This window comes from Etheostoma spectabile, unplaced genomic scaffold (assembly GCF_008692095.1).
Source record: "Etheostoma spectabile isolate EspeVRDwgs_2016 unplaced genomic scaffold, UIUC_Espe_1.0 scaffold00006574, whole genome shotgun sequence".
NCBI classification, from domain to species: Eukaryota; Metazoa; Chordata; class Actinopteri; order Perciformes; family Percidae; genus Etheostoma; species Etheostoma spectabile.
The window spans coordinates 1-132446 of NW_022603400.1; the positions used below are offsets into that span (position 1 = coordinate 1).

At 40.9% G+C, this 132446-nt stretch overlaps 1 protein-coding gene, 23 non-coding genes and 1 pseudogene across 24 annotated transcripts; 13 read left to right on the plus strand and 12 right to left on the minus strand.

The window, feature by feature from the left end:
- Positions 1 to 8321: 8321 nt before the first annotated feature.
- Positions 8322 to 8393, minus strand: trnae-cuc (transfer RNA glutamic acid (anticodon CUC)). The gene has a single exon. It is a non-coding gene; the product is annotated as a tRNA-Glu (tRNA).
- A 13483-nt stretch (positions 8394 to 21876) lies between these two features.
- Positions 21877 to 31126, minus strand: LOC116678169 (zinc finger protein 239-like). The gene is made up of 3 exons (XM_032508229.1): positions 31115 to 31126; positions 30922 to 30963; positions 21877 to 23117 (listed from the first exon to the last, which is right to left on the minus strand). Exons 1-3 carry the CDS (start codon positions 31124 to 31126, stop codon positions 22335 to 22337), a joined length of 837 nt encoding a protein of 278 aa, XP_032364120.1. The 3' UTR covers positions 21877 to 22334.
- Positions 31127 to 47137: 16011 nt separating this feature from the next.
- On the plus strand, positions 47138 to 69298 carry LOC116678170 (zinc finger protein 98-like; annotated as a pseudogene).
- Positions 52214 to 52287, minus strand: trnav-uac (transfer RNA valine (anticodon UAC)). Its single transcript has one exon. It is a non-coding gene; the product is annotated as a tRNA-Val (tRNA).
- Positions 52469 to 52541, minus strand: trnav-uac (transfer RNA valine (anticodon UAC)). Its single transcript has one exon. It is a non-coding gene; the product is annotated as a tRNA-Val (tRNA).
- Positions 52781 to 52852, minus strand: trnav-uac (transfer RNA valine (anticodon UAC)). Its single transcript has one exon. It is a non-coding gene; the product is annotated as a tRNA-Val (tRNA).
- Positions 54046 to 54117, plus strand: trnac-gca (transfer RNA cysteine (anticodon GCA)). The gene has a single exon. It is a non-coding gene; the product is annotated as a tRNA-Cys (tRNA).
- trnay-gua (transfer RNA tyrosine (anticodon GUA)) lies at positions 56814 to 56901 on the plus strand. Its single transcript is given in 2 exon segments — positions 56814 to 56850; positions 56866 to 56901. It is a non-coding gene; the product is annotated as a tRNA-Tyr (tRNA).
- trnal-uag (transfer RNA leucine (anticodon UAG)) lies at positions 58054 to 58135 on the plus strand. Its single transcript has one exon. It is a non-coding gene; the product is annotated as a tRNA-Leu (tRNA).
- On the plus strand, positions 58657 to 58728 carry trnae-cuc (transfer RNA glutamic acid (anticodon CUC)). The gene has a single exon. It is a non-coding gene; the product is annotated as a tRNA-Glu (tRNA).
- Positions 69299 to 72066: 2768 nt separating the features above from the next.
- On the plus strand, positions 72067 to 72138 carry trnaa-ugc (transfer RNA alanine (anticodon UGC)). Its single transcript has one exon. It is a non-coding gene; the product is annotated as a tRNA-Ala (tRNA).
- Positions 72139 to 74385: 2247 nt separating this feature from the next.
- On the plus strand, positions 74386 to 74459 carry trnat-agu (transfer RNA threonine (anticodon AGU)). The gene has a single exon. It is a non-coding gene; the product is annotated as a tRNA-Thr (tRNA).
- A 738-nt stretch (positions 74460 to 75197) lies between these two features.
- trnat-ugu (transfer RNA threonine (anticodon UGU)) lies at positions 75198 to 75270 on the plus strand. Its single transcript has one exon. It is a non-coding gene; the product is annotated as a tRNA-Thr (tRNA).
- A 2001-nt stretch (positions 75271 to 77271) lies between these two features.
- Positions 77272 to 77353, minus strand: trnas-aga (transfer RNA serine (anticodon AGA)). The gene has a single exon. It is a non-coding gene; the product is annotated as a tRNA-Ser (tRNA).
- Positions 77354 to 81274: 3921 nt separating this feature from the next.
- Positions 81275 to 81356, minus strand: trnas-cga (transfer RNA serine (anticodon CGA)). Its single transcript has one exon. It is a non-coding gene; the product is annotated as a tRNA-Ser (tRNA).
- A 1341-nt stretch (positions 81357 to 82697) lies between these two features.
- Positions 82698 to 82770, minus strand: trnat-ugu (transfer RNA threonine (anticodon UGU)). The gene has a single exon. It is a non-coding gene; the product is annotated as a tRNA-Thr (tRNA).
- Positions 82771 to 85447: 2677 nt separating this feature from the next.
- Positions 85448 to 85519, minus strand: trnaq-uug (transfer RNA glutamine (anticodon UUG)). Its single transcript has one exon. It is a non-coding gene; the product is annotated as a tRNA-Gln (tRNA).
- Positions 85520 to 92155: 6636 nt separating this feature from the next.
- Positions 92156 to 92227, minus strand: trnae-cuc (transfer RNA glutamic acid (anticodon CUC)). The gene has a single exon. It is a non-coding gene; the product is annotated as a tRNA-Glu (tRNA).
- A 515-nt stretch (positions 92228 to 92742) lies between these two features.
- trnal-uag (transfer RNA leucine (anticodon UAG)) lies at positions 92743 to 92824 on the minus strand. The gene has a single exon. It is a non-coding gene; the product is annotated as a tRNA-Leu (tRNA).
- Positions 92825 to 93978: 1154 nt separating this feature from the next.
- On the minus strand, positions 93979 to 94066 carry trnay-gua (transfer RNA tyrosine (anticodon GUA)). Its single transcript is given in 2 exon segments — positions 93979 to 94014; positions 94030 to 94066. It is a non-coding gene; the product is annotated as a tRNA-Tyr (tRNA).
- Positions 94067 to 97582: 3516 nt separating this feature from the next.
- Positions 97583 to 97664, plus strand: trnal-uag (transfer RNA leucine (anticodon UAG)). Its single transcript has one exon. It is a non-coding gene; the product is annotated as a tRNA-Leu (tRNA).
- A 9022-nt stretch (positions 97665 to 106686) lies between these two features.
- On the plus strand, positions 106687 to 106758 carry trnae-uuc (transfer RNA glutamic acid (anticodon UUC)). Its single transcript has one exon. It is a non-coding gene; the product is annotated as a tRNA-Glu (tRNA).
- Positions 106759 to 107339: 581 nt separating this feature from the next.
- trnal-aag (transfer RNA leucine (anticodon AAG)) lies at positions 107340 to 107421 on the plus strand. The gene has a single exon. It is a non-coding gene; the product is annotated as a tRNA-Leu (tRNA).
- Positions 107422 to 113334: 5913 nt separating this feature from the next.
- trnak-cuu (transfer RNA lysine (anticodon CUU)) lies at positions 113335 to 113407 on the plus strand. The gene has a single exon. It is a non-coding gene; the product is annotated as a tRNA-Lys (tRNA).
- Positions 113408 to 124288: 10881 nt separating this feature from the next.
- LOC116678171 (small nucleolar RNA U3) lies at positions 124289 to 124504 on the plus strand. Its single transcript, XR_004329186.1, has one exon. It is a non-coding gene; the product is annotated as a small nucleolar RNA U3 (small nucleolar RNA).
- Positions 124505 to 132446: the final 7942 nt, after the last annotated feature.

Consider the following 132446-nt stretch of genomic DNA (forward strand, 5'->3'; position numbering starts at 1 on the left):
AAAAAGGCAAATCCACTCCGTTGTCAGGGAAAAGTTAACGTTAGCTAACTCTGCGGTCCCTCCGCTTTGAGCCACACAACAACGTGTGTAGAGCCCAGGAGCCCTGGCTCTTATCTAACATGTGTCTGTCTAATACTATTTAAAAAAAGACAAAAATGGTTTGACTAAAACTCGGCTAACATACCCAAGTTCTTTTGACTAAAACGATAAATGGACTGTTCTCTATAGCACTTTTCTAGTGTCAAGACTACTCAAAGTTCTTCTACATAATACAAAACCATTCACCATTCAACACACTGGGGGCGATGGTGCTGTACAAGTACACCCGTACTCAGTGTTCAGTGTTTTTGACTTTGACATAGGACTGCAGGGATTGAACCACCATCCTTCCAATTGGCAGGCGACCGCTCGCTATACCACTGATCCACAGCCGCCGTCTTTTAGTGTTGATATGTTGATGGCGGCCGCCACGGTGATAGGGCAGACGCACAACAGGTTTCTGCTATGTACACCGCCGCTCCTTCAGCTCTGTTCATGAAAATTCATGAGTCGTAATTACGCGACCTGCAGAGCCCGTGCTCTACTGGACTCAAGCCAACTGTCATCCGCTCTCTTTCGCCGAAGCAACTGGAATTGCCTAGCCTTCCTATTTTGCATGTAGTATGTATGTATGTAGTATGTATGTAATATGCACGTGCATATTGTAATGACGAGAGTCATTTATATATAAATCTTAAAGACATTTGTGAACCCTCTGTGTGCATTCATTAATATTGAGATTAGATTTTTGGGACTCTTCAGTCTGGAGTACCCTCTTTTCTTCACTCACCTCCTCCTCCCTGACACCTGTCCTCTTGCCCTCCTTCTTCTTCTCCTCCGTCTCCTTGTGTCTGCAGGTACTCGGTGATAAGGTCCAGGCAGGTTGTCTTGTGGCTCCCATGTGTTATCCTCCCTGGAAAGGTGAATGCAGACAGAAGAACATCTCCTCACACTTTGTTTTCAGACAATCCATTCTCACTCTAATTGTCATTCCTATATTCTTTTTTTCTATTGCCATCTTGTAAGGTTATTTGTGGATCTGCACTTATGTCAACTTTGAGGCATGATACAATGCTGCAATCTATGCCGTAGATTATTTTCATACACACACATATACAGTACAGGCCAAACGTTTGAACAAACGTTCTCATTCAATGCGTTTCCTTTTTTCATGACTATTTACATTGTAGATTATCACTGAAGGCCTCACAACTATGAATGAAACATGTGGCATTATGTACTTAACAAAAAACTGTGAAATAACTGAAAACATGTCTTATATCTAGTTCTTCAAAGTAGCCCCCCTTTGCTTTTTGATAGTGCTGCAAACCCTTGGTGTTCTCTCAATAAACTTCATGAGTAGTCACCTGAAATGGTTTCCACTTCACAGGTGGGCATTTTCAGAGTTAATTAGTGGACGTTCTTGCCTTATTAATGAAGTTGGGACCATCAGTTGTGTTGTGCAGAAGTCAGTTGATACACAGCCGACAGCCCTATTGGACAACTGTTACAATTCATATTATGGCATGAACCAATCAGCTAAGGAAGAGAAACGGGGGCCATCACTGCTTTAAGAAATGAAGGTCAGTCGATCCGGAAAATTTGAATGTGTCCCCAAGTGCAGCCGCTAAAACCATCAAGCGCTACAACGAAACTGGCACACATGAGGACCGCCCCAGGAAAGGAAGACCAAGAGTCACCTTTGCTGCTGAGGATAATTTCATCTGAGTCACCAGCCTCAGAAATCACAAGTTAACAGCAGCTCAGATTAGAGACCAGATGAATACCACACAGAGCAGCAGGCATATCTCTAGAACAACTGTTAAGAGGAGACTGAATCAGGCCTTCAAGGTTGAATTGTAGCTAGAGAAACCACTGCTAAGGAGACACAACAAGCAAGCAGAAGAGATTTGTTTGGGCCAAGAAACACAAGGAATGGACTTAGACAGTGGAAATCTGGGCTTGGTCTGATGAGTCCAAGTTTGAGATCTTTGGTTCCACCGCTGTGTCTTGTGCGACGGAGAAAAGGTGACCGATGGGTTTCGGGTGTGATGGTGTGAGGGGCTTTGCTGGTGACACTGTTGGGGATTTATTCAAAATTTAAGGCATACTGAACCAGCATGGCTACCCAGCATCCTGCAGCAACATTCCATCCCATCCGGTTTGCGTTTAGTTGGACCATCATTTATTTTCAACAGGACAATGACTCCAAACACACCTCCAGGCTGTGTAAGGGCTATTTGACCAAGAAGGAGAGTGATGGAGTGCTGCGCCTCCACAGTCACCGGACCTGAACCCAATCCAGATTGTTTGGGGAGAGCTGGACCGCAGAGTGAAGGGAAAAGGGCCAACAAGTGCTGAGCATTCTGGGAACTCCTTCAAGACTGTTGGGAAACCATTTCAGGTGACTACCATTCAAGAGAATGCCAAGAGTGTGCAAAGCAGTAATCACAGTAAAGGAGGGGTACTTTGAGGAAACTAGAATATAAGACATGTTTTCAGTTATTTCACACTTTTCATAATTCCACATGTGTTCATTCATAGTTTTGATGCCTTCAGTGATAATCTACAATGTAAATAGTCATGAAAATAAAGGAAATGCATTGAGTTATATGATAATGATATATATATACACACAGTGTATCAGGACCAAGAACACCAAGTATTAATATTATAGACTCATACTTACTCTGAGAACCCCTTCCATTTCAGCAGAAACTCTACTCTTCCCTCCACCACTCTGCGCTCCAAAACCTCCTCCACCACATACTCCTCTTCCTCCTCCTTCTTGCATTCCTTTCCTGCTTTGGTCGCCAGCTTGCCGTCTTCTGAAAGTGCTTCTGGTAGACCCAAGGAGGGGGGGGGGGACATGCAGAGATAATATTACAAGGGTAAGAAGAACTAATGGGAGGTGTGAGTGAATTCTAGTGTTTTACTAGATTAAATAAAAATATTCTGGAGAAAATGCAAGGGCTGATGAGGGGACCAATCCATAGGACTCCAGAGGTTCAAGTATCTCCTGCATTCAGACTGGAAGAACTACTAAAATGTAAGGCCCAAAAGTCATTAACTGGAGCTACAAGCTACATGCACAGTAGCCTGGACCAACCACACTTCATTTAGCAGAACATCTCCAGATGTTCCTGTGTGAAAATGGAAAGTTCAGAAAGACATTTTGATGGGGCAACAAGGCAGGCCTGGTCGCTTCTTTAAGGGAATCACTGTAAAGATTCCCAAAGGATATATTAACGTTAGCCATCTTATATCTAAATGCAGCACATTGAAATAGTGTGTGTGTGTGTGTGTGTGTGTGTGTGTGTGTGTGTGTGTGTGTGTGTGTGTCTGCTCTCTGTCAACATGCACATGTGTTTCTTCTATCAGGGTGAACAGTTCCTTCCTGAGACTATGTAGCAGAGCCAAAGTCGTTGCATCCAGAGCTCAGCCCCGCCCACGACTATTCTGATTGGTTTAAAGAAAACAAACAAGCCAGAGCGTTTCTTCTACAGTAAAAGAACAAAAAAAAAAAATCCCAGTTAAAGCTGTTTTTAACTTTAATAAATGAAAACATCTTTCTAAGAGACAACAAGGAATCCTGTTAATAATCCTGATTTCAATAGAAACCAAAGTAATTGGGATTCATATCTCTTTCCCTAACGTACGACACGGAAAGCTTCAAATGATCACATTTCATAACATAAAAATCAGCAATTGTTTGTTGTTTGAAGATATATTTCAGGTAACGCATTAAAGCTTGGTCTATTTGCTGATTGTTCCAAGGTAACTGTCGGTAGCTAACGTTAGCAGATAAGCCCGTTGACAGTGTTGAGATATGAAAAGTTAAAACAATGTTTTTATGCTAAAGTATGCTGCAGTCGGGTTGAGAAGATTTGATTTAATTCAGTGGTGAATGCTCCATATCAAGCAGTTTAATTATCATCTGTTGTCTCAGTGAAGAGTAGATCAGGACGGCCCTATTGTCAGCCCCCCCCCTCTAAAGAAATGATTAGGTCAAGTCTGGCATCTCACATATAGAAAGAAACCTTTTGCTTCATACCAGGAAGTAACCTTCTGCCCCCCCCCCCCCCCCCCCCGCTGTCTTAGACTATAAGACGATACAATGTTGATTAACTGTATTTTTGTGTCTCTTTTATGTTAATGTTAACTAGCATGCTTGTTAGCAGTAATTAGCCTGTGCCTATGTTAATGTTAACTAGCATGTTAATTAGCAGTAATTAGCCTGTGTCTATGTTAATTTTAACTAGCATGTTAGTTAGCAGTAATTAGCCGGTGTCTGTTAATTTTAACTAGCATGTTAGTTAGCAGTAATTAGCCTGTGCCTATTTTAATGTTAACTAACATGTTAGTTAGCATTAATCAGCCGGTGTCAGTTAATTTTAACTAGCATGTTAGTTAGCAGTAATTAGCCTGTGTCTATGTTAATTTTAACTAGCATGTTAGTTAGCAGTAATTAGCCTGTGCCTATTTTAATGTTAACTGACATGTTAGTTAGCAGTAATTAGCCTGTGTCTGTTAATTTTAACTAGCATGTTAGTTAGCAGTAATTAGCCTGTGCCTATGTTAATGTTAACTAGCATGTTAGTTAGCAGTAATTCAGACAGGTTGCTCACGTCACATTTACGTCGTCAAGCTCAGTTGGAGACTGCGCAGTAACGCTCAGCATCACCGGGAAAGAGCTTCTAATAGACTTCACTGGTCTCCGTCCAGAGCAACGGGACCTGTTGGTCCACTTCTTTAACTGTCTATGGTTTCACTCACTCACTTAAAACAACTACTAACTGGCTCTATTAGCCTACAAGCTAGTGCTAGCTTGTAGGCTAATAGAGCCAGTTAGGTCAGTTGGGTCAGTGTTTTCTTTCTTTCATTCCAATTTTAGGTCTGTCAGTCACAGTGAACACCGGGGACATTTCCGGGGACAGGTCACCAAAACCGGGGACTGTTTCCGGAAACCGGGGACATCTGGTCACCCTCCACAAGGACTTTAGCTTGCGCTACACTAACTGCTAACGATGCTAACGATGCTAGCGGGCTAACGATGCTAACAGCCGTTGGTATCATAACTTTTACAAACTGTATGGATGTAAAACGATTTTAACACACACACACACACACACACACACACACACACACACACACACACACACACACACACACACACACGTGTATGTTTTCCATATGTTTACATATGTGGATGTTTACCTTCTGTCTGAGTCAGCGTCTGGTAGAGATAACTGATTCTCTTCATCATCACGGATAACGGTCGTTCTCCTCGTCACCGCCGAAGGCCCGCCCCTCTGCCCTCACATCGACAGCTGATTGAACGGGAAGTTAACAGCAACCAATAGAATTAAAGTAGGTCAACAGTTTAAAAAAAAAACACCTGTATTTTACTGTAACACTGAACACATTCAAAATAAATTATTTAACGGTTACAAAAAATAATAACGGAAAAACTACAAAATAAAATGTAATATAGAGTATACATAATTAAATCAACCTGACATGTGTGTAGTAATAACAATAACCTAATTTTTCTTTCTTAAATATTATTTAAATATTTAAAATCCTGAAAATGTAGAAAGTAAGTGTGTGTGTGTGTGTGTGTGTGTGTGTGTGTGTGTGTTAATATCGTGAGTACATTTCTTGAGTTATGATTGTATGAAATTATGGTTTAAGTAATGATAAATGTATATATTAACTCAGTGTTCACATCACTCCAGTTCGGAGGTCTTTACTCTGTTTTCCTGCCCCTCAAAGATTGTATTTCAAAATGCTACTGCATACACAGAACCACGGGGGGGAGAGTCCAGGTTGAAATATACACAAGTTATCCTTTAAATATCAACATATTATTAAAATGAAAAATGGGCGTGTACAAGGAGGGATAAGAGGCTGATTCACATATGCACACTTGTAGGTAATATGTGATTTATAAACGGAATATTACATACAGATGTGCATGCGCACGGTTTTATAAATCTGATTTATTTTTTCTTCGTGGCTAACTGCTAGCTCCTCTATTAGTTTCGTGGCTAACTGCTAGCGTTAAAGTCTCAGCTCTCTTCTAGTGTGTGTAATTTTCCGTGGTTTTAGTCCATTTGAGAGGAGTTTTATATGCTAGCAGCCTCGGGCAGGAGCTAACAGGCTGATTAGCAGTCCATGGTGCTTGTTTCTTAAAGCATTAATTCTTTTACTGCAAAATTCACTTCACAGTACTTCAATTTTTCATAAAGAAAATCCTGAAATAGTCTAAATTTTACAAGAAACTGGAATAAAGTACAGTAAGAAGTGTTAATATTTCAAGAAAGTGCATATGTGTATATGTGTGAATATGTGTTCATGTTATGTTGTCTTGCCACTAAATTTTTCCTTCGGGATGAATAAAGTATCTATCTATCTATCTATCTATAGTATCTATCTATCGTAACCACTATCTATCTATAGTATATATCTATCTATCTATAGTATCTATTTATCTATCTAAAAGTACATTCAACCAATACTACGTTTCCTCCAGTCCATTATGAATGCAGAACTCTGAGTTAGTGCTGCACAATTATGGCCAAAATGATAATCATCACGTACATCACGTACACTTATGAGCACCCTATGTTTGAACATGGTGTTTGTTAAGGACAATCCATGACTAACACAGAAGTCCAACAACAGACAACCACTCTGGTTCAGATCCGGCTGGCCGTTCCTCCCAATCACGCCTCTCCAAGGATCTCCACCATTGTCCACGTGTGCGTTGAAGTCCCCCAGCAGAACTATGGAGTTCCCTACTGGAGCCCCATACAGGACTCTCTTCAAGGTCTCCAAGAAGGCAGAATATTCCAAAATCTTGTTTTGGTGCATATGCACAAACAACAGTCAGAGTTTTCCAGTCCAATAATGTGGAAAAAATAATGTTCCTTAATAAAAATTGATGAGTGGTCCCTGTCCCACATACCCCCCCGGCCATAGTTAAACAAGCACATCCTCTGTTTCCCCAAGCACTCTTTACCTAATACGCAATAAAACAATACACAAATCCATCAAGCTTTATTTTAAAAAGAATGCTATCCCATTGATATCACACATGAGTGTCACTAGTCTAAAGCCTCCTGTCCACTATCTTGTCTGGATCATTTGGATGCAGCCTTGGCCCTTCACCAGGCGAGGTCCCTGTTACTGAAGCTTCTAGTAATGAACCTGTTTTCAAACCAATTCCTCTAAGTGGTTCAGTGCTTCACCAAAGCTTCATTTGCCCTTCACTATCAGCACCTAGTTTCTAGACTTTTTAATGCCTTATGTCTACTGTAAAAACGTAACTTGAGTTAAGCCATAATTCATTTTTATTTATACCTTTGCTTTTCCCACTGTGACATGTCAAAATGTCAAAAGGTGCATTGTTTGAAAGCCCATCTCTACACATCCATGTTCCACTCCCAAAGGTGGTTTTACACGTGCTAGTTGTCCCTTAAATTCACAGTTTATTTTTGTAATGTATTGGTGTTTTTCTGTATTTAAAAAAATAGAAATAATCTGTAAAGTTAACAGGAAAATGTATGTAAAATCACAGTTTTTTTGTACAGTGTGTCAAGTCTTGACTATTCCCTGACCGGGAATTGAACCCGGGCCACGGCATTGAGAGCGCCGAATCCTAGTCACTAGACCATCAGGGAATCACGTTTATTAAATTTATCTTTGTATATGTGAGTTTCCTTTCTCTTACTGGAATGACTCATATTCTTTTGGCGAGGAATGGCGCCTGGCTAGAGCTTCAGAAGGCAGGACATGACAGATTACACATCTGTCACATAGTCAGTTTGTATTCTTAAATACCAAGTCTCTTGCTGTTCCTTGACTAGTTGGCCCCCCCTGCTTTGCATCGCTCCAGGTAAGCAGAAAGCAATCTGTTATGCACCTTTGCATTGCACTAAAATGTCAAAATTTGGACGTGAATCCAACAACAACATTATTTGACACTCAAGTACATTGTTTTTCAGTTAAAAATGTTGGTTAGGGGTTTAGTTACTGCTTGAAAAAATGAAAATAATTGTCATTGAGATGGAGGCAGATGAAGTGTTTATGACCCATCAATGATGACAAAAGGATACATCTGCTGTCGGGGGTCTGATTTAAAGGAAATGGTACTCTTTAAAAGTGTTGGGGTTAGCTTTAAACTAATGAGGAAGAATTTGACAAATCTAAATCAACCAAAACTAGTCCAGGAACTTTCTCTTTTAAATGTAACACCTGTATCTGTTAAGTCCTGACCATTCCCTGACCGGGAATTGAACCCGGGCCGCGGCGGTGAGAGCGCCGAATCCTAGCCACTAGACCATCAGGGAGTCCGACTGTCAGATTTATTTTTGTAGATGTGAGTTTCCTTTGTGTGTAATTTAGCATCTTTCTCATCTTTTCTCTCATTTCCTCTTTTTTTCCTCCTTTTTCCTCTTCCTTTTCTTCTTTTTCCTTCATCCCTCTCTCTTCCCCTTTTTCCTCTTCTTCCCCCCCCCCCTATGAGACTGTTGATCCCCAGCTTTGGCGCAATGGATAAAGAGTCTGACTTTGGACTCTAGGTTTGACTCCTGGCTAGCTCGTACTGTCTTTAGCGACTAAATCCCTTGTTCGTCATTTCCAACTTTACCCCCCAGTACAAAGAAAATGTATATCTATAAAGAGCCAAATGATGAGTAATTAAAGTAATCTAAGCCTCTTGGTGTCAGTCAACTACAGCAATAATCAAGCTTTTGTTGTTGTTTTTCTATTTTGGCTTGCTAATCATCTTTCCTTGAAAAAGAAAAATGTGTCCCTGAAGGACAGAATCAGCATGCTGGATAAACCATTCATAAAATTTTCATTTATTAGTCAACAATCTGTGAAAGTATTTCACTAAAACTATTACAGAATAACTAAGAGAGACAGGGTAAAGAGAGGAGCCTGGTCGGGCTAGAACTCTCCCCAACCGGATCGGGCTGTATGCCAAGTCTCCCTTTAGTTTTATAATATTCTTGATTATATGATAGATAAATCTGACAACTATGACGAGAAGCAGTCTCCTGCTGCAACTCCTCACTCCCTAACAATATTCAATTCTATGCCCTAACTATAAGCTGTATGATTCAACAAGGTGCGGAAAGCATTCTTTAGAAATGTTGGCCCATATGGATAGGATAGCATCTTGCAGTTAATGGAGATTTTTGGGATGCAAATCCAGGGCACGAATCTCCCGTTCCCCCACATCCCAAAGATGCTCTATTGGGCTGAGATCTGGTGACTGTGGGGGCCATTTTAGTACAGTTAAGTCAGGGGTTGGCAACCTGCGGTTCCGGAGCCGCATGCGGCTCTTTGATCCCTCTGATGCTGCTCAGCTTTTAAAAAATAATGAATGAATATTTAATTAAATTATTTATTTTAGTTCGTACAGCAAATTAAAGACATCATTTCAACTGTGGCCTCCTCCATTGCCTGTGATGAATCTAAAGACTAAGGTGATATTGAACAAATTGCACTGTTCTGCTAGTATGTAAACTCAACTGGAAGAAATGATCCAGTTGATACCACTAAAAGGCCAAACACGGGGGGGACGTCTGTGAGGCTGTCTGTAATTGTTTAAGAGCAAGAAGAATAACCCCCCCAGGTGTTAGTGGTACAGACGGAGCACCGAGTATGACAGACGCGCACCATGGCTTTGTGGCTGTACTGCAGAAGTCGCTGGACAGTAAGTTTTCCCTGCATCCTGCACCAAAAAGCACTGTGTGCTCAAACATTTCCTCCGGAATGCACAGAAGTCATGAATGTTGTCATTCAGGTTCTGAGCAAATTAATGGCAAAAGGTTTAAATCCCCGTCAGTTCCGTTCGTTATTGGACGAGCTGGGAACAGCCGGAGTGGCTGGGAAAGCTCCACGTCTCGTAGACATAACAGCGCACCTGAACACCTGAACACAGCTCTTCAGGGTAAAGGACGCGCCGCCCTGAGAGTCCTTTACCCTGAGGACCTTTGGAGGTATTGCCATTTGAGCCAAGTTGACAGTGCTAGCCCTATTTTAAAAAGTTAAAAATGATTTGTTGCATGCAGAAATGTTATTTCATTTTCTCTGCAGTCGTTCATTGATTTTATAAATGCAACACAGTATAGTTTGTTTATACATAGCACAAATGTGTTACATTTGTGCTATGTATAAACAAACTATATGAAACACAAACAGTGTTTCATTTCATTTTAAATTTTAAAAGGGTTTTGTGGCTCCCAGTGTTTTCTTTACTGTGTGAAACTGGTCCAAATGGCTCTTTGAGTGGTAAAGGTTGCCGACCCCTGCACTAGACCATATGGGACTGACTAGATATTAATAACAAGGATTTCATGAAACAATTCATAGTCTGGCTGGAATCAGGCCTTCTCTTGAACGTGAAAAAAGAAGCTTCTTGTCGACAGGTTGATTTCTGTTAATGACAAACACAACTATAATCAATAGAAAAGGAAAATACACATATGAAAACCCGTCTTGGTTCATCTTTCCACTGTTCCTTACAATCACCACTCTGGTCTGGTTGGAAACTAAAGGATCTAAACTAAAAGGATGTTCCTCTTTGACTAAAAGGTCTATCTCTGTAGTGATCCATCCCATAATGTTGTCACACACTTAGAATAATGATCTGAGTCTGTCAGCAGCAACAACACAACCTTTAGTGGACACTGACTTTACCTTTAAATTAGGAGTTTAAACAGAGACACAACAGGAAGAATAAATCCATCAAATCAAGTCCCCAATAATCAACATGAGGCCTTGTTTTATTTCAGGTAGTCAGCATGGAGCTGTTCCACATTCCCAGACATTTAAAACAAGTCAATCATTGGCGTTATTCTACGAGTCAGATGAATAAATCAGCTGTTTGCTATTTGAGCTGCTCTGTTTCCTGCTGCTCCGTCATTCTTTAGTGTCCTCTGGAAACAGGTTGCTGTCCTTTATGTTTCAACAGCACCAGGAATGTACAGGAGTACAGCGTAAATTACATGCTAAAGGCGTCTCAAACTCTCTTGTTTATCTGGCCACCCTGAAAGAGACACACGGCAGGAGAACGCTCACATTCACTACAGCAAAGAAAGTGGACATGTTCTGTCAGGAGCTGGATGAAGATGATGAAGGGACATCCATGCGAGGCGCTTCAGCAGCTGTGGATTAGTGGAGTCTGGAACACTGTGCAAGGTTGACTCGAGGGCACTGTATGTAAGTTTGGGATCCAAGCTTTAAATGAACATTTAATTGGGCTGACTGTTCAATTTATAATCTATATTTATTACTCTCACTAGGATGGTGTGCTTTTTCAGTTGTGGACTTTATAATAAAAAACTAATAGTTTATGAGAATGTCGGTAACAAACAGTAGAGGGCAGCATTACCCTATTGCAGCAACTAGTCTTCCTAAATCAAAGTAGAAGAATGTGTTTCCTTTGGTAGTGTTTTAATGCAAACACGTTATATTTCCTAATCTTAAATGGTCGTTACTGCCTTCAATGAGGAGAGAAGATCAGAATATAAGAACACACCTATCAGGTTGTGATAGGTTGTTCACAGCGAGACAGAGTGAATGAGCTGGTGATTTTTAAGGCTAAAACTGTGAGAAAACCTTTTCCCACATTGATCACACCATGACGGCTTCTCTCCAGTGTGAATGCGCCGGTGGCTTTCAAGGTGACCACTCAGAGAAAACTTTTTCCCACATTGATCACAGGTGTACGGCTTCTCTCCAGTGTGAATGCGTTGATGTATTTTTAGGGTACTCTGCACTGTGAAAGCTGCACCACATTGATCACAGCTGTACGGCTTCTCTCCAGTGTGAATGCGTTGATGTGTTTTTAGGGTACTCTGCACTGTGAAAGCTGCACCACATTGATCACAGCTGTACGGCTTCTCTCCAGTGTGAATGCGTTGATGTCTTTTTAGGTGTCCCTGCCGTGTGAAAGCTGCCCCACATTGATCACAGCTGTGTAGATTCTCTCCAGTGTGAACTCTCAGATGACTCTTTAAATATCCAGATGTTGTGAAGGATTTCTCACAGTGCTGACAGTGGTGACATTTGGGTCCCTCTCCTCTCCGTTTCTATAGCAACAGACAAACAGAGAGAGTTAGTGAACAACCTTCTTTAAACCCTGGATTTTCTCTTACTTACAATTTTAACTCTTCATTCAATAATTTATGACAAAATGAAGGAAAATATTGCTGACATGTTTTAATGAAAGCAAATGCACTCTTCATGTTCTGAAATATTCTAAATCTTTCAGGCAAACTTTAATGAAACAACCGCTGTAATGAAACAAGAAAGTGTGGCAGATGATGGTGGACCACCTGAATGTGTAAGCAATCTACAAATATAATATGACCACTTTAAAAGTTAGCAGAAGATAATGTTACTCAAGAAATTACCATTAAGATAAATGAAAACACCTATCTACAATGCTAGAAGATGATGCATAGCCTACATACCTCCCTCTAACTCTGTCTCTCTCTTGGACTCTGAAATCTAGAAACTATAAAAATAATGAAATTGATCAACTAAATGTCCACTGTATACATGACTGTGATAGTGCAAAATATAATAGCATAATGTAATAATTTGTATAAAAACCATTGAAGTGTCCTCTCCCCTCACCCCACGAAGTCTGATCATTCTCTGAATGGGGGGTGACAGAAACCCCCCCCTCTCCTCGTCGTGACGTTTTTGACCAAGCACCTAAACACACATCCCTACTGGACTATTTCTTGCCATTAAACCTCTCACACAGCACCACACAATCATCATGGTAAACTTTAACATCCTGGATGGCACCACGCCCTGTTCTCTTCCTCAAACCTTTACCAAAATCTCACAGGAGGGGGGGGGGGGTGACTTCTAGCAACCATAACCTTCTATGCATCAGTGGCCTCCCATTAAACCACTTCCTCAATTGACTGCACACAGCTCTTTTGCATTGTGGCCAAATATAACTTTAACTGCTGATATTCTATAATCATGTCTACAACAAAAGAAACATCTCAACACAATATGCATTTATGATCATTAAATGAAGAAATCAAAGCCTGTGTTGCCTAGTCAAAGTGTAGGACTAACAACCTGTTTTAAAACTGCATCAACAGCTCACAATGTCTCGTTTTTACTTTATTGGCCTACATGAAATAACAAATGAGTTGATATGTTTGATACATTACAATTTACCAACACATGAATTGATCAATGCACGAGAATGCGGGAAATCATGTCTACAAAATTCAAAAAGGAACCCCAGAACCCCCCCCCCAGCACAAACTGCCCCACTGAGAATATTTTTCACCAGCCGCTAATGTGATATAATAATACATACAAAAACCTTTGAGGTGTCCTCGTCCTGTTGTTTCATGAGTGTACTGTAGTCTCCACTATACAGTTACTGGTCTAGTGAACTAAGACTATAAATAAGGAGGATTGGACATTATAATGGTAGAATCATCTCAAATTATAGTCCCGGTTTATTGGAAAGAACACACTGTGTGGTAAGAATGGCAAATACAAAGCACATGGAAAATGATATACTGTTATTTTCATGAAAACAAAAAGACATAAATGATGTAAAGAGATGTGCTGGTTTCTGGCCAGTCTGCTGCTGTTAGAACCGTTATAGAAACACACTCATTAAGAACTGTATCAGCCTTTTCTAATGATCTCATCAACTGTCATACTATATTCACCAGACTTCTAACAACAATATGACCTGCAGTTTATTAGTCTTCATAGAGACAACGTAACAGCACAGATGACTGTCACATGGATATTTATTTAAATAATGATCACAATGTTAAAATAATATCAGGACTTAACTGAACAACAGAATGCTCCTGATGTATATTATGCAGGCTAATAATAACAATAAGAAGGTAAAAGCACTGCTGAGTGAACATAGGCTGTTAGCCTGGTCCGGAGCAGGCTAGCTGTTAGCCTTGTTTAAACATCCAGAAACCCTGGAAAACCCCGGCCTAATGCACTATCTAGGTCTTGTGAACAGGCCTCCTAATTTAGACAGGTTGTTGTGTCCTGATCACTGACCTGAACATGGCTGGTACCATAGGCCGGGCCTGCTGCTGGTCCTCTGGGGACCTGGTCGGTCCACTGGTCTGGGTCCTGGTCCTCCTCCATTCCTCTATTGTTCTGAAATCCAGCAGATCTCCACTGTGGCCGCTGGACTCACTCTGGATTCTTTTGAGTACAAATCAAAGCAGGCCGAGATACTCAGATGCTTTCCTCACATCCACAGGGTCTGATACTGGGCTCGGTGTTGGTGTCCACCTAGTCCTGGTCTTCCTGGGGGGGGGGTCAAACCAACAATAGTTTTGATTGCCCTGTTTCTGCTGCCATGGCCTGCCCAGCCCCCATCACCATCTATACCCTCCCCTATTCTGCTGCTTCCTTTTCCCTCAAGGGCGGTTCCTTCCCACCGTCATGAGTAAAACCAGTCCTTATTGGCTCTTTGTTGGCATTGTCACATGAAGGACTAGTCTTGTTGGTTTCTTTGCTGTCCAATGAGGAATGAGGCTCTAACTTCGCCCCTTTGGGGTTTTTTTCAGACACAGATCAAAGGTTTTTATCATGTAAGTGAGACGTTCTGACAAAAATACATTTAATCAACTTTCTATTCTCTTAGTCTAGTCTAAGACACCAGGGGGTCGGAGACAGACTTGTTGGGGTAGTTTTGCTGACCTCTGAAGTCCAGGATTTCCTCTATAAATAAATGTTTAAAAGGGATATTCTCCTTGGTTACTGGTTAAACAATGCTGAAATGTTTTCTAAGTCATTCATATTACCTTAACTTTAGCATTGACTTGACTGTTGAATTCAGTAAGTGCTACTTGTTGGGGCAGTTGAACGTGACAATGCTACAGACTGTAAATGAAGATGGATGTCATTGTTATCACATTCAGATCATCTCAAATGGAGACACCGATGATTATTGTGTTCATAAGTGCTTCTCTTTGGGGTTGTCTTGGTTGTGAGTTCATCATCAGACACTAACACATGCAGAGCAAGTACATTTCAGCAGTTGTCCACCACTAGCTAAATAAATAAAAGAATGGGAGTTTTGGAATAGATATTCAGCATTAACTGGTGCTTTCTATTGCTGAATGAGCTCTATCTGGAGGAAAAAGGAGTTGCCCCATAGAAAGTTATTGGACTCTAATTGACCACTCATAGACTGTTAATGGCATTCATTGAGATGATGGTCGTCCATTCATGAAGCCATTTATTACTTACAATAGACAAGACCACTGAAACTTCGTCAAAAAGAAGGTGTAGTTGATTGAAAATGGCTGCATTCAGTATTTAAGATGGCAAATCTGTGTCAGGAACCACTTCCACTGCTTCTATGTCACAACACAGAAGATGCCAGAAGAAACGTCGGGACTATGGAGAAGATCATGAGCAAATAAGGTTGCTTACTGTAAGACTTTGACGTTGGTCTAACTCAAGCATTGGCATTGGATTGATATTAGTTAGTGCTAATCTATGGGGTTGTTTTACTGACAACTGAATCCCAGTATTTTTTCTAATGACAGTAACAGTAACAGCTATGTTACGTTGTGTTACTAGTTGTAGCCCCACTGATACAGAACAATTAGGGAACGTTAGGGAACGTTAGTTCTTGGTTCTCTAAAGGTTAGTTCAAACCAAACCAAAAACTAACGTTAAGAGAACCAACCAACTTTAACGTTACCCTACGGTTGCGCTGAACTTTCACACAACATTCCCGTTTGGTTGTTTTTGGATGTATTTGGTTGTTCTGACTTTTTTAAGTATACATTTAGATTCACTCTAAAATTATTGGCAGACATCCATTTAAAATGTAGCCTTTGCCATATAAAGACGTATCCTCCATGTCCACTGAAGTCCCTCAGCGTCTCTCTAGTAACATTTGTCTGGTCCAGGTAGCTTTGCATAAAAACTGGTTGTCATTCGTAAGGCTACTTTTACTTTCATACTTTAAGTAAATTTTCAAGCCTCTACTTTGTTACTTTTACTTGAGTAAAGACGTTTAATCAGTACTTCCACTTTTACTTTACTTTTTAACATAAGTATCTGTACTTCTACTTAAGTACGGAAAGTGAGTACTTTTGCCATCTCTAGTGACTTCTAGCAAGCATAACCTTCTATGCATCAGTGGCCTCCCATTGAACCACTTCCTCAATTGACTTCACACAGCTTCTTTTTTATTGTGGCCAAACATAACTTTAACTGCTGATATTCTATAATAATGTCTACTACAAAAGACATATCTCAACACAATATGCATTTATGATCACTAAATGAAGAAATCAGAACCTGTGTTGCCTAGTCAAATTGTAGGACTAACTACCTGTTTTGAAACTGCATCAACAGCTCACAATGTGTCGTTTTTACTTTGTTGGCCTACATGAAATAACAAATAACAAATATGAGTTGATATGTGTGAAACATTACAATTTACCAACACATGAATTGATCATTGTGAATGATGTGGGATCTTTCAGCTGGTCACCGTACAATGCACCAGAATGCGGGAAATCATGTCTACAAAATTTCAAAAAGGAACCCCAGAACCCCCCCCCCCCCCCCTCAGCCCCACTGAGAATATTTTTCACCAGCCGCCACTGTGATATAATAATATAAACAAAAACCCTTGAGGTGTCCTCGTCCTGTTGTTTCATGAGTGTACAGTAGTCTCCACTACATAGTTACTGGTCCAGTGAACTAAGACTATAAATAAGGAGGATTGGACATTATAATTGTAGAATAATCCTAAAATTATTGGCTTTTCTAAAATTTTATAAAAAAAGTTTGATTGCTAAAAAACAATTCTTGTGTTCTTTATTTCGTTTTGTTAATTGTATTTGATGAAAATACATAAAATAAGAATTTATAAATAAAAAGATTTTTGCAGAACTTAATTCATTTCACATTTCTTTAAGTGGTTCCATCAATGTACAAACAATCGTTTCACACCCCCGCCAGTAGGGGACGCATCTGCTTTTAGGTGTCCCTGAACTGCCTGACTTCCGTATACACCATGTAGTCCGCGTCAAGATAGAGGACAGGGCACCCAAAAGTTTATTTAAACCAGTGCCATTAATAGCATATCCATGGTTTTCAAGTAAGTGTTTGCTCAAGATAAAGTTGTGTTTCAGCAGTCTGCTATCACTGTTAGAATACATTCAGATCATGTTTAACTTATTCCTGAACCGTTGCAATTTTACACTCAGTCATTTGCATGTAGCTTCTGTCTGAACATTAAAATTCCAAATAGTGATACGTTTGACTCAATGGGTATTCATCTCTGTTTAGAATTGTAATGTGTAGACATTCCAATGCCGTGTACAAGCATTGTGTGACCTTGATTGCGCCTCTATAAAGTGATACGTTTGACAATGGTTATTCATACCTATTCAGTTCAGACAATGCCGTGAACACACTGCATTGTGTGATACTTAAGTACCGGAGAGAGCAACACTCCATTCATGAGTTTTTCAGTTTGAAATTACATTCTAAAATGCTGATTGGCCAGGTTTCCTGATGTCAAGATGTGTGACGTAACACGGACGTTCCTGATTGGCCGGAAGAAATGGATAAGTACAGAAGAGCCTAGTACAGCGTTTACTGTCTCATGTACCCCTGACTGCAGACCCGCAGACCTCAATGTGGGCGGGGTTAAACGTTGAGGGGCGGAGTCAAACGTTTAGCTCCGCCCAGTCTCCAACCGTCCACTACCCAACTCATTTAATACGATGTCCGAAGAGGGCCTAGAAACCTTAATGGATGTGGCTAAATGCAGCGATTTAAACACAACGAACTTAATCTTTGGTTTTACTAATTATGAAATACAATATTGACACATTTCCCAAAACATTAAATACTTCAATAATGCATTAAATGATAAAAAAGTAGAATATTTGAATGTGTATTTATCATAACCAATTGCAACCTGATACTTTTTTAATGTTGTCAAAATCAAACAATCATGAGACTATAATATATATCATATGTATTATATAATGTATATAATATGTGTATATATATATATATATATATATATATATATACTGTAAATATATGTAATAACACCAATAATTATGAAAATAAGTTTAATAACATATATACAACCATAATAACAACAACAATAATTAGATTAGATACTTTATTTATCTCACAGCGGGGAAATTTCCTTGTTACAGCACCAAAAAAGCAAAACAAACAAACAAGTAAACAAGTAAACACACAAGAAAAACAGGCAAACAACAGACAATGAGCAGAAGGTAGCCTGAAAGTAAAGTGGCGTCAAATGAAGGTTTTGTAAAGTGCGGTTGCCATAGTACAAGAATCAATATTGCATTAAATTGAATATGTAATTAAAGTATTAAAGCAAAAGTAGGTTGACATAATATAAATTATATTTACCTGTGACCATAAACAATATTGAAAAAGTGAGTACTTGAAATGGAAAAAAATATAAATACAGATAATAAAGATATACAGAGAGTGTGTGGAGGAAATGAAAAAAAAAACAGGAACAGAAACTACAACACTATCAGGTAGTGCAGGTGTTGTAGAGTCTGACAGCGGCCGCGATGAAGGTCCTGCGGTACCTCTCCTTCTTACACCGGGGGGGTATCAGTCTGCTGCTGAAGGAGCTGCTTGGGGACCTCACAGTGTCGTGGGGGGGGTATCAGTCTGCTGCTGAAGGAGCTGCTCAGGGACCCCACAGTGTCATGTAGGGGGGGGGGGGGAGAGGTTTTGTCCATGATGGATGTCAGCTTAGCTAACATCCTCCTCTCCCCTACTTCCTCTATGGGGTCCAGGACAGAGGTCGCTCTCTTGATCTATTGAGTCTGCTCCTGTTGGAATTGAAAGGTAATTAGAAAGTGTCATCCTTTCCTTTTCCATCATGCTGTGTTTTTTTTAAATTTAACAACAAATATTGAACAAAAAACTAGCAGACATATAGTAAAAATGTTAATGAAATATTAATGTTCACGTCATCTTTTCCTGTTTTTGGCCATCTCCTCTTTAGAGCTATGTGAGTCAATGATATCCATTCATTATACAACACATGTAATATAATTATCATTGAGACAATTCATGTTAAAATACAAAGTGAAACCTTAATAATTTTATAGAAACTTACATCATAGGAAAGTTTTCCAGGAGAACTTTGCACCTCCATCTCCGTATTTGTTCCCCCAAACATAGTTTAGTTCTGCTCATAAGATGAGGCAGAATATTTCACAATTCTGTTTAGTTGTGTTAAGTTTTCAACCACACTGCCCAACAGTTCGAATCAACGATAACGTCTGCCGTGTAAAACAAGACTGAAGTTATTTCCTACCGAGACAAGCTGTTACTTTCGTGTAATAGTTCATGTTATAAACATGTTTTTTTTTAAAGTTATTTTTTGGGGTTTTTTATTCCCTTTATTTAGACAGGATAGGTATGTAAGTGTGAAAGGGGGAGAGAGAGGAGCGACATGCAGCAAGGAGGCCACAGGCCGGATTCAAACCTAGGCCCGCCACATCGAGGAGCAAGCATGGGCATCCGCACAGACCATTGCGCTATCTGGATGCCCGTTATAAACATGTTTAACAAAAGGAAATAAATCACATTAACAAGCTCTAAAGCATCATTGGCCATAACAAGAGTAAATCACAAGGGAAAAAACTTGTCAACAGTAACAGCTGATACAGAAACACGCCTGCAGCTCTGTAGCGTTATGAATCGATTATTTTAATCCATATATCTCATATAACGACATAATACAATACAGACAGATCGCCTTCACACACCTTACTGTTCCTCTGGCGGTCCTACGCAATAAAACTCGCTAAAACAGAAGACCAGTTCTCACTGAAGACCGATCTACACTGAAGACATATCTACACTGAAGACAGATCTGCACTGAAGACAGATCTACACTGAAGACATATCTACCCTGAAGACAGAGCTACAGGCTATCATCCACACGCTAGTCAGTGGCACTAGCACCTGCACTGGTCTCGCTAGCCGCGGTAGTCCTGGGGGGGCAGAGACAAGATGTGCTGGGTGTTGTGGATCTGAGCTCTCCTTTATCTCCTGGTTGCAGATGAATCAGAGACCGTCCATGCACATAACGACTGTAACATTGTCCTTCAATAGAAATCATTTCCACACTTTCAGATTACTTGGAGCTAGCATACAGTTAAAGAAGGGAGCTAGCCATCCAATCCGAACCTCAGCCTGCTCAACTTGTGCAAAAACATTAAAAGCTTTTTTAATTGTTTTTGAAAACTAAACAAATATAAAAGTCACACTGACTTCCAGTATTTACTGATTAAAAAGGGCTGTCCGAAGCGTGGGTGCATACCGCTAAATTCACTCTGATATTGCAATGAAATGACAGGGTCAAATGCTGGAAAGTGGGCGGGGTTGAACATTTAACTTCGCCCACATTGAGGTCTGCGGTTCTACAGTCAGGGGTACATGGAGCCAGCCGGGGACAGGTCACCGAAACCTGGGACGTCAGGTTACCCTCCACACTGACTTTAGCTTGTGCTATACTAACTGCTAACAATGCTAACAGCCGTTGGTAACCTTTACAAACTGTATGGGTGTAAAACAATATTAAAACACACACAGACACACACACACGTATGTTTTACATATGTTTACATATGCTTTTTATGTATGTTTACCTTCTGTCCGGTTCAGTGAGTGCAGCTAATCATCGTCTGGTAAAGATAACTGATTCTCTTCATCATCACAGATAATGTCGTGCTCCTCGTCACCGCCGAAGGCCCGCCCCTTTGCCCTCACATTAACAGCTGATTGGACGGGAAGTTAACAGCAACCAATAAAATTAAAGTAGGTCAAGATATTTTTAAAAAGTATTTTTAACACTGAACACATTCAAAATAAATTATTAAATGGTTACAAAAACAATGGAAAAACTACAAAACAATATGTAATATAGAGTATACATATGAAATCAACCTGATATGTGTGTAGTAATAACAATTTTTGCATAACATCCTCAGTGTCTTTACTTTCAGTCTGAATAGACCTCAACAGATTTAAAACCACATTTAGTCACAGAAAATATGAAATGTTAGAGAAAGTTTATTAAATGAAATTCCACAAAGTAGGAAAACATGTTAAACTACAAAACAACAATAACTTGAGAGTGTACAATTAACAATGGCCGACTTCTAGTATGTTGTAATGATGAGAGGACTGTTTGGACCAATTTAAAAAAAATATTGAATTTGCACTTGCAAAGTTTGCACTTAAAGGTTATAGTTTTTGTCGACTTTTGAGAGTTTAGAAATATATAAGGGTGACAAAAATCTATTCCTAAAATGAAAATTACAACGACTTCCTGTCAGCAAAATTTTTTTTGTATGTTTCTAGAGATGAAACGAAAGTTTTTACAAAATAAAAACAGCTTCAAACATGTCTACGTTTTCCAACCAAAACATCTTTAAACGTCTTAATGTTTCTCCTTTGGGCCTTCTCATTCCCACGGTGGGTACATTGTGGTTAGGGTTGGGTACCGAAACCCGAATAGTAACGGGGATTTAGATGCTACTAAAATACCAGCGCTGCCTTTTTCCATCTAGTGGTTGTTTTTGTAATTAAGCAGCAATTTACTGGAGAAATATTACTTCTTTTTTTTTACATTTAATTTGACCCATATAGCGATAAACAAGCCATTCTTAAATATTGCTGGCTGTTTTTTTGTGGTCCTTTTTTTTTAAATATATATATATATATATATATATATAGGATATAAGGATGGGTTCAGGCACCGGAATCGGTTTCTAGAGATGAGAAGAAAGTTTTTACAAAATAAAAGTTTCAAACATGTCTACGTTTTCCAAACAAAACATCTTTAAACGTCTTAATGTTTCTCCTTTGGGCCTTCTCCTTCCCACGGTGGGTACATTGTGGTTAGGGTTGGATACCGAAACCAGTAAATGTTGCTGGTTGTCTTTTTGTGCTCGTTTAAAAAAAATAAAAAATATATACATTTAAAAAATATAATTTTTAAAAGGATGGGTTCAGGCGCCGATTCTGGTGCCTAAATGGTAAAGAGTTCTGAGGAAAGGCAGAAAACAGTCCAGCTGATCCACAATAACATACATGCTGCTCAGAAGATAAAGTTACTGCTGGTCAGCCTTCAATGTGGAGAGAAGATCAGAATATAACAACACAGCTATCAGGGCATGAGGAGGAGGAAACAGCTTGGCTCTGAAACATGTTCACAACGAGGCACTGTGAATGCGCTGGTGTCTTTTAAGGTGACTACTATAAGAAAACGTTTTCCCACATTGTTCACACCAGTACGGCTTCTCTCCAGTGTGAATGCGCTGGTGAGTTTTAAGGCTATCACTACGAGAAAAGGTCTCCCCACACTGTTCACACCAGTACGGCTTCTCTCCAGTGTGAATGCGCTGGTGAGTTTTAAGGCTACCACTACGAGAAAAGGTTTCCCCACACTGTTCACAGCTGTACGGCTTCTCTCCAGTGTGAATAGACTGGTGAGTTTTAAGGCTACCACTCTGAGAAAAGGTTTTTCCACATTGTTCACAGCTGTACGGCTTCTCTCCAGTGTGAATGCGCTGGTGAGTTTTAAGGTTACCCCTCAAAGAAAAGGTTTCCCCACACTGTTCACAGCTGTACGGCTTCTCTCCAGTGTGAATAGACTGGTGAGTTTTAAGGCTACCACTCTGAGAAAAGGCTTTTCCACATTCTTCACAGCTGTACGGCTTCTCTCCAGTGTGAATGCGCTGGTGAGATTTAAGGGCATCACCACGAGAAAAAGTTTCCCCACACTGATCACAGCTGTAAGGTTTCTCTCCAGTGTGAATGCGTTGATGTGTTTTTAGGTGACTCTGTACTGTGAAAGCTGCTCCACATTGATCACAGCTGTAAGGTTTCTCTCCAGTGTGAAATCTCTGATGAATCTTTAAATATCCAGATGTTGTGAAGGATTTGTCACAGTGCTGACAGCGGTGACGTTTCACTCCTTTTCCTTTCCGTTTCTATCAACAGAGAAAAACCAAGAGAGTGAGTTAGTGAGGTGCCATGCTGTAACATCCAGTGTTGGTTAGTTTGTGATAAAAAAAACTACTTTTGATCAATTTATGTGTGGCCTCCATTTTGTTGCCAGCCTTTTAGCCAGCTGTGTAGTAACACAAGGGGGATCATCTGGGATTTTTAGTGCCAGGAGAGTTGTAAATATAACATATTCCCACAGATTTTTAGCTTTCACTGGTATCTGTAGTGGTTACCGTGTTGTGTTCATGTTGCTGGAACAGCTCTTCTCCAGTAAATTGGAACCATTGTCCCTGATAGGCATTAGCAATGAGGGGCACCAGTTGACCTTTTGTTTTAGGTTGTTGTTTTTACTAAATCAAACTCGTGTGGACAACTGGTATTGTCCACACAAGCTACATTTCCTCAAGCATTTCTGAAGCTCAGCAGAGCATTCTGCTGTGTTCTGGAATAAAACTGGTGAGCATCACTGAATCTAACAGTCATGACATGCATGCTGCTCATTCTGTGGAATGGAATCTGTAATTGAAAGGAGCAAGTTCAAAATAATAGCAGTGTTGTCTTTAATTAGTGAGCTGATTGATTCTGTGAAGAAACAGGTACCAGTTATGGCCCATAATTAATCTATATACTGTGTGTATATACACTCACCGGCCACTTAATTAGGTACACCTGTCCAACTACTCGTTAACACTTAATTTCTAAGCAGCCAATCACATGGCGGCAACTCAGTGCATTTAGGCATGTAGACATGGTCAAGAGAATCTCCTGCAGTTCAAACCGAGCATCAGTATGGGGAAGAAAGGTGATTTGAGTGACTTTGAACGTGGCATGATTGTTGGTGCCAGAAGGGCTGGTCTGAGTATTTCAGAAACTGCTAATCTACTGGGATTTTCACGCACAACCATCTCTAGGTCTACAGAGAATGGTCCGAAAAAAGAAAAAACATCCAGTGAGCGGCAGTTCTGTGGGCGGAAATGCCTTGTTGATGCCAGAGGTCAGAGGAGAATGGCCAGACTGGTTCGAGCTGATAGAAGGGCAACAGTGACTCAAATAACCACCCGTTACAACCAAGGTGGGCAGAAGAGCATCTCTGAACGCACAGTACGTCGAACTTTGAGGCAGATGGGCTACAGCAGCAGAAGACCACATCGGGTGCCACTCCTTTCAGCTAGAACAGGAAACTGAGACTACAATTTGCACAAGCTCATCGAAATTGGACAATAGAAGATTGGAAAAACGTTGCCTGGTCTGATGAGTCTCGATTTCTGCTGCGACAGTCGGATGGTAGGGTCAGAATTTGGCGTCTACAACATGAAAGCATGGATCTATCTGCCTTGTATCAAGGTTCAGGCTGGGTGGTGTGTCATGGTGGGGGGAATATTTTCTTGGCACTCTTTGGGCCCCTGGTACCAATTGAGCATCGTTGCAACGCCACAGCCTACCTGAGTATTGTTGCTGACCATGTCCATCCCTTTATGACCATAATGTACCCAACTTCTGATGGCTACTTTCAGCAGGATAATGCGCCATGTCATAAAGCTGGAATCATCACAGACTGGTTTCTTGAACATGACAATGAGTTCGCTGTACTCAAATGGCCTCCACAGTCACCAGATCTCAATCCAATAGAGCATCTTTGGGATGTGGTGGAACGGGAGATTCGCATCATGGATGTGCAGCCGACAAATCTGCGGCAACTGTGTGATGCCATCATGTCAATATGGACCAAACTCCCTGAGGAATGCTTCCAGCACCTTGTTGAATCTATGCCACGAAGAATTGAGGCAGTTCTGAAGGCAAAAGGGGGTCCAACCCGTTACTAGCATGGGGTACCTAATAAAGTGGCCGGTGAGTGTATATATATATATATATATATATATATATATATATTATATATATATATATATATATATATATATAGTATATATATATATATAATGAAGGAAGGAAGTACATGTTGAACATGGAGAGGTTATAGTGCATTACACACTGAAATACTGAGCAAAATGGAGAGAGAAAAATAAACCACAAGAAAATGAAATCATGACTGTATTGTCTGACCAGTCTGCCATTAATATCATATCTGGGAATATTGCTGCATTGTCCCTTAATCTCCGGAGGGTCGCTGCACAGGCTGCGGGCGCACGCCAGGCAGCCTCGACACGCTCTCGGCCCACCGGGAAAAGTCCCAAATTTTCCGATTGCCACTCCGCATCTGGGTGCCAGCGCAACCATTTCTAACCATCTAACAACTGCTATAGTTGGGTTTAAATCAAACCCCCAGGTGTTACCCCCGGCTGTTAGCCCCGGCTGCTCCGGTTTATTTTGAGTCCATGTTTACTGGCGACCATCAGCCAAAAGCGTCTGTAGTTGTAGTAGTGACGACAGCTATTGAAAAAGGGAAGAGAATACATAGCTGTCCGCGTGAATGCCTGTTTAAGTTGTCATTAAAATGTTCAACAGAACAACGTATACGTTACCTCTCTGATTTGTCTTTGGAGTCTAGTCGGAGGAAACTTGTCAATCGCGTTTGAAACGTGGTTTGCTGTTAAGGAAAACAGTAACACAGTGTTTCTCTTCCTGTTAACCCTCTGGGCCCTGAGGCCATTTTTACAGTTTAATTTCCATCTGGATTTATTTTACAAAAAAGCTTGTAAAACATCAACCCTGTTCTCTACAGTCAAGATATGAACATCATTTTTTTTAGGACAAACTGGGCTATTGAAATATTTGGGTTGCAGTGAGGTCACTTGCATGTTAAAAATGGTTGTAGGGCCTTAAAGATAAATAAATAAATAAATAAATAAATGAATCTTCCAGATATGTATTGATATCACAGACAGATAAGTAATGAATAAGCCATTTTCCATTCTAAAACACTTCTCATATGTCTTGGGAGTCACACTGTGAAGAAATAATCATTATAACTTATACTGTTGACAAAATACATGCATTCTTTCCAAAAAAGTCAAGACGTTTTGCTCTCATGACATTTAGTAGTAGCCAATAATAACATAATAATGTCATATATATTGATATTACACCCACAGCAATGTTATACAAGCAAATATGTGTCTAAATAGTGCATTATTTGGCCTTCAATAGAGTCTATAGGCATTTTTGTCCCCTCTGGCCTTCCATAAAAGATGGGTGCCTTTATCTCCCATATATGGGCATGTACTTCCTGAAACAATAGCCGGGACAGACAGAGAGAGAGACGAGGAGCCAGCCAGCGGCGGAAAATGAGCCAAAACGCGATGAATTATGGATATAAAGTGGATCAATCTTGGATATAACAGTATGGATTTAAAGCCCAAAGAGGCTGAAGTTCCAGGCTGGATAGAAAACCCCCTGTAAAGGCTAGAAAGACACGGAAAAGACCTCCGTAAAGCCGAAAACGTCAGGATTCAAACAAAACCGAAAGTGAGTAAATCGCTTGTATGGTTCAAAAGTTATTAAACTATGAATCAGAGGTACTTTTAAACTCGTGGGCGAGTGTCTCGGGCTCAGAGGGTTAATGTCTAGAATGCGTTTTATTGAATTCACCTATTTGTCTTCAGAGCCTGTTCAAGTAAACACATGTCACGTAGAAAAGTATTTAGCCCTTTTAAAAGTAGAGAAAAAAAAAAAACTAACTTGGATTCAAACTCGTACCTTTTGGGGAAAATGTAAATGTTGCCTAAGCCTAGCGCGGTGCGCCTTGAGCCGTATGACAAATTGGTGGGCATGGCTTCATATCAACTCAAACTTAACACAGAGTGTGTTAAAATGAAGAGGCAGTCAGATCAACTTGTGACCACACTGCATGAAAATAAATCAGAGGTTGCTCTTGCTCAGAAATTGTCTTTATTTTTGTTTGATTCACACAAAGTGTACATCTTGTGTGTGTCTACGGTAAGCACATTCAAAGCAACCTGAAACTCAAAGTCCATCTCTGACAAAATAAAAAATGATTTCACGGGATTCAAACTCCTACCATTGTGGGAAAATATATAAGTCTCAGCTATCTCATACATCAAATCTTTAAAACACGAGGCAGTCAGATCAACTTGTGACCACTGTGGCCTTAAGCTACTAACATTAATGTAAATTATATAGGCTATTTATGTTTTTAGCTTCAACATTGAGGTTACAGGCTTTACTTGAAATGTGAAAATATCACAAACCAATTAATTATAAAATGGATATGAAACTGTTACACAAGATAATCAATAATCAGTTATAGAAAACACACAATATAAGGCCAGAAGTATATACTAACCCAAACAGTACACCTCTTTGTGATTATTGGCCATCCCATGTGTTTCCACAGAATTGACAATAATGTCAATTGTAGATGCAGATTAGGTGTGCCCATCAAGCCAAGTTTGCAGTCAATTAACTTGTCAGTACTATAAGTATATAATGTTTTGTGAAAATCTTTAGACAGGATCGCGGGGTGGTCGGCTACAAGCAGATAACCACAAAACACTGTTTCTGCCAGGATAAACTGTCCCTTTACCCCGCCACAGAATACAGTACAGCTGTGAGCAACAGACTCACACTGTCAATAACCACAAAAACGGTTTTCTGCTAAAATAAATGTGTCTCTTTATTTCCTACAGAATACAGCAAAGCAAACAGCATGCACACACATGCACTCAATACGTGATGCAAAGTAAACACTACTGTCAGAGCTCTTACCTTGACACAAGACTGGAGAGCCGTCAGTCTGGCAGGGCTAGCATCAACTTGGCTGGACGTCTCGTACGCGACTCACAGCAGGCTCCGCCAGACTGAGGGATTCCCCGTCTTTTTATTCTCTTAACAAACAAGGGAACGTGTGCGAGCGAGGGGGGCCAGTCCTCGCTCTCAGCCGATCCCCTGGTGAGTCCGGCGCACCTACCTCGAAACCATATTTCCAAAACAGGAGCGCCGTTCTCAATACATGACCAAAACAAGTTATATAATTGATAAATGAAACACATACAATTGATAAATGAAACACAAAACAATAATAATAGTTATACAACAGTGAATCAACAAGTTATACAAGTGACCCATTTAGCTGTTGTCAAGGATCATAATGCAAAATAAACTTTTTACTCCACAAATGCTTTGCACAAGTTAACACAGTGTTGTAAGTAGGAAGAAAATTTTGTTTGAGAAACACAGAAAAGGAATGAAAAAAAGAATGGATCCAAAACTGGTGAAAGAAATTATGGACTTTAAAGTTCATAATTGTTTACAAATTTGGTGCACCTCAGAGACTGCTTACAGACCAGGGGACACAGTTCAAAATCCAGGTGAACCCTTATGATAAACATTGCTTATTTCTTAGTGAGCCTTGCTGTAAATGCTGACCTTTTTCTGAAAAATTTAATTTAAGGCTCTGTAAATCCCTTGGCATTCAATGGAGCATCTGTTCCCCATACCACCCTTAAGCTAATGACTTGGTTGAGAAGCTTAATGGCACCATCCAGCGGTCTGTGCATTGTTAAATTGACCAGTTTACACCTACATAACATGAGTACGATGGACTAAATTAGGGACATTAAATTCCTGATGTTCAATGCAAACATTTTCAGGGCTCTCAACAAACTGGCCAGGAACATGCCAACAAAATGGGACCAGTTCCTCCAACCAGTGATGTTTGGCCTTAGGACTAAAAAACCAGCTGACCACACAATACAGTCCAGTTCTGCTGTTTGGAAGGGAGGCCAGATACCCATCTGAGGTGCCAGAAAAGTATGAGGTATGATGTTTTTGTTTTGGAGTAAGAGGTCATAATTGGTTCAGAATATAACTACATGGGGTATGTTGGTACCTTAGGTAACAACAGTGAAATTGGAGGACCTTATTCTGAGGGAGGAGGTGTTTGAGTTGCTTGAGCATTGCCAACAGTGTACCGGAGAGTCCAGCAAATGTCCTGAAGAATCAGGAAATAAAAATCTGAAAACGCAAGTTGGAGAGAGGTTTTGAGGACATTTTAAGGTGGGAGATCTTGTCCTCAAACAAAATATCCAGCAGCAACAGAGAAGAGGAGGAAAAATGGTGAGTGACATGCTTGGTCCATATTAAATAACTACAATTAAGGGAGAAATTTGTAGGTCTGGTTGGTCAGGATGGTCAAACAGAAACTGTGGCCAACATTGACCAACTGACCCATTTCATGGAGCCAGAAGAGAGGAATCCTGCCAAGCTGAAAAAGGTTAGCAACTCTCCTTTGGCCTGCCCCTCTCCTTCACAACCAAACTCCACCATCTGTGCCACAAATCTCCCCTCATCGCAACCCCGAACACCTGGCATCAACTGGCATGACCCTCTACCAGCCACATCCCCAGGAGACAGTCCTCGCCATAGTAATGGTAAATCCCATTCAGTAATGTGAAATCAAAGTATTATAATGCTTTTTCATTTATGACATGTTCTGTATTTCCAGTTCTCCAACATTCAGGTGTAGGTGAGATTCTATTGGCCAAGTTGGGCCCCTATAAGCTTTTTACAGCTGATTTTAAAAACTTGGCTCCTGGAAGGGAATTGGAGAGTTTGTAAGTCTAGTATTGTAAGCTGCTGCAAGACTTACTCTTTGAAATTCACATTCATTTTTGTGTAGGTTGTCAATGCGTATCTGTTGTGGGTGACATCCAGAAGTGGGTAGAGTAGCCAAAAATTGTACTCAAGTAAAAGTACTGTTACTTCAGAATAATATGACTCAAGTAAAAGTAAAAGTAGTCATCCAAATAATTACTTGAGTAAAAGTAAAAAAGTACTTGACGAAAAAACTACTCAAGTAGTGAGTAACTGTTGAGTAACGTCTGATTTATTTCTTAACACAAGCATCAATCAGACCGACAAAGATAAAAAATAATTATCTTTAGGCAAATTATAGTTCATCCAATCAATAAAATAAATTATTAATTACAAAATAGCTTACTTGAGAGACTTGTCACATCAAATTTGGATGGATACTGCATGTGTAAAACATACTGTATGTGACCTAAAAGACAAACATCCACCTCTCCACAGCAAAAACTAAAACCACCGCTACGTTTCCTCAGGTTAGAGGTTGAGTTGTTGAACGCTGACATGTCCGTTTGTTTTGGTAGACCCTGAACACACCGCAAAACGTAGCTGCTGTTTCTTTGCTCTGCTACGAGTGTAAAGCTAACCTGTCCCATATTAACGGTCTATGGTCCCGCTGCTGAAACGAGTATGGTCACGTGACTGCACAACGACGTGTGATTGGTTAAGCACAGTCACGTTCAGCGGAAGACTCTCTCTCTCTGTCAAAATAAAACAAAATGAGACGTACGCGGGGGTAAAAACAATGACGCGTAGTAACGAGTAACGAGCTCATTGGAGCCTAATGTAGCGGAGTAAGAGTACAGTTTATTTTTCACTAATCTACTCAAGTAAAAGTAAAAGTATAGTGATTTAAAACTACTCCTAGAAGTACAATTTTTTCAAAAACTTACTCAAGTAAATGTAACGGAGTAAATGTAACTCGTTACTACCCACCTCTGGTGACATCAGATAACCATGAAGAAAATAAATGTGAGTTTCACCTTTGAAATGACAGCCATCTGGAATGGGACATCGAAGGGGATGAGAACGGTAAGGATTATCATCAATGGTTGCTTTTTAAAATGGTGTTTTGGTACAATTACGACATGTAACACAAGTTAGAATTAGATTAAGTAGATCCATTTGTAGCCCTCCCCAACAAAACCCTCTGTGTGCATTCATTAATATTGAGATTAGATTTATGGGACTCTCAGTCTGGAGAACCCTTCTTCCTTCACTCACCTCCTCCTTCCTGACACCTTCCCTCTTGCCCTCCTTCTTCTTCTTCTCCTCCTCCTTGTGTTTCTGCATGTACTCGGTGATAAGGTCCAGGTCCAGGTTGTCTTGTGGCTCCCATGTGTTCTCCTCACTGGAAAGGTGAGTGGAGACAGAAGAACATCTCCTCACACTTTGTTTTTAGACAATCCATTCTCACGCTAATTTTCATTCTTATTATTCATTTTTTCAATTGCCATCTTGTAAGGTTATTTGTGGGTCTGCAACATAGTGTCAAAATACCAAACCTTCAACTTTGAGGGCATGATACATGCTGACACTTATTAACAATATGTAAATATATTATATATCTCATGACCAAAAACACCAAGCATTAATATTATAGACTCATACTTACTCTGAGAACCCCTTCCATTTCAGCAGAAACTCTACTCTTCCCTTCACCACTCTGCGCTCCAAAACCTTCTCCACCACATACTCTTCTTCCACCTCCTCCTCCTTCTTCTTGCCCTTCTTTCCTGCTCTGGTTGCCAGTTTGCCGTCTGCTGAAGGTGCCTTAACTAGACCCATGGGGGGGGGGGAGACATGCAGAGATACAGTGGTTAGAAGAACTAATGGGAGGTGTGAGTGAATTTTAGTTGAAGGTGTTTTACTAAAATAAAACAAGGCAGGCCCATGTTGCAAGTTAACCACCACTGTTGATTATTGGGTACAAAAAGCACTCAAGATATGGTCGCTTCTTTAAGGGAATGCAGTGGGGTTTGAAGGTTTTGGGCAAGTTTGAAGTACAACGTATGGCTGAACAAGTAATCGACTTTTAATCACGATCACGATTTTAAATTATTTTTCCTCTAGGTCGCATCCTCTGCCTCTCCACAAACAAAGCAGTCTTGTTTATATTGACATGGTTTAATTTTACGTTTCATGACCCATTTCTTCTATAAAGCCGTGCCTGTGTTGGGCTCTCTCCTCTTACTCTCTCTCGTCTTATTCTCCGTCTTATTCTAGCTCTTTTAATCAGTTATTGTTGAAAACAAGTTAAGGAGCTTTTCAGAGAGATACTTTTATTATATATATATATATATATATATATATATATATATATATATATATATATATATATATATATATACTAGGCTATTTATTTCAGATAATTTTCATTTCCATGTGTTGCAGCTGTATGTCTATACAACATAAGAGGAATGTAGCACATTACGGATGTGAAAGCAGTTATAAACAACCTATGTGACAATAAAAGGTGTTTTGTTAAAAACAACAAATAATCGTGATAATAATCCGTGATAACAATATTGATCAAAATAATCGTGATTATCATTTTGGCCATAATCGTGCAGCCCTAACTCAGAGTTCTGCATTCATAACGGACTGGAGGAAACGTAGTATTGGTTGAATGTACTTATTGATAGATACTATAGACAGATACTATAGATTTAGATACTATAGATACTAGGGCTGCACGATTATGGCCAAAATGATAATCACGATTATTTTGATCAAAATTTTGAGCGCAATTATTCTCACGATTTGTTGATTATTTGTTTAACCAAAACAAATGTTATTGTCACATAGGCTATTTATAACTGCGAGAGGGAGTGTGATGGACGCTACTCACAGAGAGACGGCTGACTCATTATGAACGGGTCGAACGGCGGATACACACGTCGTGTGTATTAAACGTCTGTATCTTCACTGCGCTGCATTTTTATGAACTATGATATTCTGGCCATGGGTCACATCTCTGGTCCAGGTCCAGCAGCTTTGTCTCACACGCTGTTACTCTACCAACTGAAGTTAGTTGCATTCAATAACTTCTTCTGTGTTCTTTGCCTTGGCGGCCGCGATAGCAGAGTTACCCGCGGAAACACTGGTACAAATACAGGTTTGCCCCTCAAACATAACAATATCCAGCTGTGTTAATAAAAAATTAAAACTGTGGAGAAATGTCAGAGGTGTGGACCGGCGCTGTGTGGCCGGGCGCAGAGTAAGAGGAGAGATTCAACACAGGCACGGCTTTACAGAACAAATGGGTAATGTAACGCAAAATTAAACCATATTTGTATAAACAGCATTGCAGCGAATGCGAGGACATCAGTGCCGGTGCGTCCGAGAGGAGCTAACAGCTAACAGACGCTACTAGCACCGACTAGCACTGGTCACAGCTGTTGTCTGAAAAACAACAGATGGGACAAAATGTTGCGTTTACTGGCAAATTGGTAAACCTCGAGACCGCCGTATAACCGACTGCTATCTGTTGAGTTTTCCTCCAGTTACTCTGTCCTCTGTGACTGTCTACATCTAGAAACTAATCTGCGCGGTGCAGGGAACTACTCTGACTGGCTCATGATCAGACAGTAGTTACCGGAGCAGTAGATTGGCAATGCAAAAAACCCGGAGCGTTTTATGAAATGAATCTTTAAAAAAATAATCGCTCGATCATGCAAATTTGATCGTGGGAAGTCAAAATCGTGATCGCGATTAAAATTCGATTAATTGTGCTGCCCTACTTTAGAAAGACAGATAGATAGATAGATAGATATGGCGTTTTTCCACTGCTGGTAACAGCTCGACTCAACTTGCCTTGACTTGCCTCGACCGTTTTGCGTCCATTTTCCATTGCAAAATGAGTAACGCCTCAGGGTGGCTGGTCACCATAGCTACGCGTGATGATGTAATTTTCAACGCGACTCACAACAGCATGTCGGCTACTCGCCACAGCCAGAAGAAATGTTTTGTTTCAAAAGAAGCTGAAGGAAGCAACAAAAATCACCGCTAAAAAAAACAGGAGTTCGGGAATTCCGACGGAGTTCAGACGTCGACATGACGGTTGTTCTCCGACACAAAATGGTAAGTTAAATTTCCTGGTAACGTTAGCTAACATTTGCATGTGTTCAGCGTCGCAGTCAGTATTTACTATACACTATATAAAGTACATGAACTTTAGCAACCATGATTACACACCAAAACATGTTTGCTGTGTACTGTTTGTGTTTCAGAGCATTCACGCTTTGCAAAATCGCCGCCGTAGACCGTCTGGTGGCCGACCGGTGAAACCTCTGGTTCTGACCTACTGGGCTTCGTATAATCTTTATGAGAGTCACGGAGAGGCTTATGACAACGACTGGGATGCATCTGGGACAGCAGAGCCAGGGGGGGACACTGTCACAGGGTGCAGAGGAAGAAGACCGAGATGTGCGGGAGGGTTTGATGCGCTACTTGAAAAGTTAAATAAAAACTTTTCTTTGATAAATTGTCTTGTTTTTTAAACAGTGTGCAATATTGGAAACGACATAAAGCCCCCGATAGCCCTTAATATTGAACAGTTGAAAAGTGAGAATAGTGCAGAGAGTAGATAATCTGTCGGTGTCTGGCTAGATTTTTTTTTATAAATGTCCCGTTTGTTCTGGACACACACTACGCACTCTTGTTTGCTATAAACGCAGTGATCCGACCAACCAGCAGTGTGCCGGTTTCCACGTCACCTTTTGGTATCGCCTCAGCTCGCTTGGAACCTCGACTGAGGTAGTACTAAAAAAAGTACCTGGTAGCAGGTCCCAGGGACTTTTTTTCGTAATGGAAAACCAAAAAAGGCGAGTAGAGTCGAGGCAAGTCGAGTAGATACCACGCAGTGGAAAACCGCCATTAGATAGATAGATAGATAGATACTGTAGATACTTTAGATAGATAGATGATAGATACTGTGGATACTTTAGATAGATATACACTGTAGATAATTTAGATAGATACTTTAGATAGATATACTTTAGATATAGACAGATACTATAGATAGATATGGATAGATACTATATATAGATATATAGATACTATAGCTAGATAGATACTATAGATAATAGATACTTTATTCATCCCGAAGGAAAATTTAGTGGCAAGACAACATAACATGAAGACATATTTACACATATACACATAGTGCACTCTCTTGAACTATTACAAATTCTTTAGACCTTTTTATGTTACTGTACTTTATTATTGATGTTTTTCCAGTTTCTTATAAAATTTGGACTATTTCAGGATTTTCTGTATGAAAAATTGAAGTAGTGTGAAGTGAATTTCGCAGTAAAAGAATTAATGCTTTAAGGAACAAGCACCCTGGACTGCTAATCAGCCTGTTAACTTGTGCCCGAGGCTGCTAGCTAATAAAACTCCTCTCAAACTGACTAAAAACACGGAAAAATAACGTTAAATCAGACAACACAACACATATTAGAAGAGAGCTGAGACTTTTACACTAGTAGTTAGCCACGAAGCTAACAGCGGAGCTAGTAGTTAGCCACGAAGCTAACAGCGGAGCTAGTAGTTAGACACGAACCAAACAGCGGAGCTAGTCGTTAGCTTCGTGGCTTACAGCGGAGGTAAACGTTAGCTTCGTGACTAACAGCGGAGCTTAAAGCGAAGGTAACTGCTGAGCTAGCGGAGGAGCTAGCAGTTAGTCATGAAGCTAATAGCGGAGCTAGCAGTTAGCCATTAAGCTAATAGCGGAGCTAACAATAGAGCTGGCCCGTTGTGTTAACGCATGCGCCGCTCGGGCTTCTATTCGCTTATTATTCGCACGCACTCTGGCTGCCGTGTAACAGAGCAGTTATTAAGATATTTACCTGGACGCGTGCGGGTTCACCTGGAGCTCTGTCTCCGAAAAAACTCACTTAGGAACTCAGCAGCTAACAAAACACACCGCTATCCCGCCGCCAGCCCCAAAACTTCCGGTTTACTTTAAGTCGGGGCTTTTCACATTAAAAGTCTAAAAGACAGAAGGCCGCTGGAGTTATGCTGCATATCTCCACCAGACTCCATGTAAATAATCACTACTTTTAGCGTGTATAGAGCAGCATATCGCCACATTTATTTCATCTTGAATGTGTGATACCCCCTTAAGGGATAACATAATAACCAGTGTAGCGTTTAGTACGAATTTCAATTTTTATTGGTAAGCAATATTAACGTAGCGGGGACACAAAGAAAGCGGAACCAATGTGCGGGTGTCGGTACACCCCGGTGCCCAGGTGACGGACACTTTCCTCCTCTTTGGAGACGAGGATGGCGGTTTGTTTTCTCACTCTCTGATGCCGTAATTCTGCTTTCCAGGTTGGTACTCGGTAAAAATGACAACAGCCGGTTTCCTTCTGCCGTGTGTCTGGTGGACTGAAGCTGTGGTGGGTTAGTTATGGAGTTTATGATGTGTAAAGGCGAGCTAAAGAGCCGCGTTTGTAACCGCGGGAAACGGGTTTCGTAAACAATAGAGCTCGCTGCTAGCTAACAGGTGTGTATCGGGGTGGGATCATAGACAGTTAAAGACATGGACCAACAGGTCCCGTTGTTTCCATGGAGACCAGTGAAGTCTATTAGAAGCTCTTTCCCGGTGATGCTGAGCGTTACTGCGCAGGCTCCAACTGAGCTTGAAGACGTAGATGTGACATGAGCAACCTGTCTGAAAGCTGTAAGTCTTCTGGTAGCTGTGCAAGAGAAATCTCAATCATTCCCAATCAGCAGAGACGGAGAGGTAGGTATATGTTAGTAGATAACATAGGTACAGGCTAATTACTGCTAACTAACATGCTAGTTAACATTAACATAGGCACAGGCTAATTACTGCTAACTAACATGCTAGTTAACATTTACACAGGCACGGGCTAATTACTGCTAACTAACATGCTAGTTAACATTAACATAGGCACAGGCTAATTACTGCTAACTTACATGCTAGTTAACATTAACATAGGTACAGGCTAATTTCTGCTAACTAATATGCTAGTTAACATTAACATAGACACAGGCTAATCACTGCTAACTAACATGCTAGTTAACATTAACATAGACACAGGCTAATCACTGCTAACTAACATGCTAGTTAACATTAACATAGACACAGGCTAATCACTGCTAACTAACATGCTAGTTAACATAGGGTTGTGTGTGTGATTCTGGGTGCTGGTGCTTCCATTCCCTGGTAATGAGTTATTTTGTGGTTTTTAACTAAGGTGACCAGATTTCTCTGACAAAATCCGGGGACATTTTCAGCTCAGAGGCGTATTTACCTCCAAAACACGTCATGTTTTTATTTTTGTAAAACTTAAATCGGGGACATAAGACCTAGAGCTGTCCCTCCCCCGGGGCCTCCTCCCAGCTGGACCAAATACTGTTGTTTCTCCTCCGCCAAACCTTGTTCATAAAATAGCCATTTTTAACACGTCAACCTCCGCCATGTTTATTATAGGTTGTCGGGATAAAAGTTAAAATCGAGTTAAAATAAGAGCTCATTTTGGGAGTTAATTGATGCCGAATTTTCAAGTCGAATCTTCCGATTACAAAAAAACAAAAAAAAAACAATTCTTCATGTTTGTGGAGGTGAGAATCCCTAATGACAAAACAAATTTAAAATGCGACGATTCGATATCGGAGTCTGATCCGTCAGCTGACAGACGCCGTAGGATCTAAGGTTGAAAGAGTTATTACTACTACTTAATAGTGTAAATCTCAGTAAAATAAGAGTTATTTGGCGTGTTGGTTGAATGCCGAAGTTCTTAGTGTAAATTGCCGATTTAAGAAAATCCCAATTCAAGTTTGTCCAGGTGAGAATTCTTAATGAAAAGGCTAAAAGAAACGTAAAATTGAAGTTTTACTAATGGAATACGGCATGGCGATTTCCCCGCATACAATATAACGGCGTGAATTAATCATTGTTAAACATTATGTCACAATAAGAACATAAATCCGTCGTTAAAGATTCAAATGGACCCCGATAATGTGAAATGAGCTTTGATTCTCCGCCAAACCTCGTTGTAAAAAAGCTAGTTTTAACGGGTCTGACTTTCGCCGACTGGCTGTATGTTGGACGGATAAAAGTTAAAAACTAGCTAAAATAGGAGGTCATTGGTGTTTCTTTTAATGCCGAATTTTTTAGTCTAACCTTAGGATTTAAAAATGTACTGTGTGTTTAACGAGGAGAGAATTATTTATGAATATGGTAACCAAATGTTAAATGTGAGGTTTTGCTAATGAGATGTGGTTTTGCGTTTCCCAACGGCATGTTTCGTGGATTAATCATTGTTTAATATTATGTCATTGCACAGGAAGAACATAAATCCGTCGTTAAAGATTCAAATGGACCCCGATAATGTGAAACGAGCTTTGTTTCTCCGCCAAACCTCGTTGTAAAAAGCTAGTTTTAACGGGTCTGACTTTCGCCGACTGCCTGTATGTTGTATGTGTCCCGCAGCGTGAGTTATTGGATAATTGTCCAGCTTGTATTTACGTTCATAAAAGTGCTTGTTTGGCTGCTAACAGACTCAGATTAATATTCTAAGTGTCTGACAACATTATGGAAATGATTTCTAAGGAGCTCGACCTTTCTGTTAAAGATTAAGATCCTTTTTTAAAACATAAAGTTCGCAAATTGCGTTCGCTAACCCACCAGACTCCAAGTAAATAATCAGTGATTTTAGCATCGTAAAATACAGCTTTCTAAAACATCTCTGAGCACCGCTGGCTCTGGCTGCCTGGAGCCTACGGGTGTTGGGTGTGCGACCATCGGCTACGTTTTGTCAGTATTTTCTTTCTTTCATTCCAATTTCTGGTCTGTCAGTCACAGTGAAATCCGGGGACATTTCCGGGGACAGATCCAGCCGGGGACAGGTCACCAAAACCGGATTGTTAATGTTAAAATGTTATTTAACTCTTAAAGTGGAGTTCCTCCTAAAAGTTGTACAGAGTATTAGTAAAGGAATGTATTATAAGTTGAACTATTGTCCCCAGGTGTATGATGGTTCATGTTTTGACTCTGAAGTCGTTTGAATATTTATTACAGCCAAAGAGGGTTATGATTTCCATGAGGACATTAGTATAATGGAGGAGTTTTGTAGGTAGAAAGAAGAGATAGATATTATTATTGAAACGGTACAGTAAGGTGATATTTATTTTGGTAAGGACGAGACTATTTCTGGGAATTTGAGTGTGGAAGATTTTGCCCACTGAAAAATGGGGAGTAAAGAAAAGGTGTTCCGGTTCTTAATTGAAGTGAAACATGTTTCCACGAGGGGAATGTTGTTGTTGAGGACTGTTTTATGCTTTTGTGTTTGGGAGAATTTGTAATAAACAGACAGAGATTTGGAGACGAGGACGGCGGTTCGTTCTCTCACTCACTGACTCCGTGATTCTGCTTTCCAGGTTTTCTCCTATGAGAGTTAAGTAGTGAACCCCAATCAAGAAAAATCATTTGTTACCCCGGTTACTCGATTTGAAACCACCGCCTTGGGGCAGACGTCAAGCTGGCGACCGGAGCAGGAAAGGTGGAGGAAGAGGAGGAGCTTGCAGCAGTGAAGGAGGAAGAGGAGGAGCCTGCAGCAGTGAAGGAGAAAGAGGAGGAGCATGTGGTGGAGAAGGTTTTGGACCGCAGAGTGGTGAAGGGAAGAGTAGAGTTTCTGCTGAAATGGAAGGGGTTCTCAGAGTAAGTATGAGTCTAGAATATTAATAATTGGTGTTCTTGGTCCTGAGATATATAATATATTTACATATTGCAAATAAGTGTCAGCATGGTATCATGCCCTCAAAGTTGAAGGTTTGGTATTTTGACACTACGTTGCAGACCCACAAATAACCTTAAATAACCTTACAAGATGGCAATAGAAAAATAGATAACCTTAGAAATAGAAAAATGAATAATAGGAATGTTAATAGAGTGAGAATGGATTGTCTAAAAACAAAGTGTGAGGAGATGTTCTTCTGTCTGCACTCACCTTTTCCAGTGAGGAGAACACATGGGAGCCACAAGACAACCTGGACCTGGACCTTATCACCGAGTACCTGCAGAGACACGAGGAGACGGAGGAGAAGAAGAGGAGGGCAAGAGGAAAGGTGTCAGGGGGAGGAGGTGAGTGAAGGAAAGAGGTAGGGCTGCTTTTTCTTTTTTTTTTTAAAGCGTCATTTCATAGAACGCTCCGGGATTTTTTTTGCAAAGCCCATCTACCGCTACTACATGATCAGTTGTTCCCAGCACCCCGTGCAGCTTAGTTTTAGATGGATACAGTCACAGAGACAGAGTAGCGTGAGGAAAACTCCACAGATAGCAGTCGGTTATACGTCGGTCTCAGGTTTACCAGTTTACCAGTAAACGCAACATTTTTCCCGTCTGTGTTGTTTTTCAGACAACAACAGTGAGCAGTGCTAGTCAGTGCTAGTAGCGTCTGTCCAGAGCAGGCTAACAGCCAGGCTAAGATTAATCCTGGAGTCTCATGTGTCAATCAGCTGCCGTCTGATCCGAAATAAACGTGTTTAAACAGTTATTCCGTTGTCTTCTGCATGTGTTTCTGCTTTTTTTTATTAACATGCATTTCTACTTATCACTATTGTTGTCGCAAGTTTTATTTAAACCCTACTACAGCTGTTTTAGATGGTTAGAAATGGTTGCACTGGCATCCTGATGCGGAGTGGGACTTTCTCGGTGGGACGGTACTGTCTCGAGGCTGCCTGGCGTGTGGCCGGTGGCCGCTACCTGCCGGCAGACCTGCGAGTCGCATCAGTGTCCCACTCTCTCTGTTTAAGTAGAGATGAGCAGCGCAGCGTCCGTGGTCTCAGCCTCAGTTTATACAGGACGCGCTCCGAGTTAAGTGTGACGATATTAATGTATCGATATTCCAGATGATAATAATGGCAGACTGCTCAGAGACCAATACATTCATGATTCATTTTCTTATTGCTTGTCCTTCTCTATAAAGGACATTTATATTACTCCTAATATGTAGGCCTAATGTTTTTTATATAGCGTACATTGTTTTCATAACCTTCTCAATTAGTCTCACATCCCTGGACCAATAACGTGCCTAGATACAGGACGTATGTAGTGTAGTTTACATTCATCACGCTGGGAACACCACAATGGTTCTTTAATCTTTTTATTTTGGTGCGGCCACTTGTCAGAAGAATATAAAAACATGAATATTGTTCTACATAGAAATGAGCAGTCATTTAAAGAAAGGCAGCATCAAAAAGGAAGGTCTTCAACCTTGATTTAAAAGAACTGAGGTAGCAGCGGACCTACAGGTTTCTGGGAGTTTATTCCAGATATGAGGAGCATAGAAACTGTGTAACACCATGTAACACCATGTATACATGGTGTGTTGTATATCTTTTTCAGTTTATCACACGTTTTTGAATGTCATTGATGTTTACAAAAACATTTTAACAAAAATCTGTCTTTATTGTCGATAAATAAAACATAACAGGCAAAAACGTTACATACATTATGTTACAGAACCATTAACTATTAAACCATAACTAACATGTCCACACATAAAAAGGCACTCATATATCTAATATAAGTGCCCCACCCCCCCTCCTGTTTCATCAGTGTCCCGTATCACAACCAACAACAATATACAACTGCATGAACAGGAATTAATAAAAAATTATTACAATAATACAGTACCAATGCAATAATGAATGGTACAACATGAACATATGATTTAGGAAACGTCTGCGTTTTCAGCCCTAAAGTGGACCACTGTTGTGTCCTCCTGTGCGATACAGGACGGTATATGAAAGCATGTAGCGATGTATCATAGACCGTTATATTTATTTATATATATATAATATATAATATATATATATATATATAATATATATATATATATATATATATGATGTATACAGTCCATTCAAGCAGAGAAATGTGGGACTGTTGTGCAAATCAACGTTAACGTCAGCGATTAGGGTTAGCTTGCACGAGCGATTTTTTTAAAGTTTCAGTTAGGACATTGGTTGCAAGTATACATGTACAGGACTGCATAGACCACAAAACAAGACTGTTTGTAATTTTTAAATCAATTCTTTAAGACGAAAATACTTATTTTTGCGTCTCTCTGTCGATGCGGCAGCCATTGTTGCCTGTTGCACCATGTCTATATCCTACCCACCCCCCTCGTTTGAAGTATGCCCGCGTTCTCCCTAGATTTTTTCTTTCACTGTCTAGGGCCATGCACCCCTTAGCCCCTCGATCACAAAACGTATTGGGACACCACTAGGTCCAGCGTGAACGCGCCAAAATGAGGGGAAGGGGTTAGGTAAGACAGAGCAATGAGATTCAGCCTACCCTTGTATCATTATCCCCCCCCCCCCCCCCCCGGGTCTACCAAAGAGTCCTCAGCAGACGTCAAGCTGGCGACTGGAGCAGTGAAGAGGAGAGGAGGAGCCTGCAGCAGTGAAGGAGGAAGAGGAGGAGCCTGCAGCAGTGAAGGAGAAGAAGGAGGAGCATGCTGGTGGAGAAGGTTTTGGACCGCAGAGTGGTGAAGGGAAGAGTAAGTTTCTGCTGAAATGGAAGGGTTCTCAGAGTAGTATGAGTCTAGATATTCAAATTGGTTGTTTTTAGTCCCTGAATACACACACACACACACACACACACCACACCCACACACATTCTAACAGCATAATTTTCGGTATTGTACCATACCCTCAAAGTTGAAGGTTTGGTATTTTTGACACTAAGGTGCAGACCTGCAATAAGTTTACAACATGGCAACAGATAAAAGGAATAATCCAAATTAGCAGCTAGAGTGAGAATGTATTTCCTAAAACCAAAGTGTGAGGAGATGTTCTTCTGTCTGCACTCACCTTTCCAGTGAGGAGAACACATGGGAGCCACAAGACAACCTGGACCTGGACCTTATCACCCGAGTACATGCAGAACACAAGGAGACGGAGGAAGAAGAAGAGGAGGGCAAGAGGAAAGGTGTCAGGGAGGGGAGGTGAGTGAAGGAAAGAGGGTACTCCAGACTGAAGAGTCCCAGAAATCTAATCTCAATATTAATGAATGCACACAGAGGTTTCACAAATGTCTTTTAGTCAATTAAACTGCGGCCCTCTGATAGTGGCCGGGGATGGACACGGATAATAAAGGCCGGAAAAATCAGTGTGGATAATCTCCTCGGTGCCTTTCATATAATGTGGAGTCACGTTTATCGTAATTTACATTTCTACCAATTTAACGTAACAGATTCCACAATTTATTCACATTTTGTTTTTCTGGATTATGTTGTCATGTAAAGTATTATTTGTGACCAAATTTTTATTTTTGATCTAATTAAGAAAAAAGAGTGCCAACCAATCCCCTAAGTCGGAGAGGCTGATGACCCCTACAGATACTAGATCAAGTTCAACTGGGAGTCAAACACTCCCACAAGAAAAGTTTCCAGCACTACCAATCCCAGACCATCCCCCGTTGTTCCCGGCCTGGCTCAAGGCCGGCAACAAAAAGGCCACGCAGATATTTCAACCCAACTTTATTAACACACACACACTTAGCGTAACCATGGCAATGCAGCAGTGGAACTAAGACACAGACAATGCTTCTGGTTTTACTTAGCTCGCTCCACCATGGCGCCTTACTAACTCACTCTGTCTGTTGATATACAAACACAGATCAATGGACATGCATGTATTGTTGGGGGGTGTATGAGGCCACCCCCCTTTCAACCATCATTACACCTTTGTATCCAAACCCTTTACATACAGTTGTGTTCAGAATAACCACAGTGTTTTTAAAGAAGTGAATAATGATCCAAATCCTTAGAATAGCTTTTAATCCCATAATGCCAATGCATGGGAACACTGGCCGTTCATTTCCAATCAGAACATGACCAACATTGATCAAGTTTGTGTTCTACCTTTACAGGAAGTGAAGAAAAAGGAATATTAGCAGTATTGGCATTTTCTTTAAAAACTCAAATGTTTACTTTATAAACTGAAAATGGTCAGGTTTGAATCCCTGCACTGATATTTAGTTGCATAACCATTATTTCTGAGATCTGCTTCATATCTGTGTTGCATGGAGTCACCTGTGAACAGGTATTCCAGCCCAGGACCATTTAACTACATCCCATAATTCCTCTGCATTACTAGGTTGGCCTCAGAAACAGCATTTATGATGTCACCCCAAGTGTTCTCTGGATTGAGGTCCGGGGGTTGGGCTGGCCCCTCCATAAAATCAATCTGGTTCATCGGAACCAAGACTTTGGTCCTTCCTGGTGTGTTTGGGTCCTTGTCTTGTTGAAAGACCCGTTTCAAAGGCATTTCCTCTTCAGCATAAGGCAACATGACCTCTTCAAGTATTCTGATGTATTGGAACTGATCCATGATCCCTGTATGTGATGAACATGCCCAACACCACAGTATGAGAAACATCCCATAAACAGCATGCTTTACTGTCTTCACAGTGGACTGGGGCTTGATTTCAGTGCAGGGGGGTCGGAGGACAAACTGTCTGCGTCTCCTAGACCCAAAAACAACAATTTCCAGATCAGTCCCCAGAATGTTGCTCCATTTCTCTGTTGGCCAGTCAATGTGTCCTTTTGTTTTTCCCACGTCGGTCAGGCGTTGGATGCCATTTCAAGACATTTGAAATTATTTTTGGCAGAGCAGCTTATAATCTTCTGCACTTCTTATATGTTTTCCCCTCTCATATCAACTTTTTATCAAAGTCCTCGGTTCCTCAGAGCAATGTCGGAACTAGCCATTTTGCTGAGTATTTCAGTGTGAAAAGCACTATAACCAGCATGCACAACATGTACTTCCTTCCTTCCTTAAATATGTCTATAATATAACAGTATATAGATTAATATTTGGCCATAACTGACACCTGTTTCTTCACAGAATCAATCAGCTCTCTAATTGAACACAACACTGCTATTATTATGAACATGCTCCTTTCAATGACAGATTCAATTCTACAGAATGAGCAGCATGCATGTCATGGCTGTTGGTTTTCTAGGACTCTACAACACTTACTAGTAAATTATTTGCCATGTAGAAATATGACTTTTACCAAAAAATAATTTGAGTTTAGTGATGCTGTTATTGTGAACACAACTGTACATCAAAGCTAGTTTATTCCAGAGCACAGCGAAAGCTCTGCTGAGCTTCAGAAATGCTTGAGGAAATGTAGCTTGTGTGGACAATACACATTACACTACCATATTACTCACTTACATAATACTGCTGGTTATACAAGTTTGATTTAGCAAAAAACAACACCTAAAACAAAAGGTCAAAGGTCAACTGGTGCCCCTCATTGCTAATGCCTATCAGGAACAATGGTTCCAATTTACTTTACTGGAGTAGAGCTGTTCCAGCACATAATACAACACAGTGACCCTACAGATACAGTGGGTACGGAAGTATTCAGACCCCTTTAAATTTTTCACTCTTTGTTTCATTGCAGCCTTTTCCAAAATCAAAAAGTTCATTTTATTTCTCAGTAATGTACACTCAGCACCCATCTTGACAGAAAAAAACAGAATTTAGAAATTTTTGCATATTTATTAAAAAACAAAAACTGAAATATCACATGGTCATAAGTATTCAGACCCTTTGTTCAGTATTTAGTAGAAGCACCCTTTTGATCCATACAGCCATGAGTCGTTTTGGGAAAGATGCAACAAGTTTTTTCACATTTGGATTTGGGTATCCTCTGCCATTCCTCCTTGCAGATCCTCTCCAGTTTCGGTCAGGTTGGATGGTAAACGTTGGTGGACAGTCATTTTCAGGTCTCTCCAGAGATGCTCAATTGGGTTTAAGTCAGGGCTCTGGCTGGGCCATTCAAGAACAGCCACGGAGTTGTTTGTGAAGCACTCCTTCGTTATTTTAGCGGTGTGCTTAGGGTCATTGTCTTGTTGGAAGGTAAACCTTCGGCCCAGTCTGAGGTCCAGAGCACTCTGGAAAGGTTTTCGTCCAGGATATCCCTGTACTTGGCCGCATTCATCTTTCCCTCGATTGCAACCAGTCCGTCCGGGTCCCTGCAGCTGAAAAACACCCCCACAGCATGATGCTGCCACCACCATGCTTCACTGTTGAGACTGTATTGGACAGGTGAGAGCATGCCTGGTTTTTCTCCACACATACCGCTTAGAATTAAGGCCAAAAAGTTCTATCTTGGTCTCATCAGACTAGAGGATTTTATTATCACCATCTTGGAGTCCTTCAGTGTTTTTTTAGCAAACTCCATGCGGGCTTTCATGTGTCTTGCACTGAGGAGAGGCTTCCGTCGGGCCACTCTGCCATAAAGCCCCGACTGGTGGATTGCTGCAGTGATGGTTGACTTACTACAACTTTCTCCCATCTCCCGACTGCATCTCTGGAGCTCAGCCCAGTGACCATTGGGTTCTTCTTTGCCTCTCTCACCAAGGCTCTTCTCCCCGATAGCTCAGTTTGGCCGGACGGCCAGCTCTAGGAAGGGTTCTGTCGTCCCAACCGTCTTCCATTTGAGGATTATGGAGGCCACTGTGCTCTTAGGAACCTTAAGTGCAGCAGAATTTTTTGTAACCTTGACCAGATCTGTGCCTTGCCACAATTCTGTCTCTGAGCTCTCAGGCAGTTCCTTTGACCTCATGATTGTCATTTGCTCTGACATGCACTTTGAGCTGTAAGGTCTTATATAGACAGGGGTGGCTTCCTAATCAGTCCAATCAGTATAATCAAACACAGCTGGACTCCAATGAAGGTGTAGACCATCTCAGGATGATCAGAAGAAATAGACAGCACCTGAGTTACATATGAGGGTCACGGCAAGGGTCTGAATACTTATGACCATGTGATATTTCAGTTTTCTTTTTTAATAAATTTGCAAAATTTCTACATTTCTGTTTTTTTTGTCCAGATGGGGTGCTGAGTGTACATTACTGAGAAATAAATGAACTTTTTTGATTTTTGGAAAATGGCTGCAATGAAACAAAGAGTGAAAATTTAAAGGGGTCTGAATACTTTCCGTACCCACTGTACCAGTGAGAGCTAAAAATCTGTGGGAAAATGTTACATTTACAACTCTCCCGGCACAAAACATCCTGGATGATCCCCCATTTGTTACCGGCTGGCTAAAGGCTGGCAACAAAATGGAGACCACACAAAATTGATCAAAAGTAGTTTATTTACCGCAAACTAACCACACTGGATGTTACATTTCCTAATGCAACTCCATAATAGTGATGTAGGCAATATTAAGAAAAGTATTGCGTCAGTCAAACAATGTTCCATAGACATGCTCTAAATATTTTTTCTAGTTTAAGATAGAGCTCTACAGCATGGCACCTCACTAACTCACTCTCTTGGTTTTTCTCTGTTGATAGAAACGGAGAGGAAGAGGAGTCAAACGTCACCGCTGTCAGCACTGTGACAAATCCTTCACATCAGGATATTTAAGATTCATCAGAGAGTTCACACTGGAGAGAAGCCTTACAGCTGTGATCAATGTGGAGCAGCTTTCGCAGTACTGAGTAACCTAAAAACACATCAACGCATTCACACTGGAGAGAAGCCTTACAGCTGTGATCAATGTGGGAAACCTTTTCTCAGAGGGACACCTTAAAACTCACCAGCGCATTCACACTGGAGAGAAGCCGTTCAGCTGTGAACAATGTGGGGAAACCTTTCTCAGAGTGGTAGCCTTAAACTCACCAGCGCATTCACACTGGAGAGATGCCGTACTGGTGTGAACAATGTGGGGAAATGTTTTCTCGGAGTGATAGCCTTAAAAGACACCAGCCCATTCACACTGCCTCGTTGTGAACATGTTTCAGACCAAGCTGTTTCCTCCTCCTCATGCCCTGATAGCTGTGTTGTATATTCTGATCTTCTCTCCACATTGAAGGCTGACCAGCATACTTTATCTTCTGAGCAACATGTAGTTATTGTGGATCAGCTGGACTGTTTTCTGCCTGTCCTCAGAACCCTTTACCATTTAGGGACCATTATCAGTGCCTGAACCCATCTTTTAAAATCTATTTTTCAAATGTATATATAAAAAAAAAAAAATTAAAAAAAAGGAGCACAAAAAGACAGCCACAACATTTAAGAACAGCTTGTTTATCGCTATATGGTCCAAATTAAATGTAATTTTTTTTAAATGTTTCTCCAGTAAATTGCTTGAAGAAGAAGGCCAAAGGCGAAACATTAAGACGTTTAAAGATGTTTTTTTAGACGTGTTTGAAACTTTTTGATTTTGTAAAACTTTCTTCTCATCTCTAGAAACATACTTTTTTTAGGCTGACAGAAAGTCATTGTAATTTTTATTTTAGGAATACATTTTTGTCACCCTTATATAGTGGGTTTGGGATGAAACTATGAAAAGTTGGAAGTTTAGAAAAAGCGCAAATTCAATGTTTGTTTAAATTGGTCCTCTCATTATTACCAGCACACTAGAAGTTGGCCATTTTTAATTCTACGTTCTCAAGTTATTGTTGTTTTGTAGTTAAAATAAAATAAATTAAACGAGGCCTCATGCTGATTATTTGAGACTTGATATGGTGGATTTATCCTTCCTGCCGTTTCTGTGTTTAAACTCCTTGACAAGAGAACGTTCCCCACTAAAAGTGCTGAAAGACTCGATTATTATTCTAAGTGTGTGACAACATTATGGATGGATCCCTACAGAGATAGACCTTTTAGATAGAAAAATGAAGGTGATTTTCTTACTAAACCAAGTGATATAGCAAATTGTGTCAATGATTATTTCATAAATAAAATAAATCTTAAAATACTACACAGCTAACACGGATTTGTAAAAACATTGATAAATAAGATCATGGAAAGTAAAACATGTAGCTTTAAATTTCAGAGTGTCAGTGTTTTGAAAGTGGCAGAGTCCAGCACTTCAGCAATTAATATGAAAAAATGACAAGTGATTCAGATATAGCTGCACGTGTGTCTCTCTCCTGTGGGTTTAGATCAAATGTTGATAACATGCATGAACAACTCTCATGGCTTAAAGTTAAAAATAGATTTGTGTATTCGCTAGTGTTTTTTTTACATAACATTATAACACTAAAAACCTTTTACTTTATACACAAAACTGTCCTTTACATTAAACAAACATCATTATCCAACGAGGCGTGCAGTAGGAGGGAGTTTTATTTTACCTAAAGTGAAAACTAAATCAATTCAACGTTCAGTTAGGTACAGAGCAATGTGTGAATGGAACTCTCTCCCAACGACTATCAAACACAACTCTCAGTATGGTTTAAAAAATCACTTAAGTCATATTTACTTCAAAGAATTAATATGTTTGTTATCTTATTTTTTAAAATAGATTTGTCTATTCGGAGTAGTGCCTTTTATTAATAATTAATAGCGTTACTGTAAGATTTAATTATGATTTGTATTTTTAAATGTATGTCTGTGTGTAATGAAATGTCTTAAAGAGTATTGTCAAAGAAAAGATTGTAGGACCCCAGGAAGAATAGCTTTTAGTTTATGCTGAAGCTAATGGGGATTTAAATAAAACAAACATTATTAATCACTCAATAAATAACCAGATTATTCATTCCACACCTCCACTTCTATGGAAAGTAGTCTCATCCAGGACCTATCGCACCCAAGCGAGAATCATAATCCTAGACCAATGAACCAGGAGAGCCATGACCTGCTCGTTTGTTCCTAATATTCTTTCCCATTTTTTTCTGTTTTGGGCAGTTGAAGCAGGATATTAAAATAGCCTACATGCTCTATTACATTTGAGCATGGGTTAATTTAACGATAAACTGGATTTTAAATTACAGATTAAGATTGTAACAGCTCCTGCCTTAAAAGGCTCATCTGGGAGTGGAACCCAGGAGCTCTCGCACGCGAAGCAAGAATAATACCCCTAGACCAACGAGCCATGCATAAACCTCCTATTAGCAATTTTCCATCAAGTAAATGTGATCAGTCAGTGACTCGAAAGGCAATTGTTAAGTAGTTTGTTTGGCATGTAGTGTTTTTATGGCTCCACTGCCGGATTGAGCTGTCTGATTATATTGGACAAAAGACTACTTTTGAAGCAAAACATTTGACCAAAATTGGACCTTGAATTTTGGTAAAAAGAAAAGCAGCTTAAAAAGGAAATGAAGCTTGAATTTGTCACTGACTTGAAAGGCTATGGTCAGGTAGCAGAGATGGGAAGTAACGAAGTACAAATACTTCGTTACTATACTCAAGTAGATTTTTCAGATATTTTTACTTTACTTTACTACTTATTTTTGTGGCGACTTTTTACTTTTACTCCTTACATTTTAACACAAATATCGGTACTTTCTACTCCTACATTTTACAAAATTGGCTCGTTACTTCGTTTTGTACAAGAAGATGTTATGTCGGAAAATAGCGCGGACACGCGCCACACACCGCGAGCGGGTGCGCGCGCGCCACACGGAGAAAAAATGAGAGAAAAGAAAAAGAGAGCTGTCCGGAGGACAATCAGCTGATATTGTGTGTGTGCGTCTTTGAGAACTGTAAGTCGTATAACTCATGTTGTCAGTTCACTTAAGCCTGTTACTGGTCTATAGTTCTTCACATTTAAAGTAAGTTAGCTAGTGGTTTTGGTGTGTTCTTCACCTGTTAGCTAGTTTGCACGTTGATATTAATCAACACTTTCACCAGCTTTATTCGCATGAGTTTTTTTTTTAGTTTTTTTACCAAACTTCAGATACTGTAATTCAATTGACAAGTGGATGGAAACTTAGCTAGAGAGAAGTTGTCTCCATCTGTGTTTTAACAGACACACCTGGGGCCAAGTTGAAAACCCCAAACAGCTTTAATCCAGTCCTATCTAGTTCTCAACTTTCACATCATTTCACTGGAGATATCGTTATTGTTTACGTCATCAATACCATATTCAGTCTAAATGGATGGGAATACATCTACTGTACGTTGCATTTGACGCACGACTGAGACAACTCAACAGATTCAGCATTAGTTCACAGCAAATCATTGTGCCTTATGGCGCTAACGTTAGCACATAGTAGTATGGATGGCACATGATTGAAAATGAAGAAAATAGAGATCTGGCAGACAAGCAGCAAGGCATTCCATCATCATCATATGTTATGTTTTAGTCCTGTTGGCACACATCCATTTAAAATGTAGCCTTTGCCATATAAACACCGTGTTCCTCATGTCCAGTGAAATTCCTTAGCGTGCTCTCTAGTAACATTGGTGTGGTCCTGGTAGCTTTGCATAAAAAATTATTGTCATTCGCAAGGCTACTTTTACTTTTATACTTTAAGTAAATTTCCAAGCCTGTACTTTGATACTTTTACTTGAGTAAAGAAGTTTAATCAGTACTTCCACTTTTACCAGAGTATTTTTTAACACAAGTATCTGTACTTCTACTCAAGTACGAAAAGTGAGTACTTTTCCCATCTCTGTCAGGTAGATTGGCATGGGGTCTTTTCACGGCTCCAATGACCGACTTCTATGCAAAGTGGTCTCATCCGGGACCAATCGGACCCAACGCGAGAATCATACCCATAAACCAAAAAGCCATGAAACACAGAGTTCTAGCAATTTTCCATCTGTGTGTTAATTTTTGACTATGATATATACCATAGCAGTGCAAGCATTTTGCCCAGGTTTGATTTCCAGTCACCGCCACGTTTTGAAACCACATACAACATTAACATTACATATTTCACCCAGGTTTCAAGAAAGTAAAAAAAAATCAGACAAACTTCAGGGGATGCAACCCAGTGGTCAAATGCATGCTTTGAATTTATAAGGACCTGGGTTCAGTCCTTGGCATCTCCATCCGGTGTTATGGTCCAGTCTGTAAAAGAGCTTTAGACGATCTTACTCTGACTGATGAAAGGAAATAATGCAACAAGTGTAACAAAGGCAATAAAGTGGAAGATAACTTAATAAGTGACTGATGACTCTGTGCACATTAACCATCTCCTGCTTTACTCAGCAACTGAGACGGATTTGAACAAATTTGTATAGCACAGTGTTGTGCATCCTTGCATGTATGGTACTTAATGCAAAAATCAGTCTCAGTGCCCAGATGTGTTGCAAGATTTGCAGTCAACATTGTATTGCCCAGTGATGATGGTATAGTGGGCAGCATAGCTACCTCCCCCGCAATTGACCTGGGTTTGTTCCCAACCATTGCAGTTTATTTGTCAAGAAGTAACTAGAAAGGTTACTTGCCCAACCCGATTTGATAAAATATTAGATCTCTGTTAAGGTACAAATAAGGGAACTATCAATCAATCAAGCTGCCTTCACGAGGATCCATAGAGACAGGCAGTGCACTACAATTTGCACTTTGCCCGTGTCTGGTAACTACTACTAACCAATTGAAAAGTTTATGAACATTTGTCCAACAGTATAGCTGTTCTCTTCAGGTTGTTGTGGCAGAGTGGTTAAGGCGATGGACTAGAAATCTATTGGGGTCTCCCCGCGCAGGTTAGGGTTAAAATTGCCGACAACGAGAGACATTCTTTCAGAGTGTCAGTCCTTCAAACCATAAGTCTGATTCCACTGGGGATTGAACCCAGGACCTTCTGCATGTAAAGCAGATAGTGATAGCTACTACACTATGGAACCTCTGACGTCCTGTCATCATTAACATAATGGTAACAATACATTAAAAATAATGGCTGGAGGTGAGGTTCTGAAAAGACATGGGCTTATATTTCATTATTTGCATTCAATTCTTTCTAAAGACTTTTCAAATGACAATTGCCAGGTGGTACCAAATACATAGTTCTTACTTTAAGCATAAGTCTGGTTCCACTGGGGATTGAACCCAGGACCTTCTGCGTGTAAAGCAGACGTGATAACTACTACACTATGGAACCTGTGTAATACTGTCATCTTTAACATAATCAGAACCAAACTGTAAATAAAATGGATGGAGGTCAGGTTCTAAGAAGTGAAACCAATGCAAAAGCACTGAAGAAATCTTTCAGATAGACGATATGTCTTTGAAGCAGGTTTTTTTTGATTGTCGAGTGTCAATCACTCCCTTTTTTAAGACTTTTCAAGGGACACCAGCAAGACGGTAACAGGACATAGTTCTTACTTTAAACCTTAAATTTGGCTCCACTGGGATTGAACCCAGGACCTTCTTCGTGTAAAGCAGACGTGATAACTACTACACTATAGAACCTCTTCGACATTCTTTTTCTTTACATGATCTGAATATAAATGTGATCTGAACCATAGACTGTAGAGTTAGCTGTACTGTAGCTCCGGTTCTGAAAAGTGAAAACAATGCAATGGTGAACGAAGTGAAGTGAGGTTTCTTTTCAGCACTGTAGCCTGGCTGACGGATGGTCACAGCTCTACTGAGCCGAGTATTCCCAGAGCTCTTAGTACCAACGACTTTATGAGATTTTTCAAATAATTCTCCTGCTGTGCCTTGTAATGCCCACAGTGTCCTGCTATGCCATGAACTACTACAAAGAACTGCTACTACTTTTTCTACTTTTTGTTATTTCCACTCTTCATTAACCCCAACCGGCCCGTCAGACACCGCCTACCAAGAGCCTGGGTCTGACCGAGGTTTCTGCCTAAAAGGAAGTTTTTCCTCGCCACTGTTGCACTGTTGCTTGCTCTGGAGGAAACTACTAGAACTGTTGGGTCCTTGTAAATTCTGGAGTGTGGTCTAGACCTACTCTATCTGTAAAGGGTCTCGAGATAACTCTTGTTATGAATTGATACTATAAATAAAATTGAATTGAAAATGCATGTGCAAAACACAATCTATAATCAATACAAAATATTCTATTTTATAAGGGCATACCTGACACATCTAAAATAATGAAGTTTTTGTAATGTCAGCTGATGATAGAGTTTTTTTTTGTCATTGTGTTATGATTGACTAAATGTTCCTGTTGGAAGAGAACATGTGTCAGTGTTTGGAATAATTATTTGATTTTGAAACATGTTTACAGTGTTTTGTTAGACATAGTGTGTTGTGTTAGTGTATTATTGTATTTTGAAAATTAGTTTTAGAGTTTAGTTTACAATGTGTGATTTTGAGCATGAAATTAACTGTTTTGCCAGTTGTGTGTTTTGTGTGTGTTGGTGTGTTAAGAGTTTAGGAAACATCTGTCATAGGAATTGTAAAAAACTGTAATAGTATAGCTTACACATGCGGATGGAGTGCTAACTGTGTTAATAATTTTGGAAATTTGTTAAAAGTATTGAAAAATCTGTCATAGCAATTGTAAAAAACTGTAACTCCCTTTCATACAGTAGATGAGATTTGGATACTTTCTCAGACTGTGAAGGTAACCACATGGTGGAGGCCCAGCCATTGTTTTGATGCACCATAAGCATATTCAACATGGAGTGTGTGGGGGTATAGCTCAGGGGTAGAGCATTTGACTGCAGATCAAGAGGTCCCCAGTTCAAATCTGGGTGCCCCCTGCAAGGATGTGTGCAGGCCATCATTTTTATGATTGTTGTTGTTGATACTTGAAAAAAGCATGCATGTAACTAGTGTTGCTTCTTTCCAGAAGCCCTTGTTCTTTCTCCCCTCTCAGACTTCCTTGGATTGTGGTGGCACCTGAGTAGTGGATGCAGCTGCTGCCGTGGTCCTGCTGGACCCCTGCACTATTACTGCTACTATTATTATTAATAGTTCTATTACCTTTACTGCTGCCATAATTACCACCGGTCCTCTTTTCATTCCATTTTCTCTCTCTCTCTCTCCTCTCTCTCTCTCTCTCTCTCTCTCTCTCTACTAAGTAACATTTGCAAAAGGTAGTGGTGGGATTTGAAGAAGATTTGAGACCACTCAGCCACACTACCTGCGCACACCATCACACCAAATCGTGACACACACACGGACCGTAACTAATGGTATGATTGTTAATGTCATTGGAAACAAACTTTTGCAAGGAAAAAGTCAATACTTTATTGAAAAAGGCCAGTACTTAATGTCTCCACCTGCTGAAGAGTAAACTTAACAGCATCTCAAATTTACTTCATCCATAAAAATAGAAACTGTGCTCATACCTGCCGTAACACCCATAAACACTGGAGCATAATACAATAAATATACTACACTACAGTACAAGTACATAAATACAGTAAAATAGAAAGTGTAAAAAATGTACATTTAAAGTGCTTGTTGTGCTGTCTGAAAATTGAATTATCACTGAATAAAAGAAGAAACCTGGGTAAAACTTGTAATGGTAATGTTGTATATGGCTTCAAAACCTTTAAATGCAACTGCTGTGGCTGGAACTCAAACCTGGGATAAATGCTTGCACTTCTACGATATAAATCATAGACGAAAAGAAACACACCTGTTGTCTTTCTGCTGGACATTACAATGCTCACTGCAAATCTCTGAAATAACCATAGACCCACAATTTCCATTCACATGCTTGTGCTATTGTTCAACCACCTGTCAGTGTATTTTCAGTATCAGTTGTGTTTTATTGTCTCAAAGCAGCTGCCCCGTGTGAGGTTTGAACTTTCAACCTTCAGATTATGAGACCAACACGCTGCCTACTGCGCCAATGAGGCTATGAAAGCAGTTACAATGGTTGGGAAAATTTCAGAAATACTAACAATTTGGTCTTTAATCTCAATAAAAACAATGTTTTTGGAAACCTATGTACTCACACAAAGGCTAAGATCGACCCTAGATGCTTTGTCATGACCCCATGAAAAGGCCAGGACAAAAGACTGTGTGCAAAGGTTGAAGGAAATGTGATTATATTACTACAACAAAAGAAATGGCAATTCAATAATGGTGGTAGTCAGTTTAGTCAGAGGTGAGTGTGTATGCATGGATGAGTGTGAGGTATGGTGTCAGTGATTTATGCTGGACAGAGTAAAACTAACAAAGATGAGGGGGAGAGGTTCTGGACTGAGAGACCTCTAGGGCAATCACAGATGTACAACCAATAATAAAACACTACAGAGTCAATGCGTTCAGAAAATGAAGAACATTGTTCAGAAAGCTTAATGAAGCTTCATTTGACCATAACTATTAACTATCTGAAAGAAATTAAGTCTCTGGAAATATTATGACCTAAGCAATTAGACAAAATAGTGCAACGTAATTTTTAACCGCTCCTAGAAAGAAACCATAGGTAGCCATTGAATTCGAAACTTCTGAAGTTATTGTTGATCTCAGAAACAATGATGAACGACACCATCCTATCACAACGCCCATGTTTGTGTCTTTGTTATGCAAATACTCTGGAAGTCTACTTATTAAGAGTATGCATTCCCATTTTTCCCAATTGATTGTAAAAAGCCTTCCTGAGATTGTTGATCTCAGAAATAACAGTAGAATCACAACTTCCATGTATGTGCTATGTGCCAGTGTTCAATCACCTGTCATTGTATTTTCAGCATCAGTTGTGTTTTTTTTTTTTTTAAAACACCTGCCCCGTGTTTCGGAAATACTAACAATTTGGTCGTCAATGTTAATAAAAACAATGTATGTGGAGCCTATATTCACACAAAGGCTAAGATCAACCCTAGACGCTTTGTCATGACCCAGAACACATTTGTCCACTTTCTCATCTTCTTTTCTCACCAATCAAACTCAAAGCTCCCTTCCATTTTTTGCCAATCCTGAGAGACTTCATATCCATTTCTTGTCAATCAAAAAGGCGCCTCCTCTTGGCAACGCCCATCTCCATTTCCTACCAATCCAAACGCATCTTCTGCTTAAGAGAGACTTTGCATTTATAATTTGGAACTAACGAAGACAAGGAGGTCTTCTCTGATATTATCTCTGGAAACAATAATAATTCATGTGCTTTGTTTGCTACTGTCGATAGGTTAACAAACCCTCCAGTACCAGTAGCATCTGAACTGTTATCTAACAAGGCCTGCAATGACTTTGCCTCCTTCTTCATAGACAAAATCCAGAAGATTAGACAAACAGTCAGTGCCTCCATATCCAGTACAGGATATGTGTTGTCACAGTGTTCAAGCTAAACTAGTTCCAATATGAAAGAATTTCATACGATCAACCATAAAAACCTGTGAAGCATGCACGCTACCACTGAGCTACATCCCCTAAAGATTGTCAGATCCAGGGGGGCCCCGTGTTATCACATTCACAAAATGAGAAGTGCGTATGTCTATGGTAGCTCCCTTAGATAGCTCAGTTGGTAGAGCGGAGGACTGTAGAGGTATAGAACTGAAATCCTTAGGTCGCTGGTTCAAATCCGGCTCGAAGGAGCAACTTTTTTCCAGAGGCTACCTTCAAGGATCAATAAAGTGTTTTTGATTCTGATGTACAGATGGATGGTTGACCTAAAAGCACAATACTTCTTCCCGAGACATAACAAGAAAAAAAAAAAATATAGGTGTGGGAGACAGAGTTAAGCCCTGACAGAATAGAGAACTACAGACAAACCATGTGAAATAGTGCCAAGTGTGACCAGAAGAACTGGAAAAAAACTAGAACTATAAAGTACAAACCTTTCTTTAAGAAATCTTTATTGTGCTCACAAGGGCCCTTATTTATGAAATGTGCATACGACCTAAAACAGGCGTAGGACGGGGGTACGCCGATTCCTACGCAGAGTACGGCATTTATCAATTTGAACGTGAGCGTGGGCTGCGAAAAAAATCTTACGTCTGGTCCCACCTTCATGAGCCGTCTCTCTGCCTGCATATTTGAGTGGGATGCAGGAGACCTCTCTCTGTTACGAGCAACTGGGAGGGGCAAACGGAAGGGACCTCATGGTGGTGCCACTGCTGGACCAGGTGCGCATGGAGCACATCAAGAAGGGCACTATCAAGAAGGGGGGTGTTGTCCTGACCAAGTATGGCTGTGCCAGAGGGTCCACGTCTCTGGAATTCTTTCATTGCCACCTGACCAGGTTCATTCTGTCTAAGTAGTATGTGTTTCATGATTGTACTTTGGTTTTTGAATGGTAAATGAACAACTGTGCTGGAATTTGTAATCAAAAACATGACCTTTCCCATTTTGACAAACTGTTTTGAACACTTGTGGTATTTCAATGAAGTCTTTGGTCTTGGACAGTTACCTTCCAATCTAAAACTGTATATCCTATTGTCTCTGGAACAATAGTTGGCAGTTGGAGGAGTAATGGCTCTTTACAGTGAATATGCAGAAGAAGATGTTCATAAATTCAGCCCAGGTAAATACTCAGTCCATATTCACACAGACCTAAACCTCCTCACTTAATGCTGGTTACAATATTCTAAACTCAACAATGCCAGAGAAAAATGACAAAGAGTGACAACATTTTCCAATAAAGTATTGGCTTTTTCCTTGCGAAAGTTTTATTCCAATGACATTGACAAATATACCGTTAGTTACGGTCCCTGTGTTTCTCACGATGTGGAGAACTGATACTTGCAGGTAGTGTGGCCGAGTGGTCTAAGGCGCTGGATTTAGGCTCCAGTCTCTTTGGAGGCGTGGGTTCAAATCCCACCACTGCCATCTGCTGATGTTACATAGGTGGAAGACAAACCATATGTAGACTTGAATTTGTATCGGTTACATTATGCTCTTATGACATAGCTTGGTGAAGTGACTAAAGTCATTAGTGGCAACGTATTAGACTCCTTGCTGAATCTGTTGTTTTTATCTTTACTGGCAATTCCCTGTTTTTAAATGAACACCCAATCTTAAGTGTTCAATGTGAAATACTCATTCATCAACAAAATTGTCGGTAACTATGACGGGGCACATACGCTACCATCCAAAGACTGAGACTGCAGGTATATGTTATATGCCCGTATATGTTTAATGTGTTCATATGTTTCGTTAATTTTCACAATATTTAAAATCTTCAGTTAACCTAGTCATTCTCCATTTCCCCACAGTAATCCCTCAGCTTTCTTGTGCGCACATTTTAACATCTAAAACTACGGTGCCATTCCTCGCCTAAAACAATCTGAGTCATTCCAGTAAGTGAAAAGGAAACTCACATCTACAAAGACAAACTTGACATATGTAACTCCCTGATGGTCTAGTGGCTAGGATTCGGCGCTCTCACCGCCGCGGCCCGGGTTCAATTCCCGGTCAGGGAATGGTCAGGACTTGACAGATACAGGTGTAACATTTGAAAGAGAAACTTTTTGGTTGACTTAGATATGTCAAATTCTTCCTCATTAGTTTAACGCTAGAACCCCAACACTTTTAAAGAGTATCATTTCCTTTAAATCAGACCCCCGACAACTGATGTATCCTTTTGTCGTCTTTGATGGGTCATAAATACTTCATCTGCAATTATATCATAATTCATCTAACAATTATTTTCCTTTTTCAAACAGTAACTAAACCCCTGACCAACATTTTTTGCCTGATAACCAATGTATATGAGTGTCAAGTAAAGTTATTGTTGGATTCAGGTCCAAATGTGGACATTTTAGTGCAATGCAAAGGTGCATAACAGATTGCTTTCTACTTACCTGGAGCGATGCAGAGCAGGGGGGGGGCAACTAGTCAAGGAACAGCAAGAGACTTGGTATTTAAGACTACAAACTGACTACGTGACAGATGTGTAATCTGTCATCTCCTGCCTTCTGAAGCTCTAGCCAGGAGCCATTCCTCTTCACCATCTACACCACAGACTTCAACTACCACACAGAGTCTTGCCATCTTCAGAAGTTTTCTGATGACTCTGCTGTGGTTGGATGTATCAGCGAGGGGGACGAGGCTGAGTACAGAGCTGTGGTGGGGGACTTTGTCACATGGAGTGAGCAGAACCATCTACAGCTCAACGTGACAAAGACCAAGGAGCTGGTGGTGGATCTAAGGAGAGCCAAGGCAGCAGTGAGCCCTGTTTCCATCCAGGGGGTCAGTGTGGACATTGTGGAGGACTACAAATACCTGGGAGTGCACTTAGACAATAAACTGGACTGGGCCAAGAACACTCGAGTCCTCTACAGGAAGGACCAAAGCCGTCTCTACTTTCTGAGGAGGCTGAGGTCCTTCAACATCTGCAGGACGATGCTGAGGATGTTTTATGAGTCTGTGGTGGCCAGTGCTATCCTGTTTGCTGTTGCATGCTGGGGCAGCAGGCTGAGGGTAGCGGACGCCAACAGACTCAACAAACTGATTCGCAAGGCCAGTGACGTCGTGGGGGTGGATCTGGACTCTCTGTTGGGTGTGTCAGAGAGGAGGACGCTGTCCAAACTACATGCCATCTTGGACAATGTCTCGCACCCACTCCATGGCTTGTTGCTCAATCACAGGAGCACTTTCAGTGATAGACTCATTCTCCCAAAATGCACCACAGAGCGCCACAGGAAGTTGTTCCTGCCTGTGGCCATCAAACTTTATAACTCCTCGCTCTAAGACACTCAGAGAGGTTGAAACTGGACAATATTATCTGTATTATCTGTTTTGTGCAATAACACTGGCCTGACATGTGTGCAATACTCAACTGCTACAATTATTATTATTAGTATTATTTTACTTTTTACCATTGCAATTCCTAAATTATGTTAATTATGCAAATAATGTATAGTAACATTCTTTTAACTATGTAAATACCGTACATGTCCACACTCCTTATATTTCTTTGTTTGTATTTCTACTCTGATATTTATAATATTTGTGCAACTGCAACACAGAGTTTCCCTTCGGGGATCAATAAAGTATTTCTGATTCTGATTCTGAAGGCAATTAAAACTGTTAACATATGGTCTTTCTTATCTTTGTAACGGCCTTTAAGCTTCCCCTGGCAAAATTGTATTGTATTATGTTTATTATGTTTGTATTATATACTTTAATGTGTCATTAGTGTTCTGTTTCCTATTTTGCAATAAAGATGACATGAAGAAAAAGAAAAAAAAACACTGCTGAACAGCTTTGTTTTCATAAATCACATGTGTGAGTCTGCTGGCTCTGGGAGGCGGGGCTTAGGCTCCCATTGGATGTTTCTTTCACGCTATGACCCCTTGGAAAGGGAACGTGATTGGCTACAACTGGCATGATTGGCGTGTTGATAGCCAATGAGAGCTGTTTCTAAGATGGCCGCTCAGAGAGATGACGCAGCATATTAGGCTCGTTCGAGATGAGCCAGGTCTGCGCAGAATCGATCACCGGCGATCGGCGCCCGTTGCATGCCGGTTAGATTTGTGTCCGACTTGATCCCGACTTGCTCTGACGTCATGCACACGTGGGCAACGGAAATCTCACGAGAGCAAGGCGGCCGCAGTTCTGAGACGCAGGCGGTGCAGTTGCTTTTCACCGACTGCAAGAGCCAGGCGGACCCAGAGCATGCTGGGAAACGCCGGCTTCTCAGCTGATTTAACACCTGATAGGTTTACAACATGATGACGTTTTATATAAACTTTTTTATCGTTTTTGAATCGGAGGGATTTTAACTGCTATTTGTCTGATTTAAAGACCTATTCTGTCCAGAACAGATGTTGCGTGACTGATAGTTAAGTTTAGAAGTCAGAGAGACTAATCTGATCAGATCACTGATCATCTCCAGTCTGTTGTTAATTAAAATCAGCAACAGATCTCATGTAGAGCACTTTGACAGCTACTCTGTCATAATTAAAACAACTGGAGACTGTGTACAAGCTGATATGTGGGTCTGATTATATTTTCTTAAATCGGAATCGCACCACAGTGTTTTCATCACTTCCTGTCCAGCCTGAAGGAGCTGGAATCGGCTGGAAACTGTCCGACTTTACCGCAGCTTTCTGTCACCGCCCCCCGCTGCTGCCGCCTGCTCTCGTCCACTTTACAGGCGAGGCGCAGTTCATCTCGAACGAGCCTATGGGCGCTCCACAGTGGGAGCGCTTGCTGGACGTCGGGGGCTGTTCCGGGGTGAAAACTAAACCGGAAAAGGCGGGGATAGTTTGATTGTGTAGGCAGCAACATGAGGAATACAAACATAACCAGCAACACGGTGCAGGCGGAGGAGACGGAACGAGGTCGGCACATGAAGTTAGCAGCTAGTTAGCACGGACTCTACAGGACAATACTCCCAACCTGGATGAATTCTTTACACCTGGGGACACTTCCGGACTACAGGAATATTAATAAGCCAGGAAAGGACGGGGGGTGAAGGTTTAGGAGCGCCTACAGGTAGGGAAGCGGCATCATTTTCTCCTTTTCTTCTTCTTTTCTTCAGTATTATGAGCACTAAGATGATGAATACTGTTCCAGTAAAATGAATGGTTGAACTGCAGAGAATGGACCAATCAGACTGGAGAGGCTGTTCCGTTTCATAGTAGGCTCGTTCGAGATGAACTGCGCCTCGCCTGTAAAGTGGACGAGAGCAGGCGGCAGCAGCGGGGGGCGGGGACAGAAAGCTGCGGTAAAGTCGGACAGTTTCCAGCCGATTCCAGCCGCCTTCAGGCTGGACAGGAAGTGATGAAAACACTGTGGTGCGATTCCGATTTAATAAAATATAATCAGACCCACATATCAGCTTGTACACAGTCTCCAATTGTTTTAATTATGACAGAGTAGCTGGCAAAGTGCTCTACATGAGATCTGTTGCTGATTTTAATGAACAACAGACTGTAGATGATCCGTGATCTGAACGGATTTATCTCTTTGACTTCTAAACTTAACTATCAGTCACAACATGTGTTATGTACAGAATAAGTCTTTAAATCAGACAAATAGCAATTAAAATCCTTCCGATTCAAAAACAGTAAAAAGTTTATATAAAACGTCATCATGTTGTAAACCAATCAGGTGTTAAATCAGCTGAGAAGCCGGCGTTTCCCAGCATGCTCTGGGTCCGCCTGGCTCTTGCAGTTGGGGAAAAGCAACTGCGCCGCCTGCGTCTCAGAACTGCGGCCGCCTTGCTCTCGTGAGATTTCCGTTGCCCACGTGTGCATGACGTCAGAGCCAGTCGGGATCAAGTCGGACACAAATCTAACCGGCATGCAACGGGCGCCGATCGCCGGTGATCCATTCTGCGCAGACCTGGCTCATCTCGAACGAGCCTAATGATAGCCACTGGCCCAGCAGCACGAGGCTTTGAACGCACCTTTGTTCCTTTGATGTTGATCCGGTGTTATGTGCCTTCTGGGTTTTCCCCCTCCAGGGGCCTGTTGCACGAAACCAGGATAAAGGAATAAGCCGTGATATTCAAGTTATCCTGGCTGAATTGAGATTTGACTCGGTTGCACAAAACCAGGTTAAATCACACCCAGCCAAATTACCATGGTGATTAATTCTTTGCGACTAGCCTGGTCCAGCGCGAGGCTAGAGGCTAGCTTCACCTCCTCATTACTATCCGCATTATATGTAGGGCTGCACGATTATGGCCAAAATGATTATCATGATTATTTTGATCAATATTGTGATCATGGTAATTTGTTGATTTTAACTAAAACTAATTTTATTGTCACATAGGGTATTTATAACTGCTTTCATATCCATATTATGCTACATTCTTCTTATGTTGAAGTTATATATTGTGTATATATACAGCTGGAAAACATGGAAATGAAAATTATCTGAAATAGCCTAGGATATATTTTAAAAAAAATGACTCACTTGTTTTCAATAATAACTGATAAAGAGAGCTAGGGAGAGGGGGGGGGAGGGGTTATGCAATGGATGCTACTCACAGAGACGGCTAACTCATTAGGAATGGATGGGGGGGGCAATGGACGTACTCACAGAGAGACGACTGACTCATTAGGAATGGATGGGGGGCGATGGACGTACTCACAGAGAGACAACTGACTCATTAGGAATGAATGGGGGGGCGATGGACGTACTCACAGAGAGACGGCTGACTCATTAGGAATGGATGGGGGGGGGGGGTGATGGACGTACTCAGAGAGTGACGACTGACTCCTTAGGAATGGGTCCAGCAGGTTTTGTCCGTCTCACACGCTGTCCCTCTGCGAAGACAGGTTTGCCCCTCATGCTTAACAACATACAGCTGTGTTAATAATAATTAAAACTGTAGACAAATGTCAGAAGCTCGACACCGGTGCAGTCGCCGCTCTGTCTCTGTTGCTGGGGAGCCTGTGTTAGTGAATGGGGGGGGCTGCGCGGAGACTAAGAGTCAGAGACAAACAAAGGCACAGCTTTACAGAAGAAATGAGTCATGTAACGCTAAATTAAACCATATCGATATAAACAACGTTGCTTTGTTTATGGAGAGGCAGCGGATGCGACCTAGAGGAAAAATATTACTCACGCCCTAGAGTAGGGCTGCACGATTATGGCCAAAATGATAATCACGATTATTTTGATCAAAATTTTGATCGCGATTATTCTCACGATTATTTGTTGATTTTAACCAAAACAAATTGTATTGTCATATAGGCTATTTATAACTGGAGAGGGAGTGTGATGGACGCTACTCACAGAGAGACGGCTGATCATTATGAACGGGTCCAGCACGGGTCGAACGGCGGATACACACGGCGTGTGTATGAAACGTCTGTATCTTCACTGCGCCGCATTTTTATGAACTATGATATTCTGGCCATGGGTCACATCTCTGGCCCAGGTCCAGGTCCCGGTCTCGGTCCAGCAGCTGCGTCTCACACGCTGTTACTCTACCAACTGAAGTTAGTTGCATTCAATAACTTCTTCTGTGTTCTTCGCCGTGGCGGCCGCGATAGCAGAGTTACCATGGAAACACTGGTACAAATACAGGTTTAACCCTCATATTTAACAATATACAGCTGTGTTATAAAAATTAAATTTGTAGACAAATGTCAGAAGTTTGAACCGGCGGCCGCTGTGTGGCGGGGCGCGGAGAGTAAGAGGAGAGAGAGTAGGACGAGAGAGCATAGAAAGATCCAACACAGGCACGGCTTTACAGACGAAATGGATCATGTAACGCAAAATTAAACCATATCCATATAAACAGCATTGCAGCGGATGCGAGGACATTAGCACCGGTGCGTCCTAGAGGAGCTAACAGCTAACAGACGCTAACTAGCACCGACTAGCACTGGTCAGCACTGTTGTCGGAAAACAACAGACGGGGTCACGGGACATAATGTTGCGTTTACTGGTAAACTGGTAAACCTTGAGACTGACGTATAACCGACTGCTATCTGTTGAGTTTTCCTCCCATTACTCTGTCCTCTGGGACTGTCTACATCTAGAAAATAAGCTGCACAGGGTGCAGTGAACTACTCTGACTGGCTCATGATCAGACGGCTTTATGGAGCGGGAGATGGGCTTTACAAAAAACCCGGAGCGTTCTATGAAATGACGTTTATAAAAAATAATCGCTCAATCACGCAAATTTGATCGTGGGAAGTCCAAATCGTGATCGCGATTAAAATTCGATTAATTGTGCAGCCCTACCCTAGAGCCCTGTGAGCTAACAGACACTAACTAGCACCCTAGAGCCCTGTAAGCTAACAGACACTAACTAGCACCCTAGAGCCCTGTGAGCTAACAGACACTAACTAGCACCCTAGAGTAGGGTGACCAGACGTCCCCCGAATTCACTCACACCTACCATTAGTTCTTCTAACCCTTGTATCATTATCTCTGTATGTGTCCCCCCCCCCCCTCCTTGGGTCTACTAAAGGCACCTTCAGCAGACGGCAAGCTGGCGACCAGAGCAGGAAAGAAGCGCAAGAAGGAGGAGGTGGTGGAAGAGGAAGAAGAGGAGTATGTGGTGGAGAAGGTTTTGGACCGCAGAGTGGTGAAGGGAAGAGTAGAGTTTCTGCTGAAATGGAAGGGGTTCTCAGAGTAAGTATGAGTCTAGATTATTAATGCTTGGTGTTCTTGGTCCTGAGATATATAATATATTTACATATTGCAAATAAGTGTCAGCATGGTATCATGCCTCTAAAGTTGAAGGTTTGGTATTTTGACACTACGTTGCAGACCCACAAATTAAGGTTATTTCAAGATGGCAATAGAAAAAAGGAATAATAGGACTGATAATTAGAGTGAGAATGGATTGTCTGAAAACAAAGTGTGAGGAGATTTTCTTCTGTCTGCACTCACCTTTCCAGTGAGGAGAACACATGGGAGCCACAAGACAACCTGGACCTGGACCTTATCACCGAGTACCTGCAGAAACACAAGGAGACGGAGGAGGAGGAGAAGAAGAAGGAGGGCAAGAGGAAAGGTGTCAGGGAGGAGGAGGTGAGTGAAGGAAAGAGGGTACTCCAGACTGAAGAGTCCCAGAAATCTAATCTCATTATTAACGAATGCACACAGAGAGTTTCACAAATGTCTTTTTAGGATTTATATATTATACCGTAATTCCTCAAAGAAAAACTGGTTGTCATTAAACTGGGCTGGCCTGGCCGCTCCATGACATCAATCTGGTTCATCTGGAACCAAGACTTTGTTCCTTCCTGGTGTGTTTGGGTCCTTGTCTTGTTGAAAGACCCGTTTCAAAGGCAGTTCCTCTTCAGCATAAGGCAACGTGACCTCTTCAAATATTCTGATGTATTGAAACTGATCCACGATCCCTTTGTATGTGATAAATAGGCCCAACACCACAGTATGAGAGACATCCCATAACCACCATGCTTTACTGTCTTCACAGTGGACTGGGGCTTGATTTCAGTGCAGGGGGGTCGGAGGACAAACTGTCTGTTGCCCCTAGACCCAAAAAGAACAGTTTCCCTCTCATCAGTCCCCAGAATGTTGCTCCATTTCTCCGTTGGCCAGTCGATGTGTCCTTAGGTTGTTTCCCACGTCGGTCAGGCTTTGGATGCCATTTCAAAAATAATAAATGTGAGAACTTCCTGTAGCAGAGGAACCTTTGTCCCTCTAAAGCCCCTGTGGTGGGTGGAGGGGAGAATCCCTCCTGGATGGTTGGGGCCCTCCTTAGTGGAAAGTGGCTGACCTGCTGGTGCGCTCCATGTCCACTAATAAGTCCAACAGTACTATTCCGTTCAGTCGGGGATTTGCCGTAGTTTCAATAGATAAAGTTTTGAAGTAAAGAGAGAGGGAGAGTAAAGAGGAACATTTCACCTCCCTTGTTTTGCAGTCCACTCACATATTGTTATGCTTTTAACATTGTGGTGATCTCCTGAATTCTTGGAGCTTTTCTTTCACTTGCTTCTCTATTTGTTTTCCTCCGTCGCCCGCTCGTTGCCACGAGAACGCCTTCAGTAACATCTCTTCTAATTTGGAAGCCGGGTCCTCTCTTACGGCGGGCACCTCCCACCCCCGTGTCCGCAGCTCCCGTGCGGCCTGATGTGCGTCCTCATAGGTCTGTGGGCCATTGCTCCAGTGGATCCGAATCCTCGTGAATGGGGTTTGGAAACGAATGCCTTTCCCCCCTTCAGCACTTTTTTAATTCCCCCGTAGGCTCTGCGTTTTTCCATCACTTCATATGCGTAATCATGATCAAAGAAAATCGTTTTGTTGTCAAAATGAATTTTCTTTTCCCAAGCCAACTTAAATACCGTTTCCTTGACAACATGCTGCTGAAAGTTTATCACAATGGACCGAGGTGTAGCGTCAGGTCCAGGCTTCCGAGCCAAAGCTCTGTGAGCCCGCTGAATCTGCAGGGACATGCCGTCGGGAAGAGCCAGTTCCGAAGTCAGCAGGTTTTCCATAAGCTTTATCACGAGTCGCCCTCCGAGCCCTCCGGCACCCCGTATACTCGGATGTTGTTTCTTCTGGACCTGCCTTCCAAATCGGTGACTTTTTCTTGCAGCCTGCGTTACTCCTTCAACAGACTCAACAGACCCTCTTTTGTTGCTGCACCGCTTGTTTCCATATCTGAAATGCGCTGCTCCGCCTCGGTGATCGCATGGTCATGACCCTGGAGCCTGGTTCCGACTTCAGTTAGCTTCTGGTTTAGCTCTTGTCTCAGCGTCGCTAGCTCGTCCTTGAAATCCTTCCTCAAGTCTCCTTTGAGGTCGGAGATAGCTAAATGAACGTCATTTTTGAAGTCACAAATGTTTTTCGAGATAATTGACAGTTCCCGATGCAGCTTGTCTGTAGACTCACCGCCATCTCCGCTAGCTAGCAGATCGCCATTTTCTTCGTCGCCGGCTCCATTTGCTTTTGTTTGATTTTAATTGGTCAGTTACCTTCCCTCTCCGGATCGTGTCATCTCTTTTTTGTCTCCCCCACTCATGTTTTGTTCTTAAGAGTTTTCAAGTTGAGGTTTTCGAGTTTTGGGTATTTTTATTAACGACTGAAACGGAGCATTGACTATGCGTCCATCTCATGCATGTTTCTCCGGAAATCCTGGTTGTCATTTCAAGACATTTTAAATGATTTTGGCAGAGCATCTTATAATCTTCTGCACTTCTTTAAACGTTTCTTTCCCTCTCATATCAACTTTTAATGAAAGTCCTCTGTTCCTCAGAGCAATGTCTGGAACGAGCCATTTTGCTGAGTATTTCAGTGTGAAATGCACTATAACCAGCATGCACAACATGTTCTTCCTTCCTTAAATATGTATATATACAGTATATAGATTAAATATGGGCCATAACTGACACCTGTTTCTTCACAGAATCAATCAGCTCACTAATTGAACACAATACTGCTATTATTATGAACATGCTCCTTTCAATGACAGATTCAATTCCACAGAATGAGCAGCACCAACAATGGTTCCAATTTACTTTACTGGAGTAGAGCTGTTCCAGCAACATGAAGACAACACGGTAACCCCTACAGATACCAGTGAGAGCTAAAAATCTCTGGGAAAATGTTACATTTACAGCTTTCCCGCACAAAAAATCCCGGGTGATCCCCCATTTGTTCCTATACAGCTGGCTTAAGGCTGGCAACAAAATGGAAGCCATACATAAATTGATCAAAAGTAGTTAATTTATCACAAACTAACCAACACTGGATGTTACATTTCCCATAATGCAACTCCATAATAGTGATGTTGGCAGATAATTAAGAAAAGTATTGCGTCAGTCAAACAATGTTTCATAGACATGCTCTAAATGTTGTTTCTAGTTTAAGATAGAGCTCTACAGCATGGCACCTCACTAACTCACTCTCTTGGTTTTTCTCTGTTGATAGAAACGGAGAGGAAGAGCAGTCAAACGTCACCGCTGTCAGCAGTGTGACAAATCCTTCACATCATCAGGATATTTAAAGATTCATCAGAGAGTTCACACTGGAGAGAAGCCTTACAGCTGTGATCAATGTGGGGCAGCTTTCACACAACAGAGTCACCTAAAAAATCATCAACACATTCACACTGGAGAGAAACCTTACAGCTGTGATCAATGTGGGGCAGCTTTCGCACTACAGAGTGCCCTGAAAAGACATCTACACATTCACACTGGAGAGAAACTGTACAGCTGTGATCAATGTGGGGAAACTTTTTCTCGTGGTGATGTCCTTAAAACTCACCAGCGCATTCACACTGGAGAGAAGCCGTACAGCTGTGAACAATGTGGGGAAACCTTTTCTCATAGTGCTAGCCTTAAAACTCACCAGCACATTCACACTGGAGAGAAGCCGTACTGGTGTGAACAATGTGGGGAAACCTTTTCTCAGAGTAGTCACCTTAAAACTCACCAGCGCATTCACACTGGAGAGAAGCCGTACTGGTGTGAACAATGTGGGGAAACCTTTTCTCAGAGTTGTCACCTTAAAACTCACCAGCGCATTCACACTGGAGAGAAGCCGTACTGGTGTGAACAATGTGGGGAAACGTTTTCTCAGAGTAGTCACCTTAAAAGACACCAGCGCATTCACACTACCTCGTTGTGAACATGTTTCAGAGCCAAGCAGTTTCCTCCTCCTCATGCCCTGATAGCTGTGTTGTTATATTCTGATCTTCTCTCCACATTGAAGGCTGACCAGCAGTAACTTTATCTTCTGAATAAATGTGTATGTATGTTATTGTGGATCAGCTGGACTGTTTTCTGCCTGTCCTCAGAGCCCTTTATCATTTAGGCACCAAAATCGGTGCCTGAACCCATCCTTTTAAAAATATTTATTTTAAATGTATATGTCTAAAAAAAAAAAAAAAAAAACACTAAAAAAAAACACAAAAAGACAAAATTAAGAACGGCTTCTTTATTGCTATATGGTCCAAATTAAATGAAAAAAAATGTCTCCAGTAAATTGCTGCTTAATGACAAAAACAACCACTAGATGGAAAAAGGCAACACTGGTGTTTCAGTAGCACCAAAGTCCCCGTTACTATTTGGCCCAGGTGTTAAGGCACCGGTGCTGTACTAGCACCGGGTTTCGGTACCCAACCCTAACCACAATGTACCCACCGTGGGAAGGAGAAGGCCCAAAGGAGAGACATTAAGACGTTTAAAGATGTTTTGGTTGGAAAACGTAGACATGTTTGAAACTTTTTTTATTTAGTAAAAACTTTCTTCTCATCTCTAGAAACATACATTTTTTTGGGGCTAACAGGAAGTCAGTGTCATTTTCATTTTAGAAATACATTTTTGTCACCCTTATATATTTCTAAACTCACAAAAGTTTAGAAAAAGCGCAAATTGTGTAAATTGGTCCTCTCATCATTACCAACACTCTAGAAGTTGGCCATTTTTAACTGTACGCTCTCAAGTTATTGTTGTTTTGTAGTTAAAATAAAATAAATTCAACAAGGCCTAATGCTGATTATTTGTGACTTGATTTGGTGGATTTATCCTTCCTGCCGTTTCTGTGTTTAAACTCCTTGACAAGAGAACGTTTCCATCCACTTAAAGTGCTGAAAGACTCAGATTATTATTCTAAGTGTGTGACAACATTATGGGATGGATCCCTACAGAGATAGAGCTTTTAGATAGAAAAATGAAGGTGATTTTCTTACTAAACCAAGTGATATAGCAAATTGTGTCAATGATTATTTCATAAATTAAATAAATAATCTTAAAAATACTACACAGCTACACAACACAGATTTGTCAAAAACATTGATAAATAAGATCATGGAAAGTAAAACATGTAGCTTCTGATGAATTGTAAAACATACCACCTGGTGTAGACTATCTTGAATATAAGTGGATTAAGCCAATAGTTTCAATCATTGTTCCTACTATTGCTCATATAATTAATATGTGTGTTATGGAAAATATATGTCTGCAAGCATGGAAGATATGTAAAGTTGTGCCAATACCAAAGAATAAGAAAATGCCTTTCTCTGGATCAAACAGTAGACCAATAAGCTTATTACAAATTCTTGGTAAAATAATGGAAAGAATTGTTTACGAACAGATTCAGTCTTATTTTTGAAATAATTTAGTTAGTTTTTCAGCATACATACATACAGAGGAAAACACTCAACTGCCACTGCCCTGACTCAGATGGTTGATTGGTTTAAGGATATGAACGAGAGGAAAATAATAGGTGTTGTGGTGCTTGATTTTACTGCAGCATTTGATATAATTGACCACAATTTACTGTTAAAAAAATTGGAATATTATGGTTTTTCACAAACCGCATTATTATGGATGGAAAGCTATTTGACTGATAGGAGACAATTAGTTTACTTTAATGGAAGATTTTCAGGCTTGTGGAACATGGAGTTCCTCAAGGAAGTTGTCTTGGGCCACTCCTCTTCACAATCTTTACTAACGATTTACCATCTGTTTACTAAACTACAGAGAGAGTTACAGTGGTGGACTGGATCAGAAGTAACAAACTGATCTCAATGGCTCTACAACTACTAGTTTAGTGGTTGGAACTCCTTTTTTAATGTTCCAAATCGAAACTTGAACTCAGTATAGAGCAAACTTCTGTAGAGCAAAGAGAAGAGGCTAAACTTTTGGGTGTGATAATTGACAAGAGATTGTGTTGGGACAAACACGTTCAGAAGCTGGTAACTAAAATGGGCAACACCTTGTCAGTTATTAAAAGGTGTGCAAACATCTTCACACCACAGACAGGTAAAAAAGTCCTTCAGGTTTTGTTTTTTTCACATATGGATTACTGCTCAGTGGTGTGGTCCAGCACTTCAGCAATTAATATGAAAAAATTACAAGTGATTCAGAATAAAGCTGCACATGTGGCTTTTTTGTGTGGGTTTAGATCAAATGTTGATAACATGCATGAACAACTCTTATGGTTTAAAGTTAAAAATAGATTTGTGTATTTGTTAATGTTTTTTTCATAATGTTATAACAAGCAAAACACCTTTTATTTCAAACAGAAAACTATCCTTTAGAACTGCTACACATCATTATCCAACAAGGCATGCAGTAGGAGGGAGTTTTATTTGACCTAAAGTGAAAACTAAGTCAATTTAGCGGAGTAGTGTCTTTTGTTTTATTTCTTGTATAAATTGCGTTAACTTTATGACTTAATTATGGTTAGTATTTTCTAATTTATGTCTGTGTTTGTGTAATGAAATGTCATAGAGTATTGTCAAAGAAAGGATTGTAGGACCCCAGGAAGAAAAGCTTTTAGTTCATGCTGAAGCGAATGGGGATCCAAATAAAACAAACAAACAAGTTTACTTCAACATTTTTCCCGGGTAGGGGTTTCTGTAGAAACATTCAGGGGATGTAGCTCAGTGGTAGAGCGCATGCTTTGCATGTATGAGGCCCCGGGTTCAATCCCCGGCATCTCCAGCAAGTTTTCTGTAACAGTCTGTAAAAGAGCTGCAAACCTCTTATTCTGAAAGACAGAAGTATTAAAAGGCAATCTCCTTGTGTTCATGGTAATTAATGCAAAAATCAGTCTCAATCACCAGATATGTTGCAAGATTTGCAGTGAACAGTGCATTGTCCTAATGTGGATCAAATAAAACAAACAAACAAAATGCATTAGCAACTTTGCATCAAGGAAATGTGATCAGTCAGTGACTAGAAGGGCAATGTTCAAGTAGTTTGTTTGGCATGTAGTGTTTTTATGGCAACACTGCCAGATTGAGCTGTCTGATTATTTTGAACAACAGACTACTTTTGACGCAAAACATTTTACCAAAATTGGAAATTGAATTTTGGTAAAAAGGAAATGCAGCTTAGATTTGTCACTGACTTGAAAGACTAGGGTCAGGTAGATTGTCATGGGGTCTTTTCATGGCTCCACTGACCGAGTGTCCGATAGCGTTCTTCTCTTATTCAATGATCTTAGAAAAAGTAAAAGAACTTTGGAACCATTCAGGGGATGTAGCTCAGTGGTAGAGTGCATGCTTTGCATGTATGAGGACCTGGGTTCAATCCCCAGATGCTCCATCAGGTATTCCTGGTCCAGTCTGTCAAAGAGCTGCAGAAGCTCTTATTCTGAAAGAGAAAATGAAACAATGCAGCAAGTATTAAAAGGCCATAAAGTGGATGATTAACTTATCAAGTGTCTAAAAACTCGGTGCACTTTACCCATGTCCTGCTTTACTCAACAACTGAAAAGGATTAGTGCATATTTGAATAGCACAGTGTTGTGGGTTGCCGTGACCTCCTTGCGTTTATGGTAATTAATGCAAAATCAGTGTCAATGCCCAGATGTGTATCAAGATTTGCAGTGAACATTGCATTGCCCAGTGATGGTGGTATAGTGGTGAGCATAGCTGCCTTCCAAGCAGTTCACCTGGGTTTGATTCCCAGCCATTGCATTAGTTTTCATTTTGTGGTTACTTGCTTTATTTGTGAAGATTTGCCAGAAAGGTTACACGCCCAACCCAATTTGATAAAATATTAGATCTCTGTTATGGTACAAATAAGGGAGCCTATCAATCAATCAAGCTGCCTCCACGAGGATCCACAGACACAGGAAGTGCACTACAATTTGCACTTTGCCCGTGTTTGGTAACTACTATTAACCAGTTGAAAAGTTTATCAACAGAGCAGAAAGCAGCAGAAAGACAACAGGTGTGTTACTTTTCAACTATAATTTATAGCATAGCAGTGCTGGATAACCACTGTAGGGAGGAGACGTTGGACAGTTTTTTTTGTCTCGTTCCAGTGATTGGCATGTCTGGGTGATGGCGTTGGATATTTGTTAGCATGTTGGATGTATTTACACTCACGTACCAACAACGCCGGCCCACAGTCCTCGTTTTCTCCACCACTTTCTCACCTGTACTACTGGAACTGACTGGGAAACCAAAGTTTCCCCGTGGGTCGCCACCACTCGTCGTAGGAGAGGCTACTCTTCCTTAGTGCTGCTGGCTTTGACTCATATGAAGGAAAATATAGAGGCAAAAGGTGAGAGCTTGCAGAACAAAAGAATCTGAACTTATATGTTTAAATTATAGCGGATAGATATCAGAGATCCACCCATTACTTTAATTTTTATGCGTTGTACTTTTCCCATGTCGGGTAAGTTAGGGAAACTGTTACAGCATAGCGGAGTATTCTGTCCACCTCCACACGCGTAGTCTTCTCTTCAAGCAGACTTACTGCCTCCTGGTCTTGTCTTGACCTGGTTACCACTTTCTCATTTTGTATGGCAGCACATCCAGCTGCTAGAGATTCTCGACAATCTGGAAGAGCTCCATGTTGGAAGGAACAGTGGACGTCAGAAGGTACTGTTGCGGCCGTAGCTGTTGCTCTACGATCCATGCTGGGCTCTGAAACGTCCCCCCCAAGTCTGGTTCAAATGGTGACTGGTCCATCTGGTGGACCGAGCTTCACTGGCTCTATGGGGGTGAGATGTGGATGATCAGCACCAAGGGAAGGAGTGGGCTGGCGTTCTCAAACTACTGAAGGGAGAGACCTGCCAGGTACTTACACCTCTTCTGCAGACTGACTGGATAAGATTGATCCGCCAAGCCTAGGCGAGTTAAGCCGTTACTCCCATACTGCCAGTCAGTATACTGTATGTTTAGCTTATACAAGGTAAAAGACAAATTAAGACTTACCAAGGTAGCTTCTCGTGGAGGTGCTGTGGCTTAGTTGGTTAAAGTGCCTGTCTAGTAAACAGGAGATCCTGGGTTCAAATCCCAGCAGCACCTTGTTGTTGGAGAGATTACCTCTTTTGGCGTGTCGTCATCATCATGTCGACCCAATCCCTGTGAAAGCACCCTGGTAGCAAATGAAAATGGCATGTTACATTTACACAGAAACACCAATAACATGCCCACAAGGTGTTCTATTTGCCTGATAACTAATGAAATTAATCAATAAATGCGCTATTTTGGCTCCACTACAGTTCTGTGTCAGTCAACTGCTCCATTTCACTCACCACTGAGTCAGACTTAATGCCCCGCCCACAACACCATCTGATTGGCAGGCAACTTAAAAACAAGTACAGGTAATCTCTGCAACAACAAGGTGCTGCTGGGATTTGAACTCAGGAACTTCTGATGACTAGACAGGCACTTTAACTAACTAATCCACAGCACCTCTGGGGAGGAGCACGGATGCATGGCCATTATGGAGGTACTCGGTGTAAACAACTGAGGTGGTTGGGTCATCTGGTAAGGATGCCTCCTGGGGGCCTCCGTAGAGAGCTGGTCCAGGCACATCCAGCTGGGAGGAGGCCTCGGGGAAGACCCAGGACTAGGTGGAGAGAGTACATCTCCAACCTGGCCTGGGAACGCCTCAGGATCCCCCAGTCGGAGCTGGTTTATGTGGCTAGGCAAAGGGCAGTTTGGGGTCCCCTGCTGGAGCTGCTGGACAAAGATGGATGGATGGGGGGAACCCTTTTCACTAGCTCATTGTATGCTTGCAAGACGGACTTCACTGCAGGAGGCGCTGTAGCTTAGTGGTTAAAGCGCCTGTCTTGTAAACAGGAGATCCTGGGTCCAAATCCCAGCAGTGCCTGGTTATCACTGAATGAAGTGTTTCTATATGTTTGCCAATACTAAACGTGTGCAAACAAGTTAATGCTTGATGTTTCTAAAGCACTTAAGTGACATGTTGTGTTGTTTTCTACCATAACATTACATGTGTCCATGTAAAGCAAAATTAAAGCCAAGGTGTTTTTGCAACTTTAGTGTGAAGATTATAAAGTTTTTATTATCATGAATTTCAGTCTTACCTTGGAAGCTTAGGGCTCCTGCACACTGCCTGATGGCGTGAGCATGTCAGCTGAGGTTAGAATGCCTACCGTATTTGTCAATACTGTTAACATGAGAGAAATATAAAAAAAAAACAGACACACCACGCAGCAAACGCTATGTTAACTGTTGAGGAGGACTAAATTAAGACTGTATTTTAAGCTTTTCATGGCTTTCCATGGAACATGGCCTGCCTGGAGGGAGTGGTTAATGACCTTTGTGAGGAAGGGACTTATGGCATGGAGGTTAGATTTTACCAGGGCTTTGGGAAAAGGGTCTCTCATTTCTCAAGGTCCTTGCATAGGACTTCTGTTGTTCTCGGTAGGCCTGCCTATGAACAGTGAGTCCTGAGGCGTCGCTCAAGGACATGTCCAGCTGTTTTCATTTGCCGGAGTTCGTAGGGGTCCCCTGCTGTAGCTGCTGGACGAAGATGGGTGGATGGAAGCAACCGTGTTCATTAGCTCATTGTATTCTTGCAAGACAGGCTTATCTGTAGAAGGCGCTGTAGCTTAGTGGTTAAAGCGCCTGTCTTGTAAACAGGAGATCCCGGGTCCAAATCCCAGCAGGGAACGTTATAACCAGGAGGGAACGTTCTCTAAACGTTAGCGTTTTGTTCAAACTAACCTTTAGAGAACCAAAAATTAACGTTCCCTAACGTTCTCTAAACGTTCTGTGTTAGTGAGGTACTTATCGCTGTCAAAAGGTATGGTGTTATGTTTGACAATGATACTCAATACAGGAAACATGACAATGCATACTATTTTTTTTTATTCTTCAGGTTTGTCTTTTTGTCGTTAATGGCCACAAGTGAACAGTTCCTTTCTGCCTTTGACCGACATATTTCGGCTTGTTTGTCCAGCCCCTGAGCATGCACAGCAGAGCAGAGTGGCGCAGCGGAAGCGTGCTGGGCCCATAACCCAGAGGACGAAGGATCGAAACCATCCTCTGCTAGTTCCTATACTTTGTACCAGCAACATAACATCTGTTGCTGCAAGTGCCTGAAGTGAAATGTCTCTTCCGGCTGAAGAGTAAATTTAATAGTTTAAGTTCATTTCATCCATAAAAATAGAAACTACAGTGCTCATACCTGCTGTAACACCCATTAAAACTGGAGCATAAAACAATAAATACATTACACTACAGTTAATAAATACTGTAAATAGAAACTTGTACGTTTAAAGTGCTTGTTGTGCTGTCTACCAGTCAGATTACCACAGGAGGTAATATCTTTTGCAGTTCTTTTAAAGACTCTACCATAATACCTGCTGGAGATGACAGGTCCTCATACATGTAAAGCATGCCCTCTACCACTGAGCTACATCCCCTGAGGATTTTCAGATTTTTTACTTTTTCTGAGATAGATTTAGACTTATCTTTATTAATCCTTTTGGGAAGACTCCCGCAAGGAAATTGAAATATCACTGAATAAAAGAAGAAACCTGGGTAAAACGTGTAATGTTAATGTTGTATATGGCTTCAAAACCTGTAAATGCAACTGCGGTGGCTGGAAATCAAACCTGGGAAAAATGCTTGCACTGATGATATTATTCATAGTCAAAAAGTAACATATCTGTTGCCTTTCTGCTGGACAATACAACGTTTACTGCAAATCTTGTAACACAGACTGAAAATAAATGCTAAGAAATACATTGCTGGAGGCTTCCAGTAGTTATGAGATAATACAATATTGTTCACGAAGGTACATCTGCAATTTGGTGTAATGTCATATGTTGTTGGTTTTCTACCGCTCTTAAAGAACGCCTCTCGTTGTCAGCAGGATTCGAACCTGCGCGGGGAGACCCCAATGGATTTCTAGTCCATCGCCTTAACCACTCGGCCACGACAACCTGAAACACAGCCCTATACCTGTTTGCATGAATGTTCATAAACATTTCAATTGGTTAGTAATACCAGACATGGACAAAGTGCAAATCATAGTCTGTGGATAGTTGTGGATGAAGTTTGATTGATTGATATGCTCCCTTATTTGTACAAGAGCTATTTTGTAACAGAGATCTAATGTTTTATCAAATCTGGTTGGGCAAATAACCTTTCTGCTTACTTCCTACTTGTTTCTGCATTTGTTCAGAGCTATGTCTGATGATGAACTCACTACCGGGAACACCCCAAAGAGAAGCACTTATGAACCCAATAATCATCAGTGTCTCCATTTGAGATGATCTGAATGTGATTACAATGACATCCATCTTCCGTTAGTCTGTAGCGTTGTCATGTTCAACTGCCCCAACAAGTAGCACTTACTGAATTCAACAGTCAAGTCAATGCTAAAGTTACAGTAATAAGAATGACTTAGAAAACATTTCAGCATTGTTCAACCAGTAACAAGGGAGAATATCCTTTTAAACATTTCTATAGGGAGGAAACTACCCGTCTGTCTGTACAGACTACAACTCAACCCTTTTTCAAACCTAAGCTGGGTGAGTAACGTTTCCAGATGTCTTTGTGTAGGTGTTGCAGAAATGCTGGAGTAGTGTGGATACATGGCCTAAATAAAACAACAGATATGTGTTGTTATAGGAAAACAGTATTAAATTGAATATAGTCCAAGAAAGACAAAACTTTTACATAAGCATTGAGCATGTTCCTGCTGTCAAAGAGAGCTTTACCGTGACGTAGGATCACCTACCTCAGGATCCAGGAATCCACAAAAACAACAAATGAGGCTAAAGAGTTATATAAACATTTGAATAAAAACATGTATGTGCATGAGTAAAGACAATGAAACCTGTACTCTTTCTCTATCTATGTTGTTTCTTCTTGCTGACATAGTGCCAAATGTTGTCCGGCTCACTGATGACTCGACTGAACCATTTAATTGTATCACTCAGTGTTCAAAATTAAATAAAAATCAAACATGTTTTCTGCCCGGTTTCCAATCCGGGACCAGTTTCAGCGGAGTCTGATTTAAAGGAAATGGTACTCTTTAAAAGTGTTGGGGTTCTACCGTTAAACTAATGAGGAAGAATCTGACAAATTGAAATTAACCAAAAACAAGTCCAGGAACTTACTCCTTCAAACGTTACACCTGAATCTGTCAAGTCCTGACCATTCCCTGACCGGGAATTGAACCAGGCCGCGGCGGTGAAAGCGCCGAATCCTAGCCACTAGACCATCAGGGAGTCACATCTCTCCAATTCATCTTTGTAGATGTGAGTTTCCTTGTGCAAATGTGAAAAGTGACGTGTAAAAAAAAAAAGCTTTACAAATTTTGAGAAAAACCCACAAAGATTTAAGAAGGAAAATCAGAGGGAGAAGACAAGGACAGATCGGTGGCAGAAGACGGGGACAGATCAGAGGGAGAAGATGGCGACATATCAGAGGGAGAAGACCGGGACAGATCCGTGGGAAAAGACGGGGACATATCAGAGGGAAAAGACGGGGACATATCAGAGGGAGAAGACGGGGACATATCAGAGGGAAAAGACGTTGACATATCAGAGGGAAAAGACGGGGACATATAAGGGAGAGAAAACGGGGACGGATCTGTGGGAGAAGACAGGGACATATCGGAGGGAGAAAACGGGGACATATCAGAGGGAGAAGACGGGGACAGATCAAAGGACCAACACACGGAGACTTTGATTCCTAATAATTAAACTGAAATAATAAATCTGTCTTCCAGGAAAAGACGGGGACAGATCCGTCTGGAGAAGACGGGGACCGATTAGAGGACCAACCCAACATCACGAAGACAGAGACAGATCCTTTTATTCGTCCTTATTTCTTGTTGGAGAACAGAAGAACTCAGTTTTGTTTTTATTTTCTGTTTACGTCCGTTTTAAAACCTGAGCACCTTATTTAAGTTTTGTTGCATGAATGTTTTATTTTGAAAGAGTGTAAAACCACTTCCTAATAAAACAGGTTGAACTATCTGAGGTTCATTCATAAAGTGTGTGTGTCTGCGTGTGTGTGTGTGACAAAAAAAAACAATGATTCAGTTTAAAATATATTTTCATCCACAAATAAATTTTAGTCTTCAAAGCCTCGTAGTAACTCATAGTATAGCACGTCAAAATATTCATAAAAAAAATAGTATAGTATGTCGAAATAGTCCTAAAAAGTCATGGCATGACGTCTCGAAAATTCCTAAAAAGTCATAGTTTAGTATGTCAAAAAATTCATTAAAGTCACAGTATAGTATGTCAAACAATTCATAAAAGTCATAGTATAGTATGACAAAAATTCATATAGTGTCATAAAAATTCATAGTATAGTATGTCAAAAAATATATAAAAAGTCATACTATAGTTTGTTGAAATATTTATAAAAAGTCATAGTATAGTATGTCAAAAATTCATAAAAATTCATAAACAGTCATAGTATAGTATGTCACAAATTCATAAAAAGTCACAGTATAGTATGTCACAAATTCATAAAAAGTCACAGTATAGTAAGTCAAAATATTCATAAAAAGTCACAGTATAGTATTTCAAAAACTTTATAAAGTCATAGTATAGTATGTCAAAAAATTAATAAAAGTCACAGTATAGTATTTCAAAAAATCATAAAAGTCATAGTATAGTATGACAAAAATGTCATAAGTCATAGGATAGTATGTTAAAAAATCATAAGTCTTAAAAAGTCATGGTATAACATGTATAAAATTCATAAAAGTCATAGTTTAGTATGACAAAAAAATCATAAAAGTCATAGTATAGTATGTCGAAAAATTCTAAAAAAGTTAAAGTATAATATGTCAAAAATGTGTGAAAGTCATAGTATAGTATGACTAAATATTCATAAAATGTCATAAAAAGTCACACTGTATTACATCCAAATATTCCTAAAAAAGAAGATTCCTAAGTCCTCTGGAGAATGCGGGCATCGATCCCGCTACCTGACGCATGCTAAGCAAGCGCTCTACCATTTGAGCTAATTCCCCTCTTCAAGAGAAGGTCATAGAATAGTATATCAAAAATTCACAAAAAGTCATTAAAGCCATAGTATGTCAAAAAAATCATAAAAAGTCATAGTTTAGTATGTCGAAATATTCATGAAAGTCATAGTGTAGTTGTCAAAAAATTCATAAAAAGTAATAAAAACTCATAGTATAGTATATCAAAATGTTGTAACAAGTCCAACTTTATAGTTCTTGTTGTAAAGCAAGAAAAATAAATTTCGGTTATGCTGAAATTAAACTTAGTGGTTAAAGCACCTGTCTTGTAAACAGGTGATCCTGGGTCCAAATCCCAGCAGTGCCTGGTAATCAGTTAATACTTACGTTATCTCCACTACAAAGAGTGTGTATATTTGCTTTTGCTATAGTGATTAACAAGCATTATTTAATTTTGCCCAGTTGTGGCCTGTTGAGGGGCAATACATATCTAAAGGGAAATGGATTGAACCCATTTTTTAATATTTTTAAACCTTGTTTTGTTGGGGCTGAACATGGCCCAGGTGTACACCAGGACCCTGTGACATCACTGTCAGGTGGGGTTTCAGGTGTTTGATGCTAAATGAGGTCAGAGGTGAAATAAACATGAACTTTACCGACCAAGGCACTTTGGGCACTGACTGCCTTACTTTAACGTCTTCAATGCTGCTGGAAGGAAAATTAATACATTGATTATTTGATATTAATTGACTATATCGGGATATGCAACTGAAAGAAGAATCACTGTGTCTTCATGGATCTAAGAAGAGGGAGCCAACTCGTAGGGATCTGCACCACCAATGAACTGTAATTTCTCAAAATATCTTCCTCCCCTATATCTCACTGAATTCTTAATTACTCTGCAGTTAGCAATCGCTGTGAGCAGGGTTTGAACCTGCGCAGGGAGACCCCATTGGATTTCGAGTCCAACGCCTTAACCACTCGGCCATCACAGCTGTAAAATATGCTCTGTTTTTACAGTGGAGAACCCCTGAGGCCTGAAAGACTCCATTACAGTTGGTACCATCAATCAGACAAAGATAGAGCCTATCTCACAAGTACCTTGGCCAGTTCTGAATGACTGATGGGGATTCCCAAGCACTTCAGTTCCAAAGGATCATTCAAATCTTGAGGGTATTTCAGGTGTAATGTGGGTAGTTAATCCACCCCCTTTAGATGATCTGATTCATTTCCAAACCAGTCCAGATTAATAATTAACAAGTTATTGAATCACATGTCAATGAGAAACATACATGTGTACAGACAAGGCTAGCAGCAACAGCGCCACGTCAGAAACATTTCTGGTGTGCAAGACCAAGAAAATACCACGCAACAGAAATGCCATGCTCACACCACACAGGCAGTGTGCAGGAGGCCTTACCCCTGACTTCCACCAACTGTGGATCCACTCCGCTTCGTGTCTGCTCCGTGATCCACAGTCTGTCAACACCACCAGGTCCAGATTTGTTGCAGGCCATGACGGACCACTGAAGTCACAAGGACCCACGGGATTTTGCGAATTCATGTATGATCACGCAATATAACAGGATGTAGTTTCTATAAACAGAACCACAAAACCTGATGAATGAACTAGCTTAAACTTGCCTTGCTCTGAATTTCATGTGTTTTCATGTATCTTCTTAAGCCCGTATTATTGTAGTCTTTCTGTGTAATGTAACATGCCTTTTTCATTTGCTACCAGGGCTTAATGAGTAGCATGGGGATTGGGTAGACATGATGATGGGATGCATAAAGAGGTAATGACTGCAACAACAAGATGCTGCAGGGATTTGAACCCTGGATCTCCTGTTTACTAGACATGCACTTTAACCAACTAAGCCACAGCACACCCTTGAGTACTGCTCACAAACAAAACAACAGTGATGACTTGTGGTAAGGAATTGGTCCTGACTCTGTTGGTTTTGGCGTAAAGTGCTCTGTAGCACTTACCAGAGGGGTGAAGCTGGAACAGGTTGTGTCCGAGGTGAGATGGGTGTCCGGGGTGAGATGGGTGAGAGGGCGCGAGGCCATCCGTCATCACCTGCACACTTGATGAGTGTCATTGGTGGAAGTCTAAACCAGTGATTCCCAAAATGGCTGACATAACAGCGTGCAGCCCACCTGCACCTATTAAAGCCAGCATTCCACTCCACTGGTATAGACTATTTTCAGCCACATATAATGTTATAAGACAACATCACATGTCACTTTATGCTCTGGAAAATAAGGCAGCTGGTATCTTTGTTTGTCTGTTAAGAATCACAAATCATATGGATAAACTCCATTAAGTGACAACCAGGCGCTGCTGGGATTTGGACCCAGGACCTCCTGTTTACAAGACAGGCGCTTTAACCACTAAGCTACAGCGCCTTCGACAGAAAAGTCTGTCTTGCAAGAATACAACGAGCTAATGAACAGGGTTGCTTCCATACATGCATCTTCGTCCAGCAGCTCCAGTAGGGGACCCCTACGAACTCCGGCAAATGAAAACAGCTGGACGTGTCCTTGAGCGACGTCTCAGGACTCACTGTTCATAGGAAGGCCTACTGAGAACAACAGAAGTCCTATGCAAGGACCTTGAGAGATGAGAGACCCTTTCCCCACAGCCCTGGTAAAATCCAACCTCCTGCCATAAGTCCCCTCATCACAAAGGTCATAAACCACTCCCTCCAGTCAGGCCATGTTCCATCAACACTGAAAACAGCTGTTATCATGACATTTCTTATGGAAAGCCATGGAACGCTTAAAACACAGTCCTAATTTAGTCCTCCTCAACAGTTAACATAGCGTTGTGTGGCGTGTCTGTTTTTATTTCTCCCATGTTAACAGTATTGACCAATACGGTAGGCATTCTAACCTCAGCTGACACGCTCACGCCATGCAGGCAGTGTGCAGGAGCCCTAAGCTTCCAAGGTAAGACTGAATTCATGATAATAAAAACTTTATAATCTTCACACTAAAGTTGCAACAACACCTCCAACAAAAGGCTTTCATTCGCTTTACATGGACACATGTAATGTTATGGTACAAAACAACAACACATGTCACTTTAGTGCTCTAGAAAATCAGGCTTCATCTTTGTTGCACATGTTAAGTATCACGAACCATGTGGAAACACTTTATTAAGTGATAACCAGGCACTGCTGGGATTTGGATCTAGGATCTCCTGTTTACGAGAAAGGCGCTTTAACCACTAAGCTACAGCGCCTCCTGCAGCTAAGTCTGTCTTGCAAAAATATAATGACCTAGTGAAAATATCTTTAATATGTTCAACTAAGTCTAAATTTGGAGCTCTTTTAGGTTAAAATGAAGTACAGGTCACAGTTCAACCAGCCACCACCAACATACTGTTTTCAGTCAAACAGCCAAGAATATTTTACCCGTTAGCAGAGATATGGACAGAGTAGAGGTTGATATTTTAATTTCACCAGTGCTCTGGCTTAAAACCAGTTCCCACCGAGACTTGAGCTCGGATCACTGGATTCACAGTCCAGAGTGCTTACCATTACACCATGGAACCACTGTTCTGAAAGGCAACATTGGTTTGCCATGCAGCTTCTTCCATAATATTAACACTTATGCTATTGAAGGCACACACAACAATTACTGGCTAACTTAAGTCATTTAGTAAGCTAAGCGTTTACACAGGATGTGGAACAAGGCAAGTCAAGAATAGGTTTAAAGCTCTTGCCACTAACAATGAATACAGCAGTAGATAGGTCTACTGTGTACACATGGTAACTTTACAAGGGTTGATAATGCAGATTCTCACAAAGGTACGGCTGTACTTGCAATTCAGTATCGTGCCCAAATTAATGTCCACTATAATGTAGAGAATAGCTGAATTCAAGCTTCCCAATACCATGTCTCTGAAATTAGTTCTAGAAGGAAACAATTCATGTAAGAAGTGGGATTTGAATCCAAGCCCCCAGTGGAGACTGCGACCTGAAAGCAGCGCTTGGAACGCTCAGCCATCCTATCTTATCTTGTTTATCCTTATCTTCTTTAATAGTTTTTTTTAAATAAATTAATTCATAAAAAATATGACTAACATGTGATTATTTTTAATGTTATATTAATAAATAATGTTACAATTATATGGCTAAGTAAGCAATAAAACCTTTAAATGAGCCCTTCCTTGGTTTTTTTGTTATGTCTCGGCAAGAAGTATTATGCTTTTGGGCCGGCTGTCCATCTCTACATCAGAATCAGAAATACTTGATTGATCCGTGAAGGGAAACTCTGGAAGACACTGCTTCTTTGAGCCAGTAACCTAAGGATATTGGATTTGTGCCTCTACAGTCCTCCGCTCTACCAACTGAGCTATTAAAGGTCAACAATGTTTATGAAAGCACTTCCCATTCTGTGAATGTGATAACACAGGACCCCTTGGAGGAATTTCTGAATCATCAGGGGCTGTAGCTCAGTGATAGAGCGCACTTCACAGTCTCAATGCCCAGATGTATTACAAGATTTGAAGTGGACATTGTATTTCCCAGTGATGGTGGTATAGTGGTGAGCATAGCTGCCTTCAAGCAGTTGACCTAGGTTGATTCCCAGCCATCGCAGTAGCTTTCTTTGAGTGATGTTACTTGCTTTTTTTTACAAGAAGTCAGCAGAAAGGTTACTTGCCCAACCTGGTTTGAAAAATCTCTTTGAGCTGCACGATTATGGCCAAAATGATAACGACAATTAGAGATCACGATTAAACTGGTTGCAATTATTTGTTGATTTTTCTTCTCCAAAGTGCTGGAAAGGAAGGTTTCACGAATTGTTGAACCTCAGGTTAACAAAGAACAATCTCAGCAAGGTTAGGGTGATTGATGGATGATTCTAGTTACTCACCAAGTTCAGGCCAAATGACACAGCTGTAAGAGACCACATTGGTTGGCTTCCAGCGATGTAATATTTGCAAATGGCAGTGATGGGATTTGAACCCACGCCTCCAGAGAGACTGGAGCCTAAATCCAGGAATATTTTACCCGTAGCCTAGATCTGGAAAGTGGAGGTTGATTTTTTTATTTCACCAGTACTCTGGCTTAAAACCAGGTTCCACCGAGACTTGAACTCGGATCACTGGATTCAAAGTCCAGAGTGCTTACCATTACACCATGGAACCCTGTTGTGAAAGTAACATTGGTTTGTCAGGCAGCTTCTTTCATAATATCAACACTTATGCTTTTGAAGGCACACAAAAATACTGGTTAACTTAAGTCATTTAGTAAACTAAGCATCACATTTGATGTATCAGTCAGGATGGCCGATTGGTCCAGGCGCTGGTTCAGATTGCAGTCTCCATGGAGGCGGGGGTTCAAAGCCCACTTCTGACAACTAGTGTTTCATCTGGAATAATGTCTGAGACATGAAATTGGTAATAAAGAACTTAGCAGTTCTTTGTATTTAAGAGGACATGAATTTGGGAAAGAAACACAATTGCAGTTGAGTGTTCTTGAGCATCTTTATTGTCAACACATGTAAAGTTCCCATGTGTTTGTACACAGTAAACATATCTACTGCTGCATTCACTGTCTGTGGCAAGTCCTTTAAAACCTGTTCTTGACTTGCTTTTCCCACATCTCTGAACGCTTAGCTAACTAAATGACTTAAGGGCCAGTAATTTTGCTTTTTTAATCTGCGTTATGATTGTTGTTTGCCTTTAATATCACACATGTGGATATTATGAAAGAAACTGCCTAGCAAACCGTTGCAACAATTTTAAAGGTTCCATGGTGTAATGGGTAGCACTCTGGACTCTGAATCCAGTTCAAATCTCAGTGGACCCGGTTTAAGTTGCATGTATGCATTGTCTGAAGTGAAGTGTAATGTGTTGTAGTATCTATAGAGATTGTGGTGTAGTATGGAACCATTGTCTGTCTTTATGTAATGAAGTTATTACCGCCTTTCTTGGCAGACAACCTGGAAGAAGAGTTACTGTAGCTCAATGGGATTGTTCCGGGTTAAATAAAGGGTAAATAAAAATAAAATGAATCTGTAAATGTCCAAACATTCCTCTCTTCATTACCGGACATACTGGAAGTCAGCCATGTTTAATTGGATGCTCTCCAGTTATTGTTGTTTGGTAGATTAACATTTTATTTTCCTACTTTGGGGACTTTTCATTTCATATTCTTTGTCTGACATTTTCTATTTCCTGTTTGTATTTTCTGTAACTGCATGTGGTTTTAAATCTGTTGGAGTTTCTTCAGACTAAAGCAAAGACACTGATGATGTCATCCAAAAGAGACATAAAGGACAGCAACCTGTTTCCAGAGGACACTAAAGAATGACGGAGCAGCAGGAAACAGAGCAGCTCAAATAGCAAACAGCTGATTTATTCATCTGACTCGTAGAATATCGCCAATGATTGACTTGTTTTAAATGTCTGGGAATGTGGAACAGCTCCATGCTGACTACCTGAAATAAAACAAGGCCACGTCCTGATTATTGGGGACTTGATTTGATGGATTTATTCTTCCTGTTGTGTCTCTGTTTAAACTCCTAACTAACCTAAAGAACACTCAAAAGCTTCAAGATAAAACTTACTTAAGAAGCTTCTTCATGTTCAAGAGAAGGCCTGTTTCCAGCCAGACTATGAATTGATTCATGAAATCCCTAAGGCCAGCCTTTAGGCTCTCCAGGGACACCATCAACGTGCTGGTCCAGATGTTACCACGGCAAAAGTCACACGGATGGAGCCATGACATCGAGGTAGCCGTTTGTCTGTACTGGCTCGCATGTGGCACCTCGTACAGAGTCACAGCCCACATCTTTGCCATTCCGAGATCCACTGTTGGACGAATTGTTCACAGTGTGGTGGAACACATGATGGCCCATCCTGCACAATATAATTCATTTCCCCAAGCCAGATGAGATGGAGGAGGTGGGAGCAGGCTTTGCTCACATGGCTGGTCATGAGGCCTTCCGCTATGTGGCTGGTGCAATAGATGGATGCCACATCCGAATTGTCCCACCTGCTGAACCACAAAAGAGTGCTACATTAATCGCAAGCTCTTCCTTCAGTTATCCTTCAGGGGGTGTGTGACAGCAGAGGAAAATCTATGGACACATACGTTGGCAACACAGGGTCAGTCCATGACGCCCTTGTCCTCCGGAGGTCACCGATGTACAGGAGTCTCTGTATCCACCACCTGGCTTCTTTCTCCTTGGAGATGGGGGGTACCCATGTCTGCAGCATCCGGTCACCATCATGACGCCATACCGGCAGCCTGTAGCCGGTGAGAATACACAATATTACAAATGTTTATTGCAATTGAAACACTACATACATTTAATGTGACCTTTTTTTTTCATAAGGCCAAGTTCCAGCACGCTTTAACAAGCACCATGCCAAGGCCAGGAGCATCATCGAGCGCTGCTTTGGCATGCTTAAAACCGCTGGCGAGCAATATTCCTGAGGGCTTTGGAGATCCGGCCTCTATTTGCCCCAAATGTCATCTCAGCATGCTGCATCCTCCACAACCTTGTCTGTTGACCGGGGATATTCTGGAGGAGGACGAGGAAGAGGGGATGAAGAACATCAGGGTAACGTTCCTGATCAAGGTGATCAGGAACTCTCCGGCATTCATCTTCGTGCAAGACTTGCTGCACAGGTGTCTGCCCCTGGAGAGCTGCCTGCATTTCTAAGGGAGCATAACTATGAGCAATAAATGATTATGTCATGTGAAATGCAAGTGTCGTCGTTGCAATCAAAGTTACATTCTTCCTGTAATAAGTTAAATCCTTTTGTTATAAGAAATTAAAATTAATGTATTTCTATACAGACTTCATATAATGCCAATGTAAATAAACCCTTAATAAAAGCAAGTACTTTTACTTCTTAGAAAGAAGCAGCTCATTAGAAATTGTAAATTGTCCCCTTCCTTTTAATGACATGCCACAGCATGTTAACACAATGTAAAACTGTTAATATCTGTACCATAAAGACTCAATCTCAGTTTGTCAGTATTATGTATTTATTTATTTAATGTAAATAAAGCAAATTTCTAAACTACCAAAGACAGGTATGAACTAAAATAATAAATTTCATTTTAACACTTTATAATTTATTAACAAGTCTCTCAAAGAGAGACAGGTATCGCTCAGCCCTGTCCTCTTCCCTCGCCACTGCCTGCTGCTCTCTGGCCTCTTCCCTCTCTGCCTGCTCCTTCATGAACTCCAGGAGTGCCTCACTGACCCTGGCCCTCTTATTCGGTGGCGGGTTGGCCTGCTCATTGTGCAATGAGGACGGGGAGGTGACAACCCCACCTGTAGTGGCTGAGAGATTTGCAGCAACTACCAGAGGCGGACTTATAGAGTGCTGCATCAATCAGACTGTACCACTGCCAGGTTGCAGCGGTCACCCCACCTGCCTCCACCCCTTTTCCTGTAGGAGGATCCCTAAATTCCTAAACATAAACAAATTTACATTATTTAATTTGCATTATTAGTTTCTACACGAGTTCAAATAGTTGCATACCGGAATGATCTTTTTAATCCTATGTTAAATTAAAAGCATGCCCTACAACTTCACCACTGAAACAATGGTAGGTTACCTTATATTTCTCTTTTAAATTATTCCATTTCTTCATTGCCTGTTTCACAGTTATAGTCATGCCAGACTTGCTTATGAAGACACTGGACAAAAACAAAAACAGGACAACCTCACCGACATTAGTAATACTACTAGCACTAACAAGAAATATAACATTTGAGCGTGGTGTAATTTACTGAGTATCCAAAAAAAATAACGTACATTTCTACCTGTCACTTAAATACCTGCACGACCGACATGCATTGTCATAACACAACTACATCAAAAATGCCTGGTGCTTTTGTGGTTATTGTTCGCTTTAGTACAGATCTTATCTGATGTAAGCCCAAGTCCTGCAGAACTTCTGCAGGAATATTCATAATTATGCAGGATGTGATGGATTTTTACAATCTGAAATTCTTGCATGCATTTTTGTAAGGGAGGTGACGTTGAGTGCCATAAATGGCGTTTTTAATAATATTATTATTATTATTATTATGCAGACTCACTCCCATCCACTTTTACTTGAATTCCTCTTGCCAGTAAACAGGCGGTCATTGGCACTGCGCCATTCAATCAACGCCCTCGTTTCCTCAGTTGTCCCTTGATAAAAACAAAAACAATTCCAACCATACACAGAACAAAACGCAGACTGTAACGGCAGAATAACAGCGGTAAAAATTGTTTAAATATCTTACAATTGTGGACCTGGCTTTCTTCTGCCGTCGTTGCTGCTGAGGTGGTCTGTCTAAATGAGGGGCAAGAGGGGTCTGTGAGCTGACTGACTGACCGGCTCGAGAGAGTCATCCCCGGCTGGCGTTGCAAGCTCGCCCGCCGGGGTTTGCGGAGCTTTCAAACTCCGAAGGCTTATTTAATTCACCATACATTTACGTTAAACTGCCTATATTGTAAATCTACACAGCTGACTTCTCGCCTTAAAACGTCTAAAAAACTGAATTTATGGATTTAATATTAAGTAGCCTAATTTGTGAAAAACTTACCACTTCTGTAGTATCTGGGTACCGGAAACCATAAGCGCTTTACACCCGAATTGAATGCTGGGATACCTGCCCGGCCAAGTTCACACAAGTCACCATCCGATGTATCCTCGGTAAAATGGGCGTGTCGAGATCACATCCGGGGATTTTAACTGTTCTTGGCGAAATGCTAACTTGTGTATTGGGTCAGTACTTTGGCCACCAAACATGACGTTTCACTAGGACACAAGGACACAAGTCCATAGAAGAACACATATTGAGAAACGCCCTCTCTGAGCGGCCATCTTAGAAACAGCTCTCATTGGCTATCAACATGCCAATCATGCCAGTTGTAGCCAATCACATTCTCTTTCCAGGGGTTCATTGCTTGATAGGAACATCCAATGGGAGCCTAAGCCCCGCCTCCCAGAGCCAGCAGGCTCACACATGTGATTTATGAAAACAAAGCTGTTCAGCAGTGAGTTTTTTCTTTTTCTTCATGTCATCTTTATTGCAAAAATAGTATACAGAACACTAATGACATACAAAAGTATATAATACAAACATAATAAACATAATACAATACAATTTTGCCAGGCGAAGCTTAAAGGCCGTTACAAAGATAAGGAAGACCATATGTTAACAGTTTTAATTGCCTTCAGAATCAGAAATACTTTATTGATCCCCGAAGGGAAACTCTGTGTTGCAGTTGCACAAATAGTATAAATATCAGAGTAGAAATACAAACAAAGAAATATAAGGAGTGTGGACATGTAGGGTATTTACATAGTTAAAAGAATGTTACTATACATTATTTGCATAATTTAGGAATTGCAATGGTGAAAAGTAAAATAATAATAATAATAATAATAATTGTAGCAGTTGAGTATTGCACACATGTCAGGCCAGTGTTATTGCACAAAACAGATAATACAGATAATATTGTCCAGTTTCAACCTCTCTGAGTGTCTTAGAGCGAGGAGTTATAAAGTTTGATGGCCACAGGCAGGAACAACTTCCTGTGGCGCTCTGTGGTGCATTTTGGGAGAATGAGTCTGTCACTGAAAGTGCTCCTGTGATTTATCAGCAAGCCATGGAGTGGGTGCAAGACATTGTCCAAGATGGCATGTAGTTTGGACAGCGTCCTCCTCTCTGACACCACCAACAGAGAGTCCAGATCCACCCCCACAACGTCACTGGCCTTGCGAATCAGTTTGTTGAGTCTGTTGGCGTCCGCTACCCTCAGCCTGCTGCCTCAGCATGCAACTGCAAAGAGGATAGCGCTGGCCACCACAGACTCATAAAACATCTTCAGCATTGTCCTGCAGATGTTGAAGGACCTCAGCCTCCTCAGAAAATAGAGACGGCTTTGGCCCTTCCTGTTGAGGGCTTGAGTGTTCTTGGCCCAGTCCAGTTTATTGTCTAAGTGCACTCCCAGGTATTTGTAGTCCTCCACAATGTCCACACTGACCCCCTGGATGGAGACAGGGCTCACTGCTGCCTTGGCTCTCCTTAGATCCACCACCAGCTCCTTGGTCTTTGTCACGTTGAGCTGTAGATGGTTCTGCTCACTCCATGTGACAAAGTCCCCCCCCCCCCCCCCCACAGCTCTATACTCAGCCTCGTCCCCCTCGCTGATACATCCAACCACAGCAGAGTCATCAGAAAACTTCTGAAGATGGCAGGACTCTGTGTGGTAGTTGAAGTCTGTGGTGTAGATGGTGAAGAGGAATGGCGCCTGGCTAGAGCTTCAGAAGGCAGGACATGACAGATTACACATCTGTCACACAGTCAGTTTGTATTCTTAAATACCAAGTCTCTTGCTGTTCCTTGACTAGTTGCCCCCCCCTGCTTTGCATCTCTCCAGGTAAGTAGAAAGCAATCTGTTATGCACCTTTGCATTGCACTAAAATGTCCACATTTGGACCTGAATCCAACAATAACTTTACTTGACACTCACATACATTGGTTTTCAGGTAAAAAATGTTGGTCAGGGGTTTAGTTACTGTTTGAAAAAGGAAAATAATTGTTAGATGAATTATGATATAATTGCAGATGAAGTATTTATGACACATCAAAGACGACAAAAGGATACATCAGTTGTCGGGGGTCTGATTTAAAGGAAATGATACTCTTTAAAAGTGTTGGGGTTCTAGCGTTAAACTAATGAGGAAGAATTTGACATATCTAAGTTAACCAAAAGGTTTCTCTTTCAAATGTTATATCTGTATCTGTCAAGTCCTGACCATTCCCTGACCGGGAATTGAACCCGGGCCGCGGCGGTGAGAGCGCCGAATCCTAGCCACTAGACCATCAGGGAGTCACATATATCAAATTTATCTTTGTAGATGTGAGTTTCCTTTTCACTTACTGGAATGACTCATATTGTTTTAGGCGAGGAATGGCACCGTAGTTTTAGATGTTAAAATGTGCGCACAAGAAAGCTGAGGGATTACTGTGGGGAAATGGAGAATGACTAGGTTAACTGAAGATTTTAAACATTGTGAAAATTAACAGAACATATGAACACGTTAAACATATACGGGCATATAACATATACCTGCAGTCTCAGTCTTTGGATGGTAGCGTATGCGCCCCGTCATAGTTACCGACAATTTTGTTGATGAATGAGTATTTCACATTGAACACTTAAGATTGGGTGTTCATTTAAAAACAGGGAATTGCCAGTAAAGATAAAAACAACAGATTCAGCAAGGAGTCTAATACGTTGCCACTAATGACTTTAGTCACTTCACCAAGCTTTGTCATAAGAGTATAATGTAACTGATACAAATCAACATATGGTTTGTCTTCCACCTATGTAACATCAGTAAATGGCAGTGGTGGGATTTGAACCCACGCCTCCAGAGAGACTGGAGCCTAAATCCAGCGCCTTAGACCACTCGGCCACACTACCTGCATGTATCAGTTCTCCACATCGTGAGAAACACAGGGACCATAACTAACGGTATATTTGTCAATGTCATTGGAATAAAACTTTCGCAAGGAAAAAGACAATATTTTATTGGAAAATGTTGTCACTCTTTGTCATTTTTCTCTGGCATTGTTGAGTTTAGAATATTGTAACCAGCATTAAGTGAGGAGGTTTAGGTCTGTGTGAATATGGGCTGAGCATTTACCTGGGCTGAATTTGTGAACATCTTCTTTTGCATATTCACTGTAAAGAGCCATTACTCCTCCAACTGCCAACTATTGTTCCAGAGACAATAGGATATACAGTTTTAGATTGGAAGGTAACTGTCCTATACCAAAGACTTCATTGAAATACCTCCAGTGTTCAAAACAGTTTGTCAAAATGGGAAAGGTCATGTTTTTGATTACAAATTCCAGCACAGTTGTTCATTTACCATTCAAAAACAAAAGTACAATCATGAAACACATACTACTTAGACAGAATGAACCTGTTCAGGTGGCAATGTAATGATTCCAGAGACGTGGACCCTCTGGCACAGCCATACTTGGTCAGGACAACACCCCCCTTCTTGATAGTGCCCTTCTTGATGTGCTCCATGCGCACCTGGTCCAGCAGTGGCACCACCATGAGGTCCCTTCCGTTTGCCCCTCCCAGTTGCTCGTAACAGAGAGAGGTCCCCTGCATCCCACTCAAATATGCAGGCAGAGAGACGGCTCATGAAGGTGGGACCAGACGTGAGATTTTTTTCGCAGCCCACGCTCACGTTCAAATTGATAAATGCCGTACTCTGCGTAGGAATTGGCGTACCCCCGTCCTACGCCTGTTTTAGGTCGTATGCACATTTCATAAATAAGGGCCCTTGTGAGCACAATAAAGATTTCTTGAAGAAAGGTTTGTACTTTATAGTTCTAGTTTTTTTTTCCAGTTCTTCTGGTCACACTTGGCACTATTTCACATGGTTTGTCTGTAGTTCTCTATTCTGTCAGGGCTTAACTCTGTCTCCCACACCTATTTCTTTTTTGTTTCTTGTTATGTCTCGGGAAGAAGTATTGTGCTTTTAGGTCAACCATCCATCTGTACATCAGAATCAAAAACACTTTATTGATCCTTGAAGGTAGCCTCTGGAAAAAAGGTGCTCCTTCGAGCCGGATTTGAACCAGCGACCTAAGGATTTCAGTTCTATACCTCTACAGTCCTCCGCTCTACCAACTGAGCTATCGAAGGGAGCTACCACAACCGTGCGCACTTCTCATTCTGTAAATGTGAATGTGATAACACGGGCCCCGTGTTATCACATTCACATTTAGCTACATCCCCTGGATCTGACAATCTTTAGGGGATGTAGCTCAGTGGTAGCGTGCATGCTTCACAGGTTTTTATGGTTGATCGTATGAAATTCTTTCATATTGGAACTAGTTTTGCTTGAACACTGTGACAACACATATCCTGTACTGGATATGGAGGCACTGACTATTTTTTGTCTAATCTTCTGGATTTTGTCTATGAAGAAGGAGGCAAAGTCATTGCAGGCCTTGGTAGATAACAGTTCAGATGCTACTGGTACTGGAGGGTTTGTTAACCTATCGACAGTAGCAAACAAAGCACATGAATTATTATTGTTTCCAGAGATAATATCAGAGAAGACCTCCTTGCCTTCGTTTGTTCCAAATTATAAATGCAAAGTCTCTCTTAAGCAGAAAATGCGTTTGGATTGGTAGGAAATGGAGATGGGCGTTGCCAAGAGGAGGCGCCTTTTTGATTGACAAGAAATGGATATGAAGTCTCTCAGGATTGGCAAAAAATGGAAGGGAGCTTTGAGTTTGATTGGTGAGAAAAGAAGATGAGAAAGTGGACAAATATGTTCTGGGTCATGACAAAGCATCTAAGGTTGATCTTAGCCTTTGTGTGAATACATAGGTCTCCACATACATTGTTTTTATTAAGATTGATGACCAAATTGTTAGTATTTCCGAAATTTTCCCAACCATTGCAATAGCTTTCATAGCCTCGTTGGCGCAGTAGGCAGTGCGTCAGTCTCATAATCTGAAGGTCGTGAGTTCAACCCTCACATGGGGCAGGTGTTTTAAAAAACTAAAAAAACACATCTGATGCTGAAAATACAGTGACAGGTGATTGAACACTGGCACATAGCACATACATGGAAGTTGTGATTCTACGGTTATTTCTGAGATCAACAATCTCAGGAAGGCTTTTTACAATCAATTGGGAAAAATGGGAATGCATACTCTTAATAAGTAGACTTCCAGAGTATTTGCATAACAAAGGCACAAACATGGGCGTTGTGATAGGATGGTGTCGTTCATCATTGTTTCTGAGATCAACAATAACTTCAGAAGTTTCGAATTCAATGGCTACCTATGGTTTCTTTCTAGGAGCGGTTCAAAATTACGTTGCACTATTTTGTCTAATTGCTTAGGTCATAATATTTCCAGAGACTTCATTTCTTTCAGGTAGTTAATAGATATGGTCAAATGAAGCTTCATTAAGCTTTCTGAACAATGTTCTTCATTTTCTGAACACATGCACTCAGTAGTGTTTTATTATTGGTTGTTCATCTGTGATTGCCCTAGAGGTCTCTCAGTCCAGCACCTCTCCCGCTCATCTTTGTTAGTTTTACTCTGTCCAGCATAAATCACTGACACCATACCTCACACTCATCCATGCATACACACTCACCTCTGACTAAACTGACTACCACCATCATTGAATTGCCATTTCTTTTGTTGTAGTAATATAATCGCATTTCCTTCAACCTTTGCACACGGTCTTTTGTCCTGGTTGTTTCATGGGGTCATGACAAAGCATCTAGGGTCAGTCTTAGCCTTTGTGTGAGTACATAGGTTTCCAAAAACATTGTTTTTATTGAGATTGAAGACCAAATTGTTAGTATTTCTGAAATTTTCCCAACTATTGTAACTGCTTTCATAGACTTGTTGGCGCAGTAGGCAGCGCGTCAGTCTCATAATCTGAAGGTCATGAGTTCAACCCTCACACGGGGCAGCTGCTTTAAAGACAAAAAAACACAACTGATGCTGAAAATGCAGTGACAGGTGGTTGAACAATAGCACAAGCATGTGAATAGAAATTGTGGGTCTATGGTGATTTGCAGTGAGCATTGTGTTGTCCAGCAGAAAGACAACAGGTGTACTTCTTTTCGTCTATGATTTATACCATAGCAGTGCAAGCATTTATCCCAGGTTTGATTTCCAGCCACCACAGTTGCATTTACACGTTTTGAAGCCATATACAACATTACCATTACAAGTTTTACCCAGGTTTCTTCTTTTAAGTTTATGGGTGTTATGGCAGGTATGAGCACAGTTTCTATTTTTATGGATGAAGTAAATTTGAGATGCTGTTAAGTTTACTCTTCAGCAGGTGGAGACATTAAGTACTGGCCTTTTTCAATAAAGTATTGACTTTTTCCTTGCAAAAGTTTGTTTCCAATGACATTAACAATCATACCATTAGTTACGGTCCGTGTGTGTGTCACGATTTCAGAGATGGCAAAAGTACTCACTTTCCGTACTTAAGTAGAAGTACAGATACTTGTGTTAAAAAATACTCCGGTAAAAGTGGAAGTACTGATTAAACTTCTTTACTCAAGTAAAAGTAAAAAAGTACAGGCTTGGAAATTTACTTAAAGTATAAAAGTAAAAGTAGCCTTGCGAAAGCTACCTGGAGCACACAAATGTTACTAGAGAGACGCTGAGAAACTTCAGTGGACATGGAGGACATGTCTTTATATGGCAAAGGCTACATTTTAAATGGATGTCTGCCAATAGGCCTAAAACATCACATATATGATTATTATGACAGAGACTGGGACTCCAGGTTAATAAGATTCTGACTTATTAGCAAGATATGAATTCAGATTTAATTCTGTGAGAAATACAGATCCAGTTTCTATTTTTAATCTTTCCCCCTAACATGGAAATGAATCTACATGTATGTGTTCTCAAATATTGAATATTGATGACGTAAACAATAATAACGATAACTCCAGTGAAATGAAGTGAAAGTTGAGAACTAGATTAGGACTGGATTAAAGCTGATTCTGGTTTCCAACTTCACCCTAGGTGTGTCTGTTAAAACAGACGGAGACGACTTCTCTCTAGCTAAGTTTCTATCCACTTGTCAATTGAATTACAGTATCTGAAGTTCGGTCCAAAAAAAAAAAAAACTCATGCGAATAAAGCTGTGAAAGTGTTGATGCTTCATTAAGACCAACGTGCAAACTAGCTAACAGGTGAAGACCACATCAGAACCACTAGCTAACTTACTTTAAATGTGAAGAACTATAGACCAGTAACAGTCTTAAGTGAACTGACAACATGAGTTAAACGACTTACAGTTCTCAAAGACGCACACACACAATCTCAGCTGATTATTCTCCGGACAGCTTGTCTCCTTCTCATTTCTCTCACTTTTTCTCCGTGTGGCGCGTGCACCCGCTCGCGGTGTGTGGCGCATGTCCGCGCTATTTTCCGACATAACCTCTTGTACAAAACGAAAGTAACGAGCCAATTTTATAAAATGTAAGGAGTAGAAAGTACCGATATTTGTGTTAAAATGTAAGGAGTAGAAGTAAAAAGTCGCCACAAAAATAAATAGTAAAGTAAAGTAAAAATATCAGAAAAATCTACTTGAGTACAGTAACGAAGTATTTGTACTTCGTTACTTCCCATCTCTGCACGATTTGGTGTGACGGTGTGTGCAGGTAGTGTGGCTGAGTGGTCTAATGTGCTGGATTTAGGCTCCAGTCTCTCTGGAGGTGTGGGTTCAAATCCCACCACTACCTTTTGCAAATGTTACTTAGTAGAGAGAGAGAGAGAGAGATAGAGAGAGAGAGAAAATGGAATGAAAAGAGGACTGGTGGTAATTATGGCAGCAGTAAAGGTAATAGAACTATTACTAATAATAGTAGTAGTGCAGGGCGTCCAGCAGGACCACGGCAGCAGCTGCATCCTCTACTCAGGTGCCACCACAATCCAAGGAAGTCTGAGGGGAGAAAGCACAAGGGCTTCTGGAAAGAAGCAACATTAGTTACATGCAGAGGTGGGTAGAGTAGCCAAAAATTGTACTCAAGTAAAAGTACTGTTACTTCAGAATAATATGACTCAAGTAAAAGTAAAAGTAGTCATCCAAATAATTACCTGAGTAAAAGTAAAAAAGTACTTGACGAAAAAACTACTCAAGTAGTGAGTAACTGTTGAGTAACGTCTGATTTATTTCTTAACACAAGCATCAATCAGACCGACAAAGATAAAAAATAATTATCTTTAGGCAAATTATAGTTCATCCAATCAATAAAATAAATTATTAATTACAAAATAGCTTACTTGAGAGACTTGTCACATCAAATTAGGATGGATACTGCATGTGTAAAACATACTTTATGTAACCTAAAAGACAAACATCCACCTCTCCACAGCAAAAACTACAACCACCGCTACGTCTCCTCAGGTTAGATGTTGAGTTGTTGAACGCTGACATGTCCGTTTGTTTTGGTAGACCCTGAACACACCGCAAAACGTAGCTGCTGTTTCTTTGCTTTGCTACGAGTGTAAAGCTAACCTGTCCCATATTAACGGTCTATGGTCCCGCTGTTGAAACGAGTATGGTCACGTGACTGCACAACGACGTGTGATTGGTTAAGCACAGTCACGTTCAGCGGAAGACTCTCTGTCAAAATAAAACAAAATGAGACGTACGCGGGGGTAAAAACAATGACGCGTAGTAACGAGTAACGAGCTCATTGGAGCCTAATGTAGCGGAGTAAGAGTACAGTTTATTTTTCACTAATCTACTCAAGTAAAAGTATAGTGATTTAAAACTACTCCTAGAAGTACAATTTTTTCAAAAACTTACTCAAGTAAATGTAACGGAGTAAATGTAACTCGTTACTACCCACCTCTGACTGAATTCAACAATCAAGTAAATGCTAAAGTTAGGGTAATAGGAATGACTTAGAAAACATTTCAGCATTGTTCAAACAATAGCCAAGGAGAATATCCCTTTTAAACATTTCTTTATGGAGGAAATCCTGGACTTCAGAGGTCAGCAAAACTACCCCAACAAGTAGCACTTACTGCATACATAACTCAAGTCAGTGCTTATTGTTTGGGTAGTTCTGTTGCCAGATGAATGCATTTTACTAGTGTTGGAAAGAATTGTGAAATAGACTGTCCCTGCAGTTGTTCAGAGAAATGTCTGATGATGAACTTACCAAGAAATACCAAGACAACCCAAAGAGAAGCACTTATGAACACAATAATCATCAGTGTCTCCATTTGAGATGATCTGAATGTGATTACAATGACATCCATCTTCAGTTAGTCTGTGGCATTGTCATGTTCTACTACACCAACAAGTAGCACTTACTGAATTCAACAGTCAAGTAAATAATAAAGTTAGGGTAATAGGAATGAATTATAACACATTTTAGTATTGTCCAACTAGTAATACAACGTAAAATAGCTGTTACTGTTAGGTCTTTAGATAAAATACTGGGATTCAGTTTTCAGAAAAACAACCCCATAGATGAGCACTAACTAAAATCAATCCAATGCCAATGCTTGAGTTAGACCAACGTCAAAGTCTTACAGTAAGCAACCTTCTTTGCTCATGATCTTCTCCATAGTCCCGATGTTTCTTTTGGCATCTTCTGTGTTGTGATATAGAAGCAGTGGAAGTGGTTCCTTACACAGATTTGCCATCTTATATACTGAATGCAGCCATTTCCACTCAACTCCACCTTCTTTTTGATCAAGTTTCAGTGGTCTTTTCTATTGTAAGTAAAAAATGGCTTCATGAATAGACAACCATCATCCCAATATATGCCGTTAACAGTCTATGAGTGGTCAATTAGAGTCAAATAACTTTCTTTGGGGCAACTCCTTTTTCTTCCAGATAGAGCTCATTCAGCATTAGAAAGTACCAGTTAGTGCTGAATATCTATTCCAAAACTCCCATTCTTTTATTTATTTAGCCAGCGGTGGACAACTGCTGAAATGTACTTGCTCTGCATGTGAAAGTGTCTGATGATGAACTCACAACCAAGACAACCCCAAAGAGAAGCACTTGTGAACACAATGATCATCAGTGTCTCCATTTGAGGTGATCTGAATGTGATTACAATGACATCCATCTTCATTTACATTCTCTAGCATTGTAATGTTCAACTACCCCAACAAGTAGCACTTACTGAATTCAACAGTCAATTCAATGCTAAAGTTAGGGTAAGAGGAATGACTTAGAAAACATTTCAGCATTTTTCAACCAGTAACCAGGGAGAATATCCCTTTTAAACATTTTTTTATGGAGGAAATCCTGGACTTCAGAGGTCAGCAAAACTACCCCAACAAGTAGCACTTACTGCATACATAACTCAAGTCAGTGCTTGTGTTTGAGGTAACATAGGTAATCTTCTGTCTCCGGCCCCCTGGTGTCTTAGACGAGACATGCCCTTCCTCATTGGACAGCGAGCCAATAAGGACGGGTTTTACTCATGAGGGTGGGAAGGAACCACTCCTGAGGGAAAAAGAAGCAGCAGCATGGGGGAGGGTACAGATTGTGGAGGTGAGTGAGAGGGTGGGGGGGGCATGCGTGAACAGATTGAAGTATGGGGGGGGGGGGTTAGGCAGGCCATTGCAGCTGAACCAGGGCAATCAAAGCTGTTGTTGAACTGGTTGAGTGGGTTTGCACCCCTCCCCCCCCCAGTAAGACCAGGACTAGGTGGACACCAACACCGAGCACATTATCAGACCCTGTGGATGTGAGGAAAGCATCTGAATATCTCTGCCTGCTTTGATTTGTACTCAACAGAATCCAGAGTTAGTCCAGCTGCCACAGTGAAGATCTGCTGGATTTTAGTACAATAGAGGAATGGAAGAGGACCAGGACCCGGAGCAGTGGACCAACCAGGTCCCCAGAGGACCAGCAGCAGGCCCGGCCTATTGTACCAGCCATGTTCAGGTCAGTGTTCAGGACACAACAGCCAGTCTAAACTAAGAGGTCTATTCACAAGACCTAGATAGTGGATTAGGCCGGGGTTTTCCAGGGTTTCTGGATGTATAAACAAGGCTAACAGCTAGCCTGCTCCTGACCAGGCTAACAGCTAGCCTACTCCTAACCAGGCTAACAGCTAGCCTACTCCTGACCGGGCTAACAGCCAGGCTAACAGCTAGCCTGCTCCTGACCAGGCTAACAACTAGCCTGCTCCTGACCAGGCTAACAGACAGGCTAACAGCTAGCCTACTCCTGACCAGGCTAACAGCCAGGATTTATAAATCCTGCAATCTTTGTTCACTCAGCAGTGCTTTTACCTTCTTATTGTTATTATTAGCAATATATAATATACAACAGGAGCATTCTGCTGTTCAATTAAGTCCTGATATTATTTTAACATTGTGAGCATTATTTAAATAAATATCCATGTGACAGTCATCGGTGCTGTTATGTTGCATCTATGAACCTAATAAACTGCCGGTCATATTGTTGGTAGAAGTCTGGTGAATAGAGTATGACAGTTGTTGAGATCATTAGCAAAGGCTGATACAGTTCTTAATGAGTCAGTGATGAAGGATAATATATAACGTCCTCTACACGTGTTTCTATAACGGTTCTAACAGCAGCAGACTGGCCAGAGACCAGCACATCTCTTTACATCATCTATTTCTTTTTGTTTTCATGAGAATAACAGCATATCACTCTTCCATGTGCTTTGTATTTGCCATTCTTAGCACACAGTGTGTGTTTTGACCAATAAACCGGGACTATAATTTGGGATGATTCTACAATTCTTCAATGTCCATATTCTCCTTATTTATGGTCTTAGTTCACTGGACCACTAACTATATAGTGGAGACTACTGTACACTCATGAAACAACAGGAAGAGGACACCTCAAGGGTTTTTGTTTATATTATGATATCACAGTGGCGGCTGGTGAAAAATAGTCTTGGTGGGGCAGTTTGTGCTGGGAGGGGGGGGGTTTTTGGGGTTCCTTTTTGAATTTTGTAGACGTGATTTCCCGCATTCTCGTGCATTGTACGGTGACCAGCTGAAGATCCCACATCATTCACAATGATCAATTCATGTGTTGGTAAATTGTAATGTATCAAACATATCAACTCATTTGTTATTTCATGTAGGCCAATACATGAGGTTTTGGGGGAGAAGACACTTCAATGGTTTATATATATTATTACATTATGCTATTATATTTAGCTGTTTTTTACAGTCATGTATACAGTGGACATTTAGTTGATCAATTTCATTGTTTTTATAGTTTCTAGATTTCAGAGTCCAAGAGAGAGACTAGAGGAAGAGTTAGAGGGAGGTATGTAGGCTATGCATCATATTCTAGCATTGTAGATAAGATTTTTTTATTTGATCTTAATAGTAATTTCCTGAGTAACATTATCTTCTGCCAAATTTTAAAGTGCTCATATTATATTTGTAGACTGCTTACGCATTCAGGTGGTCCACCCTCATCTGCCACACTTTCTTGTTTCATTACATCGTTGCAGTTGTTTCATTAAAGTTTGCCTGAAAGATTTTGAATATTTCAGAACATGAAAAGTGCATTTGCTTTCATTAAAACATGTCAGAAATATTTTCCTTCATTTTGTCATAAATTATTGAATGAAGAGTTAAAATTTTGAGTAAGAGAAAATCCAGGGTTTAAAGAAGGTTGTTCACTAACTCTCTCTGTTTGTCTGTTGCTATAGAAACGGAGAGGAAAGGGACCCAAACATCACCACTGTCAGCACTGTGAGAAATCCTTCTCAACATCTGGATATTTAAAGAGTCATCAGAGAGTTCACACTGGAGAGAATCTACACAGCTGTGATCAATTTGGGGCAGTTTTCACACAACAGTGTTACCTAAAAACACATCAACGCAGTCACACTGGAGAGAAGCCGTACAGCTGTGATCAATGTGGGGCAGCTTTCACACAACAGTGTAACCTAAAAACACATCAACACAGTCACACTGGAGAGAAGCCGTACAGCTGTGATCAATGTGGGTTAGCTTTCACAAAGCAGTGTTACCTAAAAACACATCAACGCATTCACACTGGAGGGAAGCCGTACAGCTGTGATCAATGTGGAGCATCTTTCACACAACAGAGTAATCTAAAAAGACATCAACGCATTCACACTGGAGAGAAGCCGTACAACTGTGATCAATGTGGGGCAGTTTTCACACAACAGAGTACCCTAAAAATACATCAACGCAGTCACACTGGAGAGAAGCCGTACAACTGTGATCAATGTGGGGCAGCTTTCACACAACAGAATAACCTAAGAATGCATCAACGCATTCACACTGGAGAGAAGCCGTACAGCTGTGATCAATGTGGGGCAGCTTTCACACAACAGAGTACCCTAAAAATACATCAACGCATTCACAATGGAGAGAAGCCGTACAACTGTGATCAATGTGGGGCAGCTTTCACAAAACAGAATAACCTTAAAATGCATCAACGCATTCACACTGGAGAGAAGCCGTACAGCTGTGATCAATGTGGGGCAGCTTTCACACAACAGAATAACCTTAAAAAACATCAACTCATTCACACTGGAGAGAAGCCGTACAGCTGTGATCAATGTGGGAAAAGGTTTTCTCTGAGTGGTAACCTTGAAAGCCACCGCCGTGTTCACACTGGAGAGAAGCCGTACTGGTGTGATCAATGTGGGAAAAGGTTTTCTCACAGTATTAGCCTCAAAAATCACCAGCTCATTCACTCTGCCTCGTTGTGAACATGTTTCAGAGCCAAGCTGTTTCCTCCTCCTCCTCCTCATGCCCTGATAGCTGTGTTCTTATATTCTGATCTTCTCTCCTCATTGAAGGCAGTAACGACCATTTAAAATTAGGAAAAATAACGTGTTTGCATTAAAACACTACCAAAGGAAACACATTCTTCTGCTTGGAATTAGGCAGACTATTGCTGCAACGGGGTAATGCTGCCCCCTACTGTTTGTTTCCGACATTCTCAAAAAATTATTAGTTTTTTACCATAAAGTCCACAACTGAAAAAGCAAACCATCCTAGTGAGAGTGATAAATATAGATTATAATTGACCAGTCATCCTAATTAAATGTTCATTTAAAGCTTGGATCCCAAACTTACATACAGTGCCCTCGAGTCAACCTTGCACAGTGTTCCAGACTCCACTAATCCACAGCTGCTGAAGCGCCTCGCATGGATGTCCCTTCATCATCTTTATCCAGCTCCCGACAGAACATGTCCACATTCTTGGCTGTAGTGAATGTGAGCGTTCTCCCTCTGCGGGTTACTTTCAGGGTGGCCGGATAAATTAGAGAGTTTGAGATGCCTTTGGCATGTAATTTACGCTGTACTCCTATACATTCCTGGTGCTGCTGGACGGTGAAAGCACTGTAGCCGGGCTTAAAGTGCAGCGTTGAATTGGAGTCCTGAATCGGGCCTTCCTGCTGCCCCCTGAAGGACTGCTTGGCCGTCCTGGTATCTCAGACACCTTCAAATCAGCGAATATGTCAGTGTACCCTTGTCGTAGATTCTGTGTGCTCTGTCCATGTTGATGGTGGCCCTGATCTGTAAGGAGGGAATCCAAACCAGTAGCTGTTTCTGCAGGAATCCCACTGGGTCGTCTTTTTCAGTCCAATAATGCGAACGTTGTTGTATCTCAATCTGTCCTCCGTTTCTGCTAGCTTAAACTCAAATTTCTTCTCGTCATCAATGCAGGTTTCTTATCTGCCTGTTGTCTCCCTGCACAGGGTCTGGCCGTTAAACCAGGTTCCGTACCATAGCTTCCTGTCTCTCAAGCTCTGTGCTGATGTGTTGCAGCAATGCTTACTTCACTGCGTCGTGGACCGCTGATTGAAGCACATTTGTTGCTTTTCCAGGACCTTTTTGCGCCTGCAGACATTCTACTAAGTCACAGTGTTAACAAATAAAAACGTAGAATGAGAAAGAAGGACTTGGTTTTTATTGTAAAATGCAGAGGAGGATGCAGAGCCTCAGGTCTGAGCGACCCTTGCAAACACCGGTCACGTGATCTTTTCTATAATTTAGAAAATACATGTTTAAGGACTTTAGGATGAACAGAAACAGCAATGTTCAGTATAGTACTTTTCCAGGCTGCTTTCTCATTTGGGCCTTGACGAGGCATGGCTGCTCTAGGGCTATTAGTTTTAACCTTTGAACACACTTTTGAACCCTTTAAATCTCCAAACTTTCCATCAGTAGCATCGCGAGACTACACAGCAAAAAAACTAATGTTTAAAAACCAATGTGTGGAAGGCCTGAATTTGGACTTTGGGTCAAATTCAGTTTAAAACCTTTTAAAGTCAACTCTGCCTGAACAGTGTAATTTCTTTTAACAAGGTGCCCTTTAAGTTGTATGTCTGCATTAGCTTAAGTTAAGTGTAATGTCTTGTTTGTGTTGTAGTATCTAAAGAGATTTGTGGTGTAGTATGGAACCATTGTCCTGTCTTTTATGTATTATGAAACTTATTGCCGCCTGTCTTGGCAGGACTCCCTGGAAGAAGAGTTACTGTAGCTCAATGGGATTGTTCCTGGTTAAATAAAGGTTAAATAAAAATAAAATGAATCTTTAATATGTCCAAACATTCCTCTCTTCATAACCGACATACTGGAAGTCGGCCATGTTTAATTGGATGCTCTCCAGTTATTGTTGTTTGGTAGATTAACTTTACATTTTCCTACTTTGGGGATTTTTCATTTCATAGTCTTTGTCTGACATTTTCTATTCCCTGTTTGTCTTTTCTGTGACTGCATGTGATTTTAAATCTGTTGGAGTTTCTTCAGACTAAAGCAAAGACACTGATGATGTCATCCAAAAGAGACATAAAGGACAGCAACCTGTTTCCAGAGGACACTAAAGAATGACGGAGCAGCAGGAAACAGAGCAGCTCAAATAGCAAACAGCTGATTTATTCATCTGACTCGTAGAATAACGCCAATGATTGACTTGTTTTAAATGTCTGGGAATGTGGAACAGTTCCATGCTGACTACCTGAAATAAAACAAGGCCACATGCTGATTATTGGGGACTTGATTTGATGGATTTATTCTTCCTGTTGTGTCTCTGTTTAAACTCCTAATTTAAAGGTAAAGTCAGCGTCCACTAAAGGTTGTGTTGTTGCTGCTGCTCACACACATTCATACACTGTGGCCGGGGCTGCCGTACAAGGTGCCACCTGCTCATCAGATAAACACTCACACACATTCACACTCCGATGCGCTCTGGATTGCACCGGGGGCAACTTGGGTTTCAGTGTCTTGCCCAAGGACACTTCAACAATGACTGCAGGTGCGGGGATCGAACTACCAACCTTCCATTTGGCAGGCAACAGAGATAGACCTTTTAGTTAAAGAGGAACATCCTTTTAGTTTGGATCCTTTAGTTTCCAACCAGACCAGAGTGGTGATTGTAGGAACAGTGGAAAGATGAACCAAGACGGCTTTTCATATATATATTTTCTTTTTCTATTGACTATAGTTGTGTTTGTTATTAACAGAAATCAACCTGTCATTATTTCTATTTGTCATAAAGTTCCGACGTTAAGTTTTTTACCGCCAGTTCAAAATGGAGCTGAACACGGAGGAGGATTCCTCCCTAACGGCCGCTCTGCTCTGCTCCGTGCCCCCGCTGTCCGGTAATAGTTAAAGCAGATAAAAACCTAAAGAACACTCAAAAGCTTCAAGATAAAACTTACTTAAGAAGCTTCTTCATTCACGTTCAAGAGAAGGCCTGTTTCCAGCCAGACTATGAATTGATTCATGAAATCCCTGTTATTGATATGTAGTCAGTCCCATATGGTCTAGCGGTTAGGATTCCTGCTTTTCACCCAGGTGGCCCGGGTTCAACTCCCGGTATGGGAATAGGTATTTAGCTGGTGAAGGTCTGCAGAAAGATCTGTATGATCTCTGACATTGGCCTGTATTAAATCAGAGCTGTAGATAGGAAATCTAAGTTATATGTGTTTCATGATTGTACTTTTGTTTTTGAATGGAAGATGAACAATTGTGCTCGAATTTCTAATCAAAAAACATGAACTTTCCCATTTTGACAAACTGTTTTGATCCCTTGAGCTATTTCATTGAAGTCTTTGGTCTTGGACAGTTACCTTCCAATCTAAAACTGTATATCCTATTGTCTCTGGAACAATAGCTGGCAGTTGGAGGGGTAATAGCTCTTTACAGTGAATATGCAAAAGAAGATGTTCACAAGTTCAGCCCAGGTAAATGCTCAGCCCATATTCACACAGACCTAAACCTACTCACTTAATGCTGGTTACAATATTCTAAAATCAACAATGCCAAAGAAAAATGACAAAGTGTGATAACATTTTTTAGTATGTATTGGCTTTTCCTTTGCAAACGTTTTGTTCCAATTACATTAACAAGCATACCGTTAGTTACGTTCCTTGTGTTTGTCACGATTTGGGGAAGTGATATTTGCAGGTAGTGTGGCCGAGCGGTCTAAGGCGCGGGATTAAGGCTCCCGTCTCTCTGGAGGCGTGGGTTCAAATCCCACCACTGCCAACTGCTGAAATGTTACATACATTGGTACACTCCTTGCTGAGGATTGGCTAAACTTGACTTTCCAGCACCTTGGAGTAGAGTTTACCAAGGAGGCTGAGCAGTGTGATACTCCTGTAATGGGCAGATGCCATTCTTCTTGAAGAGGGGAGCAACCACCCTGGTCTGCCACTCCTTAGGCACTGCCACAGACCTCGACGCAATGTTGAAGAGGTGTGTCAACCAAGACAGCCTCTCCTTACAATATTTCTCAACGAATTTAATCAATCCCTGGGGCTTTGCCATTGTGGAGTTCTTTAAACAGTAAAACTAAGGGTATTTTTACTACTGTAAAACTACGTTACAGTAAGGGTATTATACTGTAAAAAACATGTACAGTTATGATACTGTAATCAGGAAGTTACAGCACGTTGCCAGTAAGTTAATGCAAATTTTCAAAAAAAAGTCTAACAGTGTTCAGACAAACCTCATTGACTTTCTTTCTTGTAAAAAACACAACTTCCTGGACTTTCTTTAGAATATCGTCTATAATTGTCCCTTGCTTCCAAATTCCCATTTTTCATGGGCTGAATCTCAACTAGAACTGACTCTGCAGAGAGAGCCAATCAGAGCTGATCAGCAACAGCTGTGCTATCTGCATGATGTTTTTTAACCTGGCATGTAGCACAGGAACCAGTTTCTCTTGGTGACTGGAGTGATGGGAGCTGTTTGGGTCTTTGTTGTTTGTGTGCTGACTGTTTGGATTAACAAAGGTTGTTACATTTCTTCTGTTATGACGCTTGTATTCAAATATGTAGTGGAGTAGAGCAAATGTAAAGAGTAGGGTAAATTACTTGATTACTGAAATAAAATTTAGCTGTAACAAGTTCATGATATGTGGCATCAAACAGCAGAAACATTTGATTAACAGCAATTGCATTGTCCTTAGGCTTGAGTTTGCCAGTTGGCGGCACAAATGAAAGACATGATGAGCTGCAGAGAATGATTAGAGGTAAGAACGTTATTGACAGAATCTTTCAAGAGCTACTTACGTACACTAACTGAATTTCTTTTGTGCTACAGATGTGTCTCCCAATGATATCTCCATGAAGAGGGCCTTCGCACTTCTCCAGTCAATGGAGTCCAAGTTGATCCAAGCTGCTAAAGAAGGTGAGCAGGTGCTATGAAACCATATTGGGAAAATGCTGCTAATTTGTTTACAGCTGAGGTTCTTTGTGGCACAATGCAGTAAATTAAGGTTAAGTTGTCTGGTTTTTGGAATGGCGATTCCAACCCATGTTTAATTTAAGCTATTTTGCCCATACAATGTGGGTATACAGCTGGCTTCTCAAACTATTCAGACATTTATATATTTAAAGAATACAACAATTGGTTCTTACGGATCTCGGCCTATCACTCCCACCGTATTGTCTAATATTGCAAATGTCCAACAGTTACACGAAAAATAACTTAAAATTAAACTTATTATTTTATGTGGCAATTTGCTCTCAAAAGCAACAGAACAGGGAAGGTAGCTCTGTAGAGATCGTGGAATTTCCCAAACCAAGTAAATGCAGCACATCAACACAACTGCTGTGCTAGCTTAATCTCAATACAGATTCTGTAATGTTGTAAACAAACTCCACTGGCCTAATTACCAATGAAGTGTTTTGGGGCTATCAAGTCTTAAAAAGACGTCTTAATGCTTCATTTACTTTAAAAAAAACAAAGAAGCCTTAATGGTAAATTCTTTACAGTATTAACGTCAAGGATTGTTGGAACTTAACAATTTCTACGTATTTTTCAGCACAACTGGAAACCAATGAAGTGGAAGCTGAGTGTAACCAGCTACTCAAAGGCTGATCACTTTTATAAGAATAACCAATAAATTTACCTGACAATAAGAGATATTTCAGCTATCCAGAAGTTCGGAATTGGGCCAGATCAGAAGATTATAGGTTTGCTCGCTGAAGCCAAAGGATTGAATTACCACAGTGAAATAACACACACATCACAGGAGAAGTTTAACTGTATGTATTAATTGCAATAACTAACAGGGTAAGTAGCATTAATACATTAACAATTATATACATCAATTGAAGTAAGGTGAAAAAGTGGGATCCCATATAAAAAAGTAGAAAGAAATTACAAAGTATCAAAATAATAAATGTTCAGTCCAGTTTAATAAAAATAAATTAGACCCGGGTCTGCTAAAATACTGTTCTCACTTCCTTAAGCGCAAAAAGGATATTTGTCCTCCTTCAAGGAAATGAAGTGTGCACACAGTTCTACCTGACCCCTTGGCCAAAGGGGTAATAGATCAAGTTTCTCCGCTGTAAAGACTCTATGGTGCAACCTCCTGGCTACAACCGGCTCTACATCAAGTGGGCTTGGCTCGCCATCCAGTTTCTCTGCGCTCTATGTTTCTCTGTTGATTTCCACCGCCGGTCTAGACTCCACCAGACTGCGATCCCTCAACTTTGAATCGAGCAAAAAAACCTGACCTATAAGGAATAGGTCAACATAAAATTACCTTAGAGCTAACACTGTTGAAATTGCTGTCGTAGGCTAAGGCTTGTATCAATAAACTCAATATCACTAATCACAGTATTGTGTTTCTAGTTAAGTGGTACAACATATTAAATTTCTCAATATATCATAACTATCATTTTGGAATAAAGTGCATAACCATAAAACATAGTTATTACTAAGGTGCTTAATAACAATACATAAAATGACACAAGTACACAGAAATACATTCAAAATACACTTAATAGCCCTAAATGAATGAATAAAAGTCAGACCTCATTATCATTCACTAGCTAGTTTCAGTGTCTTAACAGGCCACTAACAGACTGTTAGCAGGGTTCAAGTGGGCCGCTAGGCCGCAACGGTTAAAACAACAATTTAACTTGACATTAAACGAAATTTCAAAACAACTTGACGGAGCTACTCCACTAATAGCGATAGTAGTCCGTAACACAATAAAAATATATCTTGTTTTATCGTTTAATCCATGTTAGTAATTTAACAAAGACAATACACTTTAGCTGTTAGCTCAAGTTAGCAACAGCGATTGCTAGCGCCGTTTACATTGAGAACAATGGGCACCTAACGGCTGACATTAGCATATAAGCTAGCGGAGCATTACAAACTCACCAGTACAAAAAGACAGCTCAATAGCTTGAACCTGCCTTCTTCAGTCTCTCTCCAGTGTTTCTCAATATTTAATTTACGTCAACAGTCACACAACTTAACATTAGCCTTAAAATGTATAAGTATATGCTGCTACGATGATTCAGCTTTTTTCTGGAGTCACTTCCGGTCTCAGTCAGTAGCGCGAACGGCTGAGAGGCGGGCCTAAACACTCTATTGGCTAGGGTGTAGTAACACTCAAACGTTATAGGCTAACGCCACAATAACAATATGGCCTTGTATTGGATGATATCTATGTTAACAAGCGATCATGTCAATATAAACCATTTATTTATACTTATATATAGTTTTCACATGTATTTTATAATCACTTGTATATAAGTACTAATATATTTATTACATATTTATAGGACGTATTTATTCTATTTATTGCCCATTTTATATGTGGGTTACATGAGGCAGCTGTTCAAAAACTTGCAGATGTTCCCCTGAACGAACCCAATCAGCTCCAAACCAACCAGACGCTGGGCGACCAGGCCGCCAACCTGACGCGCCTTTGACATGTTTCTGCATGTACCTACTTATATCTGTGCTGATATTAAACAGAACTGATTTTACCATACCTTGCTGTTGAGATTAAAACAGTCCGCATGGCAAGTACCCACTAGTAGGCTTGAGTCTATTTTAGTTTAAAACTTGTTTTCACTTAGTCTTTGGGTCAAATTTGACTTGGGTAAAGTTTCTTTATCAGAAATGAGTTTCTCTTAACTAAAAATAACATGGGTGGTTATCAATGATCTTTGCTAGTAAAATTACTGATTTCATTGAATTTTAGTGTTTTAAATACATAGTGTTTGGTTTTCCTAGGTCAATTTTGACCTGGTGGTCCTATTGTAAAGACCCACTAAAACACCTGCACACATACACGGCCCCCCACAAACACACAATCGTACAACCGGCAGCTGCAAACTACCTCAGGTAATAGTAACATTGTGCTTTCCAACACATGGAAATGCACACAGTACCAGAGACCTGCAAAAGATCACATTGTGCTCTCCTGCATAAAAAAGCGCACACACTTTGGGTAATGGGTCATATAGTACTTTTCAGCAGACGGACACATCAGTCCCTCCAGAATTTTGTGGTCTTTTCTAAGAGTATTGCAGCCCAAAATTTGAGATTTTTGCAGGGGGCTTTTTTTTTTTTTTTTACAATAAGGAAACTTGAAAAAAAAATGTTTACTATAGAATGAGTTTTCCTAGTAATTTTACCAAAAAGGCTCGGGCTGCTGTTAATACAATATTAATTAATGATACAATATGAAAATGGCTGGAGGATTTAAGACTATTTATTGAATTAATCAAATTTTAACATTTGTCAGTGGCTTGTTGATCTTTACGTTAATTTCTCACCTGGCCTTGGACACATTCTTATGGTTTAATAAAATATTTGTTAGTCTTTAACGTATCATTGCACTTATGATTGTAGCTGTTCTCAGTTTAATGCTGGAGGGACCGACACACGTACAGTTGTGTTCAGAATAATAGTGAATAAAACAGTGAATAATGCTCCAAATCATCCTTATGATAGCTTTTAATTCCATAACATAAATACACTGGGAACACTGTACATTCAATTCCAAATCACACTTACGTTATGACCAATAGTGTGTGTGTGTGTGTGTGTGTGTGTGTGTGCGTCTTTGTGAGCATGTATGTGTGTATATATGTTTTTGTGTGCTTGTGTGTGTGTGTGTATGTGAGAATGTATGTGTGTGTGTGTGTAACATGGTCACCAGGAAGTCCTCCTGGTGTTCGGATACTGTCGAGATAAACCTCTTTAAACCATATTATTCTGCTTTTTACCCTGCCTGCTGTCAAGTTCCAAAAGACGAGCTCCAATAAGCTGCGGGTTACTCCTAATGACAGCTGTACATATGTATGATGTGTACTTATATATATATACGTGTATGTGTGGGTCTCTTCTAATGACGGCTGGTGTCTTCTACTCAGGAAACCCAGGTGGTGTAGTGCAGGTGTAGTTCTGTCCAGCAGGAGTTATTCCATGCTCTGCTTTACTGAGGAATCTGATGTAGAACTGGATTGGTCTGTGGCCGGGGTGAATCAGTGGGTAGAGCGGGCGCACGTGTATTTTGAGGTTTATGCCTCGACACAGAGACTGGCCCGAGGTCCCGTGCTTTGCGATACAGTCCCGTGATGGGATTACTGGGAGAGTGGCCATCTTTAATTGGTGCCTGTTCTTGTGTATTTGTCTTTTTATTTAGTTTTTAGTTTTTGTTTTATGGACCATGAGTCTAATAATGAAGGCTAAGTATAGTGTAATCAGCTCCTACAATCATAGCAGAGACAACACATTGGTTGGCTTCCAGCTATGTAATATATGCAAAAGGTAGAGGTGGGATTTGAATCCACGCCTCCAGCGAGACTGGAGCTTTAATCTAGTGCCTCAGGCCACTAGGCCACACTACCTGCAAGCCAATGGCATCTTTGATGGCGGCAAAGGTGAGTCACTGATTTGCAACGTGTACAGCTGTAAATCTGCTCCCTAAAACAATAACATCTTTACATTCTAGAACTTCAACCTAACTTTCTAGAACTGCAGCTTAACATTCTAGAATTTAAAGCTAACATTGTAGAATGGCAGCTCAACATTCTAGAACTTCAACCTAACATTCTAGAACTGCCAAGTAACATTCTAGAACTGCAACATTTCAGAACTTTTAAGTAAAATCTTTAGACTTCAACTCTGAACTTGAGAATTGCCTGGCTGGCTCAGTCGGTAGAGCATGAGACTCTTAATCTCAAGGTCGTGTGTTCGAGCCCCACGTTGGGCAGTGGTCTTTTAGAGAGTGGGAATGCCTGAGTTCTGCACCATATAGTGGGGCCGATCTTCTGTCAATCGCAAGATTAGCAGTTCCATCCCAGTGTAAAAATCCCTGTAATTTACCAGACTAAGATGTACATGCATTCTACAATCATGGCCTGTTCTGAAACTTCAACCTATTGTTCCAGAACTGCAATTTAACATTCTAGAACTGCAGGTTAACGTTCTTGAAGTTTGACCTAACATTCTAGATTGACAGCTTAACATTCTAGAAATTAAATCTAACATTCTAGAACTACAACATAACATTGTAGAACTGTAAGTAACATTTTAGGACCATAACTTTTAAAATTCTAAAACTACAACCTATTGTTCTACAACTGCAACTTAACATTCCAGAACTGCAGCTTAACATTCGTGAACTTAAACCTAACATTCTAGAACTGCAGCTTACCATTCTAGAACTACAATGTAACCTTTTAGGACTATGAGCAACCTTTTGGGAACGCAATTTATAAAAAATCTAAAACTTCAACCTATTGTTCTTGAATTGCAACTCAAATTTCTAGAATGAAAGCTTAACTTTCTAGAACTGCATGTTTACATTCTAGAACTTCAACCTAACATTCTAGAACTGCAGCTTAACATTCTAGAATTTAAAGCTAACATTGTAGAATGGCAGCTTAACATTCTAGAACTTCAACTTAACATTCTAGAACTGCAAAGTAACATTCTAGAACTGTAACATTTCAGAACTTTTTAGTAAAATTTTTGGACCGCAACTTGAAAAGCAAGAAGTGCCTCTCTTGCTCAGGCGGTAGAGCATGAGACTCTTAATGTCAGGGTTGTGGGCTCAAGCCCCATGTTGGGCGGTGGTGTTTTAGAGTGTGGGAATGCCTGAGTTCTGCACCGTAAAATTGGTGTGGATTGTCTGTCAATCGCAAGATTAGCAGTTCCATCCCAGTGTAAAAATCCCTGTAATTTACCAGACTGAAATGTGCCTGCATTCTACGATCATGGTCTGTGCTGACCTCCTGTTCCTCAGATCAAACTAAAGTCTGGGGACAATGCATGTTCAAAATTCTAAAATTCAACGTATTGTTCTAGAACTGCAGCTTAAAATTCTAGAACTACAATGTAACATTTAAGAACTGCAATTAACATTTTAGGACCGCAACTATTAAAATTCTACAACTTCAACTTATTGTTCCAGAACTGCAACTTAACATTCCAGAACTGCAAGTTAACATTCTTAAACTTTGACCTAACATTCTAGATTGACAGCTTAACATTCTAGAAATTAAACCTAACATTCTAGAACTACAACATAACATTGTAGAACTGTAAGCAACATTTTAGGACCATAACTCTTAATATTCTAAAACTACAACTTATTGTTCTACAACTGCAACTTAACATTCCAGAACTGCAACTTAACATTCCAGAACTGCAGCTTAACATTCTTGAACTTAAACCTAACATTCTAGAACTGCAGTTCACCATTCTAGAACTACACTGTAACCTTTTAGGACTATGATCAACCTTTTGGGAACGCAACTTATAAAAATTCTAAAACTTCAACCTATTGTTCTTGAATTGCAACTCAAATTTCTAGAATGAAAGCTTAACTTTCTAGAACTGAATCTTAACATTCTAGAACTTCAACATAACATTCTAGAACTGCAGCTTAACATTCTTGAATTTCAACCTAACATTCTATAACTGCCAAGTAACATTCTAGAACTGTAACATTTCAGAAGTTTTAAGTAAAATTTTTGAACTGGGACTCAAAACTTGACAAGTCGATAGCTCAGTCGATAGAGCATGAGACTCTTAATCTCAGGGTCGTGGGTTCGAGCCCCACGTTGGGCGATGGTGTTTTAGAGAGTGGGAATGCCTGAGTTCTGCCCAGTATCAGGTGGCTGTATTGGGGCAGATCGGCTGTCAATCGCAAGATTAGCAGTTCCATCCCAGTGTAAAAATCCCTGTAATTTACCAGACTAAGATGTACATGCATTCTACAATCATGGCCTGTGCTGACCTCCTGTTCCTCAGATCAAACTAAAGTCTGGTGACAATGCATGTTCAAATTCTAAAACTTCAACCTATTGTTCTAGAACTGCAGCTTAAAAGAAAGTTGATGTATTTGCATTAATGAAAAAGAAAGTTGATGTGTATATGCATTAGTAAGTAGACCTTGTGGCGCAACGGCAGACTGTCAGTAGAAATAAACCTTTCGTTGTAAGAAAACTTGTTTAATTTTTTATGAATCTATTTTGTAATTTTACATATGTTTAAAAATATCAGAAAACATATCAATATTGCAGTATTCCTAATCAATATTGCAATATCACATTTGTCAATATCGTGTGTGTGTGTGTGTGTGTGTGTGTGTGTGTGTGTGTGTGTGTGTGTGTGTGTGTGTGTGTGTGTGTGTGTGTGTGTGTGTGTGTGTGTGTGTGTGTGTGTGTGTGTGTGTGTGTGGTGTGTGTGTGTGTGTGTGTGTGTGTGTGTGTGTGTGTGTGTGTGTGTGTGTGTGTGTGTGTGTGTGTGTGTTGTGTGTGTGTGTGTGTGTGTGTGTGTGTGTGTGTGTGTGTGTGTGTGTGTGTGTGTGTGTAGTGTGTGTGTGGTGTGTGTGTGTGTGTGTGGTGTGTGTGTGTGTGTGTGTGTGTGTGTGTGTGAGTGGGCTGCTAAATAACAGGGACAGAGGTAGTTTTTTTATGTGATGTAGGCTATGATTGGTATTTTACAAATCACACACTATAATATGGTAGAGAAGTAGATAGAAACAGATAAATAAAGTCAGATATTTTAATAAGTGGAAGAAACAATATGATTATATTATTAGAGTCTACTTGAAGCTTTTTATATTTGTCTCTCTCTCTCACTTACACACTTACACACACACACACACACACACACACTGTACTACCACGTTGTTCTGCATCCATCTCCTCCCAGCCCTTGACATTTAGCAGCCCCACTCCCAACACACACACACACACACACACACACACACACACACACACACACACACTAGGGCTGTACGATATTGACAAAATGTGATATTGCAATATTTATTATGAATACTGCAATATCAATATGAATTCTGATATTTTTAAACATATGTAAAATTACAAATTAAACAAGTTTTCTGACAACAGAAGGCTATTTCAACTGACAGGTTCGGCACCCTGAGCAGTTGGGGGGGTCCAGTGCCTTGCTTAAGAGCACCTGGCAGGGCCTAGGAGGTGAAGTGGCATTTCTCCAGCCTCCAATTGACACTTTGGTCCACATGGGGACTTAAACCATCCAGTTCCCAAACCAAATCCCAACAGACTGAGTGACTGCAAACCCCTAAACATTTGATCCCGACGTGATTTGAACACGCAACCTTCTGATCTGGAGTCAGACGCGCTACCGCCACGAGGTCTCCTGGTCAATAAATATACACATCTACTTTTTTTTTGATTAATGCATATTCACACAGCAATGCAACGGTAGCACGTCTGACTCCAGATCAGAAGGTTGGGGTCAAATGTTTGGGGGGGCAATAGCTCAGTCTGTATGGAGTTGGGCTAGGAACCAGAAGGTTACCGGTATAAGTCCCCATGCGCACCAAAGAACGGAGTGTGACTTGGTGTCACTTCACCTCCTGGGCACTGCCAGGTGCTCTTGAACAAGGCACTGTACCCTCCCAACCGCTCAGGGCGCTTGACCACTCCAATTTGACTGTCAGTTGATATAAATCTTTTGTTCTAAGAAAAATGGTTTAATTTGTTATGAATCTATTATGTAATTTTACATGCGTTTAAAAATATCAGAATTCATATCGATATTGCAGAATACATTTTAGTTATCCTAACACTTTAAACAGTTTTAACTGAAACACTGGCGCTGAGCTCCAGGTGCTTTTTGTCGGGCCATCTGTAGATGCTATAAACCAGGTTTCGTACAGATCTGTCGCACGGCCTAGTACGAGTTCAAAAAAGTTGGTTTCACGCTTATATTGCGAAAAGCCCTTTGAGCATAAATGGGCGTTGCCTATATCCGGAGACTCAGCTTAATTCAGTGAACTTGGATGTAAAGAATTTTAATTTTTAATGTCAAATGTGAGTGTTATAGGTAAAAATACGTTTGACCTCACTGTAGCACCACTTAGTGGTCCAAATGTGTATTATTTGGTAAGTCAGGTCTGCTACCCATTGTACATCGTCAGCCTGTTAATTTCCCGTAATTCATGTAAATGTAAGTTATGTAGACGAATAATGGAAAAGAAAAAGGAAAATCCTTTAAAAAAAAATAGGGTTCCACATCCGTGCTGTGTGAACCGCATAGCCTTGCTCCTGAGATCCACAAATCCTCGGCTAAGGGGTCCAAGCCCGAGGATGCGGACCGCAGTAGCAGGAAAGCGCTAAACACGAAACCTGTGAGGATTTTTATGTCATGCTGCTCAGAGGCTCTGTAGCAATTTTGATAAAGATAGACCATTAGGGGGTGCTGTAATCAACGTTTACTGGTTTTGTCTAGACCATATGGGACTGACAAGATATTAATAACAGGGATTGCATGAATCACTTCATAGTCTGGCTGGAAACAGGCCTTCTCTTGAACATGAAGAAGCTTCTTAAGTAAGTTTTATCTTGAAGCTTTTGAGTGTTCTTTAGGTTTTTATCTGCTTTAACTATTACCGGACAGCGGGGGCACGGAGCAGAGCAGAGCGGCCGTTAGGGAGGAATCCTCCTCCGTGTTCAGCTCCATTTTGAACTGGCGGTAAAAAACTTAGGGTCGGAACTTTATGACGAATAGAAATGTTGATAGGTTAATTTCTGTTAATAACAAACAACTATAGTCAATAGAAAAAGAAAATATATATATTAAAAGCCATCTTGGTTCATCTTTCCACTGTTCCTCCAATCGCCACTCTGGTCTGGTTGGAAACTAAAGGATCTAAACTAAAAGGATGTTCCTCTTTAACTAAAAGGTCTATCTCTGTAGGGATCCATCCCATAATGTTAACACACACTTAGAATAATAATCTGAGTCTGTTAGCAGCAACAACACAACCTTTAGTGGACGCTGACTTTACCTTTAAATTAGGAGTTTAAACAGAGACACAACAGGAAGAATAAATCCATCAAATCAAGTCCCCAATAATCAGCATGTGGCCTTGTTTTATTTCAGGTAGTCAGCATGGAGCTGTTCCACATTCCCAGACATTTAAAACAAGTCAATCATTGGCGTTATTCTACGAGTCAGATGAATAAATCAGCTGTTTGCTATTTGAGCTGCTCTGTTTCCTGCTGCTCCGTCGTTCTTTAGTGTCCTCTGGAAACAGGTTGCTGTCCTTTATGTGTCTTTAGGATGACATCATCAGTGTCTTTGCTTTAGTCTGAAGAAACTCCAACAGATTTAAAACCACATGCAGTTACAGAAAATACAAACAGGGAATAGACAATGTCAGACAAAGAATACGAAATGAAAAGTCCCCAAAGTAGGAAAATATAATGTTAATCTACCAAACAACAATAACTGGAGAGCATCCAATTAAACATGGCCGACTTCCAGTATGTCGGCAATGAAGAGAGGAATGTTTGGACATATTAAAGATTTATTTGATTTTTATTTAATCTTTATTTAACCAGGAACGATCACATTGAGCTACAGTAACTCTTCTTCCAGGGAGTCCTGCCAAGACAGGCGGCAATAAGTTTCATTATACATAAAACATTGCTGTTTCTGTTCATCCTAAAGTCCTTAAACATGTATTTTCTAAATTATAGAAAAGATCACGTGACCGGTGTTTGCAAGGGTGGCTCAGAGCTGAGGCTCCGCACTCGTCTCATTTTAGATACAGATACAGATAGCTTTGTAACACGTGCCCAGGTAGACAGTGAGATAATGCTTTTGTTGGAAAAAGCCTCCGGGCCGCAGCTATTTAAAGCGCAGCCACACGCTCGCCCTAAAAGGATTAATACAGAGAGCAACATAGTACATAATACATAACAACATAATGCACAGGACAACACACAGTACATGTGGTCACATGAAGGGATTTTTTGAGGTGGCTTGGGAGGTTGAAAGAACAAAAGAAAAAGGTTTCCGAGGCAGACAGTTCAAAGGGGGAGGGATAGGGGTGGGTAGTGTGTGATCATATAGTGAGTGTGTATATGTGGAGTATGAGGCGTCCGACTGTCGAGGTTGTTTCAGTACAGTTCAGTTCAATTCGGCCTTGTCCTTCAAGAGAGATAAGCCAGTGCGCATGAGAAGATAGCCAGCTGCAAGTTGTTTTTATTTGTTACCACTGTGACTTAGTGCAATGTCTGCAGGTGCAAAAAGACAGGCCTCGCTGCCGTTTACCTGAGCACAGAAGTCTTCCAACATGGCGACGGCGAGCACGGCGACTGATGCTAACGTGGACCTACACTTCGAGAACGCTGTAGCCTGGAAAGGTCCTGGAAAAACAACAAATGTGCTTCAATCAGTGGTTCACGAAGCAGTGAAGTAAGCATTGCTGCAACACAACAGGACAGCGATCAAGAGGCAGGGAGCTACGGTATGGGACCTGGTGCAACGGCCCGAACTGGTGCAGAGAGACAACAGGCAGATAAAGGGGGGTAAGGGTTGTTCAGAGCTGAGGCTTTACACCCTCCTCTGCATTTTACAATAAAAACCAGGATTCCCTCCTTACAGAACAGGAACATGAGGCATGAGGAGTAGGCAGGAAGAAACAGCTTGGCTCTGAAACATCTTCACAACGAGGCAGTGTGAATGAGCTGGTGATTTTTAAGGCTAATACAGTGAGAAAACCTTTTCCCACATTGATCACACCAGTACGGCTTCTCTCCAGTGTGAACACGCCGGTGTCTTTCAAGGTTACCACTCAGAGAAAACCTTTTCCCACATTGATCACAGCTGTACGGCTTCTCTCCAGTGTGAATGCGTTGATGTGATTTTAGGGTACTCTGCACTGTGAAAGCTGCCCCACATTGATCACAGCTGTACGGCTTCTCTCCAGTGTGTATGCGTCTATGTATTTTAGATTACTCTGTTGTGTGAAAGCTGCCCCACATTGAACACAGCTGTACGGCTTCTTTCCAGTGTGAATGCGTTGATGCATTTTTAGGTTATTCTGTTGTGTGAAAGCTGCCCCACATTGATCACAGCTGTACGGCTTCTCTCCAGTGTGAATGCGTTGATGTGTTTTTAGGTTATTCTGTTGTGTGAAAGCTGCCCCACATTGATCACAGCTGTAAGGCTTCTCTCCAGTGTGAACTCTCTGATGAATCTTTAAATATCCAGATGTTGTGAAGGATTTCTCACAGTGCTGACAGTGGTGACGTTTGGGTCCCTCTCCTCTCTGTTTCTATAGTAACAGACAAACAGAGAAACAAACAGAGAGAGTTAGTGAACAACCTTCTTTAAACCCTGGATTTTCTCTTACTCACAATTTTAACTATTCATTCAATAATTTATGACAAAATGAAGGAAAATATTGCTGACATGTTTTAATGAAAGCAAATGCACTCTTCATGTTCTGAAATATTCTAAATCTTTCAGGCAAACTTCAGTGAAACAACTGCAACGCTGTAATGAAACAAGAAAGTGTGGCAGATGATGGTGGACCACCTGAATGCGTAATCAGTCTACAAATATAATATGAGCACTTTAAAAGTTGGCAGAAGATAATGTTACTCAGGAAATTACCATTAAGATAAAATAAAAATCTTATCTACAATGAGAATATGATGCATAGCCTACATACCTACCTCTAACTCTGTCTCTCTTTTGGACTCTGAAATCTAGAAACTATACAAATACTGAAATTAATCAACTAAATGTCCACTGTATACATGACTGTAATAGTGTATTCATCAGTTTAAAATTGATGTAATAATATATAAAAACCATTGAAGTGTCCTCTCCCTCACCCCAGGAAGGCAGAAGTCTGATCATTCTCTGAATGGGGGGTGACAAAAACCCTCCCTCCTTGTTGTGACCTTTTTGACCGAGCACCTAAACACTCATCCCTACTGGACTATTTCCTGCCATTAACCTCTCACACATTACCACACAATCATCATGGTACACTTTAACTTTAACATCCTGTATGGCACCACGCCTTCTTCTCTCCCTCAAACCTTTACCATAACCTCACAGGGAGGGGGGACTTCTAGCAAGCATAACCTTCTATGCATCAGTGGCCTCCCATTAAACCACTTCCTCAATTGACTGCACACAGCTCTTTTGCATTGTGGCCAAATATAAATTTAACTGCTGATATTCTATAAGCATGTCTACAACAAATGAAATGTCTCAACACAATATGCATTTATGATCATTAAATGAAGAAATCAGAGCCTGTGTCGCATAGTCTAAGTGTAGGACTAACTACCTGTTTTAAAACTATTGAGGACGTTATACATTATCCTTCATCACTGGCTCATTTAGAACTGTATCAGCCTTTTCTAATGATCTCAACAATTGTCGTACTATATTCACCAAACGTCTAACAACAATATGACCAGCAGTTTATTAGTCTTCATAGAGGCAACATAACAGCACCAATGACTGTCACATGGATGTTATCAGAGCTGTTAGCCTTGTTTATACATACAGAAACCCTGGAAAACCCCGGCCTAATCCACTATCTAGGTCTTGTGAATAGGCCTCCAAGTTTAGACTGGTTGTTGTGTCCTGAACACTGACCTGAACATGGCTGGTACCATAGGCCGGGTCTGCTGCTGGTCCTCTAGGGACCTGGTTGGTCCACTGCTCCGGGTCCTGGTCCTTCTCCATTTCCCTATTGTAGTGAAATCCAGCAGATCTCCACTGTGGCAGCTGGACTAACTCTGGATTCTGTTGAGTACAAATCAAAGCAGGCAGAGATATTCAGATGCTTTCCTCACATCCACAGGGTCTGATACTGGGCTTGGTGTTGGTGTCCACCTAGTCCTGGTCTACCTGGAGGGGGGGGGGGGGCAAACCCACTCAACCAGTTCTACAACAGCTTTGATTGCCCTGCCTCTGCTGCAATGTCCTGCCCAACTCCAATCACCCCCCCCCCACACACACACACACACACATACATTTCAATCTGTTCATGGCATGCCCCCCCCCCCCCCCACCCTCTCACTCACCTCCACAATCTGTACCCTCCCCCATGCTGCTGCTTCCTTTTCCCTCAGGGGTGGTTCCTTCTCACCCTCATGAGTAAAACCCATCCTTATTGGCTCTTCGTTGGCATTGTCATATGAAGGATGAGTCTTGTTGGTTTCTTTGCTGAAATGTTTAAAAGGATATTCTCCCTGGTTACTGGTTGAACAATGCTGAAATGTTATGTAAGTCATTCCTATTACCCTAACTTTAGCATTGACTTGACTGTTGAATTCAGTAAGTGCTACTTGTTGGGGCAGTTGAACATGACAATGCTACAGACTGTAAATAAAGATGGATGTCATTGTAATCACATTCAGATCATCTCAAATGGAGACACTGATGATTATTGTGTTCATAAGTGCTTCATCCAATCATTACTTACAATAGTCAAGACCACAGAAACTTGATCAAAAAGAAGGTGGAGTTGAGTGGAAATGGCTGCATTCAGTATTTAATTGGAAAATCTGTGTAAGGAACCACTTCCACTGCTTCTATATCACAACACAGAAGATGCCAGAAGAAACATCGGATCTATGGAGAAGATCATGAGCAAAGAAGGTTGCGCAGTGTAAGAAATGTGTTATATTCATTCTAGGTTGTGTCTCTGGATAAATGATTGTTTTGGTAAGTCCTTCTTATTACTCTAACTTTAGCTTTAGCTTGACTGTTGATTTCAGTAAGTGCTACTTGTTGGGGCAGTTGAACATGACAATGCTACATACTGTAAATGAAGATGGATGTCATTGTAATCACCTTTAGACCATCTCAAATTGAGACTGATAATTATTGTGTTCATCAGTGTTTCTCTTTGGGTTGTCTTGGTAGTGAGTTCATCATTGGACATATCTCTGAACAAATGCAGAGACAGGCTATATCACAATTCTTCCCAACAATAGTAAATGAAATCATCTGGCAGCAAAACAACCCAAACACAAGCACTGACTTGAGTTGTGTATGCAGTAAGTGCTACTTGTTGGGGTAGTTTTGCTGACCTCTGAAGTCCAGGATTTGCACCATAAAGAATGTTTAAAAGGGATTTTCTCCCTGGTTACTGGTAGAACAATGCTGAAATTTTCTAAGTCATTCCTATTATCCTAACTTTAGCATTGACTTGACTGTTGAATTCAGTAAGTGCTTCTTGTTGGGGCAGTTGAACATGACAATGCTACAGAGTGTAAATGAAGATGGATGTCATTGTAATCACATTCAGATCATCTCAAATGGAGACACTGATGATTATTGGGTTCATAAGTGCTTCTCTTTGGGGTTGTCTTGGTTGTGAGTTCATCATCAGACATTAACACATGCAGAGCAAGTACATTTCAGCAGTTGTCCAAATAAATAAAAGAATGGGGGTTTCGGAATAGATATGCAGCACTAACTGGTACTTTCTATTGCTGAATGAGCTCTATCTGGAGGAAAAAGGAGTTGCCCCAAAGAAGGTTATTGGACTCTAATTGACCACTCATAGACTGTTAATGGCATACATCGGGATGATGGTTGTCTATTCATGAAGCCATTCATTACTTACAATAGTCAAGACCACTGAAACTTGATCAAAAAGAAGTGGAGTTGAGTGGAAATGGTTGCTTTCAGTATTTAAAGATCTAAATAGATTTTCTCACCTCAGAGTCATTTGGAGCACGTACCATTAGCTTCTGTCCCTCTGAACCCTGAGTGACAATCACTCTGCAGTGAATGCGATGCAGTTCCCCCCCCCCTCAGTCTAACCAAGACTGTACTTTTAGGGATCATTTCTAGAGTTTCTGACTTGAGGATTGTGTTACTGAATGGGTTGGTCTCGCTGACCATGATGATGAGTTGGGATATTCCTTTCTGAGCGTGAAGCTGACAGAGAGTAATGATTCACTTCATATGCTCTCTGTCATTGATGATCGTTCCTTGTTTCTTTATGGAGCATTGAGGAAGGGAATATGATCAGAATGGTATTAGTAGATGTGTGGAAAACTAATGTGAGTAAACATGACAAAGTGTGCTAAGCTATTTAATCAACTACAGTTATTGCCAATCTTGAAATATTTTTCTTGTCCATGGTGGACAATGTTACTTGAAACAGGGTCATTAATTAATAAAAAAAAGAAGTAATTAATCAATTGTCATTAATTACAGGTAATTAATGACATGATCCCCCATCATCCCCCATCAATGATCCCCCATCATCCTCCACCTCTGCCTCCACCACAGAGGACGTGTCAGCTGGATTTAGGAGTTCCTCAAAGTGCTCCTTCCACCGCCCTATTACCTCCTCAGTTGAGGTCAACAACGTCCCATCCTTACTGTACACAGCTTTGATGATTTCTTGCTTCTCTCTCCTGAGGTGGCGATTGGGTTTCCAGAAGCACCTTGGTGCTGACCGAAAGTCCTTCTCCATGTCTTCTCTGAACGTCTCCCTTGCTTTACCTCCTGTCACGGCAGAGGCTGCAGTCCTTTGGGCCCGTTAGTACCTTGCCACTGCCTCCGGAGTCCGCTGGGATAACATATCCCGGAAAGACTCCTTCTTTAGTCGGACGGCTTTAATGACCACCGTGTCCACCAGGGTGTTCATGGGTTACCGCCCCTTGAGGCACGGTTTCCCAGGAAAACAGCAGGCAGGTGGGAGAGAGAAAGAAAGTCTTGTCTACTTTGTTGTGTGGAGACTTTCTTTCTCTCTCCCACCTGCCTGCTGTTTTCCTGGGAAATCGTTCGGGAAAACAACCTGCAGCTGGCCTCAAACTGACTGCCTCGGGGACCTTCTTTTTGTGTTTCTTCACCCCCCACCCCAGTCACCTCAAATAATCCCTTCATGTAACCACATGTTCTGTGTGTTGTCCAGTGCATCATTGTATTACTTTGTGTTTCTTATTTTTTCTCCTTCATATGCTGTATCGGATGCTGGTAACTTTAATTTCCTTGCGGGAGTCATCCCAAAGGGATTAATAAAGCTAAGTCTAAGTCTAAGTCTAAGTCACCTAAGACCCTAAGACCACAGCTTGCCGCCCACAGCCTCAGCAATGGAAACTTAGAACATTGTCCACTCAGGTTCAATGCCCCCAGCCTCCACAGGGATGCACGAAAAGCTCCGCCAGAGCTGCGAGTTGAAAGTCGGACAGGGGCCTCCTCCAGACGTTCCCAATTTACCTGTACCACCTGTTTGGGCTTACTAGGTCTGTCCAGAGTCCTCCCCCATCCCCTGACCCAACTCAACACCAGATGGTGTTCAGTTGACAGCTCCACCCCTCTCTTCACCCGAGTGTCCAAAACATACAGCCTCAGATCAGAACAATTATAAAATCAATCATTGATCTTCGGCCTAGGGTGCACTGGTACCACATACTTATGAGCACCCTATGTTTGAACATGGTGTTTGTTAAGGACAATCCATGACTAGCACAGAAGTCCAACAACAGACAACCGCTCTGGTTCAGATCAGGATGGCCGTTCCTCCCAATCACGCCTCTCCAAGTATCTCCATCATTGCCCACGTGTGCGTTGAAGTCCCCCAGCAGAACTATGGAGATCTGGAGCCCCATACAAGACTCTATTCAAGGTCTCCAAAAAGCAGAATATTCCAAACTCTTGTTTGGTGCATATGCACAAACAACAGTCAGAGTTTTCCAGTCCAATAATGTGGAAAAAATAATGTTCCTTGATAAAATGGATGAGTGGTCCCTGTCCCACATACCCCCCGCCATAGTTACACAAGCACACCCAACTTGTGCCATATTTTCTCAGCGCATCCTCTGTTTCCCCAAGCACTCTATACCTATTACCCAATAATACAATCCATCAATCTTTATTTACAAAAGAATGCTATCCCATTGTTAGTACACGTGAGTGTCACTAGTCTAAAGCCTCCTGTCCACTATCTTCTTCTTGTCGGGATCATTTGGATGCAGCCTTGGCCCTTCACCAGGCGAGGTTGCTGTTACTGAAGCTTCTAGTAATGAACCCGTTTTATAACCAATTCCTCTAAGTGGTTCAGTGCTTCACCAAGCTTCATTTGCCCTTCACTATCAACACCTAGTTTCTTGACTTAGTAAGGCCTTATGTCTACTGTAATGATGTAAATTGAGTTGAGCCATAATTCATTTTTATTTATACCTTTGCTTTTCCTACTGTGCCATGTCAAAATGTCAAAAGGTGCATTGTTTGAAAGCCCATCTCTACACATCCATGTTCCTCTCCCACAGTGGTTTCACACGTGCTAGTTGTCCCTTAAATTCACAATTGTAATTTATTGATGTTTATCTGTGTTTAAAAAATACAGAAGAAATCTGTGAAGTTAACAGGAAAATATTTGTTAATTTACAGATTTTGTTTTTCAGTGTGTCAAGTCCAGACCATTCCCTGACCGGGAATCAAACCCAGGCCGTGGCGGTGAGAGCGCCGAATCCTGGCCAGTAGACCATCAGGGAGTCACATCTATCAAATTTATCTTTGTAGATGTGAGTTTCCTTTTCACTTACTGGAATGACTCATATTGTTTTAGGCGAGGAATGGCGCCTGGCTAGAGCTTCAGAAGGCAGGACATGACAGATTACACATCTGTCACATGGTCAGTTTGTATTCTTAAGCTATTGACATTATTGTCCTTTTGTCCTATTGAGTTTTAATCTCAGATGGCATCTAAGGCTAAGAAGCATCGTGCCGTGGGGGACGATGAATGGTTGTCCCGGCTGAGGACGTTTGCCGCTACAGGGGTCTGGCCTACTGATAGCTGGGAATAGACCAGCCCCTAGGCAAAAGAGATGGCATGAGCTCTATCTTAAGGTTTTATTAACAACAATCAACAATTAATTAATGTCATGTAACATTCTGGTGCATTTTAATTTGGGTTAATTACAGATAGAGAAGTGTCCACTCCAGCAGCTGGGGCAGATGTCTCTTTTTGGTGGAGCACAGGTCTGCACGAGTGGATTTCACACTAAGAAGGTAAAGTTAATTGGGATTCTTAAATGATAGATAAATACTAAAGATTCAACCATAATGTATGTTGTTAAAATTGACTTATATTTGTGGCTGTTGATTTCTTTGATAGTATTAGAAAACTAATGTGCAGACAGCCACACCTGCTGCTCCAACTGCTGCTGCACCCTCTGCTGGTCGAGTGCAACCCAAATTATCCCTTGAAATGGTACCCAGCACTACTATTTAATGAAAAATAATATATATATTACATTATATTATAATATAGTGTTGACTATTCTTCTCAGTAATGAGGGAATTCAAATTTAATTTCAGGAAAAAAGGCCAACAGCCTAAACGTTCAGCTGTTTCTGCTAGAAGGCCTGAACAGATGGAACCAGGACCAGGTCTCTTGCCACCAAACCCTCGCATCTCCTCAGCTACTCTGGAGACCTTGTCCAGTCGGTCAACACCAATAGTCTGAAGGTGCTTGGTCGGAAGTATGTTCTGTTTTTCCAGCCTCCGCCCAAATACACCTGTATGTTAAGCAGCAGGCATGTTATTCAACATTCATTAACTCTGCATTTACATATTATTGTTTATTTATGTATTTGTGCTCATTCATGCTAATAAGATCTCTCTTTATTATGTTGTCCACCTCCCAGGAGAGCTCATTGGTGTTGACTACTTGTATAATCAGACAGGGCAGCCCATTCAGGACATGAACCCAGACTCTGAGAAGACAGATGAGCTGTTGGAAGATATCAACATTGGGGAGGAGCAGGAAGATGAAGGCTTTGAGGACCAGGATCTAGACCCAACAGTTGTGAACCTGATAACATCAGCATCTGTTCCAGGCCAGTGTGTTGATTCATCCAGCCAGCCTGCTGCTGTCTCTGTGTCCACCCCAGCTACCCAGCCTGCTGCTGTCTCTGTGTCCACCCCAGCTACCCAGCCTGCTGCTGTCTCTGTGTCCACCCCAGCTACCCAGTCTGCTGCCGTCTCTGTGTCCACCCAGCCTGTTGCTGTCTCTGTGTCCACCCCAGCTACCCAGCCTGCTGCCGTCTCTGTGTCCACCCAGCCTGCTGCTGTCTCTGTGTCTACCCCAGCTACCCAGCCTGCTGCTGTCTCTGTGTCCACCCCAGCTACCCAGCCTGCTGCCGTCTCTGTGTCCACCCAGCCTGCTGCTGTCTCTGTGTCTACCCCAGCTACCCAGCCTGCTGCTGTCTCTGTGTCCACCCCAGCTACCCAGCCTGCTGCCGTCTCTGTGTCCACCCAGCCTGCTGCTGTCTCTGTGTCTACCCCAGCTACCCAGCCTGCTGCTGTCTCTGTGTCCACCCCAGCTACCCAGCCTGCTGCTGCCTCTGTGTCCACCCCAGCTACCCAGCCTGCTGCTGTCTCTGTGTCCACCCCAGCTACCCAGCCTGCTGCCGTCTCCATGCCTGAAGAACAACTAGTAAGAGGGATTAAAGCATAGCTAAGAAAAAGAATACCTAAATGTGTAATTATTCCATAGTATTGTGTGTGTAATATTAGTGATAACTTGTAATTGTTGGTCTGATGTTGTTTTTCAGGCTGTGGATGAACACAACATGCCAGGAATGGATCTTGTGGACAGCCCAGCAGAGTATCTGGTGGGTCTGAAGAACCATACTGGTTTGACCTTGAGCAACCAACAGGCCAGCACCATCATTGACCTCTGGCAGAGCCTGCTGCCATATGACCAGCAACGGGTGGTGTTTGCTGCCAGACACCAAGACAGGCTCCTAGTAGGAAAGTTCAGGTCTCCAAAACTACGGGCAGAGTTTACTCCTGGTGTGGAGAGCCTGAAGCGGTGTGTGCTGGGATCCATTGCCTCCCCTGCCCAGTGGCCAGACTGCTGCCGCTTGGTGGAAGCCATTTGTATCAGACTCTGTGATTTACACTAGAATCCAAAAAGGAAAGTAAAGGGTAAAGTACAGGACTATACTACAAGATGGACTTGTGTCCTGCAGGATTACCGCAAAATCCGGCAGCTTATTCTGGGTAATGGAGCCATCATGCAGAGCACTACACTGCAGCTGGTTGAGATCAATCAAACAACCCTCATGCAGTGGCATAATAAACGGGTGAAGCGCCAGGATGTTACACTGATCCTGCAGGGAATAAATCTACCTGCCCGAATCGCTGTGGCCTCGGAGGCCCTTCCACCTGCCAACATCCACGCTGCTGCTGCTCCTCAACACACTGCACTGAACATGTTTACAACCTGCCCCCAAGCACTGTGGGTTTGGCAAAGACAAAGTGGTGGCGGGGAGTAGCCCCCGTCACCGCGCCCCACAGGCTATCATGCCAAAGCCATCAGCCCAGAATCAGATTTTTCCACAGCCTCCTGCTTCTGGTCCTCTGTCGTTCTTCCCTCAAGCAACCTCTGTCTATCCTCAAGCCACAGGAACTTTGTTTGCTGTTCCAACACTAGCATACCGTGCCCCCCATATACCGGTTGCCCCTCTTGCTCCATCCGCACCTCCACCTGCCAGTGGTCGCCCTGCCTCTAAGGCAAGGTTTAATAAGAGGAAGGTGGAGTACAACACTTGCAGGAAGTGTGGACAATTCAGGACCGCAGAAACTGGGCACAGCCAATATCAAGGCACTATCTACTGCCCAAATACAGAAACACTGTCAAAAGAGTTGTGGTTAGATCAGATTAAAAAATCTAAAATGTAAATGTACTGTATAATGTAAATAGAAAATGTAAATAGTTAGATTTTACTATGCATACAATACTATGATGTATTGTGATTTATATGTTATGTGTGTTTTACTCTTTGTACAGAATTAGTTTGTTGATTCTCTTATTTTCCTACCTGGTGTAAAAACCTTTGTATAGTCAGTAATTTCTTGTGCTAAACAATATTATTCGTTACCTAAAGACATATTGTTTTGTTGAGATCAATAATGTCATAAAGTTGGCATGTATTATATTAATTGGCTTCCTTTCAATATTATTCCAAATTATAGTGTACACACTGCTGAGCATATGACTTGCCTTTATACACCCTACTTCCCTGCAAATGACTTTGATCTACTAGCTTTTAGAGAAAAGAGAACTAAAAATGCTTGGTTTTACCTGTCATACATTGTTTAAAGAAAAAGAAAATTATTTATTACTAAACAATACTTATTATAAAGACTAACTTTTAATATTGACCAAATAGCATGATTACTAAATGTATGCAGTACTAAAAACAGATATATTGTTAAAAAGTCAATCTAAACGTTATAAATTATTTGTTTAAATTGTTTCCCAACCTTACTAATATCTTATTCCTCCAAAACTTTGTTTAGTAGAACAATAAAGTTGTGGACAGTTTAATTGGATCTTCTGGCACTAGGTGGGGATTGAACCTAAGATCTGGTGCTAGGTGGGGATCGAACCTGTGACCTTTGAATCTACGTTAAACTTCCCTTATTTCCCAGAAACATTCCAATTTCAGCAAATAAATTAAAATCTGACTTAATAGAAACTATAAAACTCTTACACTATGTGTGTAATTTAGCATCTTTCTCATCTTTTCTCTATTCTTCTTTTTTTTTCCCCTTTTTCCTCTTTTCCTTCTTCCCCGCCTCTTCCTTTTTCCTCTTCTTCCCCCCCCCCCCTTACAGACTATTGTTCCCAGCTTTGGCGCAGTAGGCAGCGCGTAAGTCTCATAATCTGAAGGTCGTGAGTTCAACCCTCACATGGGGCAAATACTTCAAAAACAAAAAAAGCATAACTGATGCTGAAAATACAGTGACTTTCAGGTGGTTGAATACTGGGACAAGCACAGACTGGAAGTTGTTTTCTGTGGTTATTGTGATTGACAACGAAAGGCATTCTTTAAGGGTGTAGCAAACCAATGACTCATCACAGCATTAAAAAAACGCAGATGTGCCTTCATTAACAATATTGTTTATCTCATAGGTACTGGAAGCCACCCGTCTCCATTAATGTATTCTTATCATTTATTTTCAGTGTGAGTTACAAAATTTGCAGTGAACATTGTACTGTCCAGCAGAAAGACAGCAGGTGTGTTACTTTTCAACTATGATTTATACCATAGCAGTGCAATCATTTTGCCCAGGTTTGACTTCCAGCCACCGCAGTTGCATTTACAGGTTTTGAAGCCATATACAACATTAACATTACATGTTTTACCCAGTTTTATTCTTTTATGCAGTGATATTTCATCCCAAAAGGATTTATAAAGATAAGTCTAAGTATCTCAGAAAAAAGTCAAAAAAAAATCTGAATATCTTCAGGGGATGTAGCTCAGTGGTAGAGCTCATGCTTTACATGAATGAGACCTGGCATCTCCAGCAGGTATATGGTAGAGTCTTTAAAAGAGCTGCAAAAGATATTACCTCCTGTGGTAATCTGGTGGACAGCACAACAAGACTTTAAACGTACATGTTTTTCTGAAAGAGCTGAAGATTTGAATGGTTTAAATAACTGAAAGAGCCAAAAAACATATGTAATGAAATAAACAGAATAGCCTTCCCACAATGAAATGTGTTTGAGTACACACTAGCTCAGGGGTTCTTAACCTGGGGGTCTGGACCTCCAAGAGGGTCGCACTTAATTTCTAGGGGAATAGGTAGTTAGGGAGAAAACATTTTAGACTGGGGAATGGTTTTTACATTACCAAGTTTGGCACCTGGAACCGAAAAAAGGGTCTGAAGGTGGGTCAAGAACACAATAAAAATGGAAAGACAATTGAACATTTTTAAAGTATCAGTTGTCTGGACAAGTTGGGCCTCAATGAAGAGTCCTTCTGCAGACTGGTTGCATCTCCATGTGTCTGACACGAGTAGAGCGTTACAGCATTTTAACAAGAACCACCGTTGACATGTTAGCGACAGCCAGACTCCAGTGTGCACCTCTAGTTTCCAATTCAGTTTACTTTGGACTCACGCCATGCCCACCAGGTGGGCATTTAATAACCTCTGAAGCACACTGGAAAATA

Coding starts and splice junctions, on each gene's coding strand:
- LOC116678169 (XM_032508229.1), bottom strand. Junction 23,118..30,921: donor AAGGTGTCAGGAAGGAGGAG/GTGAGTGAAGGA, acceptor CTCTGTTGATAG/AAACGGAAAGGAAAAGGAGT.